This window comes from Vanacampus margaritifer, chromosome 20, assembly GCF_051991255.1.
Source record: "Vanacampus margaritifer isolate UIUO_Vmar chromosome 20, RoL_Vmar_1.0, whole genome shotgun sequence".
Classification (NCBI taxonomy): domain Eukaryota; kingdom Metazoa; phylum Chordata; class Actinopteri; order Syngnathiformes; family Syngnathidae; genus Vanacampus; species Vanacampus margaritifer.
Window position 1 is genome coordinate 1,851,350 of NC_135451.1, and position 144,179 is coordinate 1,995,528.

Consider the following 144,179-nt stretch of genomic DNA (forward strand, 5'->3'; position numbering starts at 1 on the left):
CTTGTTGTCCTCTTTTTCTCCACAAAGTTCCTCCTCATACTCCGCTGTCCGTTTTTCACACATTTCCACACAACAATCACAAAACTTTACGCTCACATTTGATATATGCTGAACGACGTGTTCGTTTGTGATCTTTATTAGCTGCTTTAAATTAAAAAAAAAATGTTAGCTGCTAGAAAGCTACGCTAACTAGGCCGAGTAGCTTCAGCGTGCACCAAAACGACTTTAAAGGCATACGCGGTTATCCTTCAAATTATGTTTTTGTCCAGTGAAGTAACAATGAACGTCTTGAATCGAGGTTTTCGCACGTTGGCAACAAATTCAGGAAGACTTGGGCTGTGCTCAAATCCACAAAGCTGCTTTGTCATTGACGTCCCAATTCCGATCTTACGTCACAAGTTAAATGGCTGTCTAATGCTGCATTCCAGGACAAGAGGGAGGTGGGAAGTCTGAAAACCGACTTCAAACTAGGAGTGCACGGGAACGCCCCATTGAATTTTGCAATCCGAGTTGCGAAGAAGTGAAAAAAATTTTTTTATCCCGATATAACTGACTGGCTCCAATCTAACATCACTCGTCAAGAGAGACAGACCGTGGACCGTGAACGACAAAGCAAAATTACACATTATAAAAATATGTATCTGTTTTTTTATTATGGCATTAACTTTATTATTCGAAGTAAGTAACTTCACGTGATTTGGAATTTGTAATAAGCCATCTTTGTTATTTACATTTGCCTCGAACGCTTTAAAATCGGATGTGGGTCAATCCGTGAGACATCAATCTGACTTCCCACCTTCTGCGAATGCAGCATCAACTCGGCGAAAGCCAGATCACCCCTCAAAGCGTATCAAATGTGGTTTCACTATACTATAGCAAGCTGCCTGGTTTGTACAGTAACGGCTGGCGCATTTAGTACCATCGGCATGTGTTGGGTCAGCAGTAGCCTACGTCACTTTTTTTTACTCATTCATATAGGCCTATGTGTATTTTTAACCATCTTTATTGAACCACAGAACAAGAACAATTAGTATTGTGCCGCCTACTAGTGTAAAACGTGAGGAAACAAATCAAAACCACACAAAAAACAACAACACAATAATGCTAGGGTTTTATATAGGCCTACAACCAAATATTTTTTTTACATATACAAATAGTGACAGTTTTCAGAGCCTTTCTGTTATGAGAGTCATTTATAAGTGTAATATAGGTAATAGTATCAATGTGAAAGTGTATAAAGTTGAGTTTTTGATTTCCATTTTCCATACCTGCATTTATGATCTTGGAGGCATTGTCAAGTAGCAGCTTCTGATGCCAGGCCTCACTTCCGCTGATGCCAGACCTAATTTCTGCTGATGAGTGGCATGCATTTCACTGGCATCTGCAGCATCTATCTTGCAGATGCCAGTCAGAATGCCTCCGGCAAGGCAAATCAAAACAAAGGTAGAGTCGCTCTGTGTGTCGAGTAAGGCATAAATGAGTACTTATACTGAGGATAAAAACACAGGAACAATATTGGAAGTGGAGAAAGAACTTTGACTCACTATGTGGGATCCTACATTATGGACTTCCTGAGTTGCATTTTCTGTGTTAGTAGACTCTTGTTCCCATTCTGCCACAGATGTGTTACCTCCCTCTTCATTCAGGCAGGTTGGGTGGCATATAGTACATACTTTTGCAATCCTTTATGAGATGTCTCTTCCACAGGCAACCAAAGCACAATTGGTTTTCTCGGATGAATGCCCTTTTATCTTCAATAGTTTTTTTTTACAAATATCGGCACTTGGCTAAGCTATGCATTTCTTCCTCACACACTAGGCAAAATGGGTTTGACTTGGAATGGGTATGCGCATCCCTGATTTGAAATCATCACATTGAGCCCTTGTATTCAGAGTACTAGCTCCTTTGGGTAATCTGTCATCTATGGCTTTATTGTTCAATAAAAGTGGGGAAGCGATGGAATTACATGCTATTCGGGCTACCCTTCTCATAAAATCTGTAAATCACGAAAAGCTTGGGTAGTCACCAGTTGTATCCAACTCAACCATTACAATTCTGCAAAATCCAGTCAGGTAATTTCTGAAACAATTTAGGATTTTCTTCGCAATTATTTAATATGGCTAACCCTTTAATTAATGTGGGGGATAGCCTCAGCACAACGCTTCCTATAAAAGAATCCCTCCACAGCCTTATGTGTTTAAGGTAGAGCATCTTTTCACAAGCCGGGCGGGGCTTCTGATCAATAAGGGCCATGAAGGAAATCTTCCAGTCAAAAAAATTCAAAGGGTCACCAGGAAACATTGTTAGCTCAGGGGGAGACACATGGCTTACACTTAGGGAGCTTGCAATGGCTTGGGCTAAACTAACTGTATCTTGAGTTGTTATTTCGGGAAGCATCTCTTGACTTGTCGTATTAAGAGGTGTTGCTGAGGCTGGAATGAATTAGGTTTAATGAATTGCAGGGTTTCATCCTTTGGTAAACAGGTTGCGGTGCAGCAGAGTCACTCACGTCTTCATGATTCAGTAAGATGCCTTCAAGGTTTTTAAAGGCCCTAACCCAGGCTGCTGCAATTTTAACCTCATTTTCCAACTCTAGCTGCCTTAATTTCAGGTTATACATATTTGAATTACACATTTAAAACCATTTCAAAACACGCACACAATGTTTGCCAATCTCAAAAATCCAAAGTTCCTTTCAAAGGTTTAACTCCAAATTGGCGTGCAGTGCGTTACTGCAACTAAATTTTACTTTACAAAATATGAACACTTTCTAAAAAATTAAACATGCATATGCACAACTAATTGCAACTAAACAATAAACACACATTTTAAACTAATATTATTAAGACAGAGCATAAAAATCACAACCCATCAACAAAGAACACAACTAAGCACAAAAAAAATGACGTACCTCGTTCCACTAACCAAGGGTGCTAAACATTAGTGTCCACTTGCCTATATTCACAATACATCATTGCAAATACACTAAAAATAATCAAGATAATAAAACACAATAGAGACGAGTTAGGACTGAGGAAGCCATTGAGGCTTTTAAAAATGATTTGCTGAATCACGACTGGAATTTAGTATACAAAGGGGCGTATACATACATACATTGGACCACAACATATTGGATCCAAACTTTCTATTTCTAATCTCCATTTTGGCAAATGTTAAACGTTTTCTCAACCAGAAATCATTACACATTCTGTACTGCTCTCTAGTATTACCATATTTAAATTATTGTTCAAAAATTTGGGGAAACACCTACAAGACATCATGACAACCTCTGTTCCTGTTGCAAAAAAAAGAGTTATAAGAATAGTCCATAATGTAGGATATCTCCACCACACCAATACACTGTTTTTACGATCTAAAACTGTTCTTTGATCTTGTTTAATTTAATACTGTCTGATTAGTGTATAAAGCTAGACGTAATTTACTGCTGGGCAATATTGAAAATATGTTTTCAGAGAGACAGGGAGGCTACGGTTTGAGGGGAATACATAAACACTTAAAACATAATACACTTAAAGACAAAGTATTCAAAAACAACATTGAAGAGTTGAATATATATATGTATATATTCAACTATAGAGTTATGAATATGACATTTATCAAGAATATTCATATATTTATGCGCAGAGCACTCAAAGTGGGCAGAAAGAAATAAGTTTTAGTATGAAGGTAAGATTTATTGTACGATCATAGCTCGGTCTAGCTAGCTCATCTCATGTTGTTAATTGTCACGAAAACTGAACACATTGAAGTCCCGATTTTCATTTCAAGATTTGAAGCCTACCTTTGGACTGTGACTTTCTGTCCTGAATGTATTTCCTTTAACCTGGGCCATTTGAGACAGTGTAAACATACGATCAATAGCTTGTCCCTGCACTTCTTTAATGTCTTCAAAAACTACCTGTATACTTGAACTGAGATATATTAAGCTCAACACCCTTTCATATGATGTGAGTTCATGATGACATATTTGCCGTTTTTATTTCAAAAGCCTATGCTGTACATACAGTATCCCATATGTTGTTAAAACAAGTTTTGCAGTGAAATTCAAATGATCATTCTTAACACTTGTAAACATACATATTTGCCTTCAACACAATAGCCAAATAAAAATAATATAAATGGAAATGTTTATGAACAATGTCTGTGTCTATCAGTATTACCACTATTTCTGATATTAAGATGTGACCAAATCTTCATTTTTTTCCTGGCTAACAAGATAAAGCTAAACGTTTAACCGATTACGTATAATGTCAGTGGCTGTGTTTTGATAATGACCCAGCTAGGAAGCTATGATTATTTTTTATTGTATGAATATGCTGACCCAAGTTCACGAACCATTCTGTTTGCACAGATGCCACCATGCAGTCAATCAAAGCTACTTCTTGATCCATCTCTAGACGTGGCACATGGTGTGACATCAAACCTGCTTCAAAGCAGCTGTGAACTCCAACAAATGAGAATTCTTGATACACTGGTTACTGTTCTATGAGAATTTCACTGCAATCACCTTTGGTAAAGTGAAGAAATTATGCTTTCTAGACGTCTTCCAATTTTGAGTTTGAAATGTTAAAGGAGTACAATTTAATCCATATTGAGAGTTATTTGAAATAGTCAGATCAAATAACAACATCTATCATTCATTAAACAAGATTGTGCATCATTTGAAATGTTTTATTTGATGTCCAGAAGAGCAGTTTCTGCATCCATTGTTGTGGTTGCGTCAACCTTGATTTGAAGATCACAGGGGTATTACTATTCCATCAACGCAGCTAAAGAAAGCGAGGTATTTTTAGATTTTTTTTTTTTACAGGTACAAGCTATTGATCGTATGTTTACACACTGGTCAGGTTCAAATCTTGAAATGAAAATCGTGACTTCAATGTGTTCAGTTTTTGTGACAATTAACAACATGAGATGAACTAGCTAGCACCGGATTACGAGCTATGATTGTACAATAAATCTTACCTTCATACTAAAACTTATTTCTTTCTGCCCACTTTGAGTGCCCTGCATGTCAACCAACGTTTAAACTGTTCCACACAGTGTTTGTATATTGCTGTGGTTGTGTCAACCTTGATTTGAAGATCAGAGGGGTATTTCATCAACGCAGCTAAAGAAAGCGAGGCTCATGCAAAAAAGCGAGGCTGGAAGTGAACACCATCTCCGAATAAATCGCCAAGTCGTTCCACTAATCCATTGCAGCCACGTCTAATCAAGGCTAACGTAAGCCAGGCTTGTATAGCCTGGCTTTGTACAGCTCCGGGGTAGACAAGAAGCCCTGATGAGTCGATAGGCGAAATTGCAATCAATTATGTCAAAAGACAGCAAAACGAGAGCAGTATTCTTCTCACAAACAGCTCACAAACAGAACAAAAGTTATTGATGGAGCTGTATGAGGAATTCAAGACTCGCCAAAAAAAGGCAATACTGCTGCTATCAACAAGACGAGGGAAATATCATTGGCAAAAAATAAATAAAAATAGCCGACAGACTAAATGTATAAGTTATAATTGTTTCACGTTAGATGTGTATTTCACATTAATAGTGTTATTAATTATTGATTTAATGTAAAGCACTTCGAATTGACCTACATATTTATTCTTCACTGTTACATCTCAAAAGTAGCCAAAAGCGATCATGGCAACAAGTCGGCAAGTAGCCTATAACAATATATATAAAAAATAAGGCTAAATAGGTGTTGAGCTGTAAACATATGTTGCCCATCATTTTAGCCACCAGAAAAAAAGACTAAGGCCACTGCCACAGGTGGGGGAAGGGACCTCAGCCTGCTACATTCACATCAGCAGAAGATCTACAAAATAAAACAGTCTTTTCCTTAATCCGGCTTGTCATCTCCTGTCTCTTGGCTGCTTGCTGATGGAGTGGGTCATCCTTTTTTTCCCACTGATGCTTCAGCAGTGTCTCCAGCAGTTGTCTCCACCTTTTGAGCAAGATTTGGAAACTTATGAGATTCTCATTTAATTAAAAATAAATAAACTAACATTTGACCTAGTTACTTTTGTTAAAGTAGATAGGTGACAGTGACACTGCTCACATCTTAGTAGCATTTCAAAAGCAGAATAGCCGATATTTATATTCAAATAAGAGTAATGTTACATTGGAAAATTAAACTCAAGTAGAAATTAAAAGTGCAGAAAAAATACTTGCACAAATATTTGAGTACTGTGAGTGATGAGTAAACTAAAAGTGTAAGAGCCTCTTTTTTTAAGCATACATTGCAAAAATACTGACATTTATCAAGAAATTGTAATATTTAAAATAAAATGATTAAATACAAAGGATAAAGGGTTGAGGTTAAAATACTTGTAGCAGCTTAAAGATTCACTCGCAATAAAAACGTTTTGTTTTCATTTTATTATGATAGTAAGAGTACAGATACTTGAATATAATGTTACTCAAATACAAGTAGCTGAGTACTGTCCACTTTTGGTTATAGGTTTAGGTTATCTTGTAAAACATTCAATAGGGTTCTGTAGCTCTATAGTAATTTTCACATCTAAGCACTAAGCAGCAGTTGATGAGGTATTTTTAGATTTTTATTTTTTTTTATTTGTACAGGTACAAATAACGACTTTTACAGATACACATTTATACTTTTTTCTACAGGTACAGTTTTTTTTAATACAACTAAAAAAATTTTTTTACAAGTACAGTACAAGTTACTTTTACCTCCATATGGAGCACCCCCCCCCCCCAGAGTCTGCAGCGAGACCTCATTGTTGGCTTGTTGTTGACTGGGGGTTATCCGGACAAATACTCCAGTTCAGTAGGTGGCGGTAATGTACGATTTTTCTTGCCAACCGCTAAAAGAAAGTAGAAGAAAAAGTTGAAGAAGAATCAATCAACACAGGAGCGAAGAAGGAGGAACCCGTTTCACGAAATTTTCCTGAATTTGTATTGTATTGTATTGTAGTGGCAAAATCTCAACTCGGGACGTCCATTATCACTCGCCCGGACAAAAACATTATTTGTTAAATTATCGTTTCTGCTTAAAGTCGTCTTGGTGCACGTCGATGTTTCACGGCCCACCTTAGCTTAGCTTACTAGCCGATAACAAAAAAGACGCGTTTGTGATCAACACATCGCTCAAGTGTGAGTGTAAAGTGTTGTGATTGTCGTATGATAATGTACTCAAGAAGGACAGCAGAGTATGAGGAAAACGAGCGACAATCTCAACTACCGGACGCCATTAGCAGGATGCAGCCAAGAATTGTGCAGCAGCGAGCAGGTTGGGTCACTTCTTAAGTTCTTACACTCATTTGTTTAGGAAATACTTTGTATTTTGAAAAGTATTCATATGTTGTCTGTTATTAGTCTTAACACACGAGGTCAAAAGTGTTGGTACCCCTTTGTTAATGTAAGACCCACAGTGGTCACAGAAATTACTTGAATCTGGCAAAAGTAAAATAAATAAATAATGAAAATGAACCAATAAAAATAGACATGGTTCTTGAATTGTGGTTAACAGAATTATTATTATTTTTAAAATACCCTCATGTAAACATGCGTCGGAGAAAGAACTGTCAAAGACGTATGCAAGATGAACAAATCATTACTGTAATAATAGTGTATATGCCACAAAGAGGGGACCAACGGCAAAAAAAACAAAAAAAAACCTACTGTGTTTCCAGATACTTTTGTGACAGGTTTGATCATTATAGGGTCATTACATGCAGGGTTTTTCCCTGTTCAAATTGGCAGAGCTGGTACTACCAATACTGGTATTGGTGCTGATACCAGTCTCATTTTAAGGTATCAGTAATCATGGCGCTGGCCGATAGCAGCATCAGTCGTTCTCCTGCGGCCGTTTTACGATCAAGTATTAGAAATTATAGGAAGAGAAAGTTGCTATTCATTTCATGCAATTTTAAGGGGGAAAAAATGAGATATATAAGTCTTCCTTTAAAATAATTTGTTATATTGGAAAAATTGGCTTTAATTAACAAATACATAAGTTTTTTATTTATTAGAGTACTGAGGGCAAATCCAAAAATCTGACTGAGCTGTTGTGAGGTGTAAGCCAACACAACTCAAATAAAACCATGCAATGGGGCAGTTTTCATTGCCACAGGCCACCATGTTCACATTCTTCAAATGTATAGGTCACAGGAGGTCACACTGCAGTACTTCTTCCCCCCTGCATGCGCACTTCTAATTCACACGTCATACACAGCCTTTCACAGTAGCTTGAGGAAGCAGCCAACCAGAAACCAGCATGAAACCTGCCCACCAATCAGAAACACGCATTGGCACAGCAAAATTTACCCCGGTGCTTGGCTGGAAGGACAACGTTTCTTCCGGAACTCGGTGCACACAAAACACGGCCTTTTTTTTTTTGCTGGCTTGAAGGAACGGCGGGCGGGTCTGATTTAGGAGCGGCAGAGCGCTGCTGCTGAATGAATATAATATAAATTCTGCTCTTATTTTGAAGTTGTTGCTGACAATAGGGCTGCACGATATTGGAAAAACATGCGATATGCAACATGGGTGTTGATTATCGCGATATTGATATTATTGTGATATTTAACATGTCTCTAAAATTATATTTTCATTATCTAGTATCAAAATAAATACGCTTTAAATGATCTGATCTAAACAATTGTAATTGATGCTAAATTTACGAGGTTGCAAATATTTAATTTTAAGTAAAAGTGTTACCATAAACTTACGAGGACACAAAAAAACACACACAAAAAAAACATTTACTCCTAATCAGTTATTTTATTCATGCATAACCATGGGTAAGTGACAACCATGTAATTCTCAAGCGCTTTAACCTGACTCATATTCTGTGAATTAAAAATTCACAGTCGCACAGTGCTCAAACTGAACTCAGTTTTACATATTTTCAATATTAGTTCAACAATTGTAAACAGCATCTCAAAACGTAAGCTTAAACATTTATGTTTTTCTGTTATTCAAAATAAAATATTAGAAAACAAAGGTGGCGGCACGGTAGCTGACTGGTTAGCACACCTTCCTCCCAGTGCAGAGGACATGAGATCGAGTCTGGGCTTCGGCCTTCCTGGGTGGAGTTTGCATGTTCTCCCCGTGCTTGCGTGGGTTTTCTCCGGGTACTCCGGTTTCCTCCCACATTCCAAAGACATGCATGTCAGGGTAATTGAACACTCCAAATTGTCCATAGGTGTGATTGTGAGTGTGGATGGTTGTTCGTCTCTGTGTTCTCTGCGATTGGCAACCAGTTCAGGGTGTACGCCGCCTACTGCCCGTAGCCAGCTGGGATAGGCTCGAGCACCCCCCATGACCCTTGTGAGGACAAGCGGTTGAGATACGTCTTCGTGTTCATTTGCGTCGCTCGCTGCTGTATAAAAAAAACAATGTCGGAGCATGTGAGGTTGTGCGCTGCAGCCAGTTCTGTCAGCAAAGTAGGAGTGAGCTTCGTCGTGCGGAGGCTGTTTGGTTACAAGAGGTCAGATATGATGCAAAAAATGTTTGCAAATTGTGCAGGACAACTTTTGCCGTTAAAGTTAAGAGGATGAGCAGGCACGCAAGGAGGACATGGAAAGAAACAGCTCTTGTTGTTTTGCGTGAACAAAAGTTAATTACTAGAGCACTCTTGATTAGACGCACTCCTTACGAAAAAAACAAACGGTGGTTGGATAATACTGAAGCGGTCGCGTATTGTTTGGCCAAGATAAACAATCCGCGGTGGTTATTTTACCGTGACCGGTAACTTGCCACCTAGTTGACGTGACTTTATTATGCTAACCGGCCGCTAAGCTAACATGCTCTTGACGAGACGGCGTGTCCGTTGCTGTTGCGCAGCGGTGTGAACATGCACATTTGCGGTGTTCATACCCGCTAGTAATGTCTACAAGCAATCGCGGCATTTTCTCGCTCATCTTATTGACCAATCAGAGACATTCACGGCAAAATAACGCTTACAGGAGGGTTGCCGGTTGTGGCAAAATAACCACTGCCTAAACAATTGCAGGGGAAACATTTTTCAACAATACACTTGCCTGCGATGTACAGAGCATGACGCCACAGACTGGCTGCTACCATATCATTTTATTATTTTTTTGCCTCTACAACACAAGGATCAACCACACAGGAGAAAATAATGGACTTTCTTCACTCATGCAATTTGCTACTGACTTCTGAAGGTTTGTGTTCTCTTTGTATTTGCTCAGTAAATGGGCTTTATGGGCTTTTAGCAGTTATGTTACAATTAGACCTCACAGGGTAAACACTACCTGGCCTGGTTTTATATCCATTTCATTCCATTACGGTTGCTATATTTGCACACTGTTTCGATTGTGGAAGTAGCCTAAATATTGTGCTGCAATAAAAGTAATATTATTCCAAAGCACCAATCACAAATCTATTGTTCAGTAATTATTACCAATATCATCAAAAATATTGTCACCGCAAATTACTTTTAAATATCGTGATATAATTTTTGTGCCATATCACCCACCCTAGTTTATAATAATTCTTGAAATCAAAGTGCTTAGGATGTAACTTTTCTCCTTTTCAACGTTACATTAACCATGGAAAACTACACTGCATAACGAAATTACTCAAGTTTTTTTTGCCAGGAAGACCAGCATGTTCTCGTTGTCTGGTTTGAAAAAAGTACGCTGTCATGTAACCACATAGCCCAAGGCACTAAAAAGCCTCTGGGAGGGTGAGCTGTTGGCAGGTATGCAGAGGTACTTTCTGGCAAGTTTGCTCAAGTGTGGAAAGTTGAGTTTAATGAGCTGCCACCAAGAGAGAGGGTTCTCTTCAGCATCTATGGTGGGAAGATACCATGTAGCAGTTAAGCTCAGCCTCAGCCCCCTACCCCACCCCCCACCGCGTGGAGGGACGGAACACCGGGGGCAGAAGGGGAGATGGGGGCACCGGGGGACAGGCGGCACCCCCGAACCCCAGGCCCAGCGGGGAAAGGCCCCGGTCGTCACTCCAGCGCTAACCCTGTTACTGAGTTCGCCGACTGACGAACTCTACCCCTAAACCTTGAATGTGACCCCACCCAGTGTATAGACAAGTGTATGTGTGTGGTGCATTAAAATTGGGAGCAGGTGAACCGGAGCAGAGGGAAATGATATCCCCATGCTCCGATCCACCCGCCTCCCAGGCATGTCAGTGAGTGTATGTGGTGCTTTAAAAAAATAAATAGGGGGCTGGCGCGGCGAGGACACGGACAGGGGACCGCAGCACTGCTCTATACTGCGGTCTGCCCCAACCGAGTCCCATTTTCTTCATCATATACTGAGTAATGTATGTTCTATGAATAATTTTTCATTGGATAAGTTGTAAATTTGTGTGTTTTGTCATTTTAAATGCGTTTTCACAAACTTGAATCCAAAAGTCAGATTCTGGAGCTATAGACAAGTCTGTCTCCCATTTCGAGATGGGTAAAGACATTTGACAGAATTTGTTTCTTTATCATATTTTTAACTTGTAGATAATGTAAAAAAATTCCGTTTTTTATTTTGTATTTTTGGAGCAAGGATGTATATGATATAAACATATTATCTGAGGAGAGCTGGTGGAGATGTGTAATTCACATTGGAGAGATGTGTGCTCCCACGCACCTAAATAAAACGATTGGTTGTTAAGTTGAAAGTCGGGGTTATGCCATAGGGGAGAAAGCCCACAGGGCTCCACTTGGGCTTTTGTCAATTCTAGTGCCTTCCACCAGGCAGTCAGGGTGGCGGAAATCATTGGGTTTTTAAAACAATTATGTCGCTTAATCGATGTTGTAATAAAGAGTAAATCTAGAAGTCTGAGGTTATTACAGTCCTTCTGTTCTAGTTCCAGCCAACAGTTAGTACTTCTGTTGGGTTGTGCCCATAGAATGATATATTGTAGCTGGTTAGCTATATAGTAGTACATAAAATTTGGTGCCTCTCGACTACCTTTGGATTTACTTTTCTGAAGAGTAGATAGATTAATCTTTGCTTTTTTTTTATTCCAGTAAAATTTTGTAACTGCTGAGTCGAACAACTGGAACCAGTTAGCCGTAGGTTTAAATGGAATCATTGAGAAAAAATAGTTTATTTTGGGTAAAATTTTCATTTTAATGGTGGCTATTCGTCCTATTAGAGAAATAGGAAGATTATTCCAGCGCGCCAAGTCACTATAAATGTTATCCAGAAGTGGAGAAAAGTTTAAATGAATCAAATTAGTTAATTTAGGTGAGATTTTTATGCCTAAGTATTTTAAATTACCTATAGGAAATGAGTAGTGTGGGTCCTGGCTTGCAGGGTTCCATGAATTTTCTGTAATAGGTAGAAGTGTTGATTTTGTCCAGTTAATAGAATAATCTGATAACTGTGAGAATTTAATTATTAAGTTAAATACTTCCCCTAACGAAATAGCAGGCTTTTCTAAATAAAGTAAAATATCATCGGCATATAGATTAATTTTATGTTCTGTTACCCCAGAGTGAATTCCTTGAATCCTTCTTTCCTGGCGTATGGCTAATGCAAGTGGCTCAATAAATATTGCAAATAATAAAGGGGACAGTGGGCATCCCTGTCTTGTGCCTCTCTGTAGAGTAAAACTCTGAGTTATAATCCCATTAGTAGTAACTAGCTTTAGGATAATCATATAATACTGACACCCAGTGGATAAATGATTTCCAAAAGCCAAATTTATTTAAAACAGCAAAGAGAAAGGACCAGGTAACTTTGTCGAAAGCTTTTTCTGCATCCAATGATATAATAACTTCCTTTTTATCATGCCGCTGTGACATCCTAATAAGGTTAAAGAGCCTCCTAATATTATTAGTAGAGTAACGATCTTTAATAAAGCCTGTTTGGTCGCTATGAATGATTGTCGAGATTACTGTTTCTAGTCTAGATGTGAAAGCCTTAGTGATAATTTTAATATCAGTGTTAATTAGTGAAATTGGACGGTAACTTGATGGAAGGGTGGGGTCTTTTTCTGGCTTTAATAAAAGTTTAATTGCTGCTGTATTCATGTATGGGCGTATGTAACCATTAGTTTTGATTTCGGTTACAACTCTTAAGAATAGTGGAGCAAGCATTAACCAGAAGTGCTTAAAAAATATAGCCGGATAACCATCCGGGCCAGGTGCTTTGCCATTAGGCATACTATCTAGAGCACTGTACAACTCGTTTATAGTAAGTGGCGCATCTAACATATCTTTATATTCAGTAGTTAACTGAGGTATATTTAACTCTTTGACTGACAGACGTTTTCAGAAACGGGTTGTCGCCAGTGCCAGCCGATTTAAGCATTTTGACTGATCTTTCAAGGTCCACAGAAAATGTTGTGTTTGGACTATGGAAACACACATACTACCAAATGAAAGATTGGACTCTCATCTTTCATCAGAAACAAAAGTTTGTTTCTACCTTATGCCGTTCTTCAGTAATCAACAATAGAAAATGGTTACTTTCACCGAAATTCTCTGTTTTGAAACAAAAAGCGGAGAAAAAGAGCTTTTTGTGAAACAATGTTATTTCATGCACTCTAGTGAATTGTACACTTCTTTTTGTCCATGAATGATGCCACAAACACCTAAATAGTGCTTTACTTCTGTAAAACGCTTTCACCAACAATGAAAAAGTGTTTTTAGTTTGCAAAATACGTTTATTTCCATTCAACAGTGTAACAATTTGACAAAACAATTTCGCAAACTATTTACAAATGTGTGCAACTGTGGTACTACTTACAATTATGTGGATGTTTCAAATACAGTGGTACCTCGGCTCACGAACGCTTCAGCTCACGAACGCTTCAGCTCACAAACTTTTCGCCGAACATTAAATTCGCGAGCATATAGTCTCAGCTGACGAACTAGTTTTCGGCGGACGAACCAAATCACGCGACACGAGAAATCACGAGAAGCTGACGCACGCTCACGGCGTCCCAGTTCGTCACCCCCTTTCTTTGAGTGCGGACGTGGTTTGTGTTTGGTAGACATTTTGGACCATTTTGGAGTGTACTTTTGCTATCATGGGACCGAAAAAGACCCCACCACAGGCTAGTGTTAAGCCTAAGAAGACATTAAAGAAAATTACGGTCGAGCAGAAGAAGGAGATCATCGAAAAACACGAACGAGGTGTGCGTTTGTGTGACTTAGCGTCCCGGGTATTATCGCCGAGAAAGCACGGCAACTTCACTCGGATATCATCAAGAGGCTACCTGGAAGTTCATAATGAGGTCCTCAACACAGAGGATTTGATTCACCTTCAAGAGGACAAGCAGAAGGAAGCCATTCAGGAGTTGTCATGTGAGGACGAGGAGGAGGAGATGGCTGCAGCATCAAGTGAGAGCATCAAGACCATGTTAACGAAGTGGAGTGATGTGCAGGCTTTTATCGAACAGTACCATTCAGAAAAGACTGTGGCTATGAGAATCATCAACATGATGAATGATAATGTGATGCCTCAGTTTCGTAAGACCTTACAACTCAGAAAGCAACAGGTGTCAATTAAGAGGTTTTTAGTCAGCAACAAGGATAAAGAGTCTCCTAAGAAGCAAAGAAGAGAAGCCACACCGGAGGACTCTCCTTCCAAACAGTAACTCCCTCCCTCCCTCCTCCTCCCACTCCATTCCATCAAGCCTTCAACTACTGTACCATCAAAAAGGCAAGTTGCAAGTTTTGCAAATAAAAACACTTTATTATACAGTACAGTGTATTTCTTTAATTACAATACAATAGCACATTTATTATACATAAAATAAGGTATATTTTGTGTAGTTTTAAGGCTTTTTTAGTAGAAAATTGTGTTTTATGGGGACCTGGGAATGGATTATTCTCATTTCAATGGTTTCCTATGGGAAATACTTGTTTGGAAGACAAACTTTTCGGCTCACATACTCTCTGTGGGAACCAATTAAGTTTGTGAGCCAAGGTACCACTGTACAGTTTTTCTTTTTGTAACGCTCTCCTGCGTGCAAGGAGACGCCGCTGGACTCGCAGAACAGTTTACTTTCACTTTTGCATTTGTCCGTTTCGCGTGCAAACGTTACACTTTCTTGACGGCCTTTTTTTCCGGGGAATAAATAGCAAGTAGCAGACTGTACACACTCCTCCGATGAATATGCATTGGACTCGGGGCACTCTTCGTCGTCCGATTGAACGTCCGCCTGAGCGTTGTGCGCCGTGTTTTCCGGTGTCAGCATCGCTCGCCCGTGAACAATTATAACGTCGTCATAGCCGCCGCGTCAGCGCTTACAACTTCGGCGTCAACCTCGGAGTCACCATCATCATCATCGATGATGATCATCGTCGTCGACAATGTGCTCTTTATCGTTGGTCGATGTCTTTGAAAAAAACGGCTCGACCGTGAGCTACTTGCAAGCGGCCGCCATTATGGCTTCTTCAGCCAATGTCCCCTCAACACTCTAGCCCCGCCTCACGTCTTCTACTGACGCCCACCCAATCTTGTCAAAAGAGAGTCATCGCTGGGGCCAAAAATAGTCATTAGGCACAACAGACTTGCTGGAAACTTTCACCACAGATGCAAAAGGGTTCCCTCTACCCGTTTCAAAAAAAAAAATAAAATGGGTGGACGTCTTTTAACGTCTTTGGCGCTCCTCCGTAGGTTTTTGCAGAACGTCATTTAACGTCTTTGGCCGTAAAAGAGTTAAGCTACTGAGGAATGCCTCAATATGCTCAGGGTTAGGCTTGTTAGTTTCTGAGTATAGGTTGTGATAATAATTATAAAAAATTTGATTAATTTCTTCTGGTGATTGTGTGCATTCACCAGTTGTCCCTTTAATAGCCATTATAAGAGATTTTTCCCGATTGCGTTGAAGTTGGTTTGCAAGAAATTTACCTGATTTGTTATTATATTCAAAGTTGTTGTATCTCAATTGTTGTATTATAAACTCTGTCTTTTTAGTTAGCATATCGTCTAACTGTATTTTTGTATTTTGTAAGTCAGTCCATATTTGGTTATTTGGGTTTATTGCGTACTCATCCGTCAGTTGTTTAATTTTATCTTCCAAGTCTTTTTCAAATTTTTGATCCTGTTTCTTTTTATAAGATGAATATGATATAATTTTACCTCTAATTACTGCCTTCCCAGAGAAGAGATGGTGATAGGTCTGGAGAGTCATTTATTTCCAAAAAGTCTGCCCACTCTCTTCTTATCATTTTGAGTGAGATGTTAAAACGCCATGTAGGGGGTAGTTTAAAGGTATAATCAACTTGTAGGGAAAGGGAGACTGGTTCGTGGTCGCTAATAATAATAGGATGTATTTTTGTAACAGTTTTATCAGCAATAGAGTTATTTGTAAGAAAATAATCAATGCTTGAAAAAGACCGGACACAGTGGAAAAGAAGGTAAATTCCTTCTTGTTTGGGTTTTAAGTCTCCAGCTGTCGACGAGGCCAAAATCATCCATATATTCCCCTATTACTTTAGTAGATTGTAATCGCCTTATACATGTTGTATTATTAGAACGATCTATTAATGGATTTAAGACTGTGTTAAAGTCTCCTCCAATAATAATAGTAGAGTTCACTGCTAAATCAAACAGCTGAGAGAAAAAATCATGGAAAAAGGCCAGATCATCATTATTAGGGGCATATAAATTACCTAATGTATATATTTTATTAAATATAGTCACCTGAATAATAATGTATCGGCCCTCTGGGTCTGTTATTGTATTATTTAGAGTAAAGAGTAAATTCTTATGTATGAGTATACAGACTCCTCTTTGTCTACTGTTATAAGGGGCAGAGTACGCTTGGCTAAAATTCTTATCAATAAGTAATTTTTCTTCAGATTTTTGTTGGTGTTTTTTTTGTAGGAGGCAAATATCTGCTTTTAATTTTAAGAGATGGTCTAAAGTTTTTATTCTTTTTGCCTGTGAGCGAGCGCCACAAACATTCCAGGAAACCAGAATTAATTTATGCATACAAACAATATAGACTCATATTATCTGTATAGGCCATTTGTCATTATTGGCATGTTATAGGATAGAATCAAAGTGGTTAGGTGATTTATGTAATTTGTGTAAAATATGAGGTAACGTGTAAGTAAATATAACAGTGAAAAAAACGGGTGGGGAGGTGAAAGTGAAGGAAGTTAGCGGAGGATTAAACATAAAAATACACCAACCTAAGTGAGATTTTTTGTTTAAATATACTTTAGATATAGTTATGTATTAATATTATATTTATAATATAGCCTAAACATAATGAGTATTCATATTTTAGGTTTTATAACCACATATACAGTATATGTATACATCTAATAATCAAACAAAGTTTAGTTCCACTAATGCCAATTAGAACAGCCAGGGAGTGGAGTTGGGGTTCCGGAATAGTTGGCCATCGATGTATAGCTTATCAACGACCATCGTAGTCCGTTTACCCTCCTCCCTATTTTGGAAACAGTACCTTTCGCCGCTCATTAATCTCTCTCGGGAATTGGTCATTCATTCCAAATGAGGTCCCTTTAAGCTCCCGTCCTTTACTTTTAACAAATTATTTTTGTTTAAAATGCTCAAACTTGACGATAATAGGACGGGGTTTGTTGCCCCTACGGGCTCCAAGCCGATGTACCCGGTGAAAAGATGTTATTTACCGCGGGCTGGTAATGCTGATAACAGCCTATTTTCAGTGACAAAACAAATTGAAAAGTGAAAGGAGATCTATAGGATGGGGTGAACTTGGTGAAGCGGACTAATCACAGTAAAATAGCCGATTTACAGCATTCCAAGTCTTTCTTACTCCGGGGACTGGCCAATCAAATAACGCTAAGAGGAAATTTGCCAGTCATGGCAAAACAGCCACCTCAATTTACATTACAGTACTTTTACTTGTAAAATCAGCAGACAGTTGGAGGGGATGACCATCTCAGACATCGGTTCCGACATTAAAGCCAAAATCTGATGTTTACTTGTGTCATATTCAGGGACACAAATAGCACTGTTTAGTTTTTAAAACAAAGTTGACAAAAATAGTTTTACTTTTCTACTTTATCAACACAGATTTACATTTTCAGAAGTATTTGATTCAAGGTAGAAGTTTTGCACATTGATTCCAAGAGAATATGGTTAATTTTGTTAACTGATAAAATAAAAGCAAAACTTTTTAAGTTATTGGTTTATGTAAAAAAAAATATATATATAAAAAATTAAAATAATGATAATAAAAATATTAAATCGGGAAAAAATCGTAAATCAAATTTTTTGTTTAAAAATCTGAGTTTATTTTTAGGCAAAATCGCCCAGCCCTACTTGAAGTATATAACAATGTACTCGCGTTGCTTTTGATCAATCCTAATCCAAATCCTCATGATCTTCTGTATCCGAAACAAACAACTGGGCAAGTTCTCTATCAAACACTCCGTCTCGTTGTCCTGTCCCCTGAAATAATTACCGGCCTTTGCATTTGCCCAACCATTCACGATCCATTGACAAATTGTGGCGTAACTTCGCACAGTGCTGCATCCCAGTCTTGGTAAAGCGGTGTTCGCCAGCCTCCCGGAATGATAGCAAGCTCCGCGTTCATTTGCCGAACTTTATTTTTCACAGTGGCTGAGAGATGTGCAAGAGTGCCTGGATGCAGACCTCCACTGCGAGGTCAGCTCAACTGTCGGGACGCCTCAACTGTCAGGGCAGGAAATACATGGTGCTCATTCCAAAATAAACTCACGTAGGAACTTCTGGTTTTCGTGCTAATGCAGTTTTTAACATTGAGTTTTACGGGGGGGGTTTTTACGTAATAATTTTCACATTTTTACATGATAATGTTCACGTTTTTATGTAAGATTCACATTTTAACAGATAATTTTTAAGGTTTTACATGTTACGTTTCATGATTTAACGTAATAATTGTCAAAACGTAATAGCTTTCATGTAATGTGAGCTCTTTTCCTCCTGTATTGTTTTGTATTTTTAATTCTTAACTTCCATAAATTCCACGTTATTTTCATGACAAAATAAAATCGTGTAGGAACTTGCAATGGAATTGTACCAATGAAGTTCCTATGCTGACACTAAATTTAATTTGACTGTATACACTAACTGTAACACTTTTCCCCAACATATAAAAAAATCTTGTATATTTTGTAATTGTATTATTTACTGCCATATACTGTATTTAATTTCTGGTTTTATGTCTATGCTAAGTATTGTGCTGCTGGAACACCCAAATACAAACTAAATACTGTAATACTACTACTACCTACACTCTTTACCATCACTTGCCTTCGATGTGGACAGCATGGTTTCGCTTCCCCACCCGGGAGACCATGTTTATATGTGTGCGTTTGTGTGAGTGAGTGTACTATAAAAAAAACAAAAACAAAAAAAAACAACTACTACGTACACTCTCGAGATCAACATTGTAGTCCAAATTAATTAAGGGCTCAATGTGAAAACAACATGTTCAAAGACTTACATTTATTTTATTAATCTGTACAGCAATATATAAAATATTTATTTTCATCATCTATCGTCTGACAGAAGATCAACAGGTCCTGAATGTTTTGGAATTTGAATTTGAAGACCTCCAGGGTTTCTTCTTTTTCTTGCTCATCAATATATTCTTTCGACAGTCTTTTATATTACTCAGTGGCCTCAGCCTGTTCCTCCTCCTTTGGGCAGGTCCACTCTGCCATCATGCAGAACACCCAATTCAACCGAGTCCTATAGAAAGGCGAGTGAGAGAGTCCTGTACCGTAACTGCTGCACCATTTGGTCAATAGATGATGTAAAAAGTAGGGATGCTCTAATCCACTTTTTTCCATTACCGATTTGATACCGATACTTTGGGTTCAGTATCTGCCGATACCGATCCGATCCATACTAAATTGTCTTTGCAATAATCCCTCCAATAATATTCAATATATTTCCACATAAAAAACGCAAAAGCTTTTAGATGTTCTTTAATGCCTTCAAAATGTTTTTTAAACATTTATTGGAGTATGATTTGATTACCTTGGCTTCAGTATCTGCCGATACCGATCCGATCCATACTAAATTGTTTTGCACTAATCCCCCCAATAATATTCAATATACAGTATTTCCACCCAAAAAAACTCATGCTTTTAGATGTTCTTTAATGTCTTTGAAATCTTTTTGGATCATTTATTGGAGTATGATTTTCATTCATTATTTTCAATACATTGTATTCTATATGTATTGAATGTATATTGAATGAATATAATCATTACTTAAGTGACGGTTAGGGTTTCCTGCTTGGCCGGCGGTGAGACCAACCAGCCCCGCTCTCTCTCGCGGGAGTCCCCGCTTGGCTGGTGGTGAGACCAACCAGTCCCAGCTCTCTCTCGCTAAGGTCCCCCGACGGCGGCGAGGGAGCAAGCCGGTGGCAAGGAGGCGGTTTCTCTCTGCCGAACGGCTTCCGCTAGCTGGCGACGCGGGGCCCGCCTTCATGCCAAATGGCTTCTGATGTTCCACCAGTGCAATTTTTACAGACATTGGCTGTGCCAATGTAGCAAAGAGGAAATATTTACCTCACCATTCCCCGTTTCACCTGCTCATTGGAGACGTGAACGTGCGCGCGCGCGCCCAGGAGATAAGCCTCTGTGGATCGGGCTGGGGATCGGGACCATTTTGACAGATATCAGATAAAAAAAATTCCCCCAATACCTGGGCCGATACCCGATCCACATATCGGATCGGAGCATCCTTAGTAAAAAAGGCTAGTCCTACACCTTACACTGGTGAGTTCACTCCAGTATTGAAATAGTAATGCAGGTTTCCAACATGAAACAAAACAAAAACTCAAATGGGACTAACACCAAATTAAAATCTGACTTTATTGTCATCCACCTTCCTTTTCTCCAGCCAAAACACTGGCAACACCTCACCTCGGAGGAGGGCTTTTGAATAGTCTGTCCAGTGAGCAAAGAGCTTTCCATGGCCCTAAAAAAATATTAGGCAATTAAAAAAAAATCACAATATATATTACATTGACTATAAAATATAAAAGCCTTTTTTAGTATCACCTTCCAAGGTCAAAGTTTTCCATTAGGACAATACATCAACACCGCCGTAAAAGTGGCATGTCCATCTGAAAAATCCAAAAGTTTCAAACCTACTGCTTACCTGTGGTTGGGTTGGTGGGGAGCCGTTGCTGCTGCAAGGGCGCAGGGTTATGCGGTGGTGATGGCCCTGAGTTTTAAGGAATAATCATCAGGCAATATATATTCTATTTAAAAAGAACCCTGAAATAATAAATCTCTCTTTAAATGTATTTTTAGCCAACTACTGCTTGTCCCAAGTTGTCCAGCGTGACATCTTGTAAACGATGGGACTTATGTCCTCTCTGCAGTTCCTTCTCTAGTGCATTTGTTTTGATGTTTCCGTAATGCAGCATGTTTCTCATTTTAAAAAAAATGTGCGTTGAGGGTGCCATGTTTTTGAGGAAGTAGTTGTTTTTTCGCATACATGCAAAAAGTTGCTCGGCCACCTGACTATTCAGTGAACCCTGAAGTTCTTGAACCAGGTTGATCCACCTAAGCGCTTCCTGTGGGTTTAGTATTTACTTAATGGAATTTGTCATACAAGACAAAATGATTTGAGGAACCAGTGCACAGATGCCCATCGGGATTCTGCTTGTTTTCAGAGAGCCGTGGTAGAGAGATTCTTCTTTTTATTTTTGCTGGGCTTCTGTGATGTTTTCTGTGGTTGACACAGCCAATCTCCCTTCATATGGCTTGAAAAGTATCACAGCTGGCCAACCTAAGTTGACATGAGTTGCCAGACACTAAGCAAAATCGTAAACGTCGACATTTGGCAAGTGTTTCCAGGATAGGAGATGGTCAGCAAAATTTCTTGGAGAGTCTGCGCGCAGATTTAACTTCAAACTGTACACCAGACCATGGGGGCACAGAATCACTGACCATCCACCTTTAATGGAAAATAGGGGGGAAAAAGGTTTTGTAGTAAACATGCAATCGGCTAATCTTAAGCAGTTTCAGCTAATCTTAAGCAGTTATCATGCAGTTAAATGTGACTCTTACCAGAGGTTCCCCAGATTTTCTGAAATATCTGGTCATACGAATGTCGTGTCTTCATCTCCTGCTTAAGTCTGAGAATCAGATCCATCCGCGATCCCTTTGCATCCATATTGCAGACCTTTTAAAATGCAGACAAGAAAAGAAAACATGTCGGCATGCAATACAACTCAAACATACATGCATATATACACACTGTACATATACACTGTACCTTCTGCTTCATAAACTCATCCACCAGCCAGTCCTCTGAAACCATCGTGACTTCTACTTCTGAGGTGGACTTGGCAGTGGACACTTTTTAATACCTTTAATACCACGTCAGACTGGCATGTATTTTTTCCAATCCATGGACTCCAGTACTCAAAACAAGGTGTCACACTGAAGATGTTCTTTTCATGATCTATAAAAAGTAAAACACACATGACATACACATGACTTTGCTGAAGTGGATTGCGTCATTTGGTAAAAGCAATTGCGAATTTACAGAAAATTTTAAAACATGTACATACTATGGACAAAGCCACGAGAAATCATCCTGAATAGAATCCCAGAACTCTTCAATGTTAACGTCACCAGGGAAGTTCTCCGGAGCATCTTTAATGTCACTAACTGAGAAAAAAATGCAATGCTAATATTATTTCTCTAGTTTTTAATATAATTATATAAGTCCCTTCTAACACATGAAAAACTGGGACATACCAGGAAAGTTGAACACTCCTTTTTTGTGTAGGTCCATGACAACTACTGAAGGATAGTAGCCACAGCAAACACAAGAAAAGGAGTAATCATGGCTTGTCAATGCCTCAAAGTGGCTGTAGGCATACAGAACAGTGTCTCTGGCAGGAATTGTCACCTTCCATAGGCTTTCCAGTGCACTTAATACCTTGAACACTGAGACATTGTTCTAGAGATGAGGAAAAAACAACAAAATCATGTTATGCAAGATTTATACAGACAAATAAACCCACACGCATATTAAAGCATTTGTTTTTACAATACAATATACTGCATGTACCCGCAGGTTGTGCCTCAGGTATATACAAAGATCAAGAGTCAAAACAGAATAGTCATCAAAGTTATGTAGACTGTCCTGCCATTCCTGGTATCTGTAGGTCATATGACATTGTGGACATCGCCAGAAATAGGTTGATACATCTGGTGAAAATGAGACAGAAATATAAAATATACATTAGGTTTTTTTCTCTGCAAACTTTCATAATGGCAGGTAATGAATGCAATTGCTTACTTTCGATTGTTATAGAGATTATTCTGTTTTTTTTTCGGGAGATCAGTACTGACTTTTCAATATTTACATTTCCTGGACAGAGTGCACAAACTGTCTCTACTGGATGCAACTCTGTGATGGAGTCCTTGAGTGCTTTTGGTTTTACAAGGTCATCTGGCAGGTTAGCTGTAAGTCTTTTATGTCTATATGCAGGGTTGGGAGGGTTACTTTTAAAATGTAATCCATTACAGTTACAAGATACTTGCTAAAAAATGTAGTTAGTAACATAATCCAAGTACCATAATATTAAAGTAATGTAACTCTATTAGATTACTCTAATATTGAGTATGCTCATGAAGACAAAATAAAAATAAATATCACCACAATATATATTCTATACAATGTGCCCCTGCTATTTGCGAGTGATAGGGACCGGGCAGCCTACAAATAGCAAAAATCCTATTTTCGTGGAATTAAAAAGCATGTAGGCTATTGATTGATTGATGACCATATGCTGTTTTCGAACTGTCACTGAAAGCAACCACACCTCACAGATAGATAGATAGATAGATAGTCATCCAATAAAGATGATGATGTGTGACATCAACTGCAAAATTAACTTTTATCCCAGTCACAAGTTTAGCCGTGTATATGTTGTGTATGATGTTTAAATAGTGAATTGGTGGGAGGAAGATTTGTTTGGAAGGTGTAACTCACATTATGGTTGTAGGCTAGCGGGCTAACTAGCAAAAAGCTATAGTGCGTAGCATGCGGCTGGACTCTCAGCTCAAACTTTCGCTCCGAGTAAGTTCCAGTGAATAATACCGGTCGCCACTTCCTCCTCCCGTCCGTGAAGCTTTGTCAAACTGCCCGCATGTGGAGGACACGACTAGTCAGTTCGTTCGTTCGTTCCCACCTCCTCGACATGTAGCAACGGTCCCACTCGCTCAGGCGTGCACGTACTCTTTCTCACTCTATCCCTCTATCCCTCTCCCTCGCTCTGTCTCTGTCTCTCTGTATCTGTCTGGCGCAGGCGTACACTTGCTCTGTCTCTCTCTCCCTCTTTCGCACTCTCATCGTAGAAATTGTAATCCTCAAAGTAATCCCCATTTTTATTAAATGTACATGCAATCTGATTACATGTTTTTTCCTGTAACTGTAATGGAATACAGTAAAAAAAAAAAAAATGCAATCTGATTACCTAACGGCGGTACATGTATTTTGTTACTTCCCAAGCCTGTCTATATGTATACTCTACAAGCTTTTTTTAAGATTTCAGCTGATGGTGGATATAAATTATCTTGGGGCTGTGGTGGTGCACTGGTGCTGGTTTCCTTTGTTCTAAACGCATGCCGGTTTGTTAGAAATAAATGCCATTTGCTTATGTTTTTGTAGACACATGACATCCTTAGTTTCGCACAAGGGCAATGCCATGTGTTTGCTATGGAATTATAAGTTACAAATACCCGACCAAGGTAACTGTAATAATGTAATAAATAATAAAACGCTGGCTCATGGACTGAAAAACAAAGTTTTTTTCAAATGCCACCTCCACACACAAAGGGACATGTGCTGCCTGTGCATTTATTTTGCCTTTTAATACAAGTTGTTGTCTTTGACTTTCCAAAGAATTGTAACTGCACCATTTTTATGAACACTTCTTCTTTTAGGTGTTCTTCTGTGGCGATGTTTGTACAATACGGCAAAGAGCAGATATGCGCACAGATTGTAAATGCTATTCCGCTTTGTGATGCCATGTTGCAGTACTGCTTGCATTCCTGCAACTCACACTGAATGTTGTGCACTAGACCCCAGGTTTTGTTTTGGACATGTAAAGGGACTGAAAAGCCGTGCCTTCCTCTTTGGACTGCAAAAATCACATTTTTGTCATCCACAAAGACACTCTTTAAATGACTGGCTTCTGTTATGCCCTTTGATTTGTTGGGGTGCTTCCTCTGCAGTGTTTCCCACAGATTTGAAATCTACTTGGATCGGCGCCCCCTTAAAACCCCAGCCCCTCGCCCACCCTCTTTTCCTGAAAAAAATTGTGCCATTTTGCACTTCATATCGTGCATTCTAGTGAATTTTTAAAGTATTTTTTTTGTTGTAACACTACTCAGTGACAAATAAAATAAGACTGTCATATCGGATTAGAAGTGGAAAAAAAAACTGGATCGGGACGGATCGGATGTGAATACACAATCCCAAAGCACAAACTGCGAGCATAAAGTGCTTTGCGGTGGTTAAAGAAAAAATATGGGATAATTCTGGCCGAAATTATTACCTTACAGAGAAGAAAGCAAAACAATGAAAAACATCAGACACTTTAACCCAGACGTCCACAATCCACTCACATACCGTGGCGTGCCTTGTACATCCGGGGCTGCCTCCCAGTTTGTTTTGATTGAGTGTGTTCGCCTTCTTTCATTGATCGCTCCCATGCTTCTCGCAACTTTACTTTCAATGCCCAGTTTCAATGACCAGTTGTAGTTCCTTTGTTAATCCACACGGAATGATGGCAAGCCCCAATTTTGTTTTCTTGCTTCTTCCCCTTCCGAACCATGGATTCATTGATGTGGAATAATCTCACGACTGCTCTATTCCCATGTACAACCGCGTAACTGATAGCTTGCAGTTTAAATTGTGCTTCGCAAGCATGTCTCTTAGCTGATGCCATTTTACAGAGTTTTTTAGCCAAACCGACAATGCAAATACCAGCAGTATTTTGTTATCCGTTAACGCTCGGTCTCGGCCGGTGTTAGAATCGTCTCTGCGTATAGCGCCCGGCGGCTGCACGTCGCCAAAAAGGTGGGGTCCAAACAGGGTAGACGAAATGAAGTACAGGAGATCACACTGCAATTTGGCGTTTTATTTTGTCTTTTTATTCACTTTCTCGTTCCATCTCCAGACATTTGAGTACATACAGCTGCAACTCTCTTCTGCCTTCTCCCCTCCGTCCACCACTGTACTTTAATACAAGCCAGTAGCCAACTAGCAACTAGCGGGAACCAGCCCAATAATCAGAAACGCGCATTGGCACAGCAAAATATGCCCTGAGGGTTGTCTTGAAGGAAAATGTCTCCTGAACTCGGTGCACACATAAGAATATTTAAAGACTTTTAAGTGTGCCTTATAGTCTTGAAAACACAGTAAATTTTCAAGAAAACTTCTTGGGCAGCTCGCCGAAGTATTAACATGGTGTGGGAATGAATGGCTGCTCTGTATGTGTTTGGCCGAGTTTTTCTTCCAACAAGTAATTGTACAGAGTCGAAATTTGACCATTTTAAGTTTAGATTGTGGACCGTCAGTCTCTTGGGCAGTATGAACAATTGAAGAAGAAACCATAACAGAGGACATGTGTGTGTCTTCAGAGACTTGGACTGTAGGTGCTTGAATTGCAGTATTTTGTTGCACAAGAGCAGTCAGGGCTGAAGATGGTGTTATTGTGGCTTTTTGCAGACTTATTTCAGGCCTTGCAGTGGCTGAGGCGGATGCTGTTTTGTGTGTGGAACAAGTCTTCATGTGTCCTTCCATGTCTGACTTTCTAATAATTGTCTTGTCACACATAGGTCAATGAAAATGTCCCCCATCTCTGCAATTCAAATTGCAGCGGGAGATCTTATCTAAAAGCAAGCAAAGAAAATGTTTAGATTATAAATTTTAGAAATGATTAAAAAAAAAACATGTCAAAATTGTGTGCATGTTATTGCATCTTTAATCTGAAATGTATTACCTTCAAATGTAATGGCATTTTTCACATGCACATCTAAATGCCGCTGAAGCCTCGGCGGCAGGCTTTGTTTATAAATACCTTTGGGGCAAAGGGGGCAGTGAAATAAACGGCAGCATGCTGTGCAGCGTTCTATTGTAGGTTTTCTAACGGATGGGAAAATTGAATGCTGCATCTGAAAAAATAAATACATTTTGGGTTATGCGTTTCAATTAGAGTACAGGAGGAGGAGGTGGTGCTGGAAAACTCTCCACCAAGTTGACTCTTCCGTGCTCTGATGTCTGTCCTCAGTCAGGTCTGCCTTTCTAGTATTTAAGCAATGTGTCACGGGAAGTCCTCCCACACAGTCAGTTCGATTTTGTACCTTGGTCCACACACAAGGCGCACCTAACTATTAGGTGCACCGTCTATTTTTGAGAAAATTTAAGACTTTAAAAAGCGCCTTATAGTCATGAAAATATGATAATTAAAATCTAGGGATATGTGTGTATATGGGTGTGTGCAATGTACTTCTCTACACATGTATACTTCTGTGAAGACTTCTGGGAAGTCTTCTACTTATTGCTGCACTTCTTATTTATTTAATTTTAATTTTATCTCTTTCTATTCTGTTGTTTTCTCTTTACTGTAAACTGCAGCTGGACGGAGTCCAGGAAAAAGTTCCCCACGGGAAAAATAAAAATGTATCGTATCGTATCGTATGTCTTTGTTTCTTTATCACGAATAAAAATTTACCTTCAGCACAATTCCTTCACATTCCGAAACGTGCTGTGCAGACAAACGTCGATTGGTTGTTTGAATTGAGGGGTGCAACCGCCATTAGCCTTGCGAGCATACACTTGTTGTTGTTGTTGTTTTTTACTGGGAGCGTACAGTATTTACAATATTTACTAGTTATAATGTCCTCATTAGCCGCAATATTTTTATTGTATTTTAGCAAAAGCGAATGGATAGGTGGACAGAGGTACATGCTCTTAAAGGTCTCATTTTATTCAACTTTTCAACATACTAAAATAGTTCTCAAATGTGTAAAATACATGTCTGTGTAATGCATTCGTCAAAATTGACTTTGGATCTAATATTTTTGTTGTCCCTAAATCAGCCAAAAAACTCTGTTCAAAACATCCCGTTTTAGGGGTGTGTCACTTTTATGTAAATAGCTGCACCAGACCACGCCTAGGCCATACCCTTCTCTCTCGAAGGGCCAGTGATTTCGGTCATGGTAGCCATGTGCTAATGTTGTGAATGGAAACGACTGGCCATGGGAGCAGAAGAAAAGAAAAATAGAGACATGTCTTTTACACATTTGAGAACTTCAGTGGAACCTCAGAGTTCGAACGTCTCACAACTCGTACAAATCGGACTTCGGCCAAAAAATCGGAGTAAAAAATGCCTCGGAGTTTGATCTCATTCTCGAAAACGTACCTTGATCAGGTAGCCAAGTGAAGCCAGGTGATGCCGAATGCTCACGCTGCTCATTTCCAGTCAGAGCAGGTGAAGAGGAGGTGCTCTGTACGTTTGCAAGTGCATTTTGATTTTTCCAACACAACTTTTTTCGATATGGGCTCAAGGAAAGACAGCAGTGCCAGTGGCAGCAAAGAAAAACGTACAGTGCTACGAACCATAGTGGATTTAGGAAGGAGATTATCGCGCTGACCATGACTACTTCTTTAAATACTGGCACAAGGGGCCCCCCTTAGCTGTTCAACAACGTGCCTGATGCTAAACAGCCCACAAGGACCCCTTAGTAGTTTAACAATATGCCGAAAATAAAATACACTAACTAAGCACAGAATTAAAGCATGAATTAACACAGCATTTTTCATCCACTGATACCAAAACACCACAACAAAAAAGGTAAGGTATTTTTATTGTTTGAATACTGTACAGGCTATACATGTGTTTTTTATTTTATTTTTATTTTTTTAACATTAACTCTTTCACTGCCACTGACGTTAAAAGACGTCAAGTAAAAACCTACGGAGGGCCGCCAATGACGTTAAAAGACGTCATCCAATTTTTTATTTTTTATTTTTTTGAAACGGGTGGAGGAAAGCCTTCCCCAGCTGTGTTGAAAGTTTCAAGCAGGTCTAGTGAGCCTAATGACTATTTTTGGCCCCTAGATGGCAGCAATGACTCTTTTGACAAGATTGGGTAGGCGTCACCAGAAGACGTGAGGCGGGGCTAGAGTGTTGAGGGGACAATGGCTGAAGAAGCCATAATGGCGACCGGTTTGCAAGCAGCTCACAGTCGAGCCTTTTTTTCAAAGACGAAAGAAAAGCATCGACCAACGCTATAAAGAGCACATTGATGACGACGATGATCATCATCGATGATGATGATGGTGACTCCGAGGTTGACGGCCAAGTTGGAAGCGTTGACGCGGCGGCTATGACAACGTCATAAAAGGTTCACGGGCTAGCGATGCCAACACCGGAAAACGCGGAGCACAACCGAGCACGCTCAGGCGGACGTTCAATCGGACGACGAAGAGTGCCCCGAGTCCAATGCATATTCATCGGAGGAGTGTGTACAGTCTGCTACTTGCTATTCCCCGGAAAAAAAGGCCGTCTGCACGCGAAACGGACAATGGAAAGTGAAAGTAATCTGTTGTGCAAACCCTGCTCCCTCTCCTTGCACGCAGGAGAGCGTTACAAAAATAAAAAATGTATTTGAAACATCCACATAATTGTAAATAGTACCACAGTTGCACACATTTGTAAATAGTTTGCGAAATTGTTTTGTCAAATTGTTACACTGTTGAATGGAAATAAACGTATTTTGCAAACTAAAAACACTTTTTCATTGTTGGTGGTGGTGTATTACAGAAGTAAAGCACTATTTAGGTGTTTGTGGCATCATTCATGGACAAAAAGAAGTGTACAATTCACTAGAGTGCATGAAATAACATCGTTTCACAAAAAGCTCTTTTTCTCCGCTTTTTGTTTCAAAACAGAGCATTCGGTGAAACTAACCATTTTCTATTGTTGATTACTGAAGAACGGAATAAGGTAGAAACAAACTTTTTAGTCCAAACACAACATTTTCTGTGGACCTTGAAGGATCAGTCAAAATGCTTAAATCGGCTGGCACTGGCAACATCCCGTTTCTGAAAACGTCTGGCAGTGAAAGAGTTAATAGAAATTTAACTAGGAATTTTCTATTTTTGAAGCTTGGGAATGGATTAATTGCATTTACATTGTTTCCTATGGAAAAAATGTTTTGGAGGTTGAACAATTTGGACTTTGAACACTTCACAGGAACAAATTGTGTTCAAACTCTTGAGTTACAACTGTATTTTAATATGTGGAAAAGTGGCATAACGTTTTACCATAAGAAAAAGTAGCATAACGTTACTACAGAGACTATGTTGTAGCATTAGTTTGTGATTGTTTAGGTAATGGTTATTTTTGCCGTAACCGGCAAATCTCCCGCGAACGTTATTTTGCCGTGAATGTCTCCGATTTGACGTGAATGCTTGTAGACATTTACAAGCTGTTATGAATAACACAAATGTACACATTTAGGCCACTGCACGGTCGCAATGTACAAGCCGTCTCGTTGAGACCAATTAGCGGCCGGTTAGCATCACAAAGTCATGTCAACAAGGTGGCGAGTTGCCAGTTTCGGCAAATTAACCACCGCGGATTGTATCTTGACAAAATACGCAACCGCTTCATATTATCCAACCACCGTCTGCTTTATCATATCTGACCTCTTGTAACCAAACAACCTCCACACAACAAATGTAGCTCCCACTAAGGTGCACATCTCTTATTAGAAAGGATAGGAGGAAGGCTAAATCAAAAATGTTAAACTTACATCTTTCCCGTTTGCAGTCGTGTCACACTTTTGGGAGCGATCCATTATGTTTAAAAAGTGTTGCAAATCCAGCTCTGAGCAGGCTTTCACTAACAAAACAGTCCTTTGAGAAATGGTGTCGGTACATGTCTTTCAAAAATAAAATTAATCCACTGTCTTAAAGACTTGGGACGAAGGAAGCAACCACTTTTTCCTGATCAATGTTTCCCCTCTCCACGGAGCATTTGCGAGCAGGGAGAAAAAAGAAAGGCGCAGCCAGCTTCTCGAATTTCAGTGGGTGTGACAAAACTTTACCAGAGGTGGTGCCACTAACCAGAGGGGGCTGGGTCGAATGCACTTCCGTGTCTTTTTGATGTCACTAAGTCACGGAAGCTTAATCTGCCCGTTTGTAGCACACATTTTAGAAAGGAGGAGGAAGCTAAAGAAGTCGCGGATGGACTTTTTTCATGCCAGGTTGGATTGTAGACAGGCCGGGGATGAATATTATTGATAGAAAACCCCACTAAAGTGCATTTTCATACTATGGGACCTTTAAGCATTTGGGAGACAAAGACATGCAGCTCGACTTTGAATTGGCGTCACTAAAGCCACCATGTTATTACTGCCAAGCTTGGTGAGGTAAACAACTAAAATGCTCACACGACCCCCAAAAAGTCTGTATAAGCTGCAACGTTACACCAAGACTACAAAACGCTACAAAACGCTCATGGATCACTCCAGCACCAACCCCCCTAACTTCTTGCAAAGACCGACAGCTCGAGAAATGCACTCATCACCTTTAACAGCATTCTCTGTAGAAAGGAAAATAAAATATGAGTTGAAATAGCATGGCATTATCAAATTAAATAATTATTTTAACTGACAGTCAAAATAAAATTATGTCCAATCTAATGTTAAAATTGTCAACTATCAACAATATGATAGATGCAAGCGGTGGCCAAAGCATTGTAGTCTAACCCAGTTGTTGAATTCTGCAGCTTTTACTACATTAGCACAATTTTCTGTTGTAAATAATGGATACTTGCTTCTCTTCTTCCAAGCCCCACTTTGCTATAACAACCCGCAGAGCAATGGCTATGTTCTCACTTGTGTGGGATTCAGGAAAATATGCAACTTCCAGACAGAAAATGAACAGAAATGTGTGACTGGACCATAGGTCTGTGGTGGCAGCGAAAAATTCCATTTGATGCAGCTGAGCCTTGACACATGCATCGTAGATCTGTGGAAGGGCCACTTGTGAGAAGTAGGTTCGCGGTGGCACCTCGCATCTCTGGTCCACTTCCTTCATTAGATCCAAAAAAGCTTCTTTATCCACCGTGCTAATCGGTATGATGCATTTGGCTACAAAACGTGCAACAGCTGCGGTAATAGCTTTGTAGCGCTTTGAAGTTTTCTTGTAAGGTGTGACGCTTGCAAAACTGATATTAATCATTCAATTCAATATTTATTTGTTATTCCAAACAACATGGTTATAAACAACAAGATAACATTATGAGCCCCAAGTACTGGCATAGTGTGTCTATAAAGTGCAGAAGTGCATATGGAATACCTAGCAAAACCCAGCAGAAGTAAAATGCATTAACCATATCAAAATAATAACAAGCATGGCAAACACAAAAACACGCAAATATTGACAGTCATCCATAGTATTCTTGTGCAAGAAAAATAGAGGGATATAGGCCAGCCAAATAAACAGAACAGAGTGGATAGTAGGGCTGGGCGATAAATCGATTTTTTAAATTAATTTAAGTGTTTTGTTGTGGACGATTAAAAAAATCATAACATTGAGTTTTTTTCCCCCTTTCGTTGCACCGCACCCGCGGCTTTCGCCCCCATGGGCTTCCGTAGCTTTAGCTCTGCGAGTCGTGTTCTCACACACTCAATTTTACAACAAACCTCTCTCACCTTCCTCCATCTAGTCCACATCATTTTCATTGTCCTCCTCCTCCTCCCTGTGGCCTCTCCCATCTCTTTCTGCATGAGCTGCCTGGCTCTCATCATCCAGCATACCATCAGCTCTTGCCTGACAATCAGCAGAGCAGAGAGCAGCTGAGATCATCATCATCATCTAGAAAAACTTGGACAAGTGTTGAAAATTAGTATAAGTGATTTATTTTAAATACATATAACATCATTAGAATTAAACCAGAAAAACTTTAACCCTTTGACCGCCAAAAACGTTTAATAACGTTTAGTAAAATCCAAATGAGTGCCGCCAAAAACGTTAAAAGACGTTAACTGTTTTTTAATGGAAACGGGTTGAGGAAAGCCTTGGCCAGCTGTGCTCAAAGTATCAAGCAGATCAAGTTAGTATAATGACTATTTATGGGCACTAGATGGCAGCGATGAGTCTTTTGGGACAAGATCGGGTAGGAGTCAGTAGTAGAAGAAGTGAGGTGGAGCTAGAGTGTTGAGGGGACAATGGCTGAGGAAGCGAAAATGGCGACCGGTTGCAAGCAGCTCACGCTTGAGCATTTTTTTCAAAGACGAAAAGCATCGACCAGTGCTTGATGATGATGATGGTGACTCCAAGGTTGACGCCGAAGTTGGAAGCGTTGACGCGGCGGCTTCGATCATGTCGTAAAGCCTCACCGGCGAGCGATGCTAACGCCGGAAAACGTGGTGCACAACCGAGCACTTCTGCACAGGCGGACATTAAATCGGACAATGAAGAGTACCCTGAGTCCAATGCATATTCATCGGAGGAGTGGTTACAGTCTGATCACGGAGAAGACACTGGTTCTGGACTACGATGCCATCATGAATGGATTGGATAAGGTGGATCAGAACATCTCTTACCACCCGGTATAGGAACTGAAGGACATGAGGAAGCCAGACGTAACACCAGGTCACCGTATCATCAGCCTGAGAGTAGACTTGATGACAACATGGCCAAACACACACTGCAGTATATACCTGCTACTCCCCGGAAAAAAACGCCGGCAAGAAAGTGTAGGGTCTGCACGCGAAGGGGCAATCGCAGTGAAACTAATCTGTGGTGCAAATCCTGCTGCGTCCTCTTGCACGCAGGGGAGTGTTACACAATATACCACACAAAAAGAAAAACTGTGTCGTTGAAACATCCACACAATTGTAAATAGTAACACACATGCACAGTCGCACACATTTGTAAATAGTTTGCCAAATTGTTTTGTCAAATTGTTACACTGTTGAATGTAAATAAACTTATTTTGCTATCAAAAAACACTTTTTCATTGTTGGTGGTAGTGTTTTATAGAAGTAAAGCACTGTTTAGGTGTTTGTGGCATCATTCATGGAAAAAAAGGTGTCAAATTCACTAGAGTGCATGAAATAATATTGTTTCACAAAAAGCTTGATTTCTACGTATTTTGGTCCAAAACAGAGCATTTGGGTGAAACTAACCTATTTTCTATTGTTTATTACTGAAAAACTGAATAAGGTAGAAACAAACTTTTTTTTTTCCAATGAAAGATGAGAGTTCAATCTTTCATTTGGTATCTGTGTTTCCATAGTCCAAACACAAATTTTTCTGTGGACCTTGAAAGATCAGTCAAAATGCTCTAAATCAGCTGGCACCCACAGTTGGCAGTCAAAGAGTTAAGTGAGACAGAAAATGAGTAAAACTTACCATATCCCCCACTTGGTCTGCTATCCTCAAGAATATCATGTCCTTTGCAGTGTTGTCAGCATCTATGAAGTGCAGGACTTTAAAGTCAAGGTCGAGTCATTTGAAAACGTGCACAAGCTGTCTGAAGCCCTAATTTTGAACCACGGTTATAAGGCTGCTTGTCTTTGCATATGAAGTAAGCAATGGCCTTAGTTATAGTCATTGCGCGGTCAGAGTTTACTGCGAGAGGACCCCCAAAATAAGAAGCAAAACTATTCTGATCCTGACCTAATTTACTTACTTTATCTCCGGTGTCTGACGAGGAACTAGACGGGGAGGCGGCGGTACACTTTTAATGTTGTCGTGCTGCTGTTGTACGGCTTCTTCACACAGCTATTCTTTGCAAATGACAGACGTTTTGTCAAGCTTTCTGTCTTTCTTTGCAAATCCATAGTGTTTCCAAACATAAGCAGATGGGGTGAAGTTTACAATGAATAAAATGGCGCTTGCATCAGATTTGACCGATTACCGCCAACGCATAAAGATGAATCTAAATTTCACTCGTCAATGACGTCGATACTCAGTTAATGAGCCGATGCACTTGCATCGCACATGTGCGACGCATCCATTAATATAGATTATTTTCCAAACCCTTAGTAGAAATAAAAAAGTCCTTGGATATGTTTGTGTCCTTGAATTTTGAGGAAAAGAAAATTCTGTCAACCCTTAAACTAAAAAAAAAAGAACAGTTAAAATAAAGTAAAACAAAACTACTGTACTAAAACAGTAATTGCAAAACAAATATTGGTTGTTCCTGCGCATTTTGGCCTCTCAGGGGCAGTGGTGCCGTGCATCCATGGTGTGTGTATATGCTTGCAATGAGAACAGAAAAAAGTTGCAATTGAATTCTATTAAAATAACGCGTTTTTCACAATTTGGGAAGAATTTGTGGCTTGGATTAGTGATATCTTACTTGTGGGTATATATTCCCAAAGCATTTGTGTGTGAATACTTGTTCAACATAGTTCAAAATGTCCCTAGTAAAAAAATCAAACAATTATACAGATATAATAAAGCAAACCATAGATGTGATGATAGAGCTTTTCACGTAATTTATCATTTATAACAGGAATTTTCCCAGAACAAATGAAAATAGCTAAAGTAGTCCCAGCTTTCTAAAATATTGGAAAAATTGTATGCGACAAGATTAAATACATTTATAGATAAGTATAACATTTTAAATAGCCAATATGGGTTCCACTCCAATCATTCAACTACTATAGCATTAATGGATTTAACTGAAGAAATTTGCACAGCCATGGATAAAAAAAAAAAAGGTTTATTTGTGGATTTACAAAAAGCATTTGACGCTTTAGATCATGAAATATTATTGCATAAATTGTTTAAATATGGTTTAAGAGAGGTGTCACGCATCAATGGGTCACCAGTTATTTAAAAAAGAAAAAGAAAACAATCAAAACACAGTTATGTAACTTGTAGGGTGCCTCAGGGATCGATTCTGGGGCCAGTAATTTTTCTCCTTTATGTGAATGATATTAAACTGTTAAGAAATTTTTCAAATGTATTTTGGTTTGGTTTTGGTTTATTGAACATATAAATGCAATACAAAATATAAAATAAAAGTGAAAGAAAGAAATAAAAGTTATTATTTAATAACATATTAACTCTTTGACTGCCAAAAACATTAAATAACGTTTAGTAAAAACCTACGGAGGAGCGCCAAAGACGTTAAAAGACGTTCACCAAGTTTTTTTTGTTTTTTTTGGGGAATTGGGTGGAGGAAAGCCTTGGCCAGCTGTGCTGAAAGTATCAAGCAGATCTAGTTAGTATAATGCCTATTTTTGGCCCCGAGATGGCAGCAATGATTCTCTTTGGACAAGATTGGGTAGGCGTCAGTAGAAGACGTGAGGCGGAGCTAGAGTGTTGAGGGGACAATGGCTGAGGAAGCCATAATGGCGACCGGTTGCAAGCAGCTCACGCTTGAGCATTTTTTTCAAAGACGAAAAGCATCGACCAATGCTAAAGAGCACATTGATGACGACGATGATGATGATGATGGTGACTCCGAGGTTGATGATCTTAAATGCACACATATTAGAATAAGTTATGAACCCTTATCCATTGCATATGCACATAAAAAAGTAAAAGATCAAATAAAGCCCTACATATACAAACATTTTTATCTAATCTGCATTGGCTGGGCAGGGGTTAATGGAGGTCTTACACAACATCTCACAATGTCTTCAACAATCCCGTCTAACTTTAAACATTAAACAAACATTCTCAATGTGTTTCTCTATCAGTAAGAGATCTTCAAATGGTTACCTTTGAGGTGTCTTTAAAATGTAAATGAAACAAAATATCTGGGTGTTGTTTTGGATAAACATCTGAAGTTTCAAAGTCACGTAAACTATGTTTGCAAAAAGGTTAAGTCAAATCTAAATTGCTTTCGCTTCATTCGAAAAGAGTTACCACAAAAAGTTGCCCTGTTGTATATGTATGCAATGGTTTTCCATCTGTTATTTTGCGTTACAGCATGGTCACAAACATCCACCTCCATTTTGAAGCCAATAACTTCTCTGTGTAAAAAGGCAATTAACATTTATGATAGGAAACCAATGAGCTGGCACCTTTGTGAAATCATTCAAAAACACAAGCTTTTTACCTTTGAAAATGTTGTGAATTTTAGTATTTTTAAACTGTCTTTTAAATTTTTGTACATCTGTGTGTCACCACTGTTATCTGGTCTCACGTTGAGGTGTCAAAGCTTCTGTAGACCGACCACCAGAGCCTCAATAAGTAGGGACTGTGAGCTCCCAAAGTTTAGGACAACTTTTGGACAGTCTAGCTTCTGCTTTCAGGGAACTAAACTATGGAATGCTGTCCCCGCTGAACTTAAATTGGAGATGAATAAAAGTGTCTTCAACAAAAAACTGAATCCGTGGCTGCTCTCTGAATGAGATGGATTAGTTAGCACTATTAAGTAATAACTGTACAGGAGATGTACTCGTGTAATATTATTGTATATTGTTCGAAATTGACTCATTTTAGGCTGTCTTTTACATCTGCCCAAGGGACTGCCAATGAAAATTAGCTTGACTTAGCTAACATTTATATTGTAAAATGTTGATTAATGTGCATTGTCCCTTTCAAATAAATTAAAATTCAATTCAATTCCAATATGATAAATTTCCCAAAATTAATTGTTGTACATACATTGAGCACATACAGCATGTTTATACCCATACATACATATACCCATACATACCTACACACAGCATAATATGCATATTCCTGCATATACACTCAGATTCTTTTTATATTTATTCCTGATTTATGTATTTTTGCAGCACAATATTTTTTAAACGGGGTTCCCACGGGGGCTAAAAAAAAGTCTTAAAAAGTCTAAAGTTCAGAAATGTAAATTTTAGGCCTTAAATGTCTTTAAAAAAACATATTTTAATCCCAGGTCTAAAATTTAATTTACCCAAGTCTTAAATTCTTATATCCACTCCGTTCATTCCGAGAACTGTCTGTAGAAGAAAAAAATGTGCCTGTTGCGTTGTTTCTCCTGTCTGCGTGCGGGAAAACTTCCACACCACTAATCTGAATATATGACTGGATAGCCGAGAGCCCATAACACGCATGGCCGTGCCAGCCGTTGAAGCAACAGGGAAGCCATCTTCCTCCTCCCATCTTGCAAGCAGACTACTGTAGTGTGGACTCTAGTCGTGTGACTTTGACTCGAGTCATGAATTTGACGACTTAAGACTCAATTTGACAAAATGTTAAAACACTCGCAACTCGACTTGGACTTTACCATCAATGACTTGTGACTTCACTCGAACTTGAGCCCTTTGACAAACTTCAAAATAAAGGTGACCAAATAATACATCGATACCAATGCAACAGCCTTGGCGGATTTTACTTTGAAGTCTGCCTGCATGGTGGCGGGAACGCCAGCTTGACTACTTCCCTTTGACATTTTGGCTTGCATCATCAACGTTTTTATTGAAATTACATATTTTCTAGTACCACCACTACCAGAATGCCACCTCGAAAGTATATTAATTAGCGAATTTAGGACACAAAGAAAACGCAATTTAATTACTCCGTCATTGCACGATACGGTACTAGTCCCCGTCGTTCGTGGCTATCGAGTGCCTGGCTTCCAAGTAGTTTGACAGCTGTTGCTTGGCTCGCTTGCTTTTCTTATTGTGGACCTATGCTACTTTGTAATCCACTCACCCTGTTTAAACGAGGGGAATGTGCCTTAAATTGCACTTAGATGTATTTTTCATTATTAAAAAATAAATAAATTGAACTTTGCCTTCATTTATAATTATTTTATAAAACACTGCCTTATATTGCACTTAAAAGTGTGTTCCTAAATCCTAATGGCCATATTAGACATTTTGAGTTTATATATATTTTTAAAAAATGTAATGGGCAAAAGCATTATAAAATAAATTAAGACAAAGTTTTAGGGGTGTTAGAAAAAATCTATTTGGCAATATATTGCGATATTACAGCGCGCAATTCTCGAATCCTGGAGGTGGGGCTCGAAGGCGAGCGTCTGGTGGCCGGGCCTATACCCATGCCCGAAAAGGCAACGTGGGTCCCCCTTCCCATGGGCTCACCACCGGTGGAAGGGGCCAAAGGGGTCGGGTGCGCAGTGAGTTGGGTGGCAGCCAAAGGCGGGGGCCTTGGCGGTCCGACCCCCGGCTACTGAAGCTAGCTCTGGGGACATGGAATCTCACCTCTCTGACAGGGAAGGAGCTCGAGCTGGTGTGCGAGGCTGAGAAGTTCCGACTAGATATAGTCGGACTCGCCTCCACACACGGCTTGGGTTCTGGTACCAATCCTCTCGAGAGGGGCTGGACCCTCTTCCACTCTGGAGTTGCCCACGGTGAGAGGCGCAGAGCAGGTGTGGGCATACTCATTGCCCCCCAGCTAACCGCCTGTACGTTGGGGTTTACCACGGTGAATGAGAGGGTAGCCTCCCTCCGCCTTCGGGTGGGGGGACGGGTCATGACTTTTGTTTGTGCTTATGCACCGAACAGCAGCTCAGAGTACCCACCCTTCCTGGAGTCCTTGGAGGGTGTGCTGGAGAGCGCACCCCCTGGGGACTCCCTCGTTCTGCTGGGGGACTTCAATGCTCACGTCGGTAATGACAGTGAGACCTGGAGGGGCGTGATTGGGAGGAATGCCCCCCCCCCGATCGAAACCCGAGCGGTGTTTTGTTATTGGACTTCTGTGCTCGCCACGGACTGACCATAACGAACACCATGTTCAAGCACAAGAGTGTCCATATGTGCACTTGGCACCAGGGCACCCTAGGCCGCAGTTCGATGATCGACTTTGTAGTCGTGTCATCGGATTTGCGGCCGTATGTGCTGGACACTCAGGTTAGAGAGGGGCGGAGCTGTCAACTGATCACCACCTGGTGGTGTGTTGGCTCCGATGGCGGGGTAAGATGCCGGTCCGACCAGGCAGGCCCAAACGTATTGTGAAGGGTCTGCTGGGAACGTCTGGCCGAATCCCCTGTCAGAAAGAGTTTCAACGCCCATCTCCGGCAGAGCTTCTCCATTGTCCCGGGGGAGGCGGGGGACATTGGTCAGAGTGGACCATGTTCCGCGCTTCCATTGTTGAGGTGGCCGATCGGAGCTGTGGCCGTAAGGTGGTTGGTGCCTGTCGTGGCGGCAATCCTCGAACCCGCTGGTGGAGACCAGCAGTAAGGGTTGCCGTCAAGCTGAAGAAGGAGTCCTATTGGGCCTTTTTGGCCTGTGGGACTCCGAAGGCTGCTGACAGGTACCGACTGGCCAAGCGGAATGCGGCTTCGGCGGTCGCTGAGGCAAAAACTCGGACATGGGAGGAGTTCGGTGAGGCCATGGAAAACGACTTCCGGACGGATTCGAGGAAATTCTGGTCCACCATCCGGCGTCTCAGGAGAGGAAAGCAATGCGCCGTTAACACTGTGTATAGTGGAGATGGGGTGCTGTTGACCTCGACTCGGGACGTCGTGAATCGGTGGGGAGAGTACTTCGAAGACCTCCTCAATTCCACCGACACGCCTTCCTTTGAGGAGTTCCTAAAGGCTCTGGATGTTGTGGGGCTGTCGTGGTTGACACGTCTCTGCAGCATCGCGTGGACATCGGGGACAGTGCCTCTGGATTGGCAGACCGGGGTGGTGGTCTCCCTTTTTAAGAAGGGTGACCGGAGGGTGTGTTCCTACTTTAGAGGGATCACACTTCTCAGCCTCCCAGGTAAGGTCTATTCAGGGGTGCTGGAGAGGAGGGTCCGTCAGGAGGTCAAAACTCGGATTCAGGAGGAGCAGTGTGGTTTTCGTCCCGGCCATGGAACAGTGGACCAGCTCTACACCCTCAGCAGGGTCCTCGAGGGTTCGTGGGAGTTCGCCCAACCAGTCCACATGTGCTTTGTGGACTTGGAGAAGGCGTTTGACCGTGTCCCTCGGGGAGTCCTGTGGGGGGTGCTTCGGGAATATGGGGTACCGAGCCCCCTGATACGGGCTATTCGGTCCCTGTACGACCGATGTCAGAGTTTGGTCCGCATTGCCGGCAGTAAGTCGAATTTGTTTCCTGTGAGGGTTGGACTCCGCCTAGGTTGCCCTTTGTCACCGATTCTGTTCATAACTTTTATGGACAGAATTTCTAGGCGCAGCCGAGGCGTTGAGGGAGTCCGGTTTGGTGGCCTCAGCATTGCATCTCTGCTTTTTGCAGATGATGTGGTGCTGTTGGCTTCTTCAAGCCGTGATCTCCAGCTCTCACTGGAGCGGTTTGCAGCCGAGTGTGAAGCGGTTGGGATGAGGATCAGCACCTCCAAATCCGAGACCATGGTCCTCAGTCGGAAAAGGGTGGAGTGCCCTCTCCGGGTCGGGGATGAGATCCTGCCCCAAGTGGAGGAGTTCAAGTATCTTGGGGTCTTTCCTGCCCTCACCTATGGTCACGAGCTGTGGGTCGTGACCGAAAGAACAAGATCCCGGATACAAGCAGCCGTAATGAGTTTCCTCCGCAGGTTAGCCGGGCTCTCCCTTAGAGATAGGGTGAGAAGCTTGGTCATCCGGGAGGGACTCAGCGTCGAGCCGCTACTCCTCCACGTTGAGAGGAACCAGTTGAGGTGGCTCGGGCATCTGGTTCGGATGCCCCCTGGACCCCTCCCTGGGGAGGTGTTCCGGGCATGTCCTACCGGCGGGAGGCCCCGGGGACGACCCAGGACACGCTGGAGAGACTACGTCTCTCGGCTGGCCTGGGAAAGCCTTGGGATCCCGTCGGAGGAGCTGCCTGAAGTGGCTGGGGAGAGGGAAGTCTGGGCTTCACTGCTAAAGCTGCTGCCCCCGCGACCCGACCCCGGATAAGCGGTAGAAGACGGACGGACGGACGGGCAATTCTCGAATCGATTCAATATGCGGACAAATCGATTTTTAAACATAATTTTTTTATGGAAATATTCAACAAAACGTCTTACTTAGGGTTAGGATTTACACATTTAAGCATGGAAGAATGTTATATTAATGGAACATTAACCCTTAATATTTTATTTCAGTGCTGTTCAAACATGAAACAGACTGCTGTAACCTGTTTGTTAAATGCAGTGGCTCAGTTATAAGCCTGAATTTTCAGATAAATAAATACATGTTCATACAAATCTTACAGTGTACATGTACAAGTTTACTGATTAGTATTTTCTAAATTTGAGTTTTAAAAAATCGCAATAATCTATTTATAGATTTGTATCGGGATTAATCGGTATCGAATCGTGACCTATGAATCGTGATACGAATCGAATCGCCAGGTACTAGGCAATTCACACCCCTACAAAGTTCTATTTATCTGATTTTGTGGGGAGGGGGGGGACAATCCGATCCGTGACTTTTGTGATCCAGAAAGGATTTGAAACTCAAAGTGTAGCACTTGTGAATCGCTTGAGACTTGTCAGTCTTGACTTGGGACTTGACTCGGGACTTGAGGCCAAAGACTTGAGACTTACTTGTGTCTTGCGTCAATTACTTGTGTCAATGACTTACTCCCACCTCAGGTACGTTAAACGTACAGATTAGACATATACAGCTCGTAGGCAGTTGGTATAGGGCCGGGGTGGTCATTATTTTTTAACTACAACAAAAATTTGCACGGTATGTGCTGCTTTGTAACCCCCCTTTTTCTTTTATCACTCAGTTGCTTAGACCCCAATATTAGATTTGGCAGAGGCATATTTTGTTAAATGTCTGAAGTCCTCTTGTTTATGTTTAACAAATGAAAACATCATAAATCATGCTGTTTCTACTAAGTACTGTCTCAAATGCTCTCCAATTTTGGTACTGTAAATGTATAATTGCGGTGAGGTAGGATTTACGGTAGTGTGCGCAAAGATATTGAGCTACCCCCCACCAAGCCACTGACCCCACCATACTATTTACTAGAAATTTGATCAATAAATGTGATGAAATCATTTTTTTCCCCTCTTATTATTACTGCTATCTTTTTTGTTTTATTTGTTTTGCCAAGTGGTGTCATGCTTGCAGTGATGAAGTGACGAGCTCTGGTGATGTGCTGTGTTGACGTCATCCTCAAAAATTGAATTTTCTTCAATCATTGACATTGCAACATCAAAGAAAGCAAGCAATTTACAACACTGGAGAGTGCTGGGTATCGATTCAGATTTACAAAATTGTTTCGATTCAGAAGGGCCCGATCCGATTCACATTCATTTTCCTTTCAGTTAAGGATTTCATGCAGTACCAATTTTACTTTTATTTGGAAGATATTCTCAGAAGTACCAATGTTGCAAATAGTAGAAACTTCTTTCTCTTACTTGGAGCATTAATACAAATATGAATATTTACATTTATAATTGAATCCAATGCAATTACATTAATCATCTATATTTTATTGAACATGACCTGATCAAGGGCGGCACGGTGTCTGACTGGTTAGCACGTCCGCCTCGCAGTGCAGAGGACGTGAGATCGAGTCTGCCTTCCTAGGTGGAGTTTGCATGTTCTCCCCGTGCTTGTGTGGGTTTTCTCCGGGTGCTCCGGTTTCCTCCCACATTCCAAAGACATGCATGGCAGGCTAATTGAACACTCCAAATTGTCCATAAGTGTGATTGTGAGAGTGGATGGTTGTTCCCCTCTGTGTGCCCTGCGATTGGCAACCAGTTCAGGGTGTACCCCGCCTACTGCCCGAAACCAGCTGGGATAGGCTCCAGCGCCCCCCGCGACCCTTGTGAGGACAAGCTGTTAAAAAAATGAATGGATGGATGGATGACCTGATCAAAACGATAAATAATAATTTAAATCAATTACGATACATAATAATAAAGTGGGAAAAACTCTCTGGCAAATCACGACATTCACATTCCTGTGACAGTTTTTATGTTAAGGTTCCAGTGGTTAATAAATAAATAAAAACAAATTGACATAAGAGACACAGTCATAGTCCATAATTATGCATCCACATTTTGTGTTTTTATGTCCAATTTCTTACCTTACTTATTTTGGGAGGTATTTGTGTTCAGTCTTTTGTTTTGTTTTTTTCATTTAATGTACATTACTGTCACATGCATGCACTCCGTTTTATAATGTAGCAGTAATGCACCAAAAGCGGTAAGAAAAAAGAAGTCATGCATTACCGCCAGTGGTCTTTTTCATAGCCATAAGTATCTATGCTAAAGAAGGGGGCGCTAATGAACCAAAATAATTTGACAACCATCAAATGCAATTAGAAGAAGTAGTCCGTAGTTTTGTGTAAGTTATTGTGTAGTATGACTTATTTACTATTTAGAGCAGCAAGATGCACAGTAAACGATCAAGATTCAACTTTTGGCTCCAATGTGAAGCATAATTTTACTTAAGGTAAGACATTTAAAACTACTGCAAAAAGAAAAGCTTTTCCATAGTGCATCTGTCTAAACAATGTGTGTTTGCATGCGTGTATTTTTTGAGAGGGAGACCCGTGATGCGATCCGCTTTCATTAAAATGCAGCCCATTTTTAAAATTATATAACAATCAGCAGCTCAGAGCAGCTCATGCTTGAGCTGTTTCTTTTCTTTGTAAGCACTGGGCTCCTTTTGGGAGCAAGCCGGAAAAAGCCGTATTAAAAGTATCAATACATGGTTTTATGAATCTATATTGGGCTATGAAAGGCAATATCGATTCGATATTTTAAACCCAGTCCTAGACCTTTTGGTTATTAATAAACGCGAGTTCGCTGACTAAAGCCTCCGTAATCCATAAGAGACCTCATAAATATGTTAGCGTACTAAACAACATTGCGTTCCACACACGATGCTAATGCTAGCTTCCAGACATGACTATCACTAAGCTAGAAATGCTTTTAGGCATCAGCCACTACATGCTTCGTTTTTAAATGCTGCTTTACGACTTTTTGGTGGAAAAAAATTAACAAAGTGTGCATTCACAGTCAATACCATTCTGACATATCAATTAAGCTGAAACATGCTCAACGTAACACATGAGGCTGTGAAAGGTGAACCCCGTTATAGCGAGGGAACTAGTGTTGCACGGGATACCGGTACCAGTATCGTACCTCGATGTTTTGCCGTCAGAAACGGCTTGGCATCAATTTTTCTTAGTATTGGTACTTAAAAAAATAAATACGAGACAGCCCGCCAACTCTGTTTTAAAGGCAGGTACACATACACGCATGGCCGCCTGTCTACCGATATGCGGAAAATGCCTTAAATAAGTGACACGCCTCTTTCAGCGTGCGTGCGAGAGGACACAGGAAGATGGCTTCATGCACTGAAGCGGTCGCTGGACGTGCACTCCTCGTTGAGAAGCATGAAGCGCTAATTAAGCTTATTAAGTGTAGCACTTGCTGGACATCGACTCCTCATTGAGAAGTATGACGCGCTAATTAAGACTCGGCAGCACGCAAGCAGAGTAGAAGCCACGCCACAGCATTGGTATTGCCTACACATGTTTTCAATAAACACATGAAAAACACGTGTGGTTTTCAATTTTCATTTAAAAAAAAAAATAATTTAAAATCCGTGATCCAAACCGTGACTTTTGTGATCCGTTGCACCACTAGTATTAAGCATTTTGGGTGAAATACGCCTGAAGTTTCTGACTCTGTTGCCAACATGGAATAGCCATGACGTTCCATTACTCATAATGCTTTTGTTTACGTCACAAATGACAGCTACTGCACGTGTCATAGACATGGCATCAAGCCAGCGGGAGAAGACCGAGATGAAGCCGTTTTCGATAGAAAAACAGAGTGCCAAATAAATAAACGACTCGCTGCCTATTAATATTAATTGTCAACAATTTTGATCGTCAACGTCGTTGTGACTTTTCAACTAATATTCAACAAACCAAAAAACAGCCAAAAGAAAATAACCTTGTGCTGTGCAAGGACAAGAAATGTCACTGCAATGCCATGAGAGCTTGTTCCATCCTTTATTCTTGTGTGTTGCAGACATCAGGGAAGATGTTCGCCCTGAGAAACAGGAGTCGGAGAACCCTCACATTAAAGAAGAAGAGGTGGATGAAGAGATCCCCCACTTGAAAGAAGTACGGGCGCAGCGGTCCCCTAACATTATAAACGAGGAGCAGCCAGAGCACCCTTCCCCTTACATTATAAACGAGGAGCATCCAGAGCATCCTTACATGTTAGAGGAAGGAGAAGCGCCTCCCTACATCAAAGAGGAGGCAAATATCTACAAGTTGCCATTGACTGAAGCCCTTTTAAAGAGTGAATATAAAGGTCCAGGTGAGGTGGACAGAGGGGTGGAGCCTCCTAGCAGCATCTCATGTCAACACATGGCAACAGAAGGTGATGGAGAGCACTGGGGAGGATCACAAGCAGACGGCCTCATCGCTCCACTATCAGATAGTGATGACATGTCGCCACACGGGCTTTCCAAAGGCGATGATGATAATGACGACGATATATGTGACATTGACTATATAAGCTCGAAATGTTCTTCTTGTCGGAAAACATTTGCTTGTAAAAGCAATTTGAAACAACATATGAGAATACACACTGGTGAGAAACCTTTCATCTGCACAGATTGCGGCCAAAGATTCTCTCGTAGGATAAGCTTAAAAACACACACAAGAACACACACTGGTGAGAAACCTTTTATCTGCTCAATTTGTAACCAAAGATTCTCTCAGAAGGGACACTTGCAAAGTCACACAAGAGCCCACACTGGTGAGAAATCTTTCGCCTGCACAGATTGTGGCCAAAGATTCTCTCATAAGATAAGCTTAAAAACACACACAAGAACACACACTGGTGAGAAACCTTTTATCTGCTCAATTTGTGGTCAAAGATTCTCTCAGAAGGCAAGCTTAAAAACACACTCAATAACCCACACTGGTGAGAAACCTTTCTCCTGCTCCGTTTGTGGCCAAAGATTCTCTCTGAAGGCAAGCTTAAAAACACACACAACAACCCACACTGGTGAGAAACATTTCACCTGCTCAGATTGCGGCCAAAGATTCTGTAGTAAAACAGACTTAAAAATACACACAAGAACACACACTGGTGAGAAACCGTTTGTCTGCTCAATTTGTGGCCATAGGTTCTCACGTAAGGCAAGCTTGAAAATACACACAAGAACCCACACTGGCGAGAAACCTTTTGCCTGCTCTGTTTGTTGTCAAATGTTCTCAGAGAAGGGAACCTTAAAAAAACACACAAGAACCCACACTGGTGAGAAACCATTCACCTGCACAGTTTGTGGCCAAAGATTTTCTCAGAAAGAGCACTTAAGAAGTCACAAAAGAACCCACACTGGTGAGCAACCTTTTGCCTGCCCAGTTTGTGACCAAAGTTTCTCTCAGAAAGGACACTTAAAAATACACACAAGAACCCACAATGGGGAGAAACCTTTTGCCTGCACAGTCTGTGGCCACAGATTCTCTCAGCAGGGAAGTTTAAAAAGACACACAAGAACCCACACTGGTGAGAAACCTTTTGCCTGCACGGTTTGTGACCAAAGATTCTCTCAGAAGGGGCACTTAAGAAGTCACACAAGAATCCACACTGGTGAGAAACCTTTTGCCTGCTCAGTTTGTGACCAAAGATTCTCTCAGAAGGGGCACTTAAGAAGTCACACAAGAACCCAACACTGGTGAGCAACCTTCTGCCTGCACAGTTTGTGACTTAAGTTTTCTCAGAAGGAACGTTTAAGAATGGACACAGGAATCCACACTGGTGAGAAACCTTTTCGCTGCTCAGTTTGTGAGTAAAAGTTCTCTGAGAAAGATAAAGACAGTGACGGAATGGCTCAGCGGTAGAGTGGCCGTCTCTCAACCGTGAGGTTGTGGGTTCAATCTTCAGCCCTTAAACAAGACACTGAACCCCCGATTTGCTCCCAGTGGACCTGGCTGCGCGCTGCCCTGCCCTGCATTGCAGCAGCCGACCACTGGTGTATGAATGTGTTTGTGGATGGCTGAATGTGAGGCTTTGTAAAGCGCCTTGCACCATATGGTAATCACTATATAAAAAGCAGTCCATGTACAAGAGACACAAGTGTACTGTTGAGAAACGCAATCGTCAAATAGCATTGGATAAAATAAAATTGAAAAAATGTTTAGTATCTCAAGGTATTCACGATGATAACCGCTTGGAAAACCAACATTTCTTTATTCTATGTAGTATGCACCATCTTTATGTTTTTTATTATTAGTCTTTCTATCTTCTAAAAGCATCCTGTGGACAATTGTTTGGCGGTACCACTGGTGCTGAAATACTTAAAACAATGTATGAGCTTTGATGTCCATATGCAATAAATTCATGACTGATTAGATCAGGGGTGGGTACACTCGGTCCATGCGGGCCGGAGTCCTTTCGGATGTTTCCCTTCTCCAACACAGCTGATATATGATCAGCTCATCAGCAAGCTCTGCATAAGCCTGATAACGATCCTGTTGATTGGAATCAGCTTGTGTTGGAAGAGGGAAACCTCCAAAACCTGCAGGGACCGAGTGTGCCCACCCCTGGATTAGATGGACTGTGAAGAAACTTCGGATTTTGATGTGAAGGTGGTAAAGTGTAAATGTAATTCTGAATAAAATCAAATAATCAAACAGTGAGTCTTTGTCAATGAAAATAGATTGGATATGTTGACTTGGAAGGTCCTTTTTTAATTAAGTTATTCAGTGTATTTATCCGAAATTCCTTTTGTTGTTTTTATTTTCATGTTTTTTTTTAAATTATTAACATATTCTTATTATCTTTCTTAATATTATTTTTTATTTGAAGCACCTCTCAGGACGCTCAAGGTCCCTGTACAAAACTTTAAAAACAACCAAATAAAAGTCAATAAAACAAGGTAAAAATAGATGATGTAAATTAGATGATTTACCCACCAATGGGTGGAATAGGAACGGGTAAGTTTTAAGTTTTAGTTTAAGATTTGATGGTGCAAAGGTCAGGAGGGAGGGAGTTCCAAATCTTGGGAGCAGAGAGTGACTGAACACTTCCACATCCCATAGTGATGAGGTGAACACGGAAGACATGGAGTTGGAGGGTGAATGAGGAGCGGAGTGAACAAGCAGGAGTAGCAATGTGAAGGAGGTCAGATATATAATGTAGAGCTTTGAAAAGTGAGAAGTTTGTAATTAATTATTTCTTTAATGGGGAGCCAGTGGAGTTGTTGGAGGGGTGTTATGGTTGGGGTGCGTGCAATTACATATTCTGCAGAATTTTGGAGTTAGACTTTATGAAGGGATTTATTGGAGAAGCCATACAGGAGTGAATTACAGAAGTCAATGAGAGAGGTAATTAAGATGTGAACAAGAATGGCAGTGGCGTGTGGGGTGAGTGCTCGTTGGAGGTTAGAGATGTTGCGTAGAGTAATGTTAATGGTATGTGAATTAAAGGGGAGTGTACTATCATAGAGGGCCTCTAGTGCTAATTTTATTAACTAAAACTAAACAAAAATATTTTCGTCAACACAATTTTCACCGGACAAAAACTAGACTAGACTAAAACGCTCATTGATAAATAATAACTGGGACTAAATCAGAATGCATTTTCGTCGACTAATAAAGACAAGACGAAAATGTACTTCACTTAAATATAAAAACATAAAAACTGGACTCAAATCTATGGACATTATAGTTAATGAACAAAGACGAGACAAACATTTTTTGATTTTGTAAAATCCTGTCTGCTAATCTGTCACTGTGACATTGTCATGTGACACACAGTGACACACCCCCTTACAATTCTGCAGCTAGCGAGTGCAACATGCACAAACACGGGTCAGACAGGAGGTGGATTCACGGAGAAAGGTAAAAAAAAAAAAGTATATTAACCTTATAACGTAAAATTAATCTAACGGCTGTAACGTTCCAACAATAATAAACTGACTAAAACTACACTAAAATATTGACATTTGTTGACTAAAACTAGATGAATAAAATTATGTTTTGTTGAATTAAAATAAAGACCAAAATGCTAGATTTACAGTTGACTAAATAAAAACGGGATGAGGTTGATTTACTTCTTCTTTTTTTTTAACTATCAAGCGTAATGGAAATTGGACTAAAACTGATAACTGATATTTCAAGCCGATTTTCATTTGCAGTAAAAGAGAAAATATTAGCGTCAAAATTAGCAAAAATTACTTTACTATTAATTTTAAACTATTGACCATTTGCACCGACGCCACGTGATCACATGACTGCCCTATGACGGACGGCGGAAGGAAATGATTGTTGAATGGAAGTGGACGTGACCCGGAGCGACTTAGTGACTTAGCGACTGCTATTTTACAATATATAATATAATGTAATATTGCCCATAGAGCCATGGAATCTACTACTTCAACCAAAGTACGCCTGTCAGTCGAAGTTGCACATAGTCGGGACTCATAGAGCGTGATATTTACTTAAGTTGGAGATTGCTAGTTTGAAAACAGCCCATACCTTATGTTGCCTGCTGTTTTTACCAAGTTAATCAAATCGCCGACTTTGCCGGAATTCACAGCGCACGACCTATATCATTATGTAGTCAATGCCGTTTCTTCTCCTTCCACCGGGGCTGATTCAAACGCTTGTCGCTGGCTGAGTCTCTGGGATGAGATGCTACGGTCACACCGGGGGACAATATACCACGTAATGCAAAGGTAAACTTGTTAATCATGCTAACTGACTTATTTTTACCTAGTCCGTTCTATATTGAAACACTGTGATGATGTTATGTTTCTATGTTTACTAGCATGGAACAAATGACTATCGTAGTAGCAAGCTATGCAATAGGTACATTTTAAAACTAAGATGTGTGTTCGTGCAGTTGGAGTGGACGCTAACTATCTGGCTCGTTAATGTAATTTGAAACACACAATTACACACCTCTGTTACAATCTTTGTTAGAGTGTACGTTTACTTGTGAAGACATTTAACATTTTCTATGCATATTTTTACTGTTTATGAATCTACTTATAGTATATAGATGCCATATAACTGTGATAATGTTTGTGTGAAATATATTGGACATATAACTGTAGTGTAATGAATAACACTTTTCACTCCCTTCCAGCTGGTGAGATAGGAATGCACATGGGAGGCATGTTCTCAAGTTGATAACACTGTGGGTCTGAGGGAGTCTAGGTCGCATACCTGTCTAGTCATATATTTCCGGCTTTGGACGAAACTGGAGTAAACATGTCAATAAATCACTTGTCTGTCTATTATAATTGCTAACCCTTTGTCCAGCCTCAGAGGAGGAGTATGCTTTTTTCATCTATAAAGCGACTGTGTGTTTTTCATATGGACACACTCGAGGCTTAACATCACCTTTGAATGTAAGCATGTCTTGTGTCTTTTAGGAGCTCCTAAAATAAATCTTTTGCAAAAGAAGCTTCTTCATCAGATCTCATTTTTCAATTATTTTTGAACACGCAAAGATTACACTTAATATAGTAATCAAATAATACCTTCACTTGTAAAATGTATGAACATTTATCTACTAATTACAACATTTATCTACTAACCTCGCAAAAAATAATCGCTGCAAATCCGTGAATACTTTGAGCCGCCAGTCCTTTCGTTTTAATTTGTTTTCTTTCTTTTCTTTAGAGAAAGCTCAGTACAGTATTGTTCATTCGGTAATCTTACCGATTTGACATATCATCATCATTGCTCTTTTTTCCCCTCTTTTTCTTTTTTTGTATATGCGTGAGTATGTGCATATGCGTGTGAGTGTGTACTCATTAATTCACCTAAAACCTATTAAAAATCCCATACTATTCACCTAAACCGAATACTTCAGAATCCAGCTAGAGTCGTGAGGTTGTCAGGAGACCTGAGGAAGCATCAAATAAAAGGAAAGTGAAATCCAGCACCGACCAGACATCACCTACCACCCACCGGGTTACCAACCAGAATCTTTCACCAACCCCAGAAACATCTAAATTCCAACAAATTAGGGAGACCTCAAGAGACCAAAGGAAAGACTGAGGAAAGGAAGGAAAGATAGATGAAGCAGAGTGAGATCCACCAGCCGGCAGTCCTTTCTGTTGATTGCTGCTTTCAATCGACGTCTTTTGTCTTCATTAGTCGGTTAATATATACAACTTATAATTGCTTGAGACATTTACAATATCCTTGTGGTAACCATATACAGTATATATCATATATGTATGTATGTATGTATCTTTTCCTTCCAGTGTAAATTTAAACCAGAATATACTATTTGGGTGTACAGTACTGTTATAGTATTGTAATTTATTACTTAAATTTTCATCAATAACATCTTGCTTCAGAATCCAAATTATCTAATATGTCTAGTTAGTAATTTTAGTACTTTCATTCAGAACTCCTGCCTTTAGCAAGTCATTATCACTAGCCAAATTTATCTCTACTTCAGCATCTTACTTCAATAAATAGTCTTTAGCATAGATAATATTTACTTCTTCGCTCTGATTTTCACTTACTTACATGCTATCATTACACCAACCTCAGAATTACTTAATATTCAGAATTCATAAGGAAGCAGGTTAAACAGCTCTTCCTTTTCAGTTTTAAAGAAAAACAAAAGTACTGTCATCTCTATTCCTTATCTCCTCTAACGCTGACTCTTCCCATCTTAGTACCTACACTTTCCTTCTACCACAACTGTTAGTCATTACCACTTATAATATATGCTTACGTCTTAAACCTTGTAATAATCTTTTCCTACTTATCAGGTCCTGCTGGGGAGGATCCATTCACTCATCAACAATAGGAGCTGAAACAGAATTATCTTAGGATTTTTTTTTTTAATGTGACCAATCTTTTATTTATATATATATATATATATATATATATATATATATATATATATATATATAAACCTTAGGGCTATAGTCAATACAACATTGTTAAGGCTCTTACTTGCAATTTTGTTGTTGTTCCAATTAGGATCTACATTAGTCACTGTCAAGTTTGTTAGTATGCAAACACCACAATAAAAAATTTTTTTTTTTTTATTTAGTCAATCAGGGTTTAAAATCACAACCTGTCAAAGTAATAGTAAATAGTCCATAGTCTTTTTGAGTACGTAATTGTCTTATTCTGTTAGAAAGTCATGAAGTCATTGCAATTCCACATAGAAACTTCTATCATTCAAGTGATATTTTTCATTCGCACAAGGCCTTCTGTTAACTTTGCAACGCGGGAGTGTAATCAAAAAAGGAAGTGTAGGTTAGCTGAATTCTTGTCCACAAAGTCAAGGAGTGGAGTCACTCTCTCAGGGTCCCACTGATAAGGGAGAAACAGAGGCCTCTCATATAACACACATATCTGTTTATCATCAACAACAACACCAGTGTTCTAAACACTTTATCGAATCACACTCCGAATTCATCCACAAATTTTGCACTTTTCTTTTACTTAACTCTAATATCATTCACATTTCAGCATACTTTTTCTTGTTATTCATTTATTTTATCAGTCTAATTTCACCTCGTACTGGGAAAGGGACTATTAACTTAAGTATTTAGGACACCTTGCACACGCACACACACCTTCTGCTGAACTTTCTTCTCCTTCTTCTTCAACTTATCTCATTAATGACTGATTCACATTCAAACATGCAACCAATTACTGGAGCTCCCGCATCTACCTAATGTAGTGAAGTAGCATAACATTACGCATGAAAATGTCCTTACTGCTTCACGCTAAATCACTCTACTTTGTTTCAAATATCACTCATCAATGATTACCACTCAGACCCAGCAGTACATTTTCCATACCACTTGGAGTTATTAATACAAAAGTAACCATAAAAAATATTCTTCTCAAATGATATTTCTCAGTCTTACATTTAATGTCATCAATATATCAAAAGTTAGAAGTACATTTTCATAACTTTAAGTTGTTTAACTTTACTACCTCCTTATTGAATAAAATTAACTCACCTAAACAATCAGCAGAACTCACACATATTTGCCTGCCACTTAATCACATTTTTTATTGCCAATCAAGAATAGTAGAATAGAAATTGTGTGATTGTGTAATAAATAATTTACATCGGTCACCAATCATTTCCCTACTATCTGTACTCTTGTCATATTAACTTAAAAAGAAAAATGTCAATTTAAGGAACAAAAGCACACAGCAATTTTGAATATTTCTTCATCAAAATCTCCTCTTTCATCTATGGCCCTTTGTTAATTACTAATTATTAACTTATTTATACCCTTACTTCCTTTTTATTTAACTATTCTCTCTCTTTTCAAACACACCTAAACATGCATAATAGTTCTCTTCCTGCATGCCTCCAGGACACATTTACAATAACTAATTGCTCTCAACAAGGCAACCCAACCGGGGTCTGTGCAATTTTCACCTCCCCCCTCTCTAAAGGGGCTACTTCTTCTTTGACTTTCGTTTGACGGTTGGCAAACAACTTTTGGTGCATTAGCGCCAACTTCTGAAATGGAGTGTATAGAATTAGAGGGCGAGATGCTGTGACTATCGCGAGACCTGCAGCGAGACCGGGAATACCCAACCTGGCGGCGCCCTGCTGCTAAAATAGAACTAGCTCTATTTTGCTAAACCAAATTCGAATTTAACCACCATATAACTTGGCTTTTCTCTTCTCTCTTTCATATGGCAAATTTGGAATACCACCCAGCGTGATGGATCTCGAACGTTTCACCGACGGATACTCTTACAGCTGCGCGATGGAGGATCCTTCCTACAAGAAACCTAACAAAAAGAGAAAAAATTACTCATCGAAGGACATGGATAATCTAGCTACTACGGACGTTTTGCTCAGTATGCGGGACTCCATAAACAGAAAACTAGATATCCTCTGCCTCATCAAGGAATTAAAGGTGAGTTTGGAATTCGTCGGCCAACAGGTAAGTGACATCCAACGAGATAATGCCGAGTTACGCTCTTCACTCGCGGCTGTTTCAGCAGAGTTGGAGACGATTAAAAAGGAGAATAAAACACTAAAAGAAACGGTTATGGATGTCCAATCCCGTAGCATGCGGGAGAATTTAATATTTTCAGGCATATTCGAGAACATCTCTGACAATCCAGAGGCCGAGATAAAAAAATATATATAACGACATCATTAAAAATTCCTCAGGAGATGGTAAATAATATCTCTTTTCACCGTGTACATGGGCAACAAACCCCGTCTTATTATCGCTAAGTTTGAGCATTTTAAAGAATTAAAAGAATTTGTTAAAAGTAAAGGACGATATCTTAAAGGGACCTCTTTCGGGATGAATGACTATTTCCCGAGAGAGATTAATGTGCAGCGAATGGTACTGTTTCCCATATTGAGATAGAATAGGCAGGAGGGTAAACGGACTACGATAATAGTTGATAAGCTACACATTGATGACCAAGTATTCCGGAACCCCAACTCCACTCCCTGGCTGTTCTATTTGGCATTGGTGGAACTGAACTTTGTTTGATTATTAGATGTATACATATATATATGTGGTTATAAAACCTAAAATATGAATACTTATTATGTATAGCCTATATTACAAATATAATATTAATACATAACTATATCTGAAATATATTTAAACAAAAAATCTCGCTTGGGTTACCATTTACTGGTGTATTGTTACATGTTTAATCCCCCGCCAATTTCCTTCACATCCACCTCCCTCCCATTTTTTCACTGTTATATTCACTTACATGTTACCTCTCATTTCACACAAATCACATAAACCACCTAATCACTTTGATTCCATCCTATAACATGCAAATATTACCAAGTAGCCTATACAGATATATACACAGGACTGAGGTAATGTTGTTTGTATGCATAAATTAGTTCTGGTCTCCTGGAATGTGTGTGGCACTCGCTCACAGGCAAAAATAATAAACATTTTAGACAATCTCTTAAAATTAAAAGCAGATATTTGCCTCCTGCAAGAAACTCACCTACAAAAATCTGAAGAAAAATTACTTATTGACAAGAATTTTAGTCAAGTGTACTCTGCCCCTTATAACAGTAGACAAAGAGGAGTCTGTATACTCATACATAAGAATTTATTCTTTACTCTAAATAATACAGTAACAGACCCAGAGGGCCGAACATTATTATTCAGGTGACTATATTTAATAAAGTATATACATTTGGTAATTTATATGCCCCTAATAATGATGATCCGGCCTTTTTCCATGAATTTTTCTCTCAGCTGTTTGATTTAGCAGTGAACTCTACTATTATTATTGGAGGAGACTTTAACACAGTTTTAAATCCATTAATAGATCATTCTAATAATACAACATGTATAAGGCGATTACAATCTACTAAAGTAATAGGGGAATAAATGGATGATTTTGGCCTCGTTGACAGCTGGAGACTTAAAAACCCAACTAAGAAGGAATTTACCTTCTTTTCCGCGGTGCACCGGTCTTTTTCATCCAAAATTTTTTTTCTTACAAATAATTCTATTGCCGATAAAATTGGTACAAAAATACACCCTATTATTATTAGCGGCCATGCACCAGTCTCCCTTACCCTACAAGTTGATTATACCTTTAAACCACCCTCGACATGGCGTTTTAACATCTCACTACTAAATGACGCAGAGTTTGACAAAATTATAAGAAGAGAGTGGGCAGACTTTTTGGAAATAAATGACTCTCCAGACTTGTCTTCTCCTCCCCCCATCACCCCAGTTGTGGGGTGCATTAAAATTGGAGGGGAGTTGTAGGGCGAAGACGGTGTCTCCACCCTACCCCACGCCACCAAAGTGTGTGTTATGTGCCCTATGTGTCTATTAACAACTTTTCTGAAGAGTAGATAGACTAATCTTTGCTTCTTTTTCTTTTTTATTCCAGTAGAACTTTGTAACGGCCGAGTCCAATGACTGGAACCAATGGAATCAGTGAAAAAAATAATTTATTTTGGGTAAAACTTTCATTTTAATGGTGGCTATTCGTCCTATTAGAGAAATGGGAAGATTTGTCACTGTAAATGCTATCCAGAAGTGGAGTAAAGTTTACATGAATTAAATCAGTTAATTTAGGTGAGATTTTTATGCCTAAGTATTTTAAATTACCTATAGGAAAAGAGTAATGTGGGTGTGGCAGTGACATGCTAATAAGGTTAAAGAACCTCCTAATATTATTAGTAGAGTGACGAGATTACTGTTTCTATTCTTGATGCGAAGTCCTTAGCGATAAATTTAATATCAGTGTTAATTAGTGAAATCGGACGGTAACTTGATGGAGGGGTGTTTTTTTTTCTGGCTTTAATAAAAGCTTAATTGCTGCCGTATTCATGTATGTAACCATTAGTTTTAATTTCTGTTACTACTCTTAAGAATAATGGAGCAAGCATTAACCAAAAGTTCTTCAAAAATATAGCCAGATAACCCTCCGGGCCAGGTGCTCTGCCATTAGGCATACTATCTAGAGCACTGTACAGCTCGTTTATAGTAAGTGGCGCATCTAACATGTCTTTAGATTCAACAGATAACTAAGGTATATTTAAACTACTGAGGAATGCCTCAATATGCTCAGGGTTAGGCTTGTTAGTTTCTAAATATAGGTTGCGATAATAGTTATAAAAAATGTGATTAATTTCTTCTGGTGATTGTGTACGTTTACCAGTTGTCCCTTTAATAGCCGTTATAAGAGATTTTTCCCGATTGCGTTGAAGTTGGTTTGCAAGGTTTACCTGATTTGTTATTATATTCAAAGTTGTTGTATCTCAATTGTTGTATTATAAACTCTGTCTTTTTAGATAGCATATCGTCTAACTGTATTTTTATACTTTGTAAGTCAGTCCATATTTGGTTATTTGGGTTTATTGCGTATTCATCCGTCAGTTGTTTAATTTTATCTTCCAACTCTTTTTCAAATTTTTTAACCTGTTTCTTTTTATAAGATTAATATGAAATCATTTTACCTCTAATTACCACTTTCCCAGCTTCCCAGAGAAGAGATTCAGATAAGTCTGAAGAGTCATTTATTTCCAGAAAGTCTGCCCACTCTCTTCTTATAATTTTGTCAAACTCTGCATCGTTTAGCAGTGAGATGTTAAAATGCCATGTCGGGGGTGGTTTGAAGGTATAATCAACTTGTAGGGTAAGGGAGACTGGTGCATGGTCACTAATAATAATAGGATCTATTTTTGTACCAATTCTATCAGCAATAGAATTATTTGTAAGAAAAAAATAAATTCTTGAAAAAGACCGATGCACCGCGGAAAATAAGGTAAATTCCTTCTTAGTCGGGTTTTTAAGTCTCCAGCTGTCGACAAGGCCAAAATCATCCATATATTCCCCTTTAGTAGATTGTAATTGCCTTGTACATGTTGTATTATTAGAACAATCTATTAATGGATTTAAGACTGTGTTAAAGTCTCCTCCAATAATAATAGTAGAGTTCACTGCTAAATCAAACAGCTGAGAGAAAAATTCATGGAAAAAGGCCGGATCATCATTATTAGGGGCATATAAATTAGCAAGTGTATATATTTTATTAAATATAGTCACCTAAATAATAATGTTCGGCCCTCTGGGTCTGTTATTGTATTATTTAAAGTAAAGAATAAATTCTTATCTATGAGTATTGTTATACATTATTAACATTTTTAATTCTTTATTTCATATATTAACCATGTTGAAATGTTTTATAGATGTGAAGTAGGTAAAATAGTGTTGAACTCAGTATAATTTGACCTTAACCTAAGCTGGTACACATTGTTTGGTCTAGAAGTTCCTTCTCAGTGTTCTGTGCGAAAACACATTCTGTTCGAGAGAGAGAGCGCGCACTCCTACAACTATACTACATTAGGAGCTGTCGAGTTCAACTTGTTGGTGAGATTTTGTTATGGGAAGAAGTACGAGAGGTGCCCTGAAAGTATATTTTGTCTAGAGATGAATACAGCTGCAGTCTGTGTACGAAAATAATATTATGTAACATATTGAGTGAGAACCAATCTGTTCTACTCATTCTTAGTAGGAGGAGAAGGGGCGTTTTACTTCCAAAACTCGATACTATAAAAAGCCCTCTCTCCCAAGGGAGGGGGCACATGGGCACTCTTTAATTCCACCTTTTACGTGTTGTTGAGTATTGCTGTGACCGGAGAATTCTCTGAAATAAATCATCCTTGCGCAGGGACTCTGTTCATGTCTTATCTCATGATTTGATTTATTGGACACGCAAAAGTATGGATTTTTAAGTATACTCCTTCAGATGGTGATGCCCTGACGACCAAGACGTTTTGCGGTTGTGGCGTTCGCGGACGGTTAGAATTCCTGGCGCCAAATTAATTAAGGTAAGTGGACATTTATCCACGTTTAAGGAATTCTTTCTGTTTGAGAGCGCTCCGGCTGGCATACGTTTTGTAAAATAACTGAATCGAAGGTGGGACTTGTGTGAACAGAGATAGAATTTTAAGTTGTTTGGTTGGACGAAGTCCATGATTTTGGATTTTCCTACGGTATTTGAAGTATACACATATGTGGTGACGTAGCACTATTTACGGAAATGCTGTCACGTTGAATTTGTGTGAAATGTTGAGCATTATACATTAGAGGGGTTAATCGTTTGCATTAAAGAGATGCTAGAAACTTTTATTTACTATTAGCATTGAGCTAACGGTTAGCGCGTTGGCTAGCAAACGTTAGCATGCTAACTCTGTGTGTTGTGGGGCACAAGATTTTATTGTATTATTATTATTATTTCACAACAGAATGTACGTGTTTTTGTGTTTGTTGTTTCAGTTTTACACCCTCTTGAATCATCTCCAAGGTGAAGAAAGTTGCAGGATTCATCGGCTGGTGTTTCATTGGGGAGTTGTCTCGCTACAGTGGGGACGTAGCAAGAGCAGAATAGTAAAAAGGCTAGCTAAACGGCTACTCCGCGAGGACAAGTGTGCAGTTTCCCAGACTTCGGTGTCAAGTACAGCAATGCAGTCTGCAGAGGAGGACAAGCTGGAGTTCCGCTCTGTCTGCTCCAACTCATCGACCAGATCCAGCAGCTTACTCGTCAAGGCAGCAGTTGAAGCTCGTGCAAAGGCTGAAGCTGCACGCACCAGAGCAGAGTTAAAGTAAAGAAATTGAAATAAAGATTAAACAAGTGGCACTCAGTGCCACACTGGATGCATTTAAAGAGGAAAGAGAGGTTGAGCAACTCCCTTCATCCACTCATCCAGTCAGCTATGGGCTACAAGCTTACCAGACCAGCATTGTGACGACCTATCAGATGACAGACACTCCAAACTCAATGTTTATGAACAGAGCTGAGGACTCCTGGGCTTGGAGCGTGTCCTTTAACAATACCATAGAAGGGTTAAGCCTCAAACCAAGTGAAGAATTAGACCTACTCACCCGGTGGCTTGGTGAGGAGTCTTCCAAATCAGCCAAACGCATACGTTCCGTTCACCTCAACGATTCAGCAGAGGGCCTTCGTAGAGTCTGGGAACCCTTGATCTATTGTTTATCCTGTGCTTTACAAATAATTTGCCCGCTAACTTTCTTCGAAAACGCTGTGTCTACACAGCCAGCCATGTTTTCTGCTACTCAACCACCGCGCATGCGCTAAAAAAATGTCAACAAAGGATCCTCCTATAAGAGTTGAGACTATTTTGAATAGATTAGACCTTATTCCGCATACTAAGAAAAGAGGGCTCCGCAGCAGTGTACTCAATCTTTCTGGCATTCAGTAAATAGTCCAACTGAGAACATGCAGTCTTCTGGTCATTACTGTTAGTATAATACCACAACACTAAGGAACTTTCATTTTACATTGATTATGGCAGCGCCATATGGACAGAAGAGATATTGTTATGCCTGAAGGAAAATCTCATTTCCCGTGAGGACAAGCGCATTGCGTCGTTTTTGAGCTCATGCCAGCAAGTGAAATCCGGGCCAATATTGATCCTTAACTGTCCTTTTATCCGGGTAGTTTCCCTTTTTCTTCTTTGTCTCCTCAGGTAAAACTTTTTAGTTGTTTTGCAGTTTCTGCCAGGAAAGTAGTAATCGTGTGTCAACATTCAAGTTGACTTCCGTCTTTGTAAGGAATGGGGAAAGGGGGAAGTGACGTATGCCATAAAGCAGACAGCACGTTTGCGTTTTTTTGTGTGGCAGTGTTCCCACCATCCTCCTCAAAGTTGCCTAGTGCCAGTAAAAAATATACAGACAGACCCCCTCAGGCCATGGTGAAGGTACCATTCAACTAGTTTTGAAGGGTAACTCCACACTAAATACACTTCTTTCTTTTTTTGCTGATAAACTGTATAAACTGGTGTCTACAACTGCTGTCTACATGTCCTTGACATTATTTTGACATTTTAGTGCATGCTTGTTGAAAGCTTGAATTTGGGGCAAAAAACGTGTGTTTGGTGCCATCTTAACTCTTTTACTGCCAAACATTATCCAAAAAACAACCCCTAGAGTGCTAACTAATGTCGAGCATTTTCACTCACCTTTCAAAGCAAACAGAATATTGTGTGCTATCGCTGAATATCAAGCAGGGCAGCAATGGGTCCCATTTTTATGGTCTTTGGAACGACCCGGCCAGGGATTGAACCCACAACCTCCCAGTCTCAGGGCAGACACTCTACCGCTAGGTCATTGAGCTGCTAATTTAAATAACACCAAGCTATAGACTCATAGGAAAAAATGAGAAAACAAGCTGAAAAGATACATTTTCTGCACAACAGTGACTTTGACACTAATATTTTTTGTTTAGTGACGCTCAATTCATTGGTTAAATGTGACACTTTGATCATTAACGACATCTTTGAAAATGTTGTATTTCCTAAGATCCGCCATGTCATGTCATTTGAGCCACGATATACCCTTGAAAAGAGATACAATGCTGGCCATAGTGGGTGTTTATTTTTTCAGCTCATTCATGAAACCACAGTTGCCCAAGATGTTGCGCTGCCCATTGAGGGACTCTAACCTATGTGGTCGTATTGTGTTGGAGGTCTGTCTGGGATTGTGATGTAGTCGCCCCCGCCACCCACCAGCTCATTCTCGTACACTCCTCCTTAAACGCCTTCTTAGCGAGTTGCTGCTGTCAATCACAATCAGACCACGCCCAGCCCTCTCCCCGTTCGCAACCCAACGGTCCTCCAGGCAACACCCCTTTTGAGCCCCGATTTCAGATCTTAGCGAGGGGTGGAGCAAGAGTCTAACTTACTGTTGAGTTACCCTTTAAGTTGATGTTCATCAGAAGAGTTATGAAAATATTTTATTAAGGTTGAAGAGTTCCTTAGTGCTACTTTAAGATTAAAGGACCAGTGAAAGTTCCTACCAGAACTTTATATAATGATCGCACATTGATGAGCGATCAGACTCCAAGGAGTCAATGGCCCCCCAAAAGTCCTGCCGCCTCCAAAAGAAGTCCACAGTCAAGGAGGAGGAAAGATGGGTGTGGTTATCAGAATCTGATGAGACATCCGAAGCTGAGGACTTTCTGGGCTAGGACTGGTCACAGCCAAATGGGCCTGTAGCCGAGGAGTCATCGGACTCCGGGCCGAGAGCCTCAGACTTGGAACTGATAGCCCTCCGAAAACCCGGTCATAAGTCCAAAGACAAGAAGTAGCCTAAAGAAAGCCCCCCCCCCCCAACAGGAGCCGGAAGTGGAAGAGCCAAACCCCCCAACAGGTGGGGAAAAAAAGTCTATGTCAAAAGTGTGGCTTCCCACAAAGGGCAATTTACGGTCACACATCCTTCATGAGAAGACTGCCAAAGAGGCATTTGGTGCAATTTTGCACCCTGTACGAGGGTAAACCCATGGACCTGTGGCAGGCCAAACAGCGGGACGAAAGTTCCCTCCCAGCTGCAGAAAAGTGCACTTAGTCTTTCCTTAAGTTTTGTTTTTTAATATATACAACCAATATTTTCTTACATATCTTCAGATACTGCTCTTAAAGATTGTGTGTTTTTGATAGATGTGTACTTCTTTTTCACTTCTTGCAGTGCTTCAACTTCTTAAATGATCTTTTGCTCTAGTCTAGTTAATATTGTTTAGTATCACAAACTGTGTAAATTGTTGCCCATTCGGCATTGATTGCAGCCTGGTCATCCTGGAAGGGGGATTACCACATATGCAGTCCCTTCTCAAGGTTTCTTATTTTTCCCCCTAATGTTTTTTTTCCCCCCTTGCCATCTTGTGGTTCGATCAGGGGATGTCGTTAATATTTGTCAACTGTGTAATAATCGTGTTTACAACAACACTGAACTATATTTACGATTTAATATGTACTAGTGGATGAATTTTTAATGATTGTAATTTAAAAAATGGCAACTTTGTATTCATGTTATTTCTCATTTCTAGTCCCTGATAATAAAATGGCCGCAGGAGGGCGGCTGATAATGGTATCGGAAGTCATCCATTATGGTCAGGATGATACCACCTCCACTAACCCTAACCCTAATTTTGAGTCAGGAAAAATCCTGGGACAGTAACGCGAAAAATCATCTTACAGTTGCCGTCGTAAAATGGCTGCAGGAGGGCGGCTGATAATGGTATAGGTCACTGCCGCAAGTACTGATACCTTAAAATAAGACCTGGTATCGGTTGTCATCCATTATAGTCAGGATGATACCACCTCCACTAACCCTAACCCTAATTTTGAGTCAGGAAAAACCCTGGGACAGTAACGTGAAAAATCAACTTATAGTTGCAGTCTGTCGAGCAGCATAAAGAACGAAAGGAAAAAACGCTGCCTTGAGGCGTCAATCAAATGTGTATTTTTTAAATTGATAACATATTAATACATTATGACATATTGTCATACGTGACATAATCATAAATGTATTGTTATTGTATATTTAAAATTGATTGTGATTAACACTCTAATAACAAGATTTTACCACAAAATATCAATAGATCAAACATCATATATCATCATAATACTCCAGTTGAAGAAAAAGACATTCAATGTCTTCAAGGTACAAACATCTGTTTGGGGGCATCCCATGTGCAGTTCTGTGAAGGAGTGATGTTTTCAAATGTTTGTCTTAAGAAGTATTGATGTACCAAAATGAAAGACATCTTGAGACGCATTGATGGCTGAGTATGATTGCTGTGTCAAATGCCTTGAAGCAGTGCATCTTTTGTCTTGAAAGTGGCTCATTGTTTTGGAAAGCCTTAGTTTCTCCATCCCTAGTTAGTAGTCCTAGTTTTTCGGTATACAAGTGTTGAGAATATTGAAAAAAGAAATAACAATACATTTAAACAATAAACATAACTCAAGCCCAGAATGAATCGGATTTCCTTCAAAGTATCATTGAGGCATTCAAAATCTATTACCTTCAGACCACCTTCACTTATTTCACCATGTGACCTTTTTTCTCTCTCCATGTAATGCACTTTATTCCTCCAAATAAAGTTGAAATGAATTTGGTTGATAGCCTTGATCAATTTATTTGGAGTTGCTTGGATTGGAGAGTAAACGCATCTGGATGGATGTTCATAATTGGGCCAATTATCAATACGTCCCACTGGAGCCATAAATCAAGTTGGGACTTACATTGTATTACTTTGATTCACAGCTTTTTCTTTCTTTTTTGTTTTTACTTTATTCATCGTACTGTAAAGGCTTTGTGCTGCACAAATTTGATTCACATTAATTGCACTAGGGCAAAATAAGAAATTGCCAAAGGGACATCATGGCATAAGACCAAAAAGAGGGGAAGAAAATGAAATAGAAAAGCAATTACATTTCATATACAGTATGCACAACTCACTGATTGGTTACAACTTTCTCATTTGAAAGAAAATTTACATTTATTCACATAAAACGTCACAAAAATATTTGAATATTTATAACATGGGCTTTTTATTGTCATCTGTTAAAACATCATGCACATAAAACTGTGCAAAAATTGTATAGTTGATGACAGATAAATGTTGCCACATCCTTCCACCGTTTTGCAAGGAGATCACAAAGATGATGAGATGTGACACTGCTGCAGGTTGTTTGAACATGTTTAGAAAGATAAATTAAAATGGACAATCTACATCTAGCATATAAATACATACATTATTTAAAGTTAAAACAAGAGTGTTCCGCCTCATTTGTGGTGGAGAAGAGTAAAACATGAATAAATCTTAGGCTGTAAGTGAAATCAAAAATGTGTATTATGTTTCTTTTATTACTTACACCTATTTATTTATAAGAACATATTTTTCTGGAAATGCAACATCTAATTCAAATGGCAATGCATTTCATGCACCTCATTACCAGTGACTAATTTGAAGAACAAAACTTTTTGATCAACTAAAATTACTAAATGTTAAAATAAAAAGAGACAAAAAAAATGTTGCTTGATCTTTGGGTAAAATAACCTTCTGTGGATGAATGAATCAAGTGAGGAATCTGCGCATATTTACAATAACTCAACAACAAACCCAGAACATGGAACAGCTAACATTGATTTAAATTTGAAGCTATGCTCAATTAATGTTGCTACAATAGCACATACTCGCACCTCAGGGTGATTGGCATAGTGCTCGTTCTGTGTGGGGGAGGGGCCAATTTTTTTGTGACCCCAGAGAACTTTGTAAAAATCTAAATGACAAAAACTCCAGAGCACAGTAAATAAAAAAAAGAAGCGGGGGAATGAGAGAGAGGTCAAGTTGTTGCTCCTTTTAGTTTGTCCAATCATGTCACAAGTGCAAGTTACTCTACACTGCCACTGTTACAGACAAAGCGAATTTACATCTTACTTAATTTACATGTTTGAAATAAACTCTTAAAAAACTCACCACCAGTAGGACACAGTCCTATGTCACTCTAGTGTCTTTAAATTATCATCACAAAATTCAACATTCAATATATATTTTATCCAAAATCATTTACAATTTTACAGATTACCACCCAACTCAGGCCCTTCATTTTTTTAAGCTTCAAAGATCGCTGCTATTCTCGCCAGCACAATCGTGTCTCTCAACATTCTCTTTGCGAGAGAACCTTTTAGAGCACACACTGCAAGTGAATGGTTTCTTCCCAGCGTGTGTTCTTGTGTGATTTATTAAATGAGATTTTCGAGAGAAGCTTCGGCCACAATCAGAGCAGGCAAAAGGTTTTTCTCCAGTGTGGATTCTTGTGTGGTTTGTTAAACCTGACTTGCGAGAGAAGCTTTCGCCACAATCTGAGCAAGTAAAAGGTTTCTCTCCAGTGTGTGTTCTTGTATGTTTAATTAAATCAGACTTGTGAGAGAATCTTTTATCACAAACTAAACAGGCAAAAGGCTTTTCTCCAGCATGTGTTCTTGCGTGTGTTGTTAAATCTGACTTTTGAGAGAAGCTTTTGCCACAGTCTGAGCAGGCAAAAGGTTTCTCTCCTGTGTGTGTTCTTGTGTGGCTTGTTAAATGTGACTTTTTAGAGAAGTGTTTACCACAAAGTGAGCAGAAAAAAGGCTTCCTTCCACTGTGTGTTCTTGTGTGGCTTAATAAATTCGATTTTTGAGAGAAGCTTTTACCACAATCTGAGCAGGAAAATGGTTTCTCTCCAGTGTGTGTTCTTGTGTGGCTTGTTAAATGTGATTTTTGAGAGAAGCGTTTACCGCAATCTGAGCAGGAAAAGGGTTTCTCTCCAGTGTGTGTTAATGTATGTCTTGTTAAATTATTCTTATCAGAGAAGCATACACCACAAACTGAGCACACAAAAGGTTTGTCCCCAGTGTGTGTTAATGTATGTCTTGTTAAATTTAACTTTAAAGAGAAGCTTACACCACAAACTGAGCACATAAAAGGTTTCTCCCCGGTGTGTGTTCTTGTGTGCACTTTCAAACTCCGTTTTGCACTAAATGTTTTCTGACATTGAGGACATTCCCAACGGTTACTGTCAGTGTGACATGCCCTATCACCTTTAGCGTGTTCACTATCACCATCATTATCATCTGTGCCAGGGGAGTGTGACGTGCCATCGTAATGTGCTTGTGATGCTCCCCGGTGGTCTGTCATGTGTTGACTTGAGCTGCTTCGTGGAGGCTCCGCCCCTCTTTCATCCTCACTCTCAACCTTGTCTTCATCTTCACTCTTTAAAAGGACGCTGATCAGCGGTGACTTGGTGATATCATCATCATCCTCCTCAATGTAAGGATGCTCTTTCTCCTCCTCCTCCTCATAAATGTTTGGTAACTCTGGCTCTTGTTGCTCAGGATGAAGATATTTTTCACTGACATCTGCAGGACACAAGAAGGCGAAGACACATTTAGTTTGGTCAAGTCAGATCTCAAGCAATGACTTGAAGTTGTGCATAATTGTTTGTTTCTACAGAAGTATCTTGATATGGGCCCGCCCGCACATGGTGCCATATCATCTGAACCTGACTCAGCCCGAACCAAAAAAAAAAGAAAAGAATGGCGACTCAATCTCTTGCATGTAGCTATTTGATCTATGGATGCACTACGACGTGAACTGCGCGAGCCTGTATCGGCTTTTGAGTCTTCGCATACATGATGTTGTACTGTATCACTTTTATGGAAATCATAAAAAGATAAAATGCCAATCAAGGAAGACGCAAGGTAGGGCTGATCAATTAATCAAAATGTAATCATGATTTTGGTTTTGGCTTATCACGATCTTAAAAACATAGTAATCAAAGAAAAATTAATAATGTGGCAAATGGCGCAGTGGGTTTCCTGACCTTGAAATTTGCCATGTTGCTTGTGCAGCAAGCGTGTGACGTTATGTAATTCTGCCGTTCCTGAGCTTGCTTGAAGCTGTTGAATGACACCCCAGTCAGACAGGACTTTATCATTCTTTATGTCACCACGATTTGTCCCTTGGAAGGCGTGTGTGCTTTAGATGAGGCATTTTAAATGAAAAGCTAAAATAAATACAGCACTGCAATGTTTTTGAATTTGAACTCATTTGATCTGAAATGTCGTACAATCATTGGGGAGGGTGAGCCGGGTTGCTCCACAGCAAGCTTTCAAATAAGGCAAGGCCACTTTATTTATAATATAACACATTTCATACACAAAGCAACTATATGTGCTTCACATTTAAAAGTAAAGAGATAAACGCAGCTTTCTAAAATTACTTAAAAGACTGTACAGTGAATCTGATTTAAAATTGTTGTAAAAATGGGGGGGGGGGGGACTTTTTAACCTGGATTTAAAAGCATTTACACTTGGGGCTGACTTATTCTATTTGGATGGAGCAAAAAAGACACTTATTTTACAGAAGCAGTTTGTTTTTCTAGATCAGCAACAAACAAATGAACTTATCAAGTCACATTTGTGTGTGTTTCTCTGTGTTTTATGAATCGTGATAACCAGCCCATCGCTTTCACAATCGTCATTCCTCCTGGATCACCACTCGACATAGTAAGTCAATTGTCTAAGATAAAAAATAAACTATATTTTGAAAAGTCTGAAATATGGTTCAATACGCATTAATGCTTTAAAACATTATAACAAAGTCAAGACAAAAAGACAAAAGCGGGGATCAAACATCCGACCTTCTGGTTACTGAACGACTGTCTACACCAGAGGTGGGCAATCTCGGTCCTCGAGGGCCGGAGTCCTGCAGGTTTTGGAGGTTTCTCACTTCCAACACAAGCTGATTCCAATCAACAGGATCGTTATCAGGCTTATGCAGAGCTTGCTGATGAGCTGATTATATATCAGCTGTGTTGGAGAGGGGCAACATGCAAAACCTGCAGGTCTCCGGCCCTCGATGCCCACCTCTGGTCTACACCATAGGTGTCAAACTCCAGTCCTGGAGGGCCGCAGTCCTGCAGGTTTTGGATGTTCTCCAACAGCTGATATATGATCAGCTCATCAGCAAGCTCTGCATAAGCCTGATAACGATGCTACTGATTAGAATCAGCTTGTGTTGAAAGAGGGAAACCTGCAGGACTGCGGCCCTCGAGGACCGCAGTTTGACAACTATGGGTCAGGGGTGAAAAAGGTGAGAAGCACTTTGACCAAAATTTTCCCCATTAATATTCGTTGTGCACTTGTCAAACAGGTAGATGGGGATGCAGTGGACGAAAGGATGGCGAATTTAAATGATCAAACTTGTATGGCGTCAAGAAAAACTGTTTGCGAAGTGGAAGTGATTGCTATCAGTTATTTCTTCCAAAAGGGTGTGCAACCAAATAAAGTTGAGGGGGCCAACAATTTCGTCCAGCCCATTTTTTGCATTCTCTGTAAAATTTTGTGTTAATTTAGACTTTTTTCTTCAGCTTTTTTTGTGTGTTTTTTCCAATACACATCAAAGACAAACACATTGATACCAAAAACATTTATAATTGCAGCCATTTCTGGGAGAAATGGTGCAAGTTTTGGAAAAATTCCAGGGGTGCCAATAATTTTGTCCGTGACTGTAGCGCTTTTTTGTACACTCAAAGACGCTTCACAATGGATACATCATTTAACTGTTTCAATTTATATTTTAACTGTTTTGAATTTAGTTATAGATGTGTAGATGTAAAATATAACCATGTTTAGCTTGATGAATAAGGATGTGATAATGATTTCTTTGAACTTTGTCCTCTCTCTTTCCGTGAGAAAGGAATGTGTTAAAAGGTTTCTGTTGATTTATCTGAAGGGTATGTTTAAAAATACTGTCAGAGTTTCTGGTCATCGGTCATCAGGTCATAAGGTCTAAGGGCAAAGCCTGTCCACATCAATTCTCCAAAGTCTGGAAGTAACTAAGATATGGGCTGTCAGAAACTTTGTACCTGCTTTTTATCGCAACTCTTTCCCACGACTAAGGGAAGGGCGGGGAGAGGTCTCATGTAACACTTTTTTGTAAATAATGCTGAAGATACTATTCAACACACACTTGAAGCTTTGCACCAATTTTTGAGTGAGCTTGATTTTGTGTCTTTTAGGAGCTCCTAAAATAAAAACCTAGCAAGGAAACGTATTCATCGATCTCAATTCTGATTTATTTGAACACGCAAAAGATTACATAAATACATGTAATTTTACAGTAGCCACAGCTGCGTTGACGGGAATATTTTCATCCGCTTTTTTTACTGAAAATGAACATCGGCTTCTAATATCGGTTATTGGCCTCCTTGACTAATAATAATTGGCAGTGGTATCGGCCCTGAAAATAACCATATTGGTCTATCTCTAATAGCCATAGGCTACTTTACATCAGTTGTCCCCTTTATGAGTCGAATCATGCAAATGTATGTACCTACGAACCTCGGCAAGTAGTAGCTCTTTGGTCATTCACCATGTTTTTCCATGCACGAATGTCCGTGTGGTTTAGAAATTTCAGCAGGTGCGAAAAATCTGGCCTATGCGGACGTACGTTGCGCGGAGGGTCATGGTTGCTGAAATTATGTAATTTCGCCGCACAAAGCCTTGTGGACCTTGCGGACACGTTAAGCAAAAACAAAGCTTCACTCTTACCCTTGTCTTCATCTTTACTTTTTACATGGACAAAGGTCAATGGTGACTTGCTGATATCATCATCATCCTCTTTAATGAAAGGGTGTTCTTCCTCCTCCTCCTCTTTAACGTGAGGGAACTCTGGCTCCTGTTGCTCGAGACGGAGATATTTATCACTAACGTCTGCAGGACACAAGAAGACAAACACATTTGGTTTGGTCAAGTCTCAAGTGGTGACATGGCGATTTTTCAAGTTTTTGAGCATTCACACAAACTCCCTGATCATTTCTTGGACCCCGGCAAACAACATCAGACAAACCAGTATCACTCCTGTCTGTAAAATAACCTGATGTAGGTTATGTTCCAACCAGCTATATATCAAAATAGAGGATATGATTGGATAGTACCAAAAATAAAATGAGCAAATGTTTGCAGGAATCGGTTAAAGATTAAACAGCACTTTTTATGTCATGAATCAGCCCCAACTGACTTGAACTGACTATGTATGCTTTTTGTGTGTTTGTTTGTTTATTGAACATATAAACCAGCAACAGAAATACTGCAATTAAAATACAAAGATTTAAAAGAAAAGTTGTTGTTTTTTACATACATAATCATCATTAAGCAAAGCTTACATGTTTAGAAGGGAGTAGGAAGAAGTAAAAAAAACTTATTGAGTCCTACCCCCTTACAAAAGAAGAAAACAAACTTACACGCAAACAGCTGCACTTACACGTGATATGCCAAGAGTATTGTACATTTAGTTGATAAGCAAACATTTTTACAGTTATATAAATCAGCACAACGGCTTTCACATACATTTTTAATTGCACTCTATTTTCTACATTTGTACTGACTTATACCTGATTTAAATATTGTTGTACTTTGTTTTTATACATCCTTTTAAACACAACCAGCAATTCACACCTTTTCAGGTTAATTCCAAAATTATTCCACAAATTTACACCTATAATTCTAACACACCTTTGCTTAATATTTGTTCTTGTTTTGAATTTTTTTATAGACACTTATACTCTTCAAATCATAGTCGCTGTCTCTGATTTCAAACAGCTTCTGAATATTGTGGCAAAGTAGGTTGTTGTATACCTTGTACATTTGAGCAATTTTAAACTCAACTAAATCATAAAATTTCATTGTGTTTAATTTGATAAATAGTGAATTTGTTGGTTCTGTATATTTTGATCGGTTAATAATTCTTATTGCTCTTTTTTGTCATTTGAAAAGAGGGTATTTGTTTTGTAAGCATTTTCCCATATTTCCACACAATAGGTTAGATATAGTAATAATAATGAGCAAAATAATGTATATTATGACTTCTTACTCAAAACATCCTTTGTTTTGTAAAGGATCCCTAATAGGGATGCACCGAAATAAATTTTTGGGGCCGAAACCAAAAACCTAAAATGAGAAATGCTTAGCCGAAAACCAAAACAGCGAGAAAAAAATTGCCAATTTTTGTTATTGCATTTATTATAATTAATTAAAAGTATAATATTATAATAAAATATTTAGGCCTATTTAGCACTGGCATTTTAACAAAGCACAATATAAATTGAAATGCGTCCACACCACAGACATGTTGGCGAATGGTACATTAAACACCAAACACGGGGTGAGCAATTGAATCATGTAGAGTAGTTCGCACGGGCGGGCACGGATGCGTGCGGTGCGGATGGCGCATTTGTAGGCTATTTGGAGCGGGAGATCGTGCGGCGCATTTAAAATCGGCACATTCACATACTCACCAACGTTTAAAAAATAAATAAATACATTTCTTCGCAATCGGCTTTGGGAACAGACTGCAAAGTCACACACGGTGTCCTGGTATAGGTCTGTAGTCACCCGAAGATAATGGTGTTTACTTGTTTAAAACTGTTGATAGCAATAGTGCTAACATTAGCTAAAGTATTTAGCACAGTCACTAGAATGCAAGTGAAAAAGTGGAAGTGCTCGAGGGGCTCTCATCAAAGACAAAAAGGAAGGCGCTGCAGTGGCTCACCTGTAGTGCAGTACTCGGCAGCGCTCTCTTTTTCGACATAGTCTACCAAGCGACACCCCTCTCTTTCTCCGGTGTGCACAATGAAGCTGCTGGTACTCACAAACACCAGCAAGCAGCGAGGTAGACACTCACCCCCACGTTTGGTGTTTAATTAAAACAGACGCTTCCTTGCAGCGTTTTTTTTTTTTGCTTGTGTCACCACAACATCCTCTTCGGCCATATTCTTTCGGCTTTAATTTTATTCCGGCAGAAAATTTTCGGTGGCTGAATATTCGGTGCATCACTAATCCCTATAATTTGGGACACTTTCCTTTAAACATTGTCTATGTGGGACTTCCATCTTAATCTTTCACTGATAACTACACCAAGAAATTTATTTTCATACACTCTTTCTATTTCATTAGAATCTACTCTAACTGTGCCAAAAACTATAAACTTTGTCTTGTTTCAATTTTAAAGATAATTTGTTGGTGTAAAACAAATGTTTTCAATACTTTTAATTCATTTTCCACCGTAATCAGAAGTTGTATCAGATGTTCTCCAGAGCAATAGAGTTGTGTCATCAGCAAACAAAACACTTTTAAGTATTTTTGAGACACAGCATATATCGTTTATATATAATATAAATAACTTGGCGCCAAGCACTGACCGTTGGGGAACGCTGTGAGAGATCATCAGTTTTTTTAATTGTATGTTGTTTGAACTGCAAATACTGATCTATTATCTAGGTAACTTTTAATCAATTTATATGTTAAGCCTCTTATGTCATATCTCTCTAATTTATTCAATAGTATACTATGATCTATAGTATGAAATGTTTTTTTTTTAATCTATAAAAATCCCAATAGTAAATTCTTTATCTATGCTTGTAGCTATAGGTTCTACAAGTTCCATGACTGCCATCAAGGTTGATCGGCTTTTTCTCTAAATCCATATTGATTTTCACTTAACGCGTTATTGTGATAATTTTTGGGCTTTTTGTTGGTTCTGACCAAGCCATTTCAAAATAAAATATTAATATCAATAAACTAAATATTAATATCAATAAACTATCAATAAACACAATTAAGCTTAACCTTAAGAGGTTGTGTTTATTGATGAAAGTGTCCAGTCTATGTGAAAAAAGTTTCTCTTAATTATTTAAAAAAAAAACTGTGCCAAAAGTGAAATTGGTCTATAGTTTGTGAATAAATGTCAATCTCTGTTTTTATAAATATAAATACTTTTTTTCCAGGGTTTTTCCTGCGTTTAAAATTCGGAGCCTACAGCTAATTATTGTGCGGCCAACACAGCGAGGGATGCCGAGGTTTAATGTTCAAGATTTTATGGCGTCAAGAAAAACTGTTTGCGAAAATGCGAACGTTTTTTGCTACATTTATCGGATCGTGGATGGATGTTGAAAAAACAGCATGTGCTGCATTCAAGTAGGGATGGGTACCTTTCGCATTTGAACCGGTTTGGTTCCAATTGTCGGTGCTGGGGTATCGATACCGGTACTGAACAATACCAATTTCCAGTACTTCTGTTGTTTGTGGTAATAAATGTTAATTTATTTAACAATAAAATAATAATTTTAAAAAATAACATTCACTTTAACAGTCATTTTTTATTAAATAAAAATCTAAATCAGATTCATGATGTTTTACTATATGTCAGATTTTCTGACGAATAATGAAACAATGAATTTAAAACATGTGCCAGAGAGGATGGAGTAAAAAATTAAAATAAAAAAAATAATCGTGATTTACATTAATAAAGTATAAATAATACCATAAAATAATATTACAAATAACAAAGTGAGAAGCCAAGTTCTTTACAATGAACAACATAAAGAACAAAATTAAGCAGCAATACAAGAACAGATGATAAATAATTGATTAGTGTTACTTTGGTTCCTTCTGCAGTTGTTTCTGAAAAACGTGCATGCGCATGTAGCGTGATGAATTCGATCTCAACTTGGGAGGGAAATCTCGCAAAAAAAGAAAGTTGGAAGAGGACAAGAACGACAATGAATAGAATAATTGGGAATTGGGAGCAAACTCAATGTAGACTGTATCCAACGGAGTACGTTATGTTTGCTAGTGCTACAAGATTTTGCAGTTTTATCGTTACCCATGAAATTATAAATATAGTATAAGTAATATACTGTAACGATGGTAAAGCCACACACCTTATAACATGATTCAAATCGGTGGGTGAAGACGGACATCTGCTATGTCCACGTGTGGTCCGCACAGAGGAGAGGCAGGCGTCGCGGCAGTGCTACCCGCATATGGCGAGCCGGGGACTTCCCAGCCACCGCTCGGCCTCAGCACCAAGAAGTCTACGCAGGTGTGGGGCACCACCCTCAAGAAAAGCATGCTAAGAACCGCGAAGCTTCACTTTCGTTTGGCTTGCCGGCGGTCAAATCTCGCTTGCTTATTAATCCAAATCCGGAAATGCATTTTAGCGTAGCCTGAATGAAATCTAGCGCGAGTGGGTGACGTCAGTACACTGGCTGTGTGTACACTGCTGCGTTCAAGTGCGCCACAGAAAATTACCAACACATCTACTCCTGTACACACAATTTAAGACGTGCTTCGGAACATGGCACCGTTTGATTTAACATGAATCGGTGCCGTCTTCGGTACCCATCCCACCCGGAGTTCACTGATACACTGACTCTCTGGTTATCCATGACCCAATCCCCCACCCTACAATTTTTTTTATTTAAATCTTTAGTGTATTTTAAAATTTTAACCAAAAACTATGCAAAGTAGAAGTAATACTATGAAACTATTTTAAAATACAGAAATAAATACTTATAAACATATTGAACTTTTCTTGGAGACTAAGCCTTTTTTTTTTATGTAGGCCTAGAAGGTACTGAAATCTATGGAGGCCCTCTGGTGCCAGGGTATGATTTTATTTAAATTTAAAAATAAACAACTTGTCGACTATTAATATAAATTGTCGACGGTTTTGATCGTCGAAGTCAACGTTACTAGTCAACTAATCTTGGCAGGTCTAGCCCTAATACTGATACCAAATGCCGATACCACTAGTAAACAAAATTCCCCACCCAAAAATGATGATGATTTTAAAGAAAGACCTATTTATAAAGTGTTTCTTTAAAATTGCATGAAATTAATAGCAACTTTCTATTCCTATCATTTTTAGTTCCTGATCGTAAAAAAAGGGCTGCAAGAGGGCGGCCGATAATGGTATCAATACCTTAAAAAAGATTGATAGACACTAGTGATGCACCGAATATTAGGCCACTGAAAAAAAATTAAAGCCGAAAGAATATGGCCGAAATAGGATGTTGTGGTGACGCAAGCAAAAAAACGCTGCAAGCAAGCGTCTGTTTGAATTAAACAGCGAACGCGGCGGTGAGTGTCCGCCTCGCTTCTCACTGGCTTTTCATCATGTGTGTTTGCACCGGTCGGTCACAGCAGCTCCCGGGGTCATTGCGCACACCAGAGGAGAGGGGCGTTGCTTAGTGTACAACATTTAACTGTGTCGAAAAAAGACAAAATGCCGTGTACAGGTACACGTGAGCCACTCTTTCTCCTGCAGCGTCTTCACTTTTTTTTTCTTTCTTTTTTTTTTTTAAATAAGAGCCCCTCGAACGCTTCCACTTTTTCAAATGTATTTATTTATTTTTAAACATTGGTGACTATGTGAATGTGCAGATTTTAAGTGTGCCGCACTTTGTCCCGCCGCACACATACGTGCCTGCCTGTGCAAACTACATTGACTATAAAGTGGAATCACACCACCAGAAAATGCTCAACACTTGTTTGATGTTCAATGTACCATTAGCCAACATGTCTGCGGTGTGGGCACATTTCAATTATATTGTGCTTTGTTAAAATGCCAGTGCTAAATAAATATTTTTGGCATAATATTTTGGGGGCCAAGCATTTTTCATTTTCGGTTTTGGCCAAAAGAGTTCATTTCGGTGCATCCCTAATAGACGCCGATACCTGGTATCAGTAGTTGCTCATCATAATTATGATAGTACCACCTCTGGCTCAATTTGAGCCAGGAAAAACCCTGCAAAAGTACCGAAAATTGGTACCATTCAGTACTGGTATAAATTCCCAGGTGCAGAGAATTGAAACAGAACCAGTTCAAATGGTTCAAAAGGTATCCATGCCTAATTGTGACCACGTCGAAGTACCGTTGAGCAAAATGCTGAACCCTAACAGTTGGTCCTGATGCGGCGTTATCAGTGGGCGAATGAGTAGTCAAAATGTAAAGTGCTTTGAGGACCTTGTAAGGTGGAAAGGCGCTATATTACAAAATCCTATTTCGCCCAGCCTTATTTTTAACATTATAAAGTAATTCTTTAAAAGCAAGTAACTGTAAGAAGTGTACAAACCTGCTGTGCGTAGCACAACTCGAGGCTGCTCGCAAACATTGTCCAGCAGTTGAATATGTCGCTCGTTCTCTTCTTTCACTCCAAAACAATCCTCCTCATACTTTGGCGTTGTCCTTGCATACATTTTTACACGATAATCCCAACAAATCCTCGTTTAATCTTTGCTTGACGATGTGTTGTGTGCTTCTCTTTGTTAGCAGCTAGCGAGCTAAAATAAGATAAGTAGGCCAAGAGGCATCAACATGTACCGAGGCGAGTTCATCCACACTCGGAGATTTAATGAATGGTGTTGTAGTCCTTCAAAGTAGTGATGGAGGTCCTGTGTGGCGGCTGCAATCCGTTCACAAAAACGGAAAGAATGCTTTAGCGAGGGCGTCTGATTACGTGAAGCAACAAATGTAGACGTGCTGCGGAAGTCAGGCAGGATTCGCCCCTGCTGCGATATAATTGGCTGCTGGAAATGCGCTGATGCTTTGACGCATGCACTGTCATCAAATCATCAAAATATGTCGCCACTTTTGCTGTAAATTGAACCACGCGATGGTGGACTTTATTTCTAAACACGAATGTGTTTCCCAACCAGTGGTACGCGAGCACATTGCATTGCATGGAAACTTTATTTCCCAGATCAATAATCCGTGGCACATCTGCGTCAACTCAAGTTTCGTTAAAACTCAGATGACTGATTGAAATTAAAACTGCTCATGGCCGTTTCTAGCTTCATGGGGGCCCTAGGCAAGATGCTGTTTGGAGGGCCCTAGTTTGCCAAACTACAATGAAGAGATTCCTAACCCTTTAGATGGTCTCCTAAGATCCCACGTTTTATTAGACTTTATGAACAAAACAGGTTGCAGTTATAATTAAACATCTTAAATTGAAAGTCATTTTTACATCAATAAATAAAAATGCTTTTGGGTGTTTAGACAAATGTTTAATTTAAATAAAACACAACAAAACAAACTCAATTTTAAAGTAAAACAAGGAAAACAAACTAACTTAAACTAGGTCCTTGGGTTATCAAGCAAATAGACCACAAGTGAATAATCCTATTTTTTCAATTAGAGTAATATTGCAATAATACAGAATATTAAAAATAATCTGTTTTGATATTAAAAAATTGTGATGTACAGTGTCTTTTTAAAGCTTGTACCCAATTACAAATTTCTCACTTTTAAGCATTTTCTACAATAATTTACCAAAAATTTTTTACTACTTAACTAGGGGCTGACCAAGGGAAGGTTAACATCTATAAATAAATGCCAGAGGCTAGCGAGTTGGCTAAACTTGCTCAAAATAAAATAAAATGGAGTTTCACCTCCATCTATCCATCACCAACAAGTGCCAACTTTTATCCTTTGACCTTTTTTTTCTTCAGTTTTCTTTTTCTTCCATTTTTTCGTGCCGCTGAGATAACTTCTTTTTAATGCCATTACGGTGTCTGTTTTGTTTAGTACTCTTGCTAATGGGAAAGGTAGATGGGTAGCTGTCAATCATTCTCACACAGTTAGTGACGTAGAGGCTCTACGTCACTAACTGTGTGACACAAAAACACCAGCCACTGCTTATCATTACAATTTATTTCATTTATATCCTATGTTTATTTTTTAAGCATAAAAGGCATGTAATAAACAAATATTAGAGACAGCTGAAGACAGGACATTTTTATCGTCCTCAGGTATCGTCCTCAGGTAAGACTACACATAGAGCTTGGGGCCCCCCTGGTAGCTTGGGGGCCCTAGGCAGATTTTTGTGTCTGTAAATAAACTGCAGTCTTTGAGACCAACTTACTCCCTGCGCCTGGGTCCTCCCTTCCTCGTTGTGACAAGTGTTGTGTTTTTTTATTTTATTTTTTTACCTTGCATGAGGAGACTTGAGTCTCGACTTTGGTGGATCGCCGCCAACACAGCAGACAACTTTCCAGTCATAACTTAATGGCAGCCCCCCTCCTGTTGTGACTCTAGTCAGCTCGAAGTATTGTCCAGAATGTCCCGCCTTTCCCAAGCAAATCACAGTAGAGCAGTCCCAGATTGATAATGTGGGTGTTAGAATCACAATATCAATCTGGTTATTGCCAGGTTATCAAAACATACCTTTGCTTGGAAAATCTGGTATTTAGATTACATCGTTTGCCAATATGTTTACTACTACTAAACTAGGCCCCACATCCGCAATAAAAAATTTAAACAATGACTGAGATCTTACTTGGAACATGGCTTTGAAGGCTTAGAACTCTGGCACAAAGGACAAGGTGAGCTAGCACAGGACAAAGGGGAACTCATGGCTGTGTCTGAACGTCCACCCTTATCCCCTAACCCCTCATTCACTACATAGCCCCACACTATTTAGTGGCCTAATATGTAGTGCCGTCATTCTGTTTGTTGATTCAGACAGCAAGCTCAGTACCTTCTCCTTGTCACATATCATGTAACCACCGTACCTGTGCGACGCACCGGAGTATAAATCACCAACTATTTCTTGTGAGTGAAAATGTTTTAAAACTGTACTTTAGTTCCTTTGCTGTACATATTTTCAACTAGGCTCCAGCGCCCACCCACCCCGTGACCCTTGTGAGGACAAGCGGTTAAGAAAATGGATGGATAGTGAAAGAGGCTAATTATTTGTCCTCTTTTGCGTGTTCCAAAAACTTGAAGACAGATTTCTTGTAAGAAAAAACACCTTGCAAGGATGATTTATTAAACAGAGAATTCTCCGGTCACGGCAACAATTTACATCACGTAAAAGGTGGAATTTAAAAAGTGCCCATGTGCCCCCTCTTTTGTGGAATCCAGCTTTTAAAGAATCCAAATCAGTAGGAGAACACCTATTTCTCCTCCCATCATGAATAAGTAAATATGTTATATAACAGAGTTGCAGCTGTGTTGATCTCTAGACAAAATATACTCTCAGGGCACTTTTCCCAAAACTAAATCTAGAGTGGCCGTGAGTGATGATGCAAACAGAGTCAGTGGTGTGTGTGTGGGTGTGTGTGTGCTATTTCGAAGCAGAATATGTTCTCACGAACAGAATGTGTTTTCGCACAGAACACTGAGAAGGAATTTTTTAGACCAAACAATGTGTACCAGCTTAGGTTAAGGTCAAATTATACTGAGTTCAACACTATTTTACCTACTTCACATCTATAAAACATTTCAACATGGTTAATATATGAAATAAAGAATTAAAAATGTTAGTAATGTCTAACAGTCCCCCCTTTGGGCTCTTAATAGCCCAATAACTAAACATTTAAACATTTTTACACAAAGATTCCAGCGGGATCTTCATCGTCGCAATGGCAGGTGCAACAGTAGAATAAGAGAAAATTAAAACATTCTTTTTTAGCAGGAGAGGAGGTCAGTCATATGTCAAAACAATGTGATTCATTAAAAGATTTTTTCAGTAAAATAAGCATATCATATATGAAGACGATGTGTTGTGATTATGTTTAAAAATTGTGGCGGGGGATCCCAGAAATAGCAAATTGGCATGACAGTCAGTATGAGAAAGAGTGTCATTATGTACGCAATTGAAGACTTGTTTGAAGATGTGATTGAAGACTTGTTGTCGTTTTGAGCGATGGAAGTTTTTGTTGAATGTGAAGGACGTTTGTCAGTTCCATTTTCGTTCTTGCGTTTGTTTTTTTTGTTTTTTTTAAAAGGGGGTCCTTCAGCTCTGCGATTGGCTGGCAACCTGTTCAGGTTGCCCCCCGCCTACTGCCCGAAGCCAGTTGGGATAGGCTCCAGTACCCTCACAATCCTTGTGAGGACAAGCGGTCAAGGAAATGGATGGATGGATGGGTGGGTGGGTTCTTCAGCTCTTTTAGAACTCACGTCAACTGCCAGAAATGTAGGGATTGATCACCGGGATTTGTTTTCCCAAGGTGTGACTCATTCTTTGTGGAACGATGCCCGGAAAAGGACACGTTCCTCCTATCTCCAATGAGGGATGTCCTCATCTCGTCAGGTGGACACTGGAATGGTTTTCCATTTGGCTTGTCAGTTGGACACTGGAAGCAGTTGAATGGTGTTCCATTTGGCTCGTCAGGTGGTTCCTGGAAGCAGCTGACTGGTTTCTCAGTTGGTTCGTCAGGTGGCTCCTGTTGGTGGGGGTTGAGTAGAAGGCGGACCCGGCAGGTCTGATAGGCAAGATGTGGAAGCAGGTGCCCCCCGTGAACTGGACCATATTGACCTTTCCATCACCCCATCTGGGTGCAGAACATTTTCATTTAGTCACTAATAAACATACATATTCACATCCCTTCTTTTTGAAAGAGCATCTGGTAGTTTTTATTAGTTTGGAGTTAGTAAATGTTAGTGAAGTTCTGTAGGCCCGTCCTGTGGAAAAAATTCTGTTTGTTGTGACATTCAATTAGAATCCAGCCTTTGGCTGAATTTAATGACCTAAGCACATTCATTAATGCGACAATGAAAATTTTATAGCCAATTCAAATCTGACGAGGCCAATTTTGTTTACAGAATGTAATGATTATTGGAATGTTTTACCATAATATTTACTGTTATAGATATGGCATGAATGTGCTTCCAGTTGTTTGTTGTGACGTTCAATTAGAATCCAGCCTTTGGCTGAATTTAATGACCTAAGCACATTCATTAATGCGACTGAAAATTTTATAGCCAATTCAAATCTGACGAGGCCAATTTTGTTTACAGAATGTAATGATTATTGGAATGTTTTACCATAATATTTACTGTTATAGATATAGCATGAATGTGCTTCCAGCCATAAAATAAATGCAACTTTCGCCAACAAATAAAATCAAAAAATAACATCTGACCCCAGGGCCCCAGGGAGAGATAGAAATAGAACATATTTACCTTATTTTCGCCGTCTCTGCCAAAACTTACTCTCCTCCATGGTCAAAAGTCCAATCACCAATTGTCCTCCTGTAAATTTCATTCATTCTCACGGATAATTATCACATTGAGACTAACTTATAATTCTATATTTATTTAATTCAACATGGACTGTTTGTGTCCTTCGCGACGATATACCCAGACCGACCAATAATTCCCCCATCTGAAAAAGATCGATTCAGAGAATTTTCAGATTGATAATAAAAGTAGAACTGCAGCAGTAAATACATTTTTGCTTTAAAAAGAGGGGATTTTTTTTTTTTAATTTAACCAGTAAATTCGACAATGCGTCCCAAGCAATTGTTTAAATTTCAAAAGAGAATTTGGGAAAATATTAGAAGACCAAATTTAACAAGCGTCAAATAAAGGAAAATATAATAATTAAGATTGAAATAAATTTTATCCTATCCTTATTCATATAAGTAAATTTTCAATTTCCGCAACCACACGAAATTTACCAGTATTATCTTTTGTACTATGAAAATAGAAATATTGTAGTAATTATTATTAATACATAAAGTTACCCTTAGTTTTAACATGTCATTATTAAGCTTGCTAGTTTCCCTTGTTGATGTTTGTCCCACCAGCTGACTGTTTTAAAATAGACAGAGATAAACAAATCAGATCAAATCAAATCAAAAGAGAATTAGAATATAATAAATCTGTGTGTATAGAGTGTTGCCAATCAGTTCGTTCTATTTACGTAATGTTTTACTGTATATGTTATCACCTTATGTCTGTCAAAAAAAAATAGAGTGCAGTGTAGACAGTCAGTATCACATCATATGGTCTGGTATCACTAACTCAAGGAAACATTGTTGGTGGGGGCGGAGTCACCAGCGTAGTGGAGCAGTTTTTTCAGAAGATGTTGTCGTATAGGATTCACAGGACAGTTCGGGACGCAGGAATGCATATAAGGAAGTTTGTGCGGAGCACTGTGTGTATTGGAGCAGTTTTTTCATTTATCACATTTGTATATCAGGGCACAGTCATTGTGGAAACTTTCCACCAGGTGGCGCCAGGAACCTCTGCTGTTCATCAGGTGGCGGTAGGCAAAGGGCAGATATTTTTGTGATGATGGCCGCATCACGCCCCCTCTGCTGGTGGTAGCAGCTGCGGTTTCTTTGCTGTCTGCAGCTTCTGGTTTTGATGCCACCTGTGTCCTGCTTGCATCGATCCACCCCGTGCCAGTTGACCTTATTTTGAAATAATGACCCCGACCAATGAACCTTACTCGACTGAAACATTAAAATCTGCCCCAACAGTATTAGGTAATAACATATCAGTTAATAGTCGGAAGAACAAAATCCTCCTTTATTTCAATAAAATAAATAAATAAAAAATAAAAATAAAATAAATAAATAAATAAAAAAAATTAAAATATTTTTTTTAATTAAAAAATAATAAAAAATGCAAAAATAAAAATAAATAAATAAATATTTAACTAATTAAAACAAAATGTATATAATAAAAAATAAAAAGTAATCAAAACAATAAAAGTTTACAATTAAATAATTGCTTATTATAATTCACCCCTCCGTGAGTCATCACCTTATCGTGGTGGAGGGGTTTGCGTGTCCCAATGAGCCTGGGAGCTATGTTGTCCGGGGCTTCATGCCCCTGGTAGGGCCACCCAAGGCAAACAGGTCCTAGGTGAGGGACCAGACAAAGCATGGCTCAAACGACCCCAATGATGAGTACAAACATTGGATTTTCGTTTCCCTTGCCCGGACGCGGGTCACCGGGGCCCCCCTCTGGAGCTAGGCCTGGAGGTGGGGCTCGAAGGCGAGCGTCTGGTGGCCGGGCCTATACCCATGGGGACCGGCCGGGCACAGCCCGAAAAGGCAACGTGGGTCCCCCTTCCCATGGGCTCACCACCGGTGGAAGGGGCCAAAGGGGTCGGGTGCGCAGTGAGTTGGGTGGCAGCCAAAGGCGGGGGCCTTGGCGGTCTGACCCCCGGCTACTGAAGCTAGCTCTGGGGACATGGAATGTCACCTCTCTGACAGGGAAGGAGCTCGAACTGGTGTGCGAGGCTGAGAAGTTCCGACTAGATATAGTCGGACTCACCTCCACACACGGCTTGGGTTCTGGTACCAATCCTCTCGAGAGGGGCTGGACCCTCTTCCACTCTGGAGTTGCCCACGGTGAGAGGCGCAGAGCAGGTGTGGGCATACTCATTGCCCCCCAGCTAGCCGCCTGTACGTTGGGGTTTACCCCGGTGAATGAGAGGGTAGCCTCCCTCCGCCTTCGGGTGGGGGGACGGGTCATGACTGTTGTTTGTGCTTATGCACCGAACAGCAGCTCAGAGTACCCACCCTTTCTGGAGTCCTTGGAGGGTGTGCTGGAGAGCGCACCCCCTGGAGACTCCCTCGTTCTACTGGGGGACTTCAACGCTCACGTGGGTAATGACAGTGAGACCTGGAGGGGCGTGATTGGGAGGAATGGCCCCCCCCGATCGAAACCCGAGTGGTGTTTTGTTACTGGACTTCTGTGCTCGCCACGGACTGTCCATAACGAACACCATGTTCAAGCACAAGAGTGTCCATATGTGCACCTGGCACCAGGACACCCTAGGCCGTAGTTCGATGATCGACTTTGTAGTCGTGTCATCGGACTTGCGGCCGTATGTGTTGGACACTCGGGTTAAGAGAGGGGCGGAGCTGTCAACTGATCACCACCTGGTGGTGTGTTGGCTCCGATGGCGGGGTAAGATGCCGGTCCGACCAGGCAGGCCCAAACGTACTGTGAGGGTCTGCTGGGAACGTCTGGCAGAATCCCCTGTCAGAAAGAGTTTCAACGCCCATCTCCGGCAGAGCTTCTCCATTGTCCCGGGGGAGGCGGGGGACATTGAGTCCGAGTGGACCATGTTCCGCGCTTCAATTGTTGAGGCGGCCGATCGGAGCTGTGGCCGTAAGGTGGTTGGTGCCTGTCGTGGCGGCAATCCTCGAACCCGCTGGTGGACACCAGCGGTAAGGGATGCCGTCAAGCTGAAGAAGGAGTCCTATCGGGCCTTTTTGGCCTGTGGGACTCCGGAGGCTGCTGACGGGTACCGGCTGGCCAAGCGGAATGCGGCTTGGGCGGTCGCTGAGGCAAAAACTCGGGCATGGGAGGAGTTCGGTGAGGCCATGGAAAACGACTTCCGGACGGCTTCGAGGAAATTCTGGTCCACCATCCGGCGTCTCAGGAGAGGAAAGCAGTGCACCGTTAACACTGTGTATAGTGGAGACGGAGTGCTGTTGACCTCGACTCGGGACGTCGTGAACCGGTGGGGAGAGTACTTCGAAGACCTCCTCAATTCCACCAACACGCCTTCCTTTGAGGAAGCAGGGTCTGGGGACTCTGAAGTGGGCTCCCCTATCTCTGGGGTCGAAGTCGCCGAGGTGGTTGGAAAGCTTCTCGGTGGCAGGGCCTCGGGGGTGGATGAGATCCGCCCGGAGTTCCTGAAGGCTCTGGATGTTGTGGGGCTGTCGTGGTTGACACGTCTCTGCAGCATCGCGTGGACATCGGGGACGGTGCCTCTGGATTGGCAGACCGGGGTGGTGGTTCCCCTTTTTAAGAAGGGGGACCGGAGGGTGTGTTCCAACTTTAGAGGGATCACACTCCTCAGCCTCCCAGGTAAGGTCTATTCAGGGGTGCTGGAGAGGAGGGTCCGTCGGGAGGTCGAATCTCGGATCCAGGAGGAGCAGTGTGGTTTTCGTCCCGGCCGTGGAACAGTGGACCAGCTCTACACCCTCAGCAGGATCCTCGAGGGTGCGTGGGAATTCGCCCAACCAGTCCACATGTGCTTTGTGGACTTGGAGAAGGCGTTTGACCGTGTACCTCGGGGAGTTCTGTGGGGGGTGCTTCGGGAGTATGGGTTACCGAGCCCCCTGATACGGGCCATTCGGTCCCTGTACGACCGATGTCAGAGTCTGGTCCGCATTGCCGGCAGTAAGTCGAATTTGTTTCCGGTGAGGGTTGGACTCCGCCAAGGTTGCCCTTTGTCACCGATTCTGTTCATAACTTTTATGGACAGAATTTCTAGGCGTAGCCGAGGCGTTGAGGGGGTCCGGTTTGGTGGCCTCAGCATTGCATCTCTGCTTTTTGCAGATGATGTGGTGCTGTTGGCTTCTTCAAGCCGTGACCTCCAGCTCTCACTGGAGCGGTTCGCAGCCGAGTGTGAAGCGGTTGGGATGAGGATCAGCACCTCCAAATCCGAGACCATGGTCCTCAGTCGGAAAAGGGTGGAGTGCCCTCTCCGGGTCGGGGAGGAGGTCCTGCCCCAAGTGGAGGAGTTCAAGTATCTTGGGGTCTTGTTCACGAGTGAGGGTAGGTTAGAGCGGGAGATCGACAGGCGGATCGGTGCAGCGTCTGCAGTGATGCGGACGCTGTATCGGTCCGTTGTGGTGAAGAAGGAGCTGAGCCGAAAGGCGAAGCTCTCGATTTACCGGTCGATCTACGTTCCTACCCTCACCTATGGTCACGAGCTGTGGGTCGTGACCGAAAGAACAAGATCCCGGATACAAGCGGCCGAAATGAGTTTCCTCCGCAGGGTAGCCGGGCTCTCCCTTAGAGATAGGGTGAGAAGCTCGGTCATCCGAGAGGGACTCAGCGTCGAGTCGCTGCTCCTCCACGTTGAGAGGAACCAGTTGAGGTGGCTCGGGCATCTGGTTCGGATGCCTCCTGGACGCCTCCCTGGGGAGGTGTTCCGGGCATGTCCTACCGGCAGGAGGCCCCGGGGACGACCCAGGACACGCTGGAGAGACTATGTCTCTCGGCTGTCCTGGGAACGCCTTGGGGTCCCGTCGGATGATCTGGCTGAAGTGGCTGGGGAGAGGGAAGTCTGGGCTTCCCTGCTAAAGCTGCTGCCCCCGCGACCCGACCCCGGATAAGCGGAAGAAGACGGACGGACGGACGGACGGACGGACGGACGGCTTATTATAATTCATTCATATTGTTATGTTTTCCAATATTTAATTTAATATGTTTTGCATACCTTCGTAAATAATACTTAAGATAAGAAAGGACAGCTTTGCTCTAAAAATTTACAAATATAATACAGAGTCAATTAACAAGTGTGTAGTTTTCAATTAATATTTCTTAAGAAATGAAGGCTGCAGCCCCCCTCTGTCAACTATTGGTCAAACATCAAATCAGAGATTATTTTTTAATTACATATCACCTCAAATTATATCAAAAATGTGATTCTCCCAGATGGCTCCCTCATGGAATGGTCTGTCCAGTCTCAGGCACCCTTATGGCCGACTCCAAATTCTGAAATGGGACCTCAAATGTCGAAATTCAAAGGTTAAATATATTCAGGAAAAATTTAAAAAAAAATTCTACTTACAAGCATGGAAAAAGCCCCTTTTTAAATTGTAATTAACAAAGGGAGAAAAGTCTCCTTTTTCATACAAATAATACATTACTTCACCCCCAGAACGGGAGATAAGGAACTTGTTGTTTTCCCCTCATAATGGCTGACACCAGATTCTGAAAAGATATTCAAAGTTAAATAATGTTCTCGCGCACGAGAAAAATTATGAGGGAAAAACAATCATTTTATAACAAAATATTCCACATTAGTTTCCATTCAAATGATTCGTTTTTAATTATTATTATCATTATTATTCAAATGCGGAGAGTGGAGACTGAAATATTTCATATAAAAACAATCCAAAAAAGTTAAATATATATTTTCTCATTAAACTTTAAAAGCAGATTAACAATCACACAATTAACATCTTCTCTTTTATAGAAAACATTATATTCCGTCTTTGCAAAAGTTGTAAGGCTGTTGGCAATTTTAATTTGAAAAAAGGGTGACACCTGGCGGTCAGCTAGAGTCACAACAACTACAATTTCCAAACTGACTTGCGTCCTCAATTTATATCCCAATATCACAACAATATACGTATTCAGTTTTACAGTTATATATGTTTAATAAGTGGGAGGTGTGCATCAAAGCTTTACAATATTTTAACACTGTACCTCTCCATGTTATGTGCGTGTTATATATTCGTTCGTTTTGTATTAAACATAATTTTAAATATGACGTATTTGCGCTGTGAGGCCAGATTAAGTATTCAACATTAGTCGTTAGGAGATTTAAATGAGGGGCTTAGAAAATCAGTTACGTCAACAATTTATGTAATGTCGTTTAATTATTTAACGTAGACACTGAAGCTCGCGTTTTTAGCGTTAGAGATTTTATTAGTAATATTACCGTCCCAATCAATTTATCCCGTTCAGCGTTTACTAAACGGTTTCATTTATTTTATTACGTAAATTTGTATTATACAGCTGTTTTTATTTGCAAAGCGAAAAAATTGAAAATAGAAAGCTATTTACTTAAACACATCAAAATCATACGAGCTGTCTTTACGAAACAATCGAAAGTCAACATTTCAGCATTAATCATCATTTAATACACGTTTCTTAAAGTTACGTCTGGGATTTTCCACTATATAAAAATACATATAGCTCTAATACTTTTTTTAATCAGCGGTCGGCGTTTACGGAAATACACAGTTAAACTGCCGCCTTTAAAACTATCAAACAAATTCCAAATCTTATTGGAATAAACTAATCTTTTCCACAATAAATTTAAGTCCCGTCGTTCAATATTAAATACATTTTATGTTATTATTTGACCGCTGATAATTCAACCCGGAAGTTTTAGTTACGGCTAGCGGAAGTACTATCAGGTCAAGCAATTCGGCTTCTTCAGATTAAAAGCGCACCCGTAATTTATATTAAACATTAACCTATGTAGTTATTATTATATTAAAGTTATATAAATAATAATAAATGCAGTGACGTCTCACTTATAATACACTATTATTAGTCGACAAAATAGCTCTTTGCGCCCCCGTAAAAACAATAACAATGACGTCCGACTATTCTACCAAATACAAAACATACAATTCACACACAACAAATATCATGATCTCCTCTCAAAATAATAAATACTGCTTTAAGTCAATCATGAAGCAGTCTATCGGCTGCTTCCAGCCTGTCTGTTCACAATTATTAGATTCAATTGTGCAGCATGGCTCTCGTAATAAAAAAATACTGCTTTAAGTCAATCATGAAGCAGTCTATCGACTCCGTCGTAGCGTAACTTTATCAAATTCATATGGCCACTTCAGCCTGTCTGTTCACAATTATTTGATTCAATTGTGCAGAAAACTTCTCGTAACGTTACGTACCAATCTCTGGTAATATATCCTCATTTGCGCTGATAAAAATCCATTATAGGAACTTATTATGATTTCATAACAGCGGGCGATCTAACCGCTGTGTCAATCCATAATCTTCATCCTACTTCCATCCAAGAATCTCTCGACATATATTTTAAGCCTGTTTTCGTTTCAGCGCAATACCCAACAGCGTGACGGCATGCTTCCGCCACAACGTACGTGTACAGTTCAAATACCGTGGTAAAATCCGAAATCTGGGACTTCGCGTCCAAACAAACAACTTCAAAATTTATCACTATTTTTCTTACATAAACTCCATCTCCAATATAATTTTACAAGACGAATATACCAGCCGAAACGCTCACAGACAGACAGAATCCCTAAAACGTGGATAAAGTGTCCACTTACCGTAAATAATATGGCCTGGAATTTTATTCGTCCGTGAACGCTCCGCTCACAAAACGTTGTTTTTCAAGCATCGCGGTCACCATTTTGAAAGAGGCTAATTATTTGTCCTCTTTTGCGTGTTCCAAAAACTTGAAGACAGATTTCTTGTAAGAAAAAACACCTTGCAAGGATGATTTATTAAATAGAGAATTCTCCGGTCACGGCAACAATTTACATCACGTAAAAGGTGGAATTTAATAAGTGCCCATGTGCCCCTCTTTTGCGGAATCCAGCTTGTGTTTTCGCACAGAACACTGAGAAGGAATTTTTTAGACCAAACAATGTGTACCAGCTTAAGTTAAGGTCAAATTTTACTGAGTTCAACACTATTTTACCTACTTCACATCTATAAAACATTTCAACATGGTTAATATATGAAATAAGGAATTAAAAATGTTAGTAATGTCTAACAATAGTTAATGCATCGCTTTGATTCTCGAGCTTGCACCATTTTTTTTTTCATACTCGCAATGCAATGTGGTCTATATCAACCCGGAGTTCACTACTTTTCAGAGTGCGTTGTGGGTAATTTTGAGTGCCCTACATTTTCACTCCCTTGACATTCGGCAACCTCTACAAAATGGCGTGACCCCGTCAGTAGGGGACTATAGGGAGCTGAAGTAAATATTCAGTTTCAATTTAATTATAACTGTTTTGATTTAGTTATAACTATTTAGAATTGGACAAAATTGCTTTGATTTACTCAGTATAGTTTTGTGTGACAATTCAAATGTTTAAAGGGTGTTGATTCTCCTACAGGACAGATGGGATGAGGGTGGTGAATGTGTTAATTCGACCCTTTGTTCATATTAAAGGCTCTACTAAGTCTGCCTGGAGCTGAACGGCAGCTCTTATCAACTCTGTGTTTTTCCATCCTGGGTCAGAGAGGGGTGGAGTATGGTTGACCAACTGTATTGAGACATCATTGTGACAAATGGGGGCGTAGTCATGTGACTCTGAGAGGTAACGTTGGAGGAAAAAGAGAATATTATCCACAGGCGGAGTGGAAAACTTCACAGTTGAGAATCCAAGATGGCGCGGGTGGCTGCTACTTCTCCTGTCTACGATTTCGTGAATAAATCTACAAGAAAATGCCTGAATTCACTGATCTCATTGTATGTTTTATTAATCAACGGCATGAACACGCAAATGGTAAGAATATCCATTCCTTCAGAGCTAAGGTGTGTCATGAGAAAGGAGCACGGCCTTGTTGAGTTTAACACGGTCGTTTTTCCAGCTCAGTGCAGCAACAGTATACACGTTCCCGCTCAGACTCCTACTCCCCACATACTTCCTGCCACGTCACTATGACATTTCTAGTACGAACAAATCTTACAACATCTTACAAGTTCCTCTTTTTTTTCTCACTGAAACATAGTCACCACTACCTAATTCCCATTTGTTTACTATTGCACACTTAAGGAAACATCAGACATCCTCGGGGTAGACTGCCCTCCGTCTGAGTAAGGGATTATTCTGCCCTTTACTTTTCAGAACTTTTTTTTAACAATACAATGTAACAAGTAATAAACTGTCTTTGAACACTTGAACATAAACATATCAGCTAAACGACACGGCCAAACGACCCTCAGTCTTGGTACCTGAGAGAAAGTCTTACTTCTTGACCTCTTGCGGTCTTCCTTGTGGGTATCGATGGAGTTGTTGGCTGGGGAGTAGACCCTAGACCAGGAACTGGTGATGGCTGGATCAATGATGACTCCTTCGGACCAACCTGTGCCATGTCTGAAGAACTGGAGACTTGACGTGGTGAGGCAGGTTTGGCTCCTGGCTGTTGCAGTTACTCCTCGGTGTGGCCAGCTTGGAGATGGCACCGCTCCATCGTCTGTCTCGATCAAGTAGCATCTCAGCTCCGCTAACTTACTGATGACTTTAGCCGGCGTCTTCCTCCCTTTCTCCCCATCGATCTTGACTATGACGTCCTGATCAGGAGGAAACTGAGCTGAGTGTCACCGGTCGTAGAAGAACCGATACTTCTCCTTTGCAGTGGCATCTTTAGCGCTGACCTTTTGCGGGTCGACTGGACGTGGCAAGAACGTCACTTCCAGCACCGGAACTGTGGTGCGGATTTGTCATCCCATCATAAGTTGGGGTGGACTGGCACAGTTGTGGCAATTGGTGTAGCACGATAAGACATCAAGGCTAGACAGGGTTCAGGCTGTTTTAGAATGTGTTTTGCTGTTTGAACTGCTCTCTTGGCAGTCCCATTGGCTTGTGGGGAACCCATACTTCTGCTTGAAACTCAGCTGATGTAAAATGTGTTGCATTATACTAACCAGTTCGAGTGGAACTCCCCATCTCACAAACATGTTTTTCATTTTGCTTATAACCTGTCTGCTTGTTATTGAAGTAAGAGAAGCGATTTCAATGTCTCTCGAATAATAGTCCACTACGACGAGAAAGTTTTTTCCATCCAGCTCGCACAGGTCGGGTGCAATACTTTGCCATGGACCTGCAAGCAAGGGAGTTGTTGTCAGTGACTCTCTTTTCTGTGTTGGTCTGTGCTAGTTACAGAAGCTACATGAAATCACTTACTTAGTGATTTGAGCTCCTATACCTGGTCACCAAACTGTCGCTCTAGCTTGCTCCCGACACTTAGTCAGGCCCTGGTGCCCCTCGTGTAGCTGGTCTAGAACATTCGATCTGAGTCTCGTTGGAATTACAAGGTGATCTGGGTACAAAACTAGACCATCAAGTGGAATCCCCACCATTCTATTCGTCAATCCATTCTTTGTGTGTGTGATCACTTTTTGCAGTTCAGTGTCATTCACTATGTATTTCCTCAAGTTTAGCTGACTTGATAAGCTTGTTCTTCACCACAGTATTTACATTGGCCTTAACCTGGCTATCCATGTCTGACTCATCATGTCCTTTGATTGGATGTCTTGACAGCGCATCCGCTACTGCCAGCTGTTTACCAGGAACATGTTCGGCAATGACGTTAAACCTCATGAGGTGCATCAACAGTATTTGAACTGCAATGGCGCTTTGTCGAGGTTGTACGTGTTTATCAGTGGAACTAATGGCTTGTGATCTGTTTGCAACCTAACACAACCCATGCCCTGCATGTACCGAGCAAAATGTTCGCAGGCCCAAACGGATGCCAAGAACTCCTTCTCAATTCTTGTGTACCTTTTCTGTGCCTTATTGAGGGTACGGAAACAGAAAGCAATCGGCCGTAGCTCCTCTTCATGGTCCTGTAGTAACGCGGCACCCAGGCCATAGCTACTACTATGAGCACTGACCGCCGTCAGCCGTCGTAGTAGCCTAGGGCAGGTGCTTCCACGAGCATCACTTTAACTTTGTTGAATGTGTGCTTTTGAGGTTTTTCCCAGATCCATGCACTCTCCTTTTTGAGCAAGCTGTCGAAGCTACTCTACGTTTGTGGGACTTGGCATTTTGGTTATGGCCTCCACCTTTTTTTGTCTGGCTTCACACCATCCACACTAATGATGTAACCGAAAAACTGCAACTCAGTCTTTCTGAAGTGGCACTTCGCTTGATTGAGATTCAGACCTGATGCTTTTATAGCCCGTGGCACTGCATCCATTGTGCTCTTCCATATCAATCCAAAGACGATAATATCGTCCATGACATAACTACTTGAAGTAAATATTCTGTTTCAATTTAATTATAACTGTTTTGATTTAGTTATAACTATTTAGAATTGGACAAAATTGCTTTGATTTACTCAGTATAGTTTTGTGTGAGAATTCAAATGATGTGAGGGGGTTGGTTTTCTCTTTGTTCTCTCCTGAGAACATATGGTGGGGGCAAGCGAAAGTGTAAATTAGACCCTTTGTTTCTAAAACGGCTCCTCAGAGTCTCTCAGTCTCTTCTGTAAACAACGTCAACCCTTATCTGATTATCTGTGTTCCATCATGTGACTACGAGCGGGAAGAAAAGAAGGGAGGCAGTTGGTCAACTGTATTGAGATATCATGTGACTCTGGGAGGGACTTTTGTAGGACAAAGGATATTACCCACAATCGGAGCGGGAAACGACACAGATGAGCAACGGGTTGGAGCAAGAAGGCTGCAATCTCACCTGTCCACAAATTTGTGTAATAAAATCCTTAGGTAATGCCTGAATTCACTGATCTCATTGTATGTTTGATAATCAACATCATGAACACGGAAAAGTAAGTATTCATCTTACTACATACTCCATCCAGGTCTTTCAGTAGAGTGCTCATTAATTAAGATCTCTGGCGCTGACGTTATCCCAAATGGTAGACGCTTGAAACAGAACCGTCTCATTGGAGTGATGAATGTGGTTAATTTCCAGCAGCTTGGGTCTAGCGGGATTTGCCAAAACCCGCTCGAGGCATCTAACGTAGAGAAAACCATAGCTCCAGCTAGCTTAGGTGTTATATGTCATCCAATGTTGGTAGGATGTAATACTGTTGTTTTACCAATTTGTTCAAACGTTTTAAGTCCACGCATACTCTAACTTCATCTTTGTTGCGTTTTGGAGCTGGGACCATTGGCTTGCACCAGTCTGTAGGTTCTGTGACCTCTTCAATTATCCCAAGGTTTAGCATGCGCTTTAGCTCTTTTTCTACCATCGGCAGGAGGGGAAATGGGACTCGTCGGGGTGTACTAGCGCTCTAAGGCACTGCATCACTTGTTAGCTCTATCTTTACAGGCTCACAATTCAGCAGACCTATTTCCCCAAACACATTTTCTGTTTGGTCATTCCTTTGCCCTCGGTTAGTGTAGAGGACGTAACCTAGGCAGCGAGCTAAACATTTGAAAGAGTTGCAGAAATAAAAGGACACCTGGTTGATGTAGCCTTTGGTCTTTACTTCCTTTTTCTTTCGCATTTTTTGTGAAACTGCAACATACAGATCAAAATACATAAGTGCTCCTGCATAAAAATAACATTAGTGTAAGCAGTGAAAGATTACATGTATTTTTGTAATCTTTTGCGTGTTCAAATAAATCATAAATGAGATCGATGAAGAAGTTCCTTGCAAGTTTTTATTTTATTTTAGAAGCTTCTAAAAGACACAGAATCAAGCTCACTCAAAAATGGTGCAAAGCTCCAAGTATTTGTTTTTAATAGTGAATCTTCAGCATCTTTATAGAAAAGGTTTTACATTGTGACCTGTCCCCACCCTCCTTTGAATCCTTAGCAGAGTTGTGATATAAAGCAGATACAAGTCTCTGACAGAGTTACTTCCAGACTTTGGAGAATTAATGTTGACAGGCTTTGCCCTTAGAGAATTAGACTTTACGACCTGATGACCTGATGACCTGATGACCAGAAACTCTGACAGTATTTTAAACATACCCTTCCGATAAATCAACAGAAACCTTTTACACATTCCTTTCTCACGGAAAGAGAGAAGACAGAGTTCAAACAAAGTTCAAAGAAATCATTATCACATCCTTATTCATCTAATGATTGAGTTAACATAGTAATATCTATATCTACACATGTATAACTAAATTCAAAACAGTTAAAATATAAATTGAAACAGTTAAATGTCAACATTCCTTCAATTGGACTCGAAAGAGTTCAAAATAGACATTTAAACCTTAAAAAACAATCTTTAGAGAAAAATTCCAGCGGGATCTTTATCGGATGTCGCGACAGCGGAAATGGTTGGAGAAACAACAGATTCCACCATCATATAAGAAGACTTATTTTGTACGTCCTGTTTTTCAATAGCTGTGGTAATAATTATTTGGCAAAGAGAACGAATACATGGAATACAACAATACCCGCATGTGGATAAAAAAGCAGCAAATACAGCAACAGCTATCAAAATTGAGGAAACTAAAGTTTTATAGTGGCCAGATACATCCATCCAATTATCCCATATGGTAGTATCGATACCAGAATGCTCTTTCATTTTCTTATTAAGTGTCCGGAGTCCTTCAATTGCGATGGTTAAACTTCCATCCGGTGCAGTGTTATTCGGAATAAACGTACAACACTGATCTCCAAACATTGAGCAAACTCCGCCCCTCTCTGCCAGCAACATATCTAGTGCAATTCGATTTTGGAATGTGAAGGAATATTTTGATTACTATATTAAGTGTAATCTTTGCGTGTCCAAAATAATTGTATTCGAGATCTGATGAAGAAGGTTCCTTGCAAGTATTTATTTAGAAGCTTCTAAAGACAAAGTCAGGACACCACATCTGAATGCAACGTGGGGCCCCAAGTCTGTAACAATCTACAGAACATCGACTCATTTATACTCAAAAGATAAAAGGTTCCTCTTCCCACCTCTTGATTGAACAAAGGACAGACATGTCGACTCCTAGTTGAACAAAGGTGTAATGTTGTTAGTAAGCAGACGTTTACATACAGACATGTCGACTCCAGGTTAAACAAAGGTGTAATGTTATTAGTAAACAGACATTTACATATAGTTCCCCTTCTTGACTGGGGGAACAAATGCAATCAGGATCTGACCCCAGACTTTTAGTCTCTAATGACAAAAGACTCTGATAACATCATGCACATTCTATCTTCAATAGCTTTGGGGGTACGAAGATCAATAAGAGTTCACAAAATCACCATCCCACTGTATTCTTTTAAACACTCATGATTATATCACATTGATATGCCTATAAGTAAATTCAAAAAACAGTAAAACCACAAATTGAAAATGTTAAATGTCTTCAAATGCCATCAAAGATGTGGCAGCTAACTGGCCGTGTACAGCCTCAAAACCAGACTGAGTCCAATTTCCTATTCTTTGGACATTATACTGTACATAATTAATTATATCTACGTTTTTGTTAATGGTGCACCAACAGCAAATTAGAGATTCAAATCCTGAGGCTATTTGATCAGCTAATTTGGCACTCCTCGTGGTACCCCAATTGCATCTATGTAGGTGGGAACATTTTGCTCTTGCCAAGAAGATCGTTTGATTCTCTGAAAAGAAGGAGAAGATTTTGGTTCCCAAGTATCAATCATTTGTAGAAGGTTATCAACAGATGTGGGGAAAATTGTACTGGCAGAAGGAGGGTGATGAGAACACAATATCCTTTCATATTCAAAGGTAACTTATCAAATATTCGATTATCACCACACCACCACCAAATGTCAGCTCAAGATTGAGGTTGGAACTTTTGTCCTACATCTCTTGCTGAAATGCAGTGAGTGATGTGATTTAGTTTTCCCAATTGTTCCCCAGTACCTGTCATTTTAATACATGAAAAATTACCATCGACAACTTTATTTGAAAATATTGGTTTAATGGTCTGCCAATTTACGAGAGGATACGCCTTATCCCATTGAGAGCATTTAACATTGGGGACAGTTTTATTCATAAGTTCCATTACACATTGATCCTCTATTTTAGCAGGGATTACTCGCAATAAAGGTCGTGGTCCTATGCATACTACATAGTTTTCGCCAGAGGCACGCGCTGCTTCGTTCGCCAGCAGTAGCCAATTGTTACTGCCGCCGGACAATCCTGTTGTAGCACGAAACCACTCAACTACACCATCAATTGGTACACTAACAGCTTCTACCCCAGTCTCCATTGTGTATTTAGTCATTTTTGGTTGTTCTAACTTACTCATAGTTTTAGCTACACAAACTAAAATTGGAAAATAGGGATGAGCTCCGAAGAACCATGCCCATAACAATAGCCCGAAACAGGAGGTATTATTTAGAATTACATTAGGTGGTCGCATATTTCCATCAGGAAGAGCAAAAGTCAATTCGAGTTGACCTCCCATTTTACGTAGCGTTACCCTTTTGCTAAAGAAAATTGCCTCCACGCTTGATCCCGGTGGCCAGTATCGTCCGCTCTGGGTGGTTATAAAAGCACTCCAGTGTAGTCGTAAAGCATGTCCTGTCAAATACCACCAGTACTTAACCCAAAGGCCTCCCTTCATCTGCCTCCCTCTTTTAAATCCCTTCAAAGATTTAATGGGAATTTTAACAGGGGTGTTCGTGTTTGGGGCAACTGTAACAGCAATTGAGTTAATATAAGTCCAGGATATGATCCAGGAAATGCGTGGAGAAACAATGTCTCGCTTAACATGATGTGTTGTAGTTATGTTCAAAGTTGCGTCAAGGGGCTTCCAGAAATACCAGATTGGCATAACAATCAATATGAGAAAAAGTGTCACAATGTAGCAGCTGGTGGCGTGTTCCCGCTTTGAAGCTATCTCGTGATGAAGTTCTTTGTTGAATGACAAGGGCGTTTGTCAGGTTTTTTTTGTGAAAAGGGCGTTGTCAGCTTCTTTCAGAACCCTGGTCAACTGCCAGAGATCCAAGGATTGTTCACCGGGATTATTTTCCCAAGATGTGACCCAATTGTGGAATAATGCTGCCCGGAAAAGGACACTTGACTCAATCTCCATTGAACGGCATCCCCCGCGAGCAGGCAGCTGGATACTGGGAGCAGGCGTAGTTTTCCAGTTGAATCTGTCAGATGGCTCCCACTGGTGGGGGCGTTGAACCAGATCCAGCGGGCCTCGTGGATGACAGGTGGTACCACGTGTCCCCCTTCTTATGCAAGCGCACTGCACAAGACGTTTTCTCCGTCACTTTGTGTGGTCCCGTCCACCTAGGAGAACACCATTTGCGTTTAGTGACTTTTAACCACACATATTCACAATTATTTATTTCTGAAGGAACATCTGGTTGTTTATTTGTTAGCTTGGAGAACATAGATACTATCTGTTTAAGTACTGGATGCCCTGCAATGAGCGACTCTCCCAGCGGAACATTAGGAGCCGGAAATGGTCTGTTTGTGTGATCTTCAAACGGAGTCCGGCCTTTAGCTGAGTTTAGTGACATTCGCACATTCATTAATGAAATAGGAAGAGCTTGTAGCCAGTTCAATTTTGATGAGGCCAGTGCTTTAGCCAATTTTTCTTTAATATTTCTATTCATTCGTTCAACTTGTCTTTGAGATTGAGGATGGTATACAGAACCAAATGTACGTCTTAGCCCCAATGCTTTTTCTACTTCTGTAGATTATTTGTTTCTGAAATGGGTTCCATTGTCTGATCTAATTTTTCTGGGAAACCCATGTGATGGTATGTAATGATTAATCAAATGTTTTACCACAACCTCTGCTGTTTCAGAGTTGCAGTGATATGCTTCCGGCCACCCGGAAAAGGAATCCACTATCACCAACAAATATCGGTATCCTTCCACTGGCTTTATCATATCAGTGAAATCCATTGAAATCACTTGTCCTGGAGCAGTCACTTCCGGATCGTGAGTGCCAGGAGGAGGTTTAGATGTAGGCATACTGTTGAATTTATTACAAACACTGCAGTCCTGCAGTTCACTTGTAACAATTTGTCTCATGTAAGGATGCCACCAGTTGCTTAGTCGTCTTATTGTTTCCTCTACACCAACATGGCATATTCCATGGGCTTCAGAAATTGGAATTTTTAATTTTTTTCTGTGATGGGATATATTTACCTTCTCTCCGCCATATACCTGCCCCATCTTTTTGACCACCTCTTGACAGCCAAACACTCTGTTCCTCCGGACTGTCTTTCTCCTGCCACAGCTTGATTGTTTCCGAAGTTATTTCTTGTCCGTCTCCCAATTCACCTTCACTCAGCATCAATTGAAGTGTTGGGCTGTAGCCCGCCGCTTGTTTTGCCGCCTTGTCTGCAGAATCATTTCCTACTGACACAAAATCATTATTTTTTGAATGTCCTTTACATTTTATCACAGCTACTGCTTTGGGCAGTAGCAAGGTGTCTTTCAAATCAAAAATGTCTTGATGGTGTTTGATAGGTGTCCCTGAAGCAGTCATGAAGTCATTTCTTTGCCATTCTTTGATGGCTGTATGCACAACCACATGCGCATGCGCAGAGTCAGTGTAAATGTTCACAGTCTTATCTTTTGCTAATTTTAATGCAGTTGTCACAGCCACTATTTCTGCTCGTTGAGCTGACTGAGGCCCTGTAAGTCTCTCTGCCACTTTTAGGTCAAAAGTTGCTCCAGTCATCTGTGTTACAGCAAAACCTGATTGGAGTCCTTTATTGCCCTTGAAACAACAGCCGTCCGTAAATAAAGTCAAGTCTGGGTCGTCTAGTGGGATGTCGTAAAGGTCATTTCTCAGTGAGTTGTCTTCCAGAATTCGCTGAGTGCAGCAATGGGGTTGTCCCTCCAACATGCCGTCTGCCATGTTAATACTATTCCAGACATCATGATTTTGCGGAACATGATGTCTGGAATAGTTGCACAGGCCCAGAAAAGCCAACATTTGTTTCACATTTGTCGGTTTGGGATGGTGCAAGATGTCATCTTTGTGTGACGGAGAAATACCTGTTCCATGCTTTGATATAAATCTTCCCAAGAAAGAAACCTGAGGTCGGGCAATTTGGAGTTTATCCTTGGAGCACTTCAGGCCGACTGAAGCCAGGTCGCTCAAAAGGAGCTGTGTAGCTTGAAGGCAGGACTCCTCGGACGGTGCAGCCAGGAGTAGATTGTCCACATACTGCACTAAAAGAACATCAGTAGGAAGTCGGAGAGGTGACAGCAGCTGTCGAAGGGAAGCATTAAAAACTCCAGGAGATAACACAAACCCTTGTGGCAATCGGGTATATGAGTAACACTCATTATTCCACGTAAATGCAAAATACTTTTGCATAGACATGACAAGAGGGATGCAAAAAAATGCATTTGCAAGGTCAATGCAGGTAAAATGCATATGTAATGGAGTAATTTGTGACAGCGCAGAATGCGGATTTGGCACCGGCAGTGCAGGTGTCAAAACTTTAGCATTAATAGCTCTGAGATCATGCACCATACGAAAATTTACCAGTATTTTTCTTTTCTACTCGGAGAATGGGAGTATTGTAGCTAGACCTATCAATTTTACAAAGAACCCCCGCTTTTAGCAAACCATTAATTGTCGCTGAGATGCCAATTTTCCCGTCAGGCTTCATTTGGTACTGCAGCACCCAAACGGAGTCGGGTTTTACTTCAAATGTTACTGGAGCAACTTTGCAGAGGCCTACATCAGTCGGGTCAGTAGACCACAGTGCAGCAGGCAAGGTTTTTAACATGTCACCAGCAAGGCCGCTGTCAGATGTCTCCCTCCCATCATGACGGTCCAAAAGCTGAGTTTCTAAGATAGACATGGAAGCAAACAAATCAGATTTAATCCAATAGGCATCAAGAGTTTTGGAATATAATAAATCTGGGTGTATAGAGTGTTGCCAATCAGTTGCTTTTGTACAGGCCAGGACAAATGAACCCAAATCTTTCGCCGTGTGCTGGGATGACACCATCAGTGATATATGAGGATGACATGCCAGCACAGACTCATCAGGTGGTTCCGCCATCTCATACCAGATCATACCGAGATTGTTTTTCAGTCAGATTTACAGAAAACACGACACCGGGCCTACCTGCGAACAGATCACCTACACGCAACTCCCAGGTGTTGTCAACAACAGTATGGAAGGCCTCACTGTATATCTCATCCCCACATCTGTCATAATAGAGAGTGCAATGTAGACAGTCAGATACCATATTGTATGATCTCAAATTACGAACCCAAGGAGACCAATTTTTCCAAAAAGTCTCAGCATCCCTCCAGCCGGAGGAATCAGTGTCAATCTTTGCCCAGTAGATGACCGCAGTGGCGCATGTCATGGCGTGTTGAGGTACCACTGGAAGCTGGGGGCAGACGTTGGAGGCAGAGGCACCAGCGCAGTAATAAGTATGTCCATCTGGGAACTGAAGCGTGAGTCCGTCCAGCCCGCACTGGATCAATGGTGCAGTTTTTATGAGAAGGTCCCTTCCCATAAGATTCACGGGACAGTTTGGAGCAAATACAAACTCATGTAAAAAAGTCTGTGTGAAGCATTGCGTGTGGAAGTGCTGGAAGAAGCGCCCTCTTTGTTGTCGTCTGCCTCTGCCCCGGATGACACGTGGGTGTTGTCGGCAGGTGTGATGGCAAAGTTGGGTATAACCCTCATCATGGGGTTTATTATCCTCAAAAAAGAAAGATCTGTGTTGTTTTTGATTGTGGTGCATCATTTGAAGACTCGTCACTCAATGCAAATCTTCTTCAAGGGCCTGACCTCACAAGCATGTTGGTTTGCGACTTGACCCGTTTCAGGAAGGAAACCTTTGTTCTGATGTCCAATATCGAAGTCTGTGTGCCTGAAGGAGGAGAAGGAGTTTTGTGAAAAGATATGGCGTAATCTTCACATGTTTGGCAATAAGAGCAGCTCACATTAAAGGAGCGTCATCTCTGCACACTGATTCATTTATTAATGCCCTACGGCGCTTCATTGCAAGAAGAGAACAAATCAAAGAGCTGCGTTCCAACTGTCAGAGGGTGAAACGGGGAAGATCCTACTTTTTGCTGACCACACGCACAGACGCACAAATGCACACACCTAGGCACATTGTTCTTTCTGGTATACACACTCACTAGTTGAACATATTGAACATCAATACCATCCTCAAGATTGCTTTTGACATTGCTTGCGGCCGTTGGAGCGATCAAGATTGTGCACACGTACACAGCAGGCGTGTCTGGCAGGTAAAGATGCCCCCATTTCAGCCTCTTGGTGGCCAAAATTTATCTGGATAGTCACTTACACAGACTATACATACACATAGTAATGGGGAACAGGTGGAAACAATCCAGTGAACCCTACACTATATCAGAGGTGGACATTCCATTGACGGAAAGTCCGTCAATGACGGGCGCCCATTTTGTTGATGATTGATGGTAAAACTTGAAAAAAATTGACGAACTAAGCATTGACGGAAAGGTTTTTTCATCCATCAATGTGATTCATCAATGAAGGACACGCCGCCTTCTGTCTGGCACCCGGCACCCCCCAATCATGTTATGAATAGACATGCTGCAAATGATCACACCTTGCATTGTATCACATTGTAAAAGCACAGAAAGTGTTATTAGCGTACCAGTCAATTTCACCAGACTCTCAAAATCATTGTCTTTCACAGAATGACCAAGGGACATGGCTGGGACGTCATGTTTTGCGATCCACAGTCATGGTTGTATTAAGTGAAATGCATTATGGACACAATCTTGCTCAAAACATTCATTGTGCAGGCGGAAACGAATTTAAAGTAATAAAAAAGCAGTAATTTTAATTAAAATGGTTAAATATTAGGAGATTTTTCTGTCATTTAGCTTTTTATGCAAATTGTATTGGTGTCAATCGTTGTGAAAGGCTGTGTTAGACAGGAAATGCAGTACGGACTATCAGATGCTTTGTGAAGAGGTCTTAAATTATTTATGTTTTTGATATGTGAGACTGAACATAGTTGGGTTGAAGAAGTGTAAAAATGCCTTGCTGATTCTTTTATTTTTATTTTTTATGTTTTTCTTTTTTGTTTGTGTAACCCTGGTCAGAATTATTTAAAACCTCATAAAATAAGAGCCTGTTATAAAAAACAGTTATTAAGAAATTACCTTAATTGTAAAAAAAAAACTAAACAGATTAGCATGGTGTAATATGTGTTAAAAGATTACAATTTGCAAATTCATGTTGTTATTAATGTTTTTGTATTCATTTAAAATGATTAAACTTAATATGTACACTCTTATTTTGAAAGGCCCGTGACGAATGTGCGAATAAATTTACACAATGCTTTTTCTCTCACCTTAACGATGAGAGACGAATGTGTGCAGTACGACCGCGAGGAGCTACTGCTAACTGAAAGAGAAAAATAGAAGAAAAAGAGCTTTCTGAGGAGTTTTGAACCGTCGAAGAGCTGTTTTTGTGTTTCTACCCTGTCCTTAACTTGGTGACGTACACACGCTAACCGGGACTTGGTGAGTTCTATTTCGTCCCTCCCAAGCAGCACGGAAATCCCCCACGCGCATGCGTCACTCGAAAGAATTCATAAAAGGACATTTCCAGGGTTCCTGCTGACGTGATCCTAATGTATAAAAGGGGATCATAGCCGGAACCGAGTCTCTTTGACCTTCTCGCGCGGTTACTCACGGCGTTTACCGCCATTCTTCGTCACCGTCGCTGGTGGCCTGTGATCTTGTGGATCGGGGCAGTGGGGTTCCCCGCCCCCCTTGGCTGCGACGGCTCTGTGTATTTTTTTACCTTTGAAATATATGTACAGACGTTGGAGCTTCCCTTCCATCTTTACATGATCTCTGGTGGCTGCTATGGGCGACGACACTTGCTGTAAGCACTGTGGCGGCTCCTTCTTACCCGAAGAGAAACACACTGACTGCTGTCATGACTGTTGCACAGTAGCGGCCGCTGCTGCGGCGGTCCACGCTCACCAGGACGCAGCGGCTGCCTAGGGGCGCTCATCGTCTGCGGTAGCAATGCCCCACCCCCTTCCCCTCGCGAGGGTCGTGCAAATTGCAGGTATGCTTCTCCTGCTGCCCCTGACCCTTCTGATTTTCAGGCCTCTGCAGTGGCATTGGCCTATGCAAAGGTGGACATGCCGGATCCAACACTCCAATTGCCCTCCCAAGCGAGCAACGTCGCCGAGGATGGCGTCTCCATCCGGGGTTCTGAGGCATATTCTGGAATGGACTCTGTTTGACCTACCCGTCTCCTCCTTCTGAGCGTTTTTCAGCTAGAGCGGAATTGGTGCGCACGGTTATGCTTAGCGCTTTCCAACATTTAAAGTTGGACACATCTGGCTTTTCTCAGCCTCCTACTGAGTGTGGCCTCTCTCCGATGGACTACTCAACCGAGTCTTTTTGGATCCCGGAATCTCGTCTTTTTTTGACAGACCTTCATTCCTGCTGGTCCATATCTAGAGTTTATCTGCGGCTCCCGGTGGACGGCCCTGGCAAACATGCGGTTTCTTCGTCCTATTCGTTTGGACTGTATGCTTAATTAGAGTATTCTGTGGCTTCACTCATTGTCTCCCCGGAGGAAGCCCTCAGAGATTCTGTGAGATACACTAGCCCTCAGTGGTGCTTGATAGACGAACTGGTCACTAGTCGTACAACGCAGCAACGGTGGTAGCCCCAACGCCCTTGCACATCTCCTACTTGCTCTCTCCACAGTTTTGAGAGACAACAAAGTAGATGAGGCTACATCGTTCTGTAACATGGCACTGAGGGAATTATCCCTCCTTTCAAGGGAACATGGCCGTAGTATGTCTGCTTATCCAGGTGCCCCGTCAGGTCTGGTTGGCTCATGTCCCCTTGCGAGAGCCCTCCCGGAAGGAACTGCATTACCTCCCTGTGATGCGGGGTCAAATTTTCGGTTCGGCAGCGACAGTTTGCTAGCCTTGCCAGCCCCTATGCTCCGTCAAACTCGGGGGGAACGCTTCCCCGGCCGCCCCTCTGTCGCATACTGGACAGTCCTTTTGGCCTATGGAGGGATACGGGCCTCGTCATCCCACACGAGGCCATGTCAAGGACGCCCGTGGGGTTCGCCCCTCTGGCCGAAGCCCCATGGTAAGCCCCGAGCTTCATGCACCACGCCCCATCCTTCCCGGACCCCCTAAATCCTGGAGGACCTGGGATTGAGCCCGAGGGGCCGGCAGTCAGTTACTTTTCCTGTCACCAGCTCAACTACTGGGCTGCCCTCGCTTCGGAGCCATAGGTGCTTTCAACCTTGTCTCATGGGTACAGGATTCAGTTCCGACGCCGGGCCCCTCTCTTCATCCGGGGTCAGAGAGACGGAAAGGGCACTAGCTCTAGATCAAGAGCTAGCAACCCTCCTCCTCCAAGTCTGCTATCAAAGCAGTGGATCCCTTGGCTCATCCAGGGGGATTCTACTCTCCCTACTTCCTCATTCCAAAAAAGACAGGCGTATTACGCCCTATCTTGGATCTGAGAGGTCTCAACCGTTACCTCAGGGTGTTGCCCTTCCGTATGCTGCCACGACGGCCATGTTGAGGACGATCGCCCGAGGGGAATGCTTCACGTCAATCGATCTGACGAACGCTTACTTCCACATCTCTATTGCTCCTCAGCACAGGAAGTTTCTCCGCTTTGCCTACAGGGGTCGCCAGAGTTCACAGTACTCCCATTTTGGCTGTCACTCTCTCCCAGAGTGTTCACACGTGTAGTGAAGCGGCACTTGCACACCTGCAGTCGAGGGGCATAAAAGTGCTCCCTTACTTGGACGACTGGCTGATATGCGCTCCGTCCAAGGATCAGGCAATCGGAGACACAACTACGCTTCTACAGCATGTGTCACGACTTGGGCTCAAGGTCAACCTGGAGAAGTCCTCTCTTGTTCCCTCCCAACAGACTCTGTTCATCGGAATGTCGTTGGGCACCACCTCCATGACTGTTCGATCGTCCCCAGGGAGGGTCGACGATGTGCTACGTTTCATCTCTCTCTCCCGTGCCAATGGGATGCTGCCATATGTCCATTTTCTGCGTCTGCTGGGCAAGTTAACTTCTCTGACGGCACTTGTGCCATTGGGCCTGCTGTTGCTGCGACCATTGCAACGGTGGCTGCTCCGCTTCCGGCTCAACCCGCTGCTGGACCGTCAAAAGCGTCTCCAAGTGTCCAGTCGGTTTATGGGTGCTCTCGCATCTTGGGGTCGCCGGTCTGTTCTATCAGCGGGAGTCCCGTTGGGGGTGGTACCCACACATCACGAAATGGTCACCACCGATGCCAGCCTGAGTGGATTGGGTCCAGTTTGGCAACACAAGACGGCTCAAGGCCTGAGGTCTGCAGGGGACTGATCGCTACACGTCAATGGGCTGGAGCTGCGGGCTGTGCATCTGGCCTTCATTAATTTTCTGCCAAGCTTTGGTTTAATCTGGAATGTGAGTGACTGCTATCGCGAGATGCTGTGACTATCACGAGACCTACAGCGAGACCGGGAAACCCCAACATGGCGGCGCCCTGCTGCTAAGATAGAACTAGCTCTATTATGCTAAACTAATCATAATTTAACTACCATATATCTTGGCTTTTCTCTTCTCTCTTTCATCCGGCAGATTTGGAATACTACCCAGCGTGGAGGACCTTGAACGTTTCATCGACGGATATTTTTACAGCTGCGCGATGGAGCATCCTTCCGTCGAGAAACCTTCGAAGAAGAGGAAAAATCACTCAGCGACGGACATGGACGACCTAACCACTACGGACGTTTCAGTCAGTATGCTGCAGTCCATAAATAAAAAACTAGATGTCCTTTGCCTCATCCGCGAGGACGTTAAAGAATTAAAGGTAAGCTTGGAATTCGTCAGCCAACAGGTGACCTCCAACGAGATAATGCCGAGTTACGCTCTTCACTCGCGGCTGTTTCAGCCGAGTTGGAAACCATTAAAAAGGAGAATAAAACGCTAAAAGAAACTGTTTTGGATGTCCAATCCCGTAGCATGCGGGAGAATTTAATATTCTCAGGCATATCCGAGAATACCTCTGACAATCCAGAGGTCGAGATAAAAAAATGTATGACGACGTCGTTAAAAATTCCTCAGGAGACGGTAAATAATATCTCTATTCACCGGGTACATCGGCTTGGAGCACGTAGGGGCAACAAACCCCGTCCTATTATCGGCAAGTTTGAGAATTTTAAACAGAAAGAATTTGTTAAAAGTAAAGGACGGGAGCTTAAAGGGACCTCATTTGGAATGAATGACCAATTCCCGAGAGAGATTAATGAGCGGCGAAAGGTATTGTTTCCTATAATGAGACAAAATAGGCAGGAGGGTAAACGGACTACGATAGTCGTTGATAAGCTATACATCGATGGCCAACTATTCCGAAACCCAACTCCACTCCCTGGCTGTTCTAATTGGCATTGGTGGAACTAAACTTTGTTTGATTATTAGATGTATACATATACTGTATATGTGGTTATAAAACCTAAAATATGAATGCTCATTATGTTTAGGCTATATTACAAATATAATATTAAATACATAACTATGTCTAAAGTATATTTAAACAAAAAATCTCGCTTAGGTTACCAGTTGCTGGTGTATTGTTATGTTTAATCCCCCGCTAATTTCCTTCACTTTCACCTCCCTACCCGTTTTTTCACTGTTATATTTACTTACACGTTACCTCATATTTTACACAAATTACATAAACCACCTAATCACTTTGATTCTATCCTATAACATGCCAATGTTAACAAATAGCCTATACAGATATATACACAGGATTGTTTGTATGCATAAATTAGTTCTTGTTTCCTGGAATGTTTGTGGCGCTCGCTCACAGGCAAAAATAATAAAAAAAATTTAGACCATCTCTTAAAATTAAAAGCAGATATTTGCCTCCTACAAGAAACCCACCTACAAAAATCTGAAGAAAAATTACTTATTGATAAGAATTTTAGTCAAGCGTACTCTGCCCCTTATAACAGTAGACAAAGAGGAGTCTGTATACTCATACATAAGAATTTATTCTTTACTCTAAATAATACAATAACAGACCCAGAGGGCCGATATATTATTATTCAGGTGACAATATTTGATAAAATATATACATTTGATAATTTATGTGCCCCTAATAATGATGATCCGACCTTTTTCCATAAATTTTTCTCTCAGCTGTTTGAATTAGCAGCGAACTCTACTATTATTAATGGAGGAGACTTTAACACAGTCTTAAATCCATTAATAGATCGTTCTAATAATACAACATGTATAAGGCGATTACAATCTACTAAAGTAATAGGGGAATATATGGATGATTTTGGCCTCGTCGACAGCTGGAGACTTAAAAACCCAAATAAGAAGGAATTTACCTTATTTTCCGCTGTGCACCGGTCTTTTTCAATAATTGATTTTTTTCTTACAAATAACTCTATTGCTGATAAAACTGTTACAAAAATACATCCTATTATTATTAGCGACCATGCACCAGTCTCCCTTTTCCTACAAGTTGATTATACCTCTAAACCACCCCCAAAGCGTAACATCTCATTGCTAAACGACGCAGAGTTTGACAAAATTATAAGAAAAGAGTGGGCAGACTTTTGGGAAATAAATGACTCTCCAGACCTATCGCCATCTCTTCTCTGGGAAGCTGGGAAAGCAGTAATTAGAGGTAAAATTATATTATATTCATCTTATAAAAAGAAACAGGATCAAAAATCAGAAAAAGACTTGGAAGATAAAATTAAACAACTGACGGATGAGTACGCAATAAACCCAAATAACCAAATATGGACTGACTTACAAAGTACAAAAATACAGTTAGACGATATGCTATCTAAAAAGACAGAGTTTATAATACAACAATTGAGATACAACAACTTTGAATATTATAACAAATCAGGTAAATTTCTTGCAAACCAACTTCAATGCAATCGGGAAAAATCTCTTATAACGGCTATTAAAGGGACAACTGGTGAATATACACAATCACCAGAAGAAATTAATCAAATTTTTTTATAACTATTATCGCAACCTATACTCAGAAACTAACAAGCCTAACCCTGAGCATATTGAGGCATTCCTCAGTAGCTTAAATATACCTCAGTTAACTACTGAATATAAAGATATGTTAGATGTGCCACTTACTATAAACGAGTTGTACAGTGCTCTAGATAGTATGCCTAATGGCAGAGCAACTGGCCCGGATGGTTATCCGGCTATATTTTTTAAGCACTTCACTTCTGGTTAATGCTTGCTCCACTATTCTTAAGAGAAGTAACAGAAATTAAAACTAATGGTTACATACGCCCACACATGAATACAGCAGCAATTAAACTTTTATTAAAGCCAGAAAAAGACCCTACCCTTCCATCAAGTTAACGTCTGATTTCACTAATTAACACTGATATTAAAATTATCGCTAAGGACTTCACATCTAGAATAGAAACAGTAATCTTGTCACTCTACTAATAATATTAGGAGGTTCTTTAAGCTTGTTAGCATGTCACAGCGGCATGATAAAAAGGCAGCTATTATATCGTTGGATGCAGAAAAAGCCTTCAACAAAGTTAACTGGTCCTTCCTCTTTGCCGTTTTAAATAAATTTGGCTTTGGGAGGTCATTTATTCACTGGGTGTCAGTATTATATGATTCTCCTAAAGCTACAGTAACTACTAATGGGATTACATCTCAGAGTTTTACTCTACAGAAAGGCACAAGACAGGGAGGCCCAATGTCCCCTTTATTATTTGCTATATTTATTGAGCCGCTTGCATTAGCCATACGCCAGGAAAGAAGGATTCAAGGAATTCACTCTGGGGTAACAGAACACAAAATGTATCTATATGCCGATGATATTTTATTTTATTTAGAAATGCCTGCTATTTTGTTAGGGGAAGTATTTAACTTAATAACTAAATTCTCACATTTATCAGATTATTCTATTAACTGGACAAAATCAACACTACTACCTATTACAGAAAAGCCAGGACCCGCACTACTCATTTCCTATAGGTAATTTAAATTACTTAGGCATAACAATCTCACCTAAATTAACTGATTTAATTCATTTAAACTTTACTCCACTTCTGGATAGCATTTATAGTGACTTGAAGCGCTGGAATAATCTTCCTATTTCTCTAATAGGACGAAAATCCACCATTAAAATGAAAGTTTTACCCAAAATAAACTATTTTTTCTCAATGATTCCATTTAAACTTACGGCTAACTGGTTCCAGTTGTTGGACTCGGCTGTTACAAAATTTTACTGGAATAAAAAAAAGAAGAAGCAAAGATTAGTCTATCCACTCTTCAGAAAAGTAAATCCAAAGGAGCTCTAGAGGCACCAAATTTTATGCACTACTACAGTATATAGCTAACCAGCTACAATATATCATTCTATGGGCACAACCCAACAGAGATACTAACTAATGGCTGGAACTAGAACAGAAGGATTGTAATAACCTCAGACTTCTAGATTGACTCTTCATTACAACATCGATGAAGCGACATAATTGTTTCAAAACCCCAATGATTTTTGCCACCCTGACTGCCTGGTGGAAGGCACTAGAAATTACAAAAGCCCAAGTGGAGCCCTGCGGGCTTTCTCCCCTTTGGCATAACCCCGACTTTCAACTTAACAACCAATCGTTTTATTTAGGTGTGTGGGAGCAGAAAGGAATTACACATCTCCACCATCTCTTCTCAGATAATATGTTTATATCATATACATCCTTGCTCCAAAAATACAAAATAAAAAACTGAATTTTTTTACATTATCTGCAAGTTAAAAGTATGATAAAGAAACAAATTCCAACACTTCGGGGTACGCTCCAATCGCCTGTTTTAGCTAAAGATATTACCAAGCTTTCTCCGACAACAACAAAAAACCCCTAAAAATATATAAGTTGCTTTCGTATACTGATAAAATGTCTTTACCCATCTCGAAATGCGAGACAGACTTGTCTATAGCTCCGGAATCTGACTTTTGGATTCAAGTTTGTGAAAAAGTATTTAAAATGACAAAAAACACAAATTTACAACTTATCCAATATAAAATTATTCATAAAACATACATTACTCAATATATGATGAAGAAAATGGGACTCTCAGACTCCGACATTTGTCTCCAGTGTTTACTTAACACTACAGACACTTATTTTCATGCTTTATGGTTATGCACTCCGGTTATGTATTTCTGGACTAACGTCTTAGAAAAACCTTCCGCTATCTTGGACTGTAGGATACCTTTATCTCCAAACTTGTGTTTGCTAGGTGACCGAACAACAACTGACTTACCACATAAACAATTTCAATCGACACTTGTAGCCCTTTTATCGCCTAAAAAAACCCAATTCTTGTTAACTGGAAAAATAAACAAACTCTGAATATCGACCAATGGTCTAACCTCCTCATAAATCACATTTTAATGGAAAAAATATCTGCCTCAAATAAAAAACAAATATAAAAATTCTACGTCTATAGAATACTTTAACCTAAATCTGGTTACTTAATTCTGCCTGTTAGCGAGAGCCACCACATCGCGATAACTTACATTGCTGTTTCTGTATTTGGCAATTTGTAACTAATGGTTGTGTTTTTATAGTCAGGAACCCAGTTGCTGCCAGCAGGATTAAGCAGACTACATCAAATGACACCTTAATCACCAACTCCTCAAGATTGACCTCCAATGGGCACTAAGGGTTAATATTCTGATTCATTGCATGCCAGTGGGTTAATTCTATAGGTGCTGCCCCCCCCTGGCTGGGCGTTGGCGGCTCTGCCCCTCTGTTGGCTGCTGGTTGGCAGGTGCGCCTTGGCCGTTTCCTGGGTCTCTTGGGGGGTGCTGCGTTGCGGGGCTCTCCCTGGTGTCTGTCGCTCCGGGCCCGGCAACGCGGTTCGGGGCCTGTGGGCCGCCGGGGTGCCCCGTGGTTCCCTCTCCCCTCCCCCCCCCTTGCTGCCTCTCCCTCCTCGCCTCTCCCAGCCCGTCCACCGCATCCATGTCCCTTCAACCCTCGTCATCCTTCCTCCTCCTCTCCCCCTCTCTCTGCGGCCCTGTCACTGCCCCCTTCTTGTTGTCTCTTTCCCCCGTCCCTTCCCCTCCTTTCCCCTGTCCGCCTTCCTCCCCCTCCCCTGGGCCGGGGGCTCCATCCGTGGCCCGGGTCTCGGGGCTCCGGTGGCCGGGCGGGTGGGTGGCTTGGTGTTGTGTCCGCCCCGCTCCGGTGGACCTCCTGGCACCTCGGGCGGGCCCCAATATTCGGGGGGCGAGCCCTATCGCCCCGCCGTGCTGGTCCCATATGCCCATCGGGGTCCTGGTGGTTTTGGTGGGCGGGTACGCCTCCTTCCCCCTGCCCGGTTCGGGGGGGGGGCCCCACTGGTCGCTCCTCTTAACTCACTGCACTATTTTTGCACAATACACTTTGTTTATAGACATATAGGGCACATAACACAGTTTGGGGGGGGGGGGTAGAGTGGAGACACCGTCTTCGTCCTACAACTCCCCTCCAATTTTAATACACCTCACAAGTGTGGGGGGTTTCGGCGGGGGGTTGGGGCAGACCGCAGTATAGAGCAGTGCTGCGATCCCTTGTCCGTGCCCTACCCCCGCCCCGCCTTATTTTAGTTTTTTCAATGCACCACATACACTCACTGACATGACTGGGAGGCAGGTGGTTCGGAGCGTGGCTCACCTGCTTCCAATTTTAATGCACCACACACACACACTTGTATATACACTGGGTGGGGTCACATTCAAGGTGTAGGGGTAGAGTTCGCCAGTCGGTGAGCTGGCGAACTCAGTAACAGGGTTAGCTTTCACTAAGAACGCTGGAGTGATGACCGGGGCTTTTCCCCGCTGGGCCTGGAGTTTCGGGGGTGCCGCCCATTCCCCGGTTCCCCTTATCTCCTCTTCTGCCCCCGGTGTTCCGTCCCTCCATGCGGCGGGAGGTGGATGGGCGCGGGGGGGGGTTCTTGGGATTTGGTGGCCTGGGCGCGGCTGGGTTGGGGTGGATGGCGGGGATGGATGGGGGGCGGGGGCTCGTGTGGGGAGCGGGGGCTGCTGACCGGTGGGGTGCCTGGCGAGCCTGCAGTGCCCCATCCTGCTACGTTGGGTTGGGGGCGCGGGCCGTGTTGGGGTGGGGGGGGGGGGGGGCGCTCTTGCTCCTGGGTTTGCTCTCCGGCCGGTGTCCCTGCTGGGCCCGGGGGTTGTCCCTTGGCGCTGCCGTGGCCTGGGGGTTCCTGAGGTGTTGTGCTTGCTCTGTCCTGGCAGGGGTCGACGGCTCCCCTCTTTGGTGGAGATTTTCATGCATGCCACATCCACCACACCAGCATCTATTGAAACTCAGACACAATCTGCTTCTTCCTATGGTCGTTGAATCGGTGGACTCTGGTTGGTGGCCCGGTGGGTGGTGTCTGGTCGGTGCTGGATTTCGCTTTCCTTTCTTTTCTTTGGTCCTTCCTTGGGTCTCCTGACGGCATCACGACTCTGGCTGGATTCTGAAGTGTTCGGTTTAGGTGAACGGTATGGGATTTTTTAATAGGTTATAGGTGAACTAATGAATACACACTCACACGCACACACACACGCACATGCACATACACACACACATCTTCACCCACCTGCAAAATAAAAATTAATTTAAAAAAAATAAAAAAAAGAGAGCAATGATGATGTCATGTCAAATCAGTAAAATTACTGAATGAACAATACTGAGCTCTCCAGGAAAAAAGAAAAAAAAAGAAAAAAAAGAAAAAAGAATTCTGCCCTTCGTGGCAGGGCGCCATGTCCTGGTACGATCGGACAACACCTCCACATCAATCGTCAGGGCGGGACAAGGTCCGCCCAGCTGCTACAGGCCTCACGGAGGCTTCTCAGATGGGCCGCTCCCCGTCTTGCCAGTCTGCGGGCCATGTTTCTCCCGGGCATTGTCAACCAGTCGGCGGATTCCCTCTCCCGCCGTTGTTCGCCTCAGGGGGATTGGCGTCTCCACCCGTAGGTGGTCAGCGCCATTTGGAGTCGCCTTGGAAAGGCGACAATGGATCTTTTTGCCTCCGAGGAGTCCACTCACTGTCCCCTCTGATTTTCCCTGAAGGAACAGAGCAGCTTGCTAGGCAATGATGCTCTGGCACACACACCCCTGGCCAATGGGCCTGCTATATGCCTTCCCACCTCTCCCCCTCATTCATCTGACCCTTGAGAGGGTCCTTCTGGAGGGTCACACGTTTTTGCTGGTGGCCCCTCTTTGGCCAGCTCAGACTTGGTTCCCTCTCCTTCGCAGTCTCTGCTCCTCCGAACCATGGATCCTGCCCAGTCGGTTGGATCTACTGTCCCAAAAGCGGGGTCAGATTTGGCATCACGATCCCCGCCGGCTCCATCTGTGTCTCTGGCGGCTGAGGGTCGACACCCGTTGCTGACAGTGCTCGTCTTCTGTTCAGCATACAATCCTGAATGCCAGAGCTCCGTCCACTCGTTCGCTGTATGCTAACAGGTGGAAGCTGTTTACGGAGTGGTGTGCAAGTTGCAGGAGGTATCCTGTGACGTGCCATATTCCCACTGTTCTGGAATTCCTCCAATCTGTTTACAATAAGGGGCATTCCCCTTCTACGATCAAGGTCTCCGTGGTGGTCATTTCGGTCTGCCATGTTGCAATGGATGGCAAGTCTGTGGGTATTCGACGTTCCATGCTGTTTCAGCACCGCCACCTGGCGGCCGGGAGGGACGAAATAGAACAACAGTTACGTATGTAACTACAGTTCTATGAGTCCCGAACGACCACCAGCATTGCTTGTCACTCAGAGCCATAGTGTTGATTTGCGCGAGAAGGTTCTGAGAGACTCGGTTCCAGCTACGATCCCCTTTTATACATGAGGATCACGTCAGCCGGAACCCTGGAAATGTCCTTTTATGAATTCTTTCTTGAGTGACGCATGCACGTGGGGGATTTCTGTGCTGTTTCAGCACCGCCACCTGGCGGTCGTTCGGGACTCAGAACCGTAGTTACATACAGAACTGTCGTTTTATTTTGAAACGCAACATCAGATTTTGGGCAAAGTTCTTTGATTAGATACCTGTGTTGGTGTAGTGTCCTATAGAACTGATCTGGTCCTGGGATAACAAACTATGAATTTTTAATGATATTTTTTAAATCAGTAATAATGGTTAAAATTTCAATTTTCAAAGGAGTTTTATTTTGATATGCAACATCAGATTTTAGGCAAAGTACTTTGGTTGCATAACTTGGGTGGTGTAGTATCCTGTAGAATTGGTCTGGTCTTGGGATAACAAACTGAATTTTTAATGATATTTTTTAAATCAGCAATAATAGTTTAAATTAAAATTTTCAAAGAAGTTTTATTTTGAAATGCAACATCAGATTTTGGTCAAAGTACTTTGGTTGGATACCTGGGATGGTGTAGTGTCTCTTAGAACTTGTCTGGCCCTGGGATAACAAACCATGAATTTCTAATATATATATTTTTAAATCAGCGATAATGGTCTACACTAAATATCAAATTTTGTAGGAGTTTTATTTTGAAATGCATCAGATTTTGGGCAAAGTACTTTGGTTGGATACCTGGGTTGGTGTAGTGTCCTGTAGAACTGGTCTGGTCCTGGGATAACAAACTTGGAATTTTTAATGAAATTTTTTAAATCAGCAATAATGGTTGACATTTCCATTCTCAAATGTTTGTTTTTTAAATGCAACATCAGATTTTAGGCAAAGTACTTTGGTTGCATAGCTTTGGTGGTGTAGTGTCCTGTAGAACTGGTCTGGTCCTGGTATAACAATTAATGATTTTTTTAATGATTTTTTTTAAATCAGCAATAATGGTTGAAATTTCAAAGGAGTTTTATTTTGAACTGCAACATCAGATTTTGGTCAAAATGCTTTGGTTGGATACCTGGGTTGGTGTTGTGTCCTTTACAACTGGTCTGGTCCTGGGATAACAAATTAAGAATTTTTAATGTTTGTTTTTTTAAATCAGCTATAATGGTCAAAATTTCATTTTTCAAATGAGTTTTATTTTGAAATGCAACATCAGATTTTTGTCAAAGTACTTTGGTTGGATACCTGGGATCATGTAGTGTCTCTCAGAAAGTGTCTGGTCCTGGGATAACAAACCATGAATTTTTAATGTTTTTTTTAAATCAGCAATAATGGTTGAAATTTCAATTTTCAAAGGAGTTTTATTTTGAAATACAACATCAGCGGCATGTCGGTATGTCCCCGTAATGCACAGTATTAACAATCATTGGGGAGGCTGGCCTGACCGCAGTCATTTTCATGCCTGACCATGAGATATGAAAAAAAAGTAACTGTAATTTATGTACAGTATATACTTACTATATACTGTAATAGATTTTCACACTAATTAAAAGAGATTTTACAAGAATTAGCTGGCAACTATTTTGCCAGTTATTTCTTGTAAATTCTACCATCTATTTACGATACGATACGATACGATATACTTTTATTTTCCCCGTGGGGAACTTTTTCCTGCAGCTGCAGTTTACAGTAAAGAAAAGAAACAACAGAAGAAATAAATTAAAATTAAATAAGAAGTGTAGCAATAAGTAGAAGACTTCCCAGAAGTCACAGAAGTATACATGTGTAGAGAAGTACATACATGAGGACTGCACACACCCATATACACACACTCCTATATATATATACAATATATATATATATATATATATATATATACAGTATATATACACACACATGAGTATGTACAGCACGGCTGCATATATTCCAATATTCCACACACACAACATTGCACCATATATCTTATTGCACTGAGTTAATGTCGGTTGTTAAGCAGTTTGATGGATGTCGGCAGGAATGAGTTCTTGTAGCGGTTCAGCCTGGCTCTGGGGGCCTTGAATCTCCTGCCGGAAGGCAGTAGCTGGAACTCATGATGCAGAATGTGAGTTGGGTCAGTAACAATTTTCTGTGCCAGTCTGGTGACGGACCGCTCATAAAGCATCTGTAGGGAAGGATGATTCCTGACCCCCATGATCTTCATGGCAGTCCGCACCAGACCGGAAATCTGTGACCTTGACTGCACAGTCAGGTTGCCGTATCAGGCCGCAATGCCGTATCTGATGATACTTTCCAATGCAGCCCGGTAGAACAACAGCATGATCCTCCGCTCCACTCCATAGACCCTAAGTCTGCGTAGGAAATGGAGATGCTGTTGGAGTCTGGAGCAGAGACTTCCAACATGTACCCTCAAGCTGAGTGTGTTGTCAATGTGGACCCCCAGATACCTGTATGAACCCACCTGGCTGATGTGATTGCTTTTAATGACGACTGGCCTGTGGTCACCAACAGTTTTTGGATCAAATATCACCTCCTCTGTGTTCCCCACATTGAGCACAAGATGATTCTGGTCACACCACTGGACAAATTTCTCTATTTCTGAGAAATAGTCCAGTGGGCTACCGCCGGCCTGCAGCAAGCTGACGATAGCTGTGTCATCAGAGAACTTAATGATAAAGTTCTCTGGGTGTGATGTCACACAATCATTTGTGTACAAAGTGAAGAGGACCGGGGAGCTGACACAGCCCTGTGGGGCGCCTGTGCTTATCAATCTGGGTTCCGAGAGGGAGCTGTTGACCCTGACTTGCTGTGTGCACTGTGTCAGGAACGAGTGATACCACCTCGAGATGTATGGGTTCACATTCATCTCCTTCAGTTTACCCAAAAGCAGGTGCGGCTGCATTGTGTTGAACGCTGAGCTAAAGTCAACGAACAACACACGTGCATAAGCTTTAGGGCCGTCTAGGTGTTTGCTGACCAGATGTGTGATGCTGTTGATAGCATCGTCAGTGCCGCGACCCCGCTTGTAGGCAAACTGAAGGGAGTCTAAGTGTGCATCCACCTCCCCCCTGAGCAGAGTCACCATCAGCCTCTCGAAACACTTCATGACAATGGAAGTTTGAGCCACAGGCCTGAAGCCATTATTGACCACAGGACATTGTTTTTTAGGAACCGGGGTGATTACTGATTTTTTCCAGAGACTGGGAATGGAGTGTGAGTCCACAGATCTCTGGAAGATGGGCTGCCATGCCGCTGTGAGCTCCTCTGCACAGGATTTTAGCAGAAGGGCAGATATCCCATCCGGTCCTGAGGCCTTTTTTGTGCAGACAGACCTAAAAGCAGATTGGACATCATGGGGATGAATCACCAGCCTTGAGTCCTGCTCATTCACTGAAATGGACCCCAGGACCTCCCCACATTCAGAGGAGAAGTCCTGGGTTTTGAATCTTAAATAAAAGTCATTCAGCTCCCTTGCCTTCTGGAGGTCATTTAGGGTGCTGAGACCTTTTTGAGCAGGAGTCAAGTTGGTGATCCTCCTCATGGTGTCCCACATTTTCTTGGAGTTGTTAGCAGCAAAGTGTTGTTCTATAGTCTCTTTGTGCTTCCTTTTTGCTTCTTTTTGCTTCTTTAAGCATGTGTTCTTTTTGAACCAGTTTGAGCTGGGCTCTGTCCTGGTTATTAAATGCCCCTTTCTCTCCTTAGTAATGTACGGTTTGTTGTTGGGGTAAGCAGTTATTTCCTTTGTTGGTATGATATTGTCCACACAGAATTGAATATAGTCAGTTACAGTCACAGCAGCAGTATCCACATCCAGCCCATGAAAGGTATTCCACTCCGTGCATAGGAAACATCCTTTAAGGGTCTCAATGCTGTCTTGAGACCAGATTTTAACAGTCTTTCTTTGTGGTTTGCTGCGTTTGAGAGCTGTTTTGTAGGTTGGGATGAGGTGAATTGTGTTGTGGTCTGAGTTGGAGAGGGGGGGGGGGGCTCTACTCACATATGCGTTCTTCACGTTCCCAAAGCATTTGTCCAGGACTCTGTCTCCCCTTGTTCCACATTTTACATACTGATGAAAACCTGGGAGAGACAGCTCCAATTTGCAGTGGTTGAGGTCCCCTAAGATGAAAACCGGGGCCTCCGGGCACCGTCGCAGTTGTTGTTGAACGCAATCGGAGATGAAGGCGGCGGCGCTGGCGGCGTTCCCGCTGGGCGGAACGTACACGGCGCAGAGGAAAATGTTTCCAAACTCCCTCGGCAGGTAACCCGGCCTCAGACTCAAGCAGAGAAGCTCCACGTCGGGGGTGCAGGTGATCTGCCGCACCGCGTAATTCCGACACCAGTTGTCGTTAATGTAAATACAGACGCCCCCACCTCTGCTTTTTCCCGACGCCTCAGTCCTGTCGGCGCGAATGAGTGAGAATCCCTCGATCTCACACAAAGAGTGTCATGTCTCTGTGAACACCATGGCGCAGGCGTCCCGGTGCTCGCGGCAGGCTGAGGTGAGGCTCCTCAACTCATCCAGCTTCCTCTTTAAGGACCTCACGTTGCCGAGCAGCAAGGACGGCAGCGCTGGTCTGCATCCTCTCCTCCGGAGCCTTTGGCGTGCTCCACCTCGTTGTCCTCTCCTCCGGCGGGTCGGGGGGTGGTGTGTCGCCTGTTGAGCGGAGGGCCCAGAGCGCGTCTCTGATGTAGGACAACAAAGCCATGTCGTTCCTTTGTTCTTTTGTTTACACACGCCATGATTTGTTGTTGTAGATTCGGCTCCGTTCGGAGCCCCGACGTGTGCTGTAACTCGCGGTAGGAGTCGCGGACAGATTGAGCAAGTGGCTCATAATTTAAAAAAGTTAAAAATTAAAAGTTAAATAAGGAAAAGGTTAGAAGAACTGCAGCTTTCCACGGAGCCCGTGTCGCAGACGTGCTGCGCCAACGTGACCGGAAGCGGAAGCGGAATTTGTTACAGTCTATAAGCTTTTTGTCACAACTGACCAGATAAATGGTTCTAGATGGACTCAAAGCAAAGAAGAATAATATGATTAGACTCGGGAAGGGTTTGATAAAAACAGATAGCACACGAGCAGGGTATGAGAGCGATTCAATGCAGGCAGTGAGTAGATGGATTGGGAGGGGGTGCCGAGGTGAGAGGGTTTTCTTCGGGGAAATGTGGGACCTGAGGTAACAAGATGGGACAAAGCTGGAACAGGCAACTTACTTGACAGCAAGCCGTTTGGAGGTAGACCTACTGGTAAGAAGGAAAAAAAATAACCATTTAAACAGGTAAAGAACACTCAAAAATGCATCGTGAGTTTGTTTCCGTGGTGACTTTTCCACCACTTTGTATTTGAACGTAGGCAGAATTTAAAATCCAAAAGCAGCAAATAAGGAGCCCAAGCCGCCCAGCAAGCTCCACATCTCTGATGAACTGCGTCTGGCCACGGGAAAAGTACACCCAAAATCCGTGTTCATCATAGCAGGTTCTTGAACCATGCTATGTCTGGTCCACGACCTTTGACCTGTCTGTTTGCTCTGGGTGAAGCTGCCATGCGCAAAAAGCCACGGACAATATGGCTATCCTAGGATCATCAACACAAACCACCCCACTGTAATAAGATGACAGCTCAGAGAGTAAGAACAAATCACTCTTTTAAATACAGAGGACACGATTTGTCGAATGTTTGGTTGCCAACAACAAGTGCATTTAAAAGAGTGATGCTGCAATCACATATTAAAAAATATTCTTTTACGGCTATGGGTTTTGAACATTGACCCTAGAAAACATAATGGTTACTCCCCAATACGATTTGGCAATAGCCACCAGGGCACAAAGAGCAGTGGGCTGGACAGTACGGATACCATCACCTTGTTGGATAAGCAAAAAAACAAAAATATTTCATCCAGTAAGTTCTAAGAAATACAGGCTGATGATGACATGCAACCAGTCACTTTAAGTTGACTAGCCAGAGATACTTATGCAACCACATTTCCATCATGTCGATATTCATAGAAATAACTGCAGAACTTGCTGTCTGCCTCTCTGAGGCCACAATCTGCTCTGGTGCCAACTGCCTTGTTGCAACTACTAGCTTTAATGCAAATTTGAGTCTCGCGTTGAGCATCGTGCTCACCGTCATGCTGCCTATTATTATGTTTACCATGGGCTGTGCTGTGGAGGTCAAAAATCATTGGGGGCACTGAAGAAGGTTATCTTAAAAATAATAAACTTTTGCGTGTCCAATAAATCAAATTATGCGATTCCCGTGAACAGAGTCTTTGCAAGAATGATTTATTACAGAGAATCTCCGGTCACACAACACTGAACATCACGTAAAAGGTGGAATTCCAGGGTGCGCGTGTGCCCCCTCTTTTGCGGAATACAGCTTTTATAGAATCCAAATCAGTAGGAGAACACCTATTTCTCCTCCCATCATGAATAAGTAAAACAGATTGGTTCTCACACAATATGTTACATAATGGAATTTTTCTACACAGTTCGCAGCTGTGTTGTCTTTTAGACAAAATATACTCTCAGGGTACTTTTCGTAGTTTTTTCCCAAAACAATATCTCACAAACAAATTGAACTGGATTTAGAGTGGCCGTGAGTGACGGTGCGAACAGAGAATGTGGGTGTGTGTGTGTGTGTGTGCTCTCTCAAAGCAGAATCTGTTCTCACGAAGGACACAAAGAAGGAATTTAAGACAAAACAAGGTACCAGCTTAGGTTAAAGTCAAATTATACTGAGTTCAACACTATTTCACCTACTCTACACATCTATAAAACATTTCAACATAGTTAATGTATGAAATAAGTAATTAAAAATGTTAATAATGTATAACAGCACCTAAAAAGACCCTGGGGCATTGTTATTTATTTTTTTGCCAATTTGGCATTATGCGTTTTACCGCCTTTGCTTTATCGGTTGCCTTCAACATGTTGCCTCTTCAGGCCATTGTCATCATAATTCTGGGTTGCTGTCCTGGAGGCCCCGCTTCCAACATTATCTGCGTCTTGCTAGATGGAGATATGGACTTAAGGTAAGAAGTATCTGGTTCATTTGATAATTTAAAGTGTGTTGATTGTATGCTGGCTGAATCGAAGTAACTGACCATATCACCATAATTTTACATTACTGCATGGCGTTGTGCAGACGTGTGAGCCCATCCTCACTGCACAAGTGGGCCAAAAAACAATCACAATGACCCTTTTCTGTTTCTAAACGAAAGTAAGTTTGTAGCTGTTAATTCCCATCTCTTCAGTATCAGTATGACAACCTGTTCCACCACGCTGGCCTTGGGAATGATCCCACTATGTCTGCTCATATACACCTCCATCTGGACTTCTTTAGACAACATTTTTGCTGTGGAGACTGGCTTTCAGAACGCCCAGTTGTGTAACACAATTATCAAGCTGTCCTTCAGCCCAGCTGAACTGGAAATTATGTTTGCATTCTCTGTAATCTACAGCATCTTTCAGCTGGTGGTGTCTGTCCTGTTTGTCGCAGGTGAGCTACAAATGTTAAACAGATTTGAAAGCCAAATGTGGGTGAAGACACGCCCCTGCCTTTAAGCAAGTCTGTGTTTTGTCTGTATGTGAAGTGACAGAATTTAATTCAGGAAAACATTTAAGAAGGGCCTTCACGAAGTGGGAGTTGGGTTTAGTTTGCCAGTCAAGACAGTCAACTAGGAACTGACAAATGCATGCTTCTGGACAGTGAGTTAACAGGAGAGACAAATACAGCACTATAAAGATCAGGCAAGTAGTTCCGTTTTTAAATAGAACACACATAAGCGGAAAATGGAATGTTGCCGCAAGGGGGCACAAGCCAGTGTCTTCTTGTGCTGGTCCCAAGCCCGGATAAATACAGAGGGTTGTGTCAGGAAGGGCATCCGACGTAAAACTTTGGCCAAATCAAACATGCGAATCAAATATATGACTTCTATACAGGATCGGTCAAGGCCCGGGTTAACAACGACCGCCATCGGTGCTGTTGACCTACAGGGTGTCGATGGAACTGGACTCCTGTTGGTCAAAGAAGGAGAGGAGGAAGGTGTATTTCTAGTAAGAAAGAGAAGAGGAACACCAAGAGTCTAGGACTGAGAGTAGGGACTTTGAATGTTGGAACTATGATAGGAAAAAGTAGAGAGCTGGTTGACATGATACAGAGGAGGGAGGTGGACATACTGTGTGTTCAGGAGACCAGGTGGAAAGGGAGCAAAGCTAGAAGTTTAGGAGCAAGGTTCAAGTTAATCTATCATGGTGTAGATAGGAAGAGAAATGGAGTAGGAGTTATTGTGAAGGAGGAGTTTGTTAGTAACGTCTTGGAGATAAAAAGAGTGTCAGATAGAGTGATGAGCCTGAAGCTAGGAATCGAAGGTGTAATGACCAATGTTGTTAGTGGGTATGCGCCACAGGTAGAATGTGAGCTGGAGGGGAAGGAGAACTTTTGGTTGGACCTTGATGAAATGATGCAGAGCATTCCTAGAAGTGAGAGGGTTGTCATTGGTGCAGATTTCATTGGACATGTTGGTGCAGGAAACATAGGTGATGAGGAGGTGATGGGAAAGTTTGGTATCCAGGAGAGAAACGCAGAAGAACAGATGGTGGTTGACTTTGCAAAAAGAAATGGACATGGCTGTTGTGAATACTTTTTTCCAGAAGAGGCAGGAACATATGGTGACCTACAAGAGTGGAGGTAGGAGTACACAGGTAGACTACATCTTGTGTAGACAATGTAATCTGAAGGAGATCAGCGACTGCAAAGTAGTGATAGGTGAGAGTGTAGCCAGACAGCATAGGATGGTAGTGTGTAGGATGTGAAGACATTTAACATTTTCTATGCATATTTTTACTGTTTATGAATTTACTTATAGTATATAGATGCCATATAACTGTGATAATGTTTGTGTGAAATATATTGGACATATAACTGTAGTGTAATGAATAACACTTTTCACTCCCTTCCAGCTGGTGAGATAGGAATACACATGGGAGGCATGTTCTCAAGTTGATAACACTGTGGGTCTGAGGGAGTCTAGGTCGCATGGTAGTACCTGTCTAATCATATATTTACGGCTTTGGACGAGACTGGAGTAAACATGTCAATAAATCACTTGTCTGTCTATTATAATTGCTAACCCTTTGTCCAGCCTCGGAGGAGGAGTATGCTTTTTTCATCTATAAAGCGACTGTGTGTTTTTCATATGGACACACTGGAGGCTTAACATCACCTTTGAATGTAAGCATGTCTTGTGTCTTTTAAGAGCTCTTAAAATAAATTCTTTATAAAGAAGGCTTTTTCATCAGATCTCATTTTTCAATTATTTTGAACACGCAAAGATTACACTTAATATAGTAATCAAATAATACCTTCAATTGGTGACCCTCGACGGCGACAAATTGGGACGTTTTTGCAACAGCTGTGATGATCTTGGACAACTGAATTTCTAAATGCGCAAATATTAACAAGGTGAGTGGACAAATTATCCACGTAGAGAAATTCTGTTTGTTTGGGATTACTCAGAGCTGCATTACGTCCGTACCAAATTGTATTTGAGATCTGTGAACAAGTTAGGGGGTTTTAAAGTCGTATTTTTTTTTTTTACGGAGGGACGCGAAAGTCCTCGAGTTTGAAAATTACTACGACATTGAACCATGCATGGGTTGGCCCGTTGAATACGGAAGTGACGTCAAGTAGGAGCGCTCCGCCGTTCGGAAACGGCATATGAGATTTGTTCTGCGGTGGAATAGGCTGTGTGGATAAGCCGCCTGTGTAATATCATTTACACATGGTGGGTGCTGGGAGTGTATTAGCCGCTCGTATTGATATAATTCTACGATGTGTGTGCTGTGGATTATTAGACCGTGGGACATAATTCCTCGGTGTGTGTCTGTTGTGTTGATTTAAAGCCGCCCGTATTGATCACACGGAGCGAGAGCTTTTAAACGCCGTATATCGCTACGGTCTGGTGTGATATTGCCCGTCCGTGTATTTTCACGGTTCGGTGCTGTGTGAAAAGCCGCCCGCGAAGATCCGGATAAGTATTTTAGTAAGTCGCGCAAAAAAGATATTTGATTTCTGTTTCATTTTTTCTTTTTCTTTTTCTAAAAATATATATATAATAATTTTTTGCGGGGATTAATGACAATAGTTTTGATCTGTTGTATTGTAGTATCATAAGTGAGACGTCACTGACTTAATAAATATTATAACGACTGACTTACTACATATAATGGACGACATTTTTGACCGAGGCTCAGGGTGGTTTGATTTGCATAAACTTCCGGTCCATACTCAAAGCTTGTCGCTAAGCGAACAAGTCACGGCCGCAACACTCGTCATGGCTGAAGCGCTGCCACCACGGCGACGGCGAAAGATGAAAAATCTTTTAAATGAATGGATGCGGACTAATTGTGATAAAGGTTGGTTCCCACCTTTAACATCTGAGACATGTCTGATTGCATTAATGAAGTCTGTAGAGCTTGCTTGTGTAAAACAGCGCCAGATGCTGATTGACTCCGTGAAAAACACATCTATATTTTCTTCAAATGGAAAAAAGTGAGACGACAATGTCAGGTCGTGGACCAAATGTTGGTTAACGCTAGAATGCTTGCTTTGGGCAGCTCTGTGAAAGTTGCTCGTAAAGCTGTGTTGAGCGAGTCCACTAGCCACGGCTCGGCTAACGGCAACGTGTTTGATGAACGCGTGGCGAATGCTAGGCTAAAATCTCCGCCATCTTAAAATTGTTGGAAATGAGACATGACCCGGAAAATAGATTAAATAAGGCAAAAGTTTTCGGATTGGAATTGGCTCGGCATGCGGAGATTCCACAGTCTATTGGTTCTAGATGGCGTACTAATCTGGAGCATGTGTGACTTGTGTGATTAGGAGAGAATGTTTTTTTGTTATAAAATGACTAGGGTCAATTGTGTGATTATAATGGGAATTTTTCTAGTTGGTATGTGTGTGCGTATGTGCCCCAAAAGTTTGAAAAAGTTGAGAGAATTGTTGAGTAATTGAATGAGACCTAGATAAGGAAAGTGGAGGCTATCCGGGAGGTTTGGATGTTAACTGAATCTGTAATTGTGAATAAGAAATGTGTGGGTGGATATTTCATTTGTTGAAAAAATAGGTTTGAATGTGATCTTCCCTCCCCTTTTTCTGCTCCTTCCCTGTGTCTTAAATGGGACGAGGGGGGATTTGTGTGGAAAATAGGAGTCAGAGGGCAATGTGTCCTGTAATGGGAGCTTTTCTTTTTTCTAGGTAAGAGAAGAATGCGGAAAGATAAAGAGGTCTAGATGATACCTACAGGCCACTATCCATATTATTTAAAAAAAAAAAAAAATTGATCTGTGTTTTTTATAGTTGAATGAGTAATAAAACCAAATTTTAATATAGTTGAATAAGTAATAAAACCAAATTTTAATTGAAATAGACTTTTCATTTTTGATTTTTTGATTTCCCCTGTATCTCTGATAACCCATTCGTAGGTGTGAAAATGATTTAACCTTTGTCCTTATCTGAGTCCCATTCTAGAAGTCTGGAGAGGCCTTTCCTCCAAGTGGCCAGGGTGACTGACAGCTGTCACATTTTCTTAAATTTGAGGTAACATGTAATGAAGAAGAAGTCTATGGTAGACATATGCGTAAATATAGTAATACTACTTGCTATAATGTAGAACACATTTAGATGAAACTACAAAATACATATTTTTGGAGAAAATTATTATTATTTTTAATTATAACAAGCATATAAATCTCTTGCTATGATCTCATTTCCCTCTGTCTGTTCCGAGTGTATAAGTGTTTCAGGCAGGTTCAATCTTTGACGAGAGGTGTTGTTCTTGGGTGTCTCCAACGTGCTGGAATAACCTGGCTGTTGAGCACAGAGTGGACGGCGAACTGAACAATGGTCACTTTCGGGGGGGGAAGTGATCACACAGACTGCGAAAAGGATGGTATACTGCAAATCCGCTCGCCATGAGACTGTTCAATGACTCTTATGAGTTATCTGAGCAAAATGTCCATCAACTCTTTGAGCAGACATCTCAAACTCTCATCACAGCCGTCCTGATGAAACTGTCAGGGGTCTCCAGTGACAGCTAAGGCCTGCTTTGAACTTTGCCCTGCATAAACTGCTATCAACAAGGACAGGAAGGAATATGAACTCCAGTGTGGACTCAAAGTTCGAGTCATCTGAGATCGGCCTTTGAGTCATATTTTGGTCTGTTTTGAGTACAGTTTGCACTCTGTACTGTGTCAGAAAAGGAGATGTGATCTATAGCAACGCAGTTTCGGAAATTGAGAACGGCTTATGTGAATTAGGGTAGTATAAAATTTATTCTAATCTTTAATACTATATTTTCCGTTGTTTTATGCTTGTTGAATTTGGTCTTCTAATTTTTTGCCCATTTTCCTTTTAAATTTTAGCTTCTGGATTGGACTCAGATGTGGAACACTTACGGCAAAATTGCTGGTTAAATTTTTTTAATTTTGATTAAGGTCGCAGCACTGATTTTTAATTGGGTCATGATCTGCAAAGTTCCCTGCTGTGTTTTACAAGCCCCGCTACTCTGTAGAAGAGAGGAGGATAATTAGCATTTTAAGATTACTTTTTGGTTTATTTGAAGTAGGTATTTTGATCTTTTATCTTATTTTACAGTTAGTTAGTTTTTTCCTCACCCTGTGTTGCCTGGACAGAATTCAAATTTGCGCCTCCAAGGGTTTTGTTTTTAGGAATTGTTGCAAGACTAAGCAGGATCTGCTCCTGTAGTCTTGGTGTTGGCCAAATTGCCCCAATTTGGTTTTTATTATCAACAGGACACAAGGTGTCAGTTTTTTTCCCTTTTTGAAGCAGCAATTTGTAAGCGGCTGCAGTTTTCACATTCAGGTCTGAAATGATCAAAATTGATCTTTATCAGATGAGGGAGTCAGTTACTGGTCTGTCTGTGTGTGTCACGAAGGAAGGTATGCACACAAACAGTTCATGTTGAATTAAATCAATAACTCTTTGACTGCCAGACGTTTTCAGAAAAGGGATGCCGTGGGTGCCAGCCGATTTAAGCATTTTTGACTGATCTTTCAAGGTCCACAGAAAATGATGTGTTTGGACTATGGAAACACACATACTACCAAATGAAGGATTGGACTCTCATCTTTCATCAGAAAAAAAAGTTTGTATCTACCTTATTCAGTTTTTCAGTAATCAACAATAGAAAATGGTTAGTTTCACCTCTGTTTTGAAAAAACGTCTTTTAACGTCTTTGGCACTCCTCCATAGGATTTTACTAAACGTTATTTAACGTTTTTGGCAGTCAAAGAGATATAGGACTATAAGTTAGTCTGAATGAGGTGATACTTCTATAGTATGTGAGTGAATTAATTCACAGATGGAGAATGGAGAGGATTTGACTTGGAGGAAAGTAAGTTCTACAAAGATGACAAAAGACAACCCGAATAGCAGAAATACGGTAAGTATATTCAATTTCAGAAACAATTGAAAAGTATAATTTCTAGAGCCTATGGAATTTGCCATTTAGGTGTGGAAGGAACATTGGGACACCTGGTGGACATTATTTTATGAGACAAGTTGTAAAAATGAACTGCAGGACTGCAGTGTTTATTAAAGGTATAAATATATATAAATCTCTTCTCAGACTGTTTATGGCCCGGCCGGACATGAATAGTTCTGAGTTAAGATGATGTTGTTTTTAAATGATTTACACTGCTATAATAAAAACCAGCGTAAAAAATACAGAAATTTGATGTATGATAAAAAGTACATTTATGCTAAATCTACAACAGTAAATCCATCCATCCATCCATCCATTTTCTTGACCGCTTTTCCTCACAAGGGTCGCGGGGGTGCTGGAGCCTATTCCAGCTGGCTTCGGGCAGTAGGCGGGGTACACCCTGAACTGGTTGCCAGCCAATCGCAGGGCACACAGAGACGAACAACCATTCTCACAATCACACCTATGGACAATTTGGAGTGTTCAATTAACCTGCCATGCATGTCTTTGGAATGTGGGAGGAAACCGGAGTACCCGGTGAAAACCCACGCAAGCACGGGGAGAACATTCAAACTCCACCCAGGAAGGCCGAAGCCCGGACTCGATCTCACGTCCTCTGCACTGGGAGGCGGACGTGCTAACCAGTCAGCCACCGTGCTGCCCACAACAGTAAATATCATGGTAAAATATTTGATTAATCATTATCTACTATTATAAGGGCTTCTTAGGAATATTGGATTAGACGAACCCATTTGAAAAAACTAAAACTTCATAAGATATAAAAAGGCTGGACTCCTTTTGAGGGTCATAAAAACAGGCCGTTTCCCACCCCCAATGTTCCGCTGGGGGAGTCACACGTTGAGATGCCCCCAGTAATTAAGGAGATAGTGTCTACATTCTCTAAGCTAAACAGATGTTCCTTCAAAAATAAATGATTGTGAATATGTGTGGTTGAAAGTAACTAAACCGAAATGGTCTTGTCCTCATTGGCTAGGTCCATTTAAGGTCAAGGAGCGTACATCCTGTGCGGTGCGCTTGTATCGGAAAGGAGATACTTGGTATCATCTCTCAGCTACAAGGCCGGCTGTTTCTGGTTCAACAATGCCACCAAGGGCAACCATCTGATGATCTACGCCCACACCAGTTGGAGCCATCTCACCGAGCCCCACCACGCCGTTTCCAGTGTCTACCTGACAAGCTGTCCAAGGAGGGAAGCTGCAGCGTAGGAGGTCCTGGAAGGAGATTCATTGTAGTGCCTTTTCCATGGGCAAAGCTGACCAAGTGTCAATCTGCTGTTTGAAAGGGGGAAATCACTCAATGGTGATTTGAGTCACATGCCCCTTTTCATCAATTCACAAGGATAGAGTCACACTGGGAATGAAGTCCCGTGACCTTTCCTGCGATCTCTGGCAGTGAGCCAGGGTTCGGAAAAAGGCTGACAACGCCTCTAAAAAAAAAAAAAAAAAATCATCAACCAACGACTGACGAACATCCTTCTCCTTCGACAGAAGAACTTCTTCTCAAGATGGCTTCGATGAAGAACTCTGCTACTAATTGCTGCATTGTGACGGTTTTTCTCTTGTTAATTGTTGTGCCATTTTGGTTTTTCATGAAACCCCTTGACGTGAGTTTGAATACAACACACCGTGATAAAAGAAATGTTATTTCTACCCAAATTCCAATGGATAATGAACTGGGCGTATAATAACTCAATTGTCCTGACCGTTGCTCCTAACACAAACACATCTGTCAAACTCCCCATTAAATCTTTGAAGGGATTTAGTAGTGGGGGGCCGACGAAGGGGGGCCTTTGGCTCAAGTACTGGTGGTATTTGACAGGTAGTGTTTTACGACTGGACTGGAGCACCTTCATTACCACCCAAAGTGGCCGATACTGGCCGTCAGGTTCCAGTGGTGAGGCAGTTTTTTTTTTTTTTTTATAGCAAGAGAGCAACATTGAGAAGAATGGGACATCAATTCGAATTAATTTTTGTTCTTCCTGAAGGTAATATCCGGCCACCTAATGTAACCATAAATAACACCTTTTGTTATGGCCTAATGCTGTGGGCATGGTTCTCTGGAACTGATCCCTATTTTCCAATTTTAATTTGCATTGATAAAACTATGAGTAAGACAGAACAACCTAAAATGACGAAATCAGAATCGTATAGCCCTTGATATGTTACTTGCAGAAAGGGGTGGTGTTTGTTCAATGTTCGGAGAACAATGTTGTACTTTTATTCCTAATAACACTGCACCGGGTAGAGTTTAACCAATGCCATTGAGGGACTCCGGACACTTAATAAAAAAAATGAAAGAGCAGTCCGGTATCGATACGTCAATTTGGGATAACTGGATGGATGCTTTTGGAAGATATAAAAATTTGGTTTTAGCTTTTGACAACTTGCGGTTGTTGCTGTATTCCTTGTTTGAGATCGTTGTGCACGCGGCTTATTGCCACAGCCATTGAAAAGCAAGATGTACAAAACAAGTCGTCTTATATGATGGTTGAATCTGTAACTTCTAAAGCTATGACCGCGGTGGCGACATCAGATGAAGATCCGGCTGGAATTTTTCTCTAGACTATTTCTAAGGGATTTAATGTCTTATTTTGAACAAATATATTTTGTTCATTGAGGGACTGAAGACATTTAACATTTTCTATGCATATTTTTACTGTTTATGAATTTACTTATAGTATATAGATGCCATATAACTGTGATAATGTTTGTGTGAAATATATTGGACATATAACTGTAGTGTAATGAATAACACTTTTCACTCCCTTCCAGCTGGTGAGATAGGAATTCACATGGGAGGCATGTTCTCAAGTTGATAACACTGTGGGTCTGAGGGAGTCTAGGTCGCATGGTAGTACCTGTCTAATCATATATTTCCGGCTTTGGACGAGACTGGAGTAAACATGTCAATAAATCACTTGTCTGTCTATTATAATTGCTAACCCTTTGTCCAGCCTCAGAGGAGGAGTATGCTTTTTTCATCTATAAAGCGACTGTGTGTTTTTCATATGGACACACTGGAGGCTTAACATCACCTTTGAATGTAAGCATGTCTTGTGTCTTTTAAGAGCTCTTAAAATAAATTCTTTATAAAGAAGGCTTTTTCATCAGATCTCATTTTTCAATTATTTTGAACATGCAAAGATTACACTTAATATAGTAATCAAATAATACCTTCAGATGACTCTGGTGGTGAGGAAGACAAAGATGGCAAAGGCAGAGCAGAGGACGAAATGGTGGAAGCTGAAAAAGGAAGAGTGTTGTATGACTTTCAGGAATGAGTTGAGACAGGCTGTGATTGGTCAAGAGGTGCTTCCAGATGACTGGACAACGACAGCAAATGTGATCAGGGAGACAGGCAGGAGTCACACACCAAGGACTGTCCTACTGTAGGACAGTCCTTGGTGTGTCATCTGGAAGGAAAAGAGATAAGGAGATTTGATGGTGGAATGAAGAGGTGCAGAAGTGGATCCAGAGAAAGAGGTTAGCTAAGAAGAAGTGGGACACTGAGCCGACTGAAGAAAGTAGACAGGTGTACAGGGAAATGCAGCGTAAGGTGAAAGTAAAAGTGACAAAGGCCAAACAAGAGGCTTACGATGAATTGTATGCTAGGTTGGACAGTAAGGAGGGAGAGACTGATCTATACAGGTTGGCAAGGCAAAGAGACAGAGATGGGAAAGACGTGCAGCAGGTTAGGGTAAGATGCTATTAGTGTGATGGGAAGATGGAAAGCGTACTTTGAAGAGTTGATAAATGAGGAAAATGAGAGAGAACAAAGAGTAGAAGAGGTGACTGTTGTGGACCAGAAAGTAGCAAATATTAGTAAGGATGAAGTGAGAAGGGCATTGAAGAGGATGAGCCACACAATGAAGCTATGGAAAAAAGTAGTTGAAGCTAGACTGAGGGCAGAGGTGAACATTTGTGAGCAGCAATATGGTTTCATGCCAAAAAAAAGTGCACCACAGATGCAGTATTTGCTCTGAGGATGTTGATAGAGAAGTACAGAGAACGTCAAAAGGAGTTGCATTGTGTCTTTGTAGATCTGGAGAAAGCTTTTGACAGGGTGCCCAGGAACTGTGGTTTTGTATGAGGAAGTCTGGAGTGGCAGAGAAGTATGTTCAAGTGGTGCAGGACATGTATGAGGACTGTAAGACAGTGGTGAGGTGTGCTGTAGGTGTGACGGAGGAGTTCAAAGTGGAAAAGTGGAAGTGGGACTACATTAGGGATCAGCTCTGAGCAAGACGGAGCATCTGTGTGTGAATGGGAGGGACCCAAGTGGAAGAGTGAGGTTACAGGGAGAAGAGACCAAGAAAGTGGAGGAATTTAAGTATTTAGGGTCAACGGTCCAGAGCAATGGAGAGTGTGGAAAAGAAGTGAAAAGGTGTGTGCAGCTAGGCTGGAACGGGTGGAGAAAAGTGTCAGGTGTGATGTGATAGAACATTTTCAGCCAAAATTAAAGTAAAGGTTTATAAAACTGTGGTGAGACCAGCACTGTTGTTTGGTCTGGAGACAGTGCCACTGAGGAAAAGAAAGGAGGCAGAGCTGGAGGTGGCAGAGATGAAGATGCTGAGGTTCTCTTTGGGAGTCACCAGGATGTAGAGAATCAGGAATGAGTAGATCAGAAGGACAGCACATGTTAGAGGCTTTGGAGATAAAGTCAGAGAGGCCAGACTGAGATGGTTTGAACATGTCCAGAGGAGAGATAGTGAGTATATTGGCAGAAGGATGCTGAGTTTCCAAATGCCAGGCAGGAGGTCTAGAGGAAGACCAAAGAGGAGGTTTATGGATGTAGCCAAAGAGAGCATGAAGGTAGTTGGTGTGAGAGCAGAGGATGTAGAGGACAGGGTTAAATGGAGGCAACTGATTCGCTGATTCGCGACCCCTGAAGGGAAAAGCCGAAAGGAAGCAAAGAAGAAGACGGAAAATGGAAACACACTGCGCCCTTAAAGCAGAGCCATCGCTGGTCAGTTCTGTAATATAATAAAATAATAAAATATGCAGGGAATATGGGAAGTCACTTAGCTGCAGTGAGTCCATGGACAATGGGCAATGTTCATGACAATAAAATAGCATCAACAGCTGTATAATCATCATTAAGCAAAGCTTACACGTTAAAAAGGGAATCGGAAGAAATAAAAAAAAATATCGAGTCCTACCCCCTTACAAAAGAAAAAACAAACACAGACTTACACATAAACAGACGCACTTACACGTGCATAGATATGACAACAGTATTGTACATTTAGTTGATAAGCATTTATATATATATATATAAATCAGCACAAAGGCTTACACGTACATTTTTAATTGCACTCTAGTTTCTACATTTGTAATGACTTATACCTGATTAAAATGTTGTTGTTGTACTTTGTTTTTATACATCCTTTTAAACACAACCAGCGATTCACACCTTTTCAGGTTAATTCTAAAATTATTCCACAAATTTACACCTATAATTGTAACACACCTTTGCTCTACTCTTTATTACAACATCGATTAAGCGACATAATTGTTTTAAAAACTCAATGATTTCCGCCACCGTGACTGCCTGGTGGAAGGCACTAGAATTGACAAAATCCCAAGTGGAGCCCTGTGGGCTCTCTCCCCTATGGCATAACCCCGACTTTCAACTTAACAACCAACCGTTTTATTTAGGTGTGTGGGAGCAGAAAAGAATTACACATCTCCACCATCTCTTCTCAGATAATATGTTTATATCATATACATCCTTGCTACAATATAAAAAACGGAAATTTTTTACATTATCTACAAGTTAAAAATATGATAAAGAAAAAAATTCCAACACTTCGGGGTACGCTCCAACCGCCTGTTTTAGCTAAAGATATTAACAAGCTTTCTCCGACAACAACAAAAAAACTTTCAAAAATATATAAGTTACTTTCATACACTGATAAAATGTCTTTACCCATCTTGAAATGGGAGACAGACTTGTCTATAGCACCGGAACCTGACTTTTGGATTCAAGTTTGTGAAAACGCATTTAAAATGACAAAACACACAAATTTACAACTTATCCAATATAAAATTATTGACAGAACATACATTACTCAATATATGATTAAGAAAATGGGACTCTCAGACTCCGAAATTTGTCTCCAATGTTTACAAAACACTACAGACACTTATGTTCATGCTTTATGGTTATGTACTCCGGTTATGTATTTCTGGACTAAAGTCTTAGAAAAACTTTCCGCTATTTTGGACTGTAGGATACCTTTATCTCCAAACTTGTGTTTGCTAGGTGACCTAACAACAACTGACTTAGCACATAAACAATTTCAATCTACACTTGTAGCCCTTACTATCGCTAAAAAAACAATTCTTGTTAACTGGAAAAATAAACAAACTCTGAATATCGACCAATGGTCTAACCTCCTCATAAATCACATTTTAATGGAAAAAATATCTGCCTCAAATAAAAACCAAATATCAAAATTTATAGAAACATGGTCTACGTATATAGAATTTTTTAACCTAATTTTGGTTACTTAATTCTGTCTGTTAGCGGAAGCCACTACATCGTGATAACTTACATTGATGTTTCTGCATTTGGCAATTTATTATTATATTATATTATTAGTATGGGATTTTTTTTTTTAATGGGCTTTAGGTGAACTGATGAATACACACACGCACGCACGCACGCACGCACACGCACGCACACGCACGCACACGCACGCACGCACGCACATGCACATGCTCACCCACATACAAAAAAAAATGTATATATATATATGTGTGTATATGTATATATATGTATATATATTTAAAAAAGAAAAAAAACACTTTTTTTTAAATTTATTTATTTTTTAAAAAAGGAGAGCAATGATGATGTCAAATCGAATGAACAATACTGAGCTCTCCTGGGGGAAAAAAAAAAAAAAAAGGAGTTGTAAATTTGACAGCAGCTGTCTTAGGGAAGCATTAAAAACTCCGGGAGATAACACAAATCCCTGAGGCAGACGGGTGTAAGAATAACACTCGTTATTCCACGTAAATGCGAAATACTTTTGCATAGACGCGTCAAGAGGGATGCAAAAAAATGCATTCGCCAGATCAATGCAGGTAAAATGAGTGTGCAAAGGACTGATTTGTGACAGCGCAGAATGAGGATCTGGCACCGGCAAGGCCGGTGTCAAAACTTTAGAATTTATAGCCCTTAAATCATGCACCATGCGAAATTTACCAGTATTCTTTTTTTTCTACTGGGAGAATAGGAGTATTGTAGTTAGACCTATCAATTTTGCAAAGAACTCCCGCTTTTAGCAATCCATCAATTGTTTCTGAGATGCCAGCTTTTCCGTCAGGCTTCATTTTGTACTGCGGCACCCAAACGGAGTCGGGTGTCACTTCGAAAGTTACCGGAGCAACGTCACATAAGCCCACATCTGTCGAGTCTGTGGACCAGAGTGCATCAGGCAAGGTTTTTAACATGTCACCAGCAAAGTCGCTATCGGACGTCTCTCTTCCATGATGCCGATCTAAAAGCTAATGCTCTAAAACAGACATTGGAGATTCAGATTCACAGAAAATGCAACACCGGGCCTTCCTGAGAACAGATCACCTACCAGCAATTCCCATGTGTCGCCAACAATTTTCTGGAAGGCTTCACTGTACATGTCATCTCCTGTCCTGTCATAATATAGAGTACAATGCATACAATCTTATACAACATCATATGTTCGGAGGTTACTAACCCAACGGGACCATTTTGACCAAAAATTCTCAGCATCCCTCCAGCCGGAGGAATCAGTGTCAATCTTTGCCCAGTAGATCTCAGCCGAGACACAGGACATGGCGTGTTGAGGTATCACAGGCAGCTGGGAGGAGACTTCAGAGGTAGTGGCTCTACCACAGTAGAAGGTATTTCCATCTGGGAATTTTAGCGAGAGTCCTTTTGATCCACACTGGATCAGTGGCGCAGTTTTTATGAGCAGATCCCGTCCCATTAGATTCACAGGATAGTTGGGTGCATAGACGAACTCATGTAGGAAAGTTTGTGTATAACATTGAGTTTGTATAGGGCTTGTCAAATTCAGGACAGTTTTTTCTCCCTTGAATCCAACCAGTGAAATGCCATTTTCTGTGAGCTTGCATTCTGGCGGCAATGTCATTATGGTAGAATGTCGTGCTCCTGTGTCCACCATAAATGATAGTCGTGCCCCCTACCTTGATATCAAGCATTGGTTCTGCAAGAGCAGATTCAGGGCTCAGTCATTGCGGATATTGTCCACCAGTTGGCGGCAGGAACTCCTGGTTGGGAACAGAGGGATATTGTTGTCGTGGCGCTGACAAGCCACGTGTAGCACCACGCCCCCTCTGGTGAAAGAAGCCACGGCCTCTCCGCCTTCCACTTTGACGTCCTCTTTGCATACGCCGACCTCTGCCCCTGACACCTGATTCCTCCTGGCAAGTGTTTGCCCAGTGGCCTGGTCTTCCACAATTATAGCAAGAATTCTGATCATATGATGCTCCATTCTGAAACATAATCAAATCTGATCCAACAGTATTAGGGGATGACATGTCCACAGAAGCCGAACTCACAAAGTCCTCCTCTTTTTTCTTCAAAGTTTGTAATTGTAGCATTATCAATTGTAATTCAGTATTCTTACGTTTTGCATTTTTTGATTCGATATCTTTTGCATACCTTCTCAAATGATGTTTAAGATTACTCAACCACCTTACATGTTCGGCGCCTGGCAAGTCCGGATTGGCCTCCATAGCTTGCACAATTGGTTTTGGAGCTCCTTTTAGAATTGCAGACCGAAAAATTTGTGAATACAATACAGAATCGGTCGGCAAGTGTCCTGTCTTTAAAGAGAATTCGACAAGTGCCCGATCAATGAATGTAGCAGCGTTCCTCATCAATTTTCTGAGTGAACAACAAATCCGAAATGACAATTTCTGGAATCGGAAATAATTCACCTAATACTTCAAAAAGTGACAAATAATTCTCACGTGTTAGCGCTTCACCATCCAGTAGAGAAGGCATCCCAGAATTAGACATAAAGACTTCAAGTTGAGACAAAGGACACGCCTGTGTTAACAATGCACGCACATCCCCCGCTGTCAAAATCTGACCTATCACCTCTCTCTGCAAAGACCTCAGCCAATTCTGCCCCCCCCGCCTGCAATGGCGGCAGTCTTTGTAGCAACACGCTCAGATCTGTAGGCAGAAATGGCTTATATATCGTAGCGGAATTTCCAGTGGCCGGATCAACTTTCGTCAACATGGGTGCCTGCAAACTTGTCTTAGAGCGAGTCACTATTTCATTAGAAGCACTGTCTAAAAGTCCATCTGACACGCTGAGGTCACATGACCCAGAAACATTCTCCACCGCACATGTTAGCTTTGCCAATTTCCTATGTATATCTTCAATTTGATAGCTATTAGCAACAACAGATGCTTCTCCGGTCATTTCATGTTCCCACTGTCGAAACAATTCCTCACGTTCGGCCCTCAAAGCACGATTTCGTTCAATCAATTCATCTCAAGCGGCCTTTTCAAAACGCTCCAGAGTCGTACGCCATCTAGAACGAATAGACTGTGGAATCTCCGCATGCCGAGCCAATTCCAATCCGAAAGCTCTTGCCTTATCTGTCTTCCGGGTTATCTCTCATGGCTAACAATTTATCAAAATGCAATTCCAGCCGCCTCACAGAAGCATTTACGCCAGCAGCTAACGCACTAGCAGCCTTCACAACGGAGTCGCCAGTTAGCGTCTCGTCACGATTCCTCGAATCCCATTTTACATCGAGATTACCGCCATTTACTGTCAACATAGGTGCTTGCAAATCCTGCAGCATCTGAATAGCCGTACTATACGGTGATTCAGTAAACGGGTTCTTAGGGCCAAATCCATCACTCGCACTGGCTTCAGCATAAGCTGGCGGAGATTTTAGCCTAGCATTAGCCACGCGGTCATCAACCACGTTTCCGTTAGCCAAGTCGTGGCTAGCGGACTCGCTCAACACAGCTTTACGAGCAACTTTCACAAAGCTGCCCAAAGCAAGCATTCTAGCGTTAACCAACATTTGGTCCACGACCTTATATTGTCGTCTAACTTTTCTTCCATTCGAAGAAAATATAGATGTGTTTTTCACGGAGTTAATCAGCGTCTGGCGCTGTTTTACACAAGCAAGTTCCACAGACTTCATTAATGCAATCAAACATACCTCAGATTCCAACGATGGGAACCAACCATTATCACAATTAGTGCGCATCCATTCATTTAAAAGAGTTTTCAACTTACGTCGCCGCCGTGGTGGGAGCGCGTCAATCATTACGAGCGTTGCAGCCTTTACTTGCACGCTCAGCGAGAGATTCTGACTATGGACCGGAAGTGTATGCAAATCGAACCATCCTGAGTCTCGGTCAAAAATGTCGTCCATTATATGTAGTAATTAGTCGTTATAATATTTATAAAGTCAGTGACGTCTCACTTATGATACTACAATACAACAGATCAAAACTATTCTCATTAATCCCCCCCAAAAAATTATTATTATATATTTTTTCTTCAGAAAAATAAAAACAAAAACAAAAAGAAAAAATTAAACAGAAATTAAATATCGTTTGCGCGACTCAATAAATATATCCAGGATCTTCACGGGCGGCTCAATTCAACAAAATCAGAAACAAAAAAACACACAGCCTCTCTACCGAGTGAATTAAATCAACACGGGCGGCTAAATACACAGCTCTCACTCCGTAGAATTATATCACACGGCGGCTTAATTCACAGCCCCTCAACCGTGGAATTATATCAACACGGGCGGCTTAATTCAACAAAAAATAAAAATAGCCTCTCCACCGCGGAATTAAATCATATGCCATTTTGAACGGCGGAGCCCTCCTACTTGACGTCACTTCCGTACACAACGGGCATCACTTTCTATGCATAGTTCAATGTCGTAGTAATTTTCAAAATCGAGGACTTTCGCATCCCTCCCTAACAAATACGACTTTAAACCTACTAACTTGTTCACACAGATCTCAAATACAATTTGGTACGGACGTAATGCAGATTTGAGTAATCCCAAACAAACAGAATTTCTCTACATGGATAATTGTCCACTCACCTTGTTAATATTTGCGCATTAGAAATTCAGTGCCCAGGATCATCACAGCTGTCGCAAAAAATGTCCCAATTTGTCGCCGTCGGAGGTCACAATTTTGAAGGTATTATTTGATTACTATATTAAGTGTAATCTTTGCGTGTTCAAAATAATTGCATTGAGATCTTATGAAGAAGCTTTCGTTGCAAAGATTTAATTGAGAGCTCTTAAAGACACAGGAGAAATGCTTACATTCAAAGCTGATGTTAAGCCCCGAGTGTGTCGAATATGAAAACACCCACTCTTTTATCCATGAAGAAACTTCCTCTCCCACTCACAGAATGGACAAAGGGTTAGTAATTATAATAAGCAGACATGTGATATACCGACATGTTTACTCCAGCTCTCCTATCATCCCGGATATATGATGTAGGCAGGTAATGATCTTGGACCTTCAGTTTTTACGACAATGAGTAATAGCATGAGAACTTGCCTCCCTTTAAGGCACACACATTTTTATCTCCATGAGAACTTCCACATTCTTTCTTATCTTCTTGAGAACTGGAAGGGAGTAAAAGTTCCAATATATTTCACAACAACATTATCACAGTTGATCTTCTTTTCACTACACAGTTTATATGGCATGAATTTACTTATAATTAAATTCATAAACAGTAAAAATATCAATTGAAAATGTTAAATGTCTTCAGTATCCATGTGTTGTTTTTCCCACATCGCTTTTTAATTTATCCGTTTTGTATAGCTTGTTTCGTAATTTGGTTTTTCTTATCCGCATTGTGTCTTTCTACAGCCCTTGGGTGTTTTTTTGTTACTTTAATTTCCTTGCATACTTTGCAAGCGACTTTTGTTAACTGTTTTTTCCTGGCTTTGTCCAGCACTTTGTGTTGTAGAACTCCGTTGTGTACAATTAAATTTGTCAATCCACACCCTTTGTGTCTCTGCGTTTGTGGGATCCACTCTCCGGTTATTCTGGAAATCATTACAGAGTACTCCGACCATGGATCCCGCAGAACACAAAGAGGTCCGACATGCCCTGGCTAGTCAGGTGCGCCATCACCGAACTTCAGAGGGTTGTGACCATGTTGGGTCGTCTATTGGAGGAGTTGGTTGCTCGGATGGAGCGAATGCCGGTAGGGAGCGGTTCAGAGCCCGGTGGCGCACGTACCTCCGGTTCCGTCTGCTCCATTCAGGGAACCAGACCTCTCACTCGCTGCACGCTACGGTGGTGAGCCCGGTGATTGTGGCTCCTTTTTACACCACTGCTCTATAATTTTTTTACCAACAACCTCAGACATACCCTAGCGATAATGCTAAGGTTGCTTTTATTATGAGTCTCCTGACTGGCCCGACAGCTACTTGGGCGATCGTGATTAGCAAGTCCCGGTCGGATCTCCGGTCGCACTGTCAGGGTTTTGTTTCTGAGTTACGCTGTGTTTTTGACCACCCTGTTAAGGGACGGGAGGCAGGGAGTCGGCTGGTGGACTGTGTGCAAGGGAACGGCACCGTGGCCGATTATTCTATTTCTTTCCGTACGCTGGCAGCGGAAAGTGGCTTTAGCGAACCATCTCTCTGTTGCCTTTTTCGCCGAGGACTCAGTTCAAAAGTTAAGGATGAACTTTCTCTTCACGATGACACAAACAGTTTGGAGGAACTCATTACACTTGCTATCTGCCTGGACATTCGTCTTTGAGAGAGGCAACGTGAGTGCAGAGCAGAACTCGTTACGCGCCCTGCCGCATCCGCTCCGCCTAGGTCTCTGTCCGGTATCTGGGAACCAAGGGGACGAGCCTATGCAGATTGGCGGGGGTCGCCTGACACCGGAGGAACGTCCACGCAGCCTAGGGACCGGCGCATGTCTCTACTGTGGGCAGCCTAACCACCGGGTGGCCACCTGTCCTTTGCTGACACCCCAACGCGTCAAGCGTAGGACCAGAATGGGTCATCGCCTAGTCCAAAAGACTCTGCCCACCCCTGCCTCCAGCCCTAATGAACCGTGTGAGTACTGTGATACAGTTTTACCTGAAGTCTCGGATGATGATTCCGGCATTAGAAGGCTTGAGTTGGCTGGGAGGTTTCTTGGGGAACTGCGCGGAACAGGGTGGTGGCTTTGGTCGACTCTGACGACAATTTTGTCGACCCCAGTGTGCTCAAACCTTTAGGCTATGAGCCTATTCCGTTACCCAAGCAACGAAGTGTGTATAGTTTAGACGGAGGCCTTCTGGGGGTTGTTACTCTTTCTACTGTTCCGCTTATTCTATGCCTTTTGGGTAATCACGTAGATTCTTTGAGTCTTTTGGTTATGGTTCCGCACCGCTTCCTAGTTTCCGACTTTTTTCTGTGACTCAGGCTGAGCAGGCTGCTCTCCAGGTGTATATCTCGGACGCGCTTGCCGCTGGGCAGATTCGACCTTCTTCTTCCCCCATGGGTGCGGGCTTCTTCTTTGTAGATAAGAAAGATAACACTCACGTCCTTGCGTGGATTATCGGGTTCTTAACGATATTACTGTAAAGAATAAAAACCCGTTGCCTCTGCTTGATTCTTTTTTCGCACCTTTGCAAAAGGCTAAGATTTTTTCTAAACTCGATCTTCGCAGCGCCTGCCACCTGGTGCATATCCGTGAAGGAGATGAGTTGAAAGCAGCCTTTAAGACCCCATTGGGGCACTTTGAATATTTTGTTATGACGTTTGGATGAACTAACGCACCTGCCGTCTTCCAAAACATGGTTAACGACGTCCTTCGAGACATGCTGAATGTGTTTTGTTTCGTCTACTTGGATGATATCCTAATCTTCTCTTGTGATATCAAAGAACACCATATGCACATGAGGAAGGTACTCCAGCGGTTACTTGCTAACCGAATTTTTGTGAAAGCGGAAAAATGCGAGTTTCACTTTTCCTCGGTTAGGTTTTTGGGGTACGTGATGGAGGATAGACAAATTAGGGCGGATGACGATGAGATCCGCACTATCCTCGAATGGCCTTTTCCCTCAATTCGCAAACAGCTACAGAGATTTTTGGGGTTTGCTAACTTTTACCGCCGCTTTATCAGGAATTATAGCCAGCTTGTAAGACCGCTTACCAGGCTAACCTCCACTAAGCTTCGTTTCCTTTGGTCTGTCGAGGCCGAATCTGCATTTTTGGCTCTTAAGGAGGCATTTACGTGTCCTCCTGTTTTACGTCACCCTGACCCTCTTCTTCCTGTTGTGGTTGAGGTGGACACATCTGATTCAGGAGTGGGGGCTGTGCTGTCTCGCTCGCCGGTCAATCGGATACTCCACCATTGTGGCCTCTAATCCCGTCGTCTCTCCCCAGCTGAGGCCAACTACGACGTCTGGAACAGAGAACTCCTGGCTATTGTCACTGCTCTATAGGAATGGAGGCACTGGCTGGAGGGCACTCCGGAACCTTTTGTGGTCTACACGGATCACCGCAACCTGGAATACCTCCGTGCGGTCAAGCGCATGAATCCCAGGCAAGCCAGGTGGGCGCTGTTGTTCACAACTTCACAATTTCATACAGACATGGAACCAAAAACAAAAAGCCGGATGCGCTATCCCACATCCACGACCTGGACCGGGTTGTCCTGAACACATCCTTCCCGCCCAACGATTCGTCGGGGCGCGCCGATGGGAGATTGGGAGCCAGGTCATAGACATAGACTACCTGCGAGGGATGCAGGTGCCGGCTGAATGCCCCGCCGGTCGGTTGTTTGTGCCCTAGGCTCTCCGCCCAGAGGTTCTCAAGTGGGGCCACGCATCACGTGTGGCCTGCCATCCGGGAATATCCCGTTCTACAGACTTTATTGTGCAGCGGTTTTGGTGGTCGGAGCTGCATCAAGACGTGGCGGACTTCGTCCGCGCTTGCACTGCCTGTGCCTGTGGGAAGATCTCCCGCCGGCCTATTTCACCCCCTGCCGTTAACTGCTCGTCCCTGGTCCCACATTGCATTAGACTTTGTTACTGATCTTCCTGTTTCTCGTGGCTCCTCGGTCATCATGACTGTTGTGGATCGCTTTTCCAAATCGGCACACTTCGTTGCCCTGCCCAAGCTCCCCTCTGCCCTGGAGACTGCTCAGTTGCTGGTTCGACATGTTGTTCGACTACACGCCATCCCGCAAGAAGCCCCCACTTCTTCTCTTTTTCCTTTTTTTTCTTTCTTTTTGTTCTTTCCCCCCCTTTTTTTCTTAATTTTTTTCTTTCTTTTTTTCCCCTTTTTTTTTTCTTTTTGAGAGCTCAGTATTGTTCATTCGGTAATTTTACCGATTTGACATGTCATCATCATTGCTCTTTTTTAATTTTTAATTTTATTTTTATTTTGTATGTGTGTGAGCGTGTACTCATTAGTTCACCTAAAACCGAATACTTCAGAATCCAGCTAGAGTCGTGAGGTTGTCAGGAGACCCGAGGAAGGATCAAAGAAAAGAAAGGAAAGTGAAATCCAGCAGCATCTAGACATTACCTACTATCCACCGGGTTACCAACCAGGATCTTCACCAACCCCAGAAACATCTAAATTCCATCAACTTAGGGAGACCTCAAGAGACCAAAGGGAGGGACTGAGGAAAGGAAGGAATGATAGATGAAGCAGAGTGAGACCCACAGACATCAGCCTCCACCGATTCAACGACCAGAGGAAGAAGCCGATTGTGTTTGAATTTCGATAGATGCTCGTGTGGTGGATCTGGCATGCATGAAAACCTCCACCAAAGAGGGGAGCCGTCGACCCTAGCCAGGACAGAGCAAGCACAGGGCCCCCCAGGCCATGGCAGCGCCAAGGGACAACCCCTGGACCCTGCAGGGGCCACCGGCCGGAGAGCAAACCCAGGAGCGCCGCCCACCCCAACATGGCCAGCGCCCCCAACCCAACGCAGCAGGACGGGGCACGGCAGGCCCGCCAGGCACCCCACCGGCCCACAGCCCCCGTTCCCTCCGCCCCCAGCTGCTCCCAGGCCCCCAAACCCCCAGACACCAAGATAGCAGAAAGTTTTTCTAAGACTTTAGTCCAGAAATACATAACCGGAGTGCATAACCATAAAGCACAAAAATAAGTGTCTGTAGTGTTTTGTAAACACTGGAGACAAATGTCGGAGTCTGAGAGTGCCATTTCCTTCATCATATATTGAGTAATGTATGTTCTATGAATAATTTTATATTGGATAAGTTGTAAATTTGTGTGTTTTGACATTTTAAATACGTTTTCACAAACTTGAATCCAAAAGTCAGATTCCGGAGCTATAGACAAGTCTGTCTTCCATTTTGAGATGGGTAAAGACATTTTATCAGTATACGAAAGTACTTTATATATTTTTGAGAGGTTTTCTGTTGTTGTCGGAGAAAGCTTGGTAATATCTTTAGCTAAAACAGGCGGTTGGAGCGTACCCCGAAGT

General features: G+C 41.3%; 4 protein-coding genes and 1 pseudogene across 5 annotated transcripts in view; 2 read left to right on the forward strand and 3 right to left on the reverse strand.

The window, feature by feature from the left end:
* LOC144040575 (uncharacterized) overlaps nt 1-1,204 on the reverse strand; it is a 20,649-nt gene extending 19,445 nt beyond the window's left edge. Inside the window, exon 1 of the mRNA XM_077554875.1 lies at nt 1-1,204. This exon is cut by the window's left edge and continues 64 nt beyond it. Coding sequence (XP_077411001.1) covers nt 1-63 — 63 coding nt within the window. The 5' untranslated portion in view covers nt 64-1,204.
* Nucleotides 1,205-6,878: 5,674 nt separating this feature from the next.
* Nucleotides 6,879-67,336, forward strand: LOC144040574 (uncharacterized). 2 transcript variants are annotated; one of them, XM_077554873.1, is made up of 5 exons: nt 6,879-7,270; nt 45,839-50,504; nt 54,497-54,698; nt 59,044-59,125; nt 59,574-67,336. In XM_077554873.1, the coding sequence occupies exons 1-2, from the start codon at nt 7,162-7,164 to the stop codon at nt 47,503-47,505; spliced, it is 1,776 nt and encodes a 591-aa protein (XP_077410999.1). In that variant the 5' UTR covers nt 6,879-7,161; the 3' UTR covers nt 47,506-50,504; nt 54,497-54,698; nt 59,044-59,125; nt 59,574-67,336. The 2 variants fall into 2 exon arrangements, with proteins under 2 accessions (XP_077410999.1, XP_077411000.1); XM_077554874.1 differs by lacking the exon at nt 59,044-59,125.
* On the reverse strand, nt 22,104-24,140 carry LOC144040580 (uncharacterized). Its single transcript, XM_077554883.1, has 5 exons — nt 23,928-24,140; nt 23,001-23,140; nt 22,685-22,889; nt 22,495-22,594; nt 22,104-22,385 (listed from the first exon to the last, which is right to left on the reverse strand). Coding segments are annotated over exons 2-5 (408 nt in total). The 5' UTR covers nt 23,103-23,140; nt 23,928-24,140; the 3' UTR covers nt 22,104-22,384.
* On the reverse strand, nt 65,696-76,971 carry LOC144040576 (uncharacterized). The gene is made up of 3 exons (XM_077554876.1): nt 76,556-76,971; nt 70,191-70,352; nt 65,696-66,995 (listed from the first exon to the last, which is right to left on the reverse strand). Exons 1-3 carry the CDS (start codon nt 76,677-76,679, stop codon nt 65,716-65,718), a joined length of 1,566 nt encoding a protein of 521 aa, XP_077411002.1. The 5' UTR covers nt 76,680-76,971; the 3' UTR covers nt 65,696-65,715.
* Nucleotides 76,972-119,395: 42,424 nt separating this feature from the next.
* Nucleotides 119,396-125,658, forward strand: LOC144040635 (ileal sodium/bile acid cotransporter-like; annotated as a pseudogene).
* The last annotated feature ends 18,521 nt before the right edge of the window (nt 125,659-144,179 follow it).

Coding starts and splice junctions, on each gene's coding strand:
- LOC144040576 (XM_077554876.1), bottom strand. CDS start 76,679: ATGTATGCAAGGACAACGCCAAAGTATGAGGAGGATTGTTTTGGAGTG. Junction 70,353..76,555: donor AGTTGTGCTACGCACAGCAG/GTTTGTACACTT, acceptor TGTGTCCTGCAG/ACGTTAGTGATAAATATCTC. Junction 66,996..70,190: donor AAGTAAAGATGAAGACAAGG/GTAAGAGTGAAG, acceptor TGTGTCCTGCAG/ATGTCAGTGAAAAATATCTT.
- LOC144040580 (XM_077554883.1), bottom strand. CDS start 23,102: ATGACCTACAGATACCAGGAATGGCAGGACAGTCTACATAACTTTGAT. Junction 22,890..23,000: donor ACCTGAGGCACAACCTGCGG/GTACATGCAGTA, acceptor CCTCATCTCTAG/AACAATGTCTCAGTGTTCAA. Junction 22,595..22,684: donor AGGAGTGTTCAACTTTCCTG/GTATGTCCCAGT, acceptor TTTTTTTCTCAG/TTAGTGACATTAAAGATGCT.
- LOC144040574 (XM_077554873.1), top strand. CDS start 7,162: ATGATAATGTACTCAAGAAGGACAGCAGAGTATGAGGAAAACGAGCGA. Junction 7,271..45,838: donor AATTGTGCAGCAGCGAGCAG/GTTGGGTCACTT, acceptor TGTGTGTTGCAG/ACATCAGGGAAGATGTTCGC.